At 48.8% G+C, this 105,845-nt stretch overlaps 1 protein-coding gene across 3 annotated transcripts; it reads right to left on the minus strand.

The window, feature by feature from the left end:
- Positions 1–9,949: 9,949 nt before the first annotated feature.
- JCAD (junctional cadherin 5 associated) lies at positions 9,950–63,906 on the minus strand. 3 transcript variants are annotated; one of them, XM_084511122.1, is made up of 4 exons: positions 63,743–63,906; positions 26,700–27,052; positions 18,209–21,858; positions 9,950–15,037 (listed from the first exon to the last, which is right to left on the minus strand). In XM_084511122.1, exons 2-4 carry the CDS (start codon positions 26,990–26,992, stop codon positions 15,003–15,005), a joined length of 3,978 nt encoding a protein of 1,325 aa, XP_084367248.1. In that variant the 5' UTR covers positions 26,993–27,052; positions 63,743–63,906; the 3' UTR covers positions 9,950–15,002. The 3 variants fall into 3 exon arrangements, with proteins under 3 accessions (XP_084367248.1, XP_084367247.1, XP_084367249.1); XM_084511121.1 differs by lacking the exon at positions 63,743–63,906 and adding an exon at positions 37,726–37,798; XM_084511123.1 differs by lacking the exon at positions 63,743–63,906 and adding an exon at positions 36,757–36,964.
- Between the last annotated feature and the right edge of the window lie 41,939 nt (positions 63,907–105,845).

Below are 105,845 nucleotides of genomic sequence, written 5' to 3' on the forward strand. Positions count from 1 at the left end.
CTGTTTTAGCACGTTGAATGACAGAGGCATGTTATCCTTCTGTTGCAGTCATCACTGTAGCATCCGTACTCCACAGAAAACAATTATTATTTTCAAGCCAGCCTGTGAGATTAGCATATCTGTGAGTGAACATCCCATCCTACACTCACCCATATAAATCACGACAGCCAAAGCCTGCTAGAAAATCGAGTGCTCAGTTTGAAGTGTGTTGCACCCATTTTTTTTCAGTATTTGCAAGCATGGCACCTCACCTGCCAAAAGCACTGCTCCTGATGGCTTTCAGTGGTGCTGCCACAGTTTCTAAAGACTATTGCAGTGGTGTTCCCTGCATGGCACAGGGACAGAGGGATGAGGAGAATCCAACTTTTTGGGGTGGTACTATCTTTATATAGCATGTGCTTCCCTGCTGCAGCATGTGAACCCTTTCTGTTTGTGCTCAGAAGGGATGAACTCTGGGAGATGCTAAAACTGCAGTTTGTAAATGTGCCTTGAAGACTGTTCTGGTGTTTTGCAGGCTGTTGTTCTGGCTGATACTCTGCATTATGTCCACTTGATATAAGATATATAAAGAAGTTTCTCCACATAGGGTTCAAAACTGTTAAGCCTAGGACTTATTTATTTATTTATTTATATATTTTTTACGAAGGCCTACATTTTCCTGTAGACATTCACTGAGATTAGACTGACACCAAGAGTTGCTCTGAACTAAATCCCCAGCCAAAAGTAATAGTCTCTTGGTTTATGTGAGTGTTCAGTCTGCTCAGATTTCTGTTCTACACTAACAATGTGTAGGACTAATTCACAGACTATAATTTTCACTTATTAAACCAAGGTGACAATAAATATTCCCACAAATCAGCTTCTTTCTTTCTACAGATGGCTACTTCAAAAATGTTGGTGTTCATTTGCAGAAGCCCTGTTTGAAAGATAAAGGAAAAGTGATGCCTTGATGTTGACTCCTCTGAGAGCATTGCCTCTCTTACCTGCTTTTCTCTTCTGAAGGGCTAAAATGGAGGAACCTAAAACAGTGATTTGTAAAAGGCTCTGATTAAGATACCTAGTGGTAGGTAGATAATGCTTTCATATTTATCATCCCAAATACTGTTTCAGGTTCTCTGCTTTTTGTTTGTCTCTGTTCTTTTGGATTTAATTTTCACTGATATAAGTTTTCTCTAAAGCCCCTTGCATTGCAGGAGCTCACTGAAGCCGTTTATGTAGATCTTTAAAATAATACTGGCTTACACATTAAAAGACAGACACTGCTGGGCTGAAGGGCATTAGGCTTTTGATCTCAATAAAAGAAGAACCTGGGTTTGAAGAATATTCATTTCATGCAAATAAATCTGCACAGAAAATCTCTGTAAGAGAAATCCGTGCCCTTTAGAGACTGGGGAAAGCATCTAGCCTGGCTCACACAGAAAGCAGCCTGCAGGTGCTGGGAGCCAGCCAAAGGGCAAGATTCACAGTTGCTGGACATAAACCTGGCCTTTGCCATGGGAGGGCAGGAGGATGTTTTTGAGGAAGCAGGGCTCTTGTAACTGTCCCTGGAGAGATGTTCACACCCTCCCACCTCCAGTGCTGGAAGGGCACTGTCTGGTTCTTTGCGTCTAGCAAATACAGACATCTATCAGGCTGGGTGTTCTGTTTCTTCCATCTCTTCTTGTGGAATAAGATTTGATTTAAGAAATGTTTGTTCAGAGGTGGTGACTGGCAGGCATTTCCCTGGAGGGCAGCCTGCACTCTTACTTTGGTCAGCTCAGAAAAAAAGTCGGATAAATGCTTCTGGGGAGCTGCAGAGTAGAGTCTTGTCTAACACATTTGAAATAAGAAGAGTTTCTATCTGTGGGACTTGAAACCTTTTTCTGTTCATTTCTCTGGTTTTGGTCCAGCACTTATGACTACATTTTCTCCCTCTTCAGTGCCTTTAAATGAATACCCTGCTTTATCACAGGCAGTAGGCAATATTAGGTGAGGGGAGAGAGACAAGGGAGAGTAATTGGTTTTGATTTCTATGTATGCAGGCAGATCTGAAGTGCTTGGCATTTATCTCCCTCCTTAGTCTGTGATGCCAAAAGGATCAGTATAGGTAAAAAATGTTGTGTTGTGTGACTTGGAAGAGGCTGGCAATTCCAAGGGCTGTCTAACGAGCTGTGGCTGGCACAGCACAGGTAATGTGAAAGCAAAAATACACTCACGGAGATGTAGTGCTAGTACCACCTTTTCCTACCTTCAGTTCTCAAAACGCTTCTCGGAAGGAAGTGGGTGAACTACACCCATTTTATAACACAAAGCAGTGTCCAGCAGTGTTTGTCTTTTAATGTGCAAGCCAGTATTATTTTAAAGATCTACATAAAAAAGCACACAAAGCCCATTGCCAAGTTCACCGAACATATTTACATCAGAATAAAGGGTGAAAAATTATCTTCATGCTCTCTTGAAATGTTCTTCATTCCTCCTCCCAGCTCATCTAGAGACATGTTTCAATACAAATGTACACTTCCCACAACAGAGGTTCACTGAGTTCAAAGGCTGGAGAAAACCTACACTAAGCCTGGGATTTAGATGGATTTCAAGGCAAAATGGGGTTATTTCGGCAACATCTCTGTCAAATTTTGAGAAAAATGTATCAGTGATGGGTGAGGTTACAGAGCAGCTGGATGATTGTTTAGTTCAGTGAGTGTTCCCAGCCATCCTGGAACCCAGCTCCCCATGAGAGAAATGCCAAGACACAGCTTTCCTCCTCCAAAGCGTCAAGCTAACTTCCCTAATCCCTTCTCAGCTATTCGTTAGCCATTTCATCACAATCAATAATGAAAAACAAAACCAACCTCCATAGACTTCCTTTTTACTCAGTGCCTTAAAGCTATTTTCCATACAAGCATGGAATTTCAAATTTGCCTATGCTGTGTCTGAAACCACAGAACTGGGATCAGACAATTCAGTTGGGGTATCAAAGGCAAATGGGATCATGGGTCACATATTTGGGCCTGGGGTATAGGATGCCTGGCATGGAAAGAGCTATGGAGCTCTGGCTGCTAGGGTTTGGAAAGTGGCAAGAAGCTGTGGTTAATTCATTTTGAGAACAGCCTCCTACTGCTTTGCCTCTATGAGAACCACCACTGGAATAAAAAGCATTGAAATATACATTAAAAAAACAGAGATTCTCTTTTGCCAGAGGAGTCCAGCAGCCTGGAGTACATGTGGCAGAGTAGCTTGTTTCCCAGCTCAGCTATGGTTTAAGCTGAGCTGTTTTTACACCATCCTTCTATAGTCACAGGCACTCCCTGGTGGCATTTCAAGCCCTCGTGGCCTGGCCCAGCCTGAGAAGAGCCAGAACTGTACTTTGTGGAAGATACTGGAATGGAGTAGTTGGTGGAAAATACTGGAATTGCCTTGTCTAACTCATAGACAGGAAGGAAAAGTACTAAGAGTCAATCATCTCGTGGTCCTATAAACAGTGGTCCTAAGCAAAGAGCCCCTGGGGCTGTCCGGGGTCACAGAGGGCTGTGACCCAGGAACCCCCCCTGAGTTGGGATGCCTCTCAGGGCCGACTTCTTGAGATTCAGAAATCATCAGTTCACAAACACCAGCGCCTACAGGGTGAGATTTCCCACCATGGGGAAATCCTTAGGCACACAACTAACTTGAGAACCCCCCAGTACCATGCAGTAACTTTTGAGTGAACGTTACCATTTTCAAATCTTCTTTAGTTAAGTCCCTGTTTTAATCATGACTAATTTTTGTTAAATTGCTATATGATATCAATAAATCTTAAGAGCTGCTAGACATCACAATTTGTGTCACTTTATTAAATTGGTTGATGATTAGGTGTTGTTAAAAATCACACAATCTAATCTCGTGATTTACTCTAAAAGTATTAATAAATCCTAATTGCTGCTAAGTTAGAGTTTGTCTAAATTAATATTTGTGACAGTACACAAACCCAAACTCATAATCTGGGCATGTATCAGGCAGGGCAGAGTCTGGCTATCATGCATTGCATTATTTTGTTTTGTAGGTTCTCGGTTATGTCTCAGTCTCCCTTGCTAAAAGTATCTATTTTGTATAAATAATTTTATATATGGTAAGAGCAGGAGAAATTTTGTCTGTATATGCCATCAGTTGGAGTAAACTGATTATTGTATTATTGTCTCGGTTTACTGGCATGGCCATTTAGAAAAAGGAAGGAACTAAAAATGAAGGGTTCTGGCCACAGTTCAAGATGTAAAAGAGAGCAAGCCAGGCAGGAAAACGAGGGCAGGGAGGAAGGATGGTTACAGGAGGAAAGCGGGATGCTGTGAGGGGATTTATGGAAGTCAACTGCTGATGATGTTTTTTTGGCCAAAGTGGAACTAGAGGTGTTGTGTTCAAAGCCAAAGCAGATGTTGGTGAGACACAGATGTTTTAAAAGTTTAGTGGTAGCCTGTGGTGACACTGCCGGGTAATTACACATACATTTTGTCAATCACTGGCTGGTCCTGTGACTCTCCCAGCAGTTCTCGGTCCCCACACCTTTGGGGAAGTTGCTGAAGGAGAACCTACACGTCGTAGTGATGCTGCAAGATGGACTGACCACCTGTGAAAAGAAAGGCTGACTGAGGTGCTGCAATTGTACCTCCACAAGCCTGAAGGGAGTTGCTCCACAAGCCTGAAGGGAGACAAGCCTGTCTCACCAGCTCCCCCCTTTCTCCCCACAGCGCCCCATGGCCGGGACCCGCGGCGGTGCCGAGCCCGAGCCCAGCTCCCCCCTGCCCGGCCCGGCCTCGCCCCGCAGATGGCGCTGCTGCCTCGGCCCCCGCTTCGTGCTGGGGGAAGCCGCAGAGCTGTGGGTGGCCGCAGCTTCTTGCGAGGCGTGAATTCGCCTGGATTTACCCCCCCACACTCCGTGAAAAAGCCCCGTTAGCCACGGGGACAACGGGGAACGCGTCCCCCTGAGGAGGCAGTGCAGGCTGGGGCAACCCCTTTCATCTCGTCTAGTTCTCCCACATGTAAACACCATGAAAACAAACAAACAAAAACCAACACCGCAATATATTTATTTATTTATTTATTTTTACACGTGTCTTTCTTGAGAAAACAACCATGGTGGCAAGTCTTTACCCAGCGGGGACACCTGCGCCCCATGGCAAAAGCAGCAGGGCGCTGCCACACAAAATGGTGCCTGCCCCAGCAGCGGCGCAGCACCGCCCTTGTGCCCACATGGGGAACCCTGGTGTGTCCTCGCAGATTTTGCCATGGGGTTGGGGGACACATGGGGAAGGATCGGAGCTGTCTAGGAGCCCTGTGCAGGGTGCTGAGGGCTGCCAGCTCTGCGGGTTTGCAGTGGCATGGGGGCCATGGCCTCCGAGGGGAGTTGTGAGGAGGGGGCTGCAGCGGCTTGTCAGATCAGTTCGGCCTCTCTGTGTGGGAAGAGAAATGGAAGAAAAAGAAAAGTGAACACTGAATCGTGCTGAAGGAGTGCTCTGGGCTGGCTACAGAGAAAAAGAGGATGGGGCCAGCTCCCTGACAGGCTACTAAGGCCTGTGAGCAGTGATCACACCATGGTGTGTAAAAACAGATTGGGCACAGAAATGGGGAACAGGCGTTTGACAGAGGTGATCAGAAGTTAAGTTAAATTCACAGCTGTGGGTTTGTCTCTCCTGTTGTCTGCACCCTCAGGCAGCAAGGAAGAGTCTGCCAGAAGGTCACTGGGGAAGGGCTGCCACAGGGACAGTCAGACCTGTGGGGTCTGTGAGGTTACTACCAGCTGCCTGTAAGGGGGAAGGCAGGTGAATAACCACTCCAGGTAGGTTCATGGCCTGGCAGGAGATCGGAGGTCAGCTGCAGCCCTTTTAAACACATACTTCTGAAAGGGGCTTGCACTTTTTTACTGCTCTGTCTGCATGTGATCAAGCTCTTTTTTGTTTCCCTTCTCAGATCAAGCTCTGTGCTTCACTGCTCTGCTGCTATGATGCACTCCCTCAACTATTTCTGTGGTTCAAAAGTACGGATGCTCCCTAAAAAATTCTCGAGGCAGAGTTTTAGGAAATTGGTCAGAAGTCTTAGAAAGTGAGTCATTGGGATGGGCTGACCTTTGTCTTTTTCTTCGAGCTGCCTACTGTGTGTTTGTCAGATAGGGACTGAACTGAGAAAGGGTCCCAGGGTTCAAACAGCTTCCCTGCCGCAGCGAGGTGCAGCGTAGCACGGGATGCAGCTTATCAGAGATAACAGCTGTGTGCATCACGGGGCTCTGCTCCCCTCTCCCATGCCTCTTGCTCGGCTCCTTCCTTCTCCAGTGGTCACTGACCAGAGCGGGGCTTGGGTGGGATGTGATTTTCAGACCCCTTAACAGCTCTTCAGCCAGCTAAGGGCTGTGTCCCACAGTATATCCTGCTGATTCAGCAGGAGAGGGCAGTTCCTGTCTCACAGGGAAGGAGAATAAAAGAAGGAAATAATCTCCTTTACCACTGGAGGCCAGTTATACCTTGCAACCTGTCTGGGAGAAACATGAACCCATGTCACAGAACTCTGCTGCCTCACTGATGTAGTTAAAGCAGTGTAATTTCCCAGCAGTTGTCAAAGTTTTATAGATATAAATGCAGTCACCAAGCACTGAATTATAACCTCAGCTGGAACTGTGCACACCAGGCTTTGGTGGCTGTCTGAAAGGTTGGGACAGGGGAAAACCTGGGGATGTAAGCAGATCAAAAAATGAAAAATGACTTTTGTGGGAAGGAAAAAAAGAATTTTCAAAGGGAATTTCAGAGGCTTTGAAATGTACCCATAACTGTTTCATTATTCTCTCTATCCCTAAATCCTCTTTCCAAAACTGTTATCAGAAACTTTGTTCAAGGGGTTATTAAAACACCACAGCCAATAAGCATTTGATAATAAACGTATAACGTACGCATGAATAAAAGGCATGATGTTCACCGTGAGCATCCTTCTATTACAAGAGCTGACAATACTCATGATAATTGTTGTTTTTGTGTTGTTGTTTTGTTTGTTTGTTTGTTTGTTTGTTTGTTTTTTAGGGAAACAAAAGACAATTTTTACATGAGAAGTGTTTCTGTTAAACCTATGATGCAGGACTAACGTGAGTCACCTCCTAGTGAGTAACTTGTAGTGTCATTCTTGTGGTGCAGGGGAAAGGGCCCTGTATTTTTGATGTGGTATTCTTCAGGGTACCTTCGGTTGGAGTCACCGATTTGCATGAGAGCTGCTTAGGGTAAGGAGTGTGTTGCAAGAACAGGGAGATGTGTCTGCACTGACAGGGAGAAGAAACTGAAAGGTAATATGGAAGGAAAAAAGCTTTGTGGATGCTTCTCAGCCTTCAGCACTCGAGAGGGGGCTGGGAAGGGAAGGAAATCAGAAAAGCAGCGTATCACAAAGTGAAGAGAGCGGTGACATTTTACAGCAGCCGAGGATCTCCACAGTGTTTGTTCTCCTTTCATGTGGTGTTATCAGAGTTCTTTGCAAGGGTTTATTATCGTGTTCTCCCAGACAGAAAGCAGACAGCCATCCTGTGACCCACATCCTGAGTTTTACAGCCCTCCTTGTCCTGTGCCATCTGGGATATTTATAGTGTGACCCACCGCTGGGAGAGCAGAGGACTTCCTTTATACTCTAAATGCTGTGCTGCAATAATAACGAGAAACTGGGACAAATGACAAGCCTTCCTGCCCACAAAATGTCATAACCCTGCCACTTCAAATGATGAGCTGGCTAGGTCACCGTGCTGTTTGCTCAGTGGGTTTCAGGTTGCCGGTTGTTCCTGCAGCTGTAGTGAAACTGAGGCTGAAGGCAGTACCTAGGGCAGCAGCGCCTAAATACTCTGCAGGCTAAATAGGGTAGCAAAGGGGTGAGAGAGGCTAAAGCTCACCAGTTAGGGCAACAAGTGTCCACCCAGTCCTTCCCAAAGTTTGGCTGTTAAATCAATGATAAAGAAAGATACATCTCACTCTTTAAGTACAGTGCTGCAGAGCTCAGATGAAGTGTAGCTCCTCAAAGGGAAGGGATCTAAAGTGGTTTTTGTTGTTGTTTTATCTCTTTTTTTTTTTTTTTTTTTTTTTTTGGTAAACATTTGCCTTGATCTTGCTTATCTGTGCAAGAAATGTTCTTATTTCTAGGGGTAAAGTCAGGGAGTTGGCTTCCTATCAGCCCCTTTCCTTTCTGCATCATTTCCCCAAGGTGTGCCACTCCTGCATGAGCAGTGCAAGGGGATTCCCAGGGGCTGTTTTTCTTTGCACCTGACAAGATTCAAAGCAGAACAGGGAGAGAGCATACAGCTTTAACTGAATTTGGGCATGCACACCACCAGTACCCTGCAAAGGTCAAACATGCTCTAGGACTGTAAGAGTTCAGTGAGAGAGATAAAGAAGATGAGGTGTGTGTTGTGTAAGATAAGAGCAAGGGGTTTTATTTAATTAGCAAAGGGTCAGGGCTCTGTGGACAAGGGTGAATGACCTGGCAGCTCCCAAACTAGTGCTGGAGAGGAGGCGCAGAGCCCTTCAGCAGGTTTCTGGCTGCCTTAGCAAAAAAAGCTTCTGAGCAAGGGCTGAGCAGCATCCACTGATTTGCAGGGTTGTTGTGAGTGCCGACAGATTTCCTTGGAGGGAGCATGAGCTCTGTTGGCCAGCCCCTGTCCCCGCGTGGTGGCAGACAGCAGGGCATCTGCCAGCCTGAAGCATGTCAGGATTGCTGGCTGGCTGACATCCAGGGCTGGAAGCAACAGGCTGCTCCCTGCCAGTGTGGGCCAACATCAGCCTCGATACTGCTGCCCTCCTCTTTGCAGGGAGTGGGTGCTGGTGGGTGGGAGCAAGCACAGAGAGGTCTTTGCTCTCGTACCTGTAGCAAATGGGACAATTCTGCTGCTTCTAGAGAAAAAAAGGTCTTAAACTGTCCTTGCAGTGATGCAAGGACCAACACTAAGATGAAGAGGAGGAAGACCACCAACAAAAATAACAGCAAGTGGATAGAACTGAGTGCCTGCCCTTTCCTACCACAGAGGAAAAATAAATAAATAAATTGATTTCTAGGCTAAAAATGGGTGGAAGCTGGGATTATTGCCAGACTAGAAGTTTTAATACTTAAAGCAGGTAGGGAGGAGGTAGGGAGGAGGAAGGTATAGTGAGTTCAGAGTGTCTGGATGATGGAAAGAAAAGGAGAGTAAAACTGCCACGGTGATTTCCACGTGCAGCCTCCCCAGTGCTGTCCTGTCTTGTTCCACAGGTCGATTTGTGACAGGTGAGGAGCTCCAGGATGAATCCAGTGTTCATCCACAGCCTGTGTGTGAGTATGACAGTAAGGGCTAACCTGTTCCTGAGCCCGTGACAAAAGACAGACCTGCACATTCTAACCATGAGCAGCCTGCACTTTTGCCTGAAAAGGATAGCTGGGGGTTTCGTTTGTTTTGTTTTTCAATATTAAAACGATGGCTTAGCTCTCTTGAAGTCTTATCAGCACAGATACAGAGCATGCCATTCGTTACTGCAGCACAGCCAAAGTAAACTACCCCAGTGCCGTATCGAGTTGTGCAAAGGGAGTGGGAAATGCTCTGATGTGGAGTGGAAAATGCTGTGACACGGTAGGTTTACCCAGAGCAAATGGCTGCTTGCCAGTAAAGGAGGAACCGACAATCACACGGAGGCAGAACGTACCCTAAAGGTAGCAAACAAAGAACACAACCTGGAAATGTGTGACCTAGGGTTTATGAAGATGTGAGCAAGTGTGGATGTGGAAAGCAATTTTTTTTGCAAGTAAATGTGTGAAAGTTAATGACAATTTCTGTACCTGCTGGTGTAACAAGCCAGCCACAATGTCAGGTTTCAATGTAGTGAAGCAGCAGCCCCCTGGAGAATACCTGCAGCCTTTTATCACTTCACCAATACATTTATCCCTCTCAAGGCGATGCAGACATCAGAGCACACGCTCGGTTTTGCTCTGTAACAACATCAACATCACAGAGGAGTGTATCCATGCAAAATCTTTATTTGGAGAATGTCTCCTGTGGGACAGCAGCACCCCTCCAGTTTACAGGTAAGCACAGAAGCACGGTATTTGCATTGTGCAGAAAAAAAAATACAAAGAAAATTCTTAAAATGCATTCATCTGCTGACATAATATAAACAGTATTGAAACTGCTTGCCTCCGTTTTCTCTTTATCCCTCCAGCTCCCTGCCCTTGGGCTACCTAGCGCAGAAAGCTGTGGAAATGAGCTGGTATTAGTTTTGGAGATAGGCCACAGCAGCTTGAAAGTCAGTATGGAGAGTTATCCACAATGTGTAAGGAAAAAGGCACGAGGATACTCTGCCTGTTTTCCTTACAGGTTAGGAACAGCTTTTGGAGTAGTTCTGATTATTTTCTCTGCCAGTCCAGATCTGGAAAGAAGGCTGAGATTGCTGCTGCTCGCGGTGGAAAGTTCCTCCTTCGTTTTATAATCTGTATGTTATTGTGGTTTCTCCTGGCTGGGAAACTTCATTTTTATTTCTAATCTCAGCCATGTGTCAGTCAGTTCTAACTTAAGTTCCCTTCACCCTCTCCCTGCTGAGCAGCTCTGCAAGCCATATTGCAAACATATTTTTCAGCATGGGTGGGAGGTAGCATTGTGGTTTGGGGCTTTGCTATTGATATCAGGATTTCCCTTTTTCTTTGTTTCAAACATTTTTTTCCTTTAAAAATAGAGTTGATGGTAAACAGCTTTCGTTTAGCTCCCAGGGGGAGGCAGAGTGAACACTTTTTCATGCAAGTTTGAATGAAAACATGAAGTCACAATTTCCCAGCTCTTCTAAGGGATTCAATGGCATAATCATCTCATGAAATCTCCAGCTTCATTCTTTACTGGGACTGTGCAGAAGAATACAAGTTTAAACTCCGTGGTCTACACCTGTAAGTAAATCTCACTCCAGTAAATTAGGACTGCAGCATCGTGGCTTATTGCCCGGGGAATGGAATTAGGGGGGTGTTTGATCCTTAACCAAGAAAATATCAGCGTCCTGCAAAAGGACAGCTTCACAGGAAACATTCAAAGGGCCAACAATTAAAAAGCTCATTTATTTCATCTGATGGCTCCTGTCAAGTAAAGATGTGCTTCTCAGATACACTTGCCTCAGTCAGATTGTGAGCTTGGACAAAATGCCTACCTTGCAATTGCAAGAACTGCTATTTAAAATGCAAGAACATCTCACTTGTGCTTTTCTCCCAGTTGCTTTTCTTTTGAAAAGGGGCAGTGAAGAAAATATCAACACTTTAACCAGCCCAGAAAGTCCACTATTGTAAAACTAACATTCAGCTGGCTGGCTGTGTGCTAAAGGCAACAGAGTATTGACCCAAGATATTAATACTGATTTATGATATTAAACAGAAATATTTCACTAAACTCAAATATTTATATAAATAAGCTCTATGGGACTGGTTATTTTTAAAGGGTGCCCACTTGACAGATTAATTGTATCGACCACTTTAAGCACATATTGTCCTTTTTTTATTTTTTATTTCCCAGCAGTTGTTGGCTGTTTCAGCGTATAGAAGCTCCACCATCCTTTCATTTTTACATGTTCCATCAGGAGTGGAGACAAGGGAACTCGATGGGTTTGATGCAGTATCCAGTTGTTTGCAGTAAAGACTAATCTGTGGCACGAAACACAAGTCTTTCCTACGCCTAAGGAAAGCTTTTTTGAGTCAGTAGCTGACCAGTGGTGCTTGTTCAGGCCTCCTGCTGGGCATTTCAGCTACCAATGATTGTGAGTCATGCGAAGGGATTTCCCTCCATTGCCTCTCTCGTCCCACCCTATTTGTCAGTGATGACAGTGGGATTTCAGAGACAGGAGCATTTCTCATTGCACTCTCCTGTCTAGTTCAAAATGCCTCTAGCAAGGCCTGGGGTGGGATCAGGGAACCGTGGCTCTTCCTGCAGACCAACTCCTGACTCGTGCTCAGGGGAACCACACGAGGGAGCACTCTCACCTTCCAAAAATGACATTCCCATCAGGGAGTCCCTGAACACCTTCTCGCTTCGCACCTCTCTGCTCCAAACCCGACGGGACTGGCTTTTCTTGGTCAGCAGCTGCGAGCAATGCTGGAGACTGGTGTGACTCTTCTTTCTCAGACAGAAGATGAGAGCCTCAGGCTGCGGGTTCACCATGTCCCTCCCTGGCACCAGCACTGGTACCGTAGCACAGCCACCAGGTGCTGTTATCTCACTAACCCCATAAATTGGCTTTTTACCCTAGGAACAGGCTCCACATCCTCCTCCTCCTCTGCATCCACTCAGCCCTGAGCTCCTGCCCTGGCCACTGCCAGTGACAGCTGTTGCCATGACAGCTTTATTGAAACAGGCACTGAAAATCACCATTAACTATTTTTTAACTGCATCTGGTGCAGAAGGAGCTTTCTGATGACTATTTGCAACTGGCAAAGGGCTTCTAGAAAGGTGTTAATCTATGGTATCATCCCCCAAGCCCATTCAGATAGCTGATATGGCACAGGTGCCATAGAAACACTAAGTCATAGTCATTCCTATGTCACAGTAGGAATATCTAGTGTGGTTAAACTAGCACACCATGTTTAAAGCAGTGCTAACTGTAGTCTTCCATCCATTGGTCAGCCACATTGCTGCAAAATAAAGCTTATTAATGTTTTAAGTTTTAATTTCTTATTGTTGGCCAGTAAAACCAATTCTTCCTGTTGCCTTTTTTTTTTTTTAAAAAAAAAAAAAAAAAAAAAGATTTTGGCTGTTCACAGGTTTTGGAAAAGTAATTACTTGACATGAGTGGTGAAACAGACGCTGAAGAATCAGTTAACCCCTCCCCATCAGAAAGAAAAAAAAAAGCACAAAAACTTCATGTTCCACACAGACATGAACTGAAGGTAGCAGGACCAGAGATACGTGACATTTACAGTTCTCCAGAAATCCAGGGTAAATTAAATCCCTCAAGTTATTGCCAGGCATCTCAGCTTTGCTAGTAAGTGGGATGGTAAGAACTGGAGCAATTCTTTTTAGGAAGTAGCTCTTTATGGACGGAATTAGCAGTGGGAAACATGTTTTGCAGCCACTTACCAGCCCCCAGATGTGCTAGATGGAGATAGACGATTATTTTGAAACAAAGGTGAGTATAATAAAGATGGTAGGAACAGTTTGTCAACAAGCATTGCTAGACAGCATGCACAAGAGTTAATAAAATAAATTATACACCACAGTTTCTTTTCAAACAAGCTTTAAATAGTCCATATGTAACAGAATCGTGTTACAGACAAGAAATTCTTTCTGCCAAAACACAGGATGAGTGTTCCTTCCAAAGTACAGACTTAGGAAAACATATTTCAAGAAATCAGATTTTAGAAAATAAAATTATGCTACAAAACCAAAAAAAAAAAAAAAGGATAGTAGAATAGACCAGTGATGTACATGAACAAGTCACCTGAAGAATGTTAATGACCAGATACTTACAAAAACTGCACAGGAGTGGACATAAAGGCTTTAAAGACACAGATCCTATGCAGGCTAATTCAGTATCAAAGAGCAGAATGCATAGGCTTTATTATAAACTCTGTAGGTCATGCATTTGTGTGTGCAGATAAAATACATTAAAGCCATGTATTTGAATGCCTCAGAGAAGACATCTGAACTCCTCCCCGGCACCATCAGTGAGCTGCAGGGAAGAACTGAACCCGGGTTTATTTATTTTCATACACTGGCCCAATCCAAAACCACAATGTGCAAAAAGAAGTTAAGTGAAAGAAAGAAACCAGGTATTTCATCTGAGCTGCTCAAGGACACTGGGATGAAGATCCAAACCCTTTTTTTTTTTTGGTAATCACAGTCACTGGAATGTTATGGCAGCAACACCAGCCCAGACGGTTCTCAGCTGCGCTTCAGAAAGTTGCTCCAAGCAGAGCGATCCAAGGGTTGAGTGGGGAAAAAACAGAAATTAACCCTGTAGTACATACACACATACATACATGGATGGCTCTTTTCCCAACAAAATAAGGGAGCACTACTGGATCTGTGGCAATACGGCGTGTGCATTAAGATACACAAGTGAAATCTGCTTGGGTCACCTTCACTCAGACGGATAAGTCTTCTTAAAATATAATAATAATAATAATAATACTTCTTTATACTTGCCACTTGTTAGCAATTGTTTACATCGTAGAAAAATAGATAGTATTCTGTAACAAGAAATATAGTTACTTTGTTAAAATGGGCTATTTTAAACCAGCTACTATTCTTTCATATAAAGAATTTCTAAACAGCAAAACAAAAATAGGTAATACTGAGTGCAAAACAGCCAGTGGTATACTTTGCATTGGTCTGAAACACTAGTTGCCAGCTACTATAATTACACGTTCTGTACATTGTACTACAAAAGTCTCCATCTTTTAGAAGCTTTGGGGTTTTTGCTTTTCTTCTCTCTAGGTGGCAAGTAAGTATTTAATCCGAGTAAATTCAAACTCTGGAAGTCAGAAATAATTTCACAATCAGCCTTCGCTCCCATTGTCTTACATTCCTTCCCCCGCTTTGTGCAGCAGCACTTTCTACTTATGGCCAAAAATCCCTTAAGTTAAACAAAGTTTAGACTATAGAGACTGAGAAGTTTAGCTTATAAATTCACATTCTTTTCAAAATCATTTCACTAATCTCCCACGTTTACATTTACACCAAAGAGAAAGCTCAAAAGCCTCGCTTTATGCACTTCATCATCCCTGCTGAAGACTGAAATGCTGCTCAGACAAAAACGCTTTGCCAACTGTAGGCATTAAGTCTTAATGCTACAAAGCCAGATGGTCCCAATGTAGAAGTCAGACTTTTCTGCGGTCTCCGCAACAGTTTCAGACACAAATAGCTAATTCCTAGTGCCAGTGGTAAAGGCATTACCAGTACACCATGAACACCACGAATGGAGGCAACTTCCAAGCATCAAAGAACAAAAACATACAAAAAGCACCCAGCAAAAAAAAAAAAAATAAAAATCAGTGAAACATTCTTAGTAGAGCAGGAACCTCTGTTCTCCTCTCCGTTCATCTCACACCTTTTCAACTTTGGTGGGGTCATACGTGTCTGAAAAAGAGAAGAAAACACCATCAATAAGGTACTGTGAATCTTATTTAACACTGATAGGTACAGCAAGCCATGGAAATATGTAATCTTTTTCCTAATTTTAATATAAAAAGGGAAGCTAAAACTACTACATTCCTGACCCAAATTCTGGATTTACAGCGGTGTAACCTGGGAGCAACTCAGCTCAAATGCATCGAGGTAAAATTTGGGAAGCCTTGGGTAGGTAGGAGCAAGCTCACTGGCTGCTAAATGATTACATCTGTTTTTCAGATGCTTCGAGAGGGAAGGACATAAGATTTGCCCCCCTTGTATTGAAGACTCAGGACAGGCAGATGCTGCAAGCTCTTTTCATCAAGACCTTTTTGTTTGATTGTGTGTCCCCAGCCCAAGGTTCACTCAGTGGTGTAGCAGAAAGCACTGCTCTTACATCCCTGTGGTCAGACCGACCTGCTTCAGCCTGCACAACCGCAGCTCACGGTTTGAATGTTACTCACTGAAGTGAGAACTGGTTCACTAACACTGGTCTTGGCTTTTAGCCTACCTCTCCTCAGGTCACAGGACACGCCTCACTTTGCATTTCTTCTCTGAATGCCCAAGGATGCTTTTCCATCTTTTATGTTGATGTGAGGGAATGTTTTCATTCCAACGGGCATAAAAATCCTCAGAGGGGGATTTCTGCTTTAGGTGCAAGTGTCCATCTGCAGCACCCAGACCCACGCCAAGGCTAAGAAGGAGCTTCTGGGTATGGCCCTAGTGGGTGGATTTGTGGGGAGGGATCTGTGATTGTTTTTCTTGCCTTCTCTCCTCAAATTGCTAGGCCAGCTAAGAAAGGAGCCTGTGCTGTGCCAGCACTACCTCTGTTTTCCGAAGTGCTTATCACTATTCAGCCTCTTCTGGTATTTCCAGACTTCAAGGACAGACACCACATGAATAATAAAAAAAAAAAAAATCAAGGGGAAAATAGTGTACGAGGGCCAGTGCACTCCAGGACAATGCTTGAAGCATCTTTCTAAGCTTCAGGCATTGATGATGCGAGAGGATGTCTCCAAAGCAGCAATACTTTTTCAATTGCAAGTGTTTTTTCCCACCTAACCTACAAGAACATCCACAACTTCTCAACTGCTCTGCATGAGGTTGACCTAAGGATAAAAATGGATTCACATTTCAGAAGTCTGATTTTCCTAAGGCCTCCGTGGCCCCATTTTCACACACGTTCACGCTGTGAGGGCTCACCACAACACGGAGGTGCTGCCTGTTTGGGGGAGAGGAAATCAGGCCACAAGATTTGGAACTGCGTGGCCCAATTTATTCCCTGATAGCTTACCCAGATCTCCAGCATCTAAACCAAGGCCACAAAAGGCCCAGACTGCCAGGAAGACTCTTGGCTGCCTCAGACTGTATCTGAGGGGCAAATACAGGAACTCCTGCACTGCTGCACAAACATTTATTCAACGTTTGGTTAAGCTAACTTGAAATACTCTCTACAGAAACAAAGCCAGATCATTAGCCTCACAGAAGCAGTCTTCAAACAGCAAAGGAGAAAAGACATCGAGTGCATTTGGGAACATTTGGAGATCAGATTGTAAGACCAGCTTCTTGCACTGAGTTTCAGGAGAGGTCTTACTCTGAGATGACTGTTGGAGCTGGAGTTAGCTAAGACAAACATCAGGCTAAAAAATCTGTGATTTTCTACACAGAAAGCTTCAGGCCTGCCTCACTCAGGTCAGACAAACACCTCGTGGCTGTTGCAGCTGCAAGGGAACTGCTGCAATGGGAGCACGCTGCAGAATGCACGCCTGGCATTGTCAGCAGGAAGGATAAAATTAGACCTCATTTACTGCAGAATAACTCCAAGACTCCAATAAAACACACACAATCTGTTTTGGTACATCCCTGAAGTCATGTCACCACAAGAGTTATTTTCTTCACGCCGGCAGAAACCCCCCGGGAGGAAAGCGTATGGGAGGCGTGTGGGGCGTGCTCGCCCTGATGGGTACGAGGAAGCTGAAGGAACCCACTTGGAAAATCGGGTCTAGAGAATACAGTTCAGGGCAGAAAGAGCTGCAGAGCTGAGGGATAGGGAGAAAGACATGGAAGAAAAGGCTGCAAGACTGCAGGAGTCAATGCTCTGAACTCATAAAAACACATTTTTTTGTCAGAAAGAAAGAAATACTTGCACTTTGAAGTATGCTCAGTTTAGTTTCAGTCCCTCTGTACTGGAAAACTGTGAACAGATTTGCATCGATGGGGTTTAATGAACAACCTGGGCAAATTTCAAGGCAGAGTGTCAGCTGTTGCAGACGGGATGGAAGAACGGAAGAGGAGATTAACAGTGATTGAACAGTCTTCACACCATACACTTGCTCACTCCAGTTCATTTCATGTAGCAGACAGGTGGCCTGGGACATTTGTCCCTTCGTGCAGATCTCTGGCAATGACTGGTTTTCAGTTGCTCACTCCATCCGATGCCATATGAAAACTGCTTTGGAGAGAGAACAGCTCGTGCTGCTCTGGGGATGCATATGGACTACACAAGTTTATATGCTCTTGAGAGATGAGGGACATCAGAAAAAAAAAAGAAAAAAAAAAGGTGTTCACTGAAAAAGACAACTTTCCTTTTGACCTGGGCGTAACAGCTATTCTCAACATATGATCTGGAAAATATTCATGAGAGAGAGAGAGAATTTTCCAGGCCCCTTAATGCAGCCTTTTCCCAGAGGCTTCCCAGAGGAACATCAGATTTTTATTTTTAGTTTCTCTTGAGCTCTGATATGGTATGCGTCTACTGAAGTATCAGAGAGGGAAAAAACGTGTATTCAGGGAGAGGCTGCGAGTAACTCACCACGTGTTCCCAAGCACTGGCACAAGAGTGGCTGTCTTTGAACCCCGCTGGTTGAAGCTGGCAGCTCCCTGAAACAATTCGACGGAGAGCAGACCGCAGGGAGCGCGCCCGTCGCTGTGAATGAGCTTCAGTGTCACAAGTTGGCTTTACAGCAACTTGTCCTAAAATAGGCTCCCTCCTTACCTCTTCCGCAGGGGGTGGCAGCCAGATGGGGACAGTACCACCTACAGCCTGTTGCTATTTGAGCCTCGTTACGTGGGCACAGGCAGAGCGACGGTGCCCCTTACATAAAGCAGCTCCCCCTTGGCTCTCCAACAAGAGGGTCTTACCTAAAGAAAAATCTCTGTCCATCTTCTTCTTGTCCACTCCAGCTAAATAGCCGTTTTCGCCGAGGGAGATGACACGCTTGGACACAGCTCCGGAGTTCGCCACTTTGCTTCCTCTCTCCTCTGGTGCCCTCGACAGCTTCTCCTCGTCCACCTCCTCTCCTGAGTCCGCGCTTTTAATGCTCAGGCGCCGCATCCGGGACACGGAGTCCACTTCCTTCATGCGCACCAAGCGCTCCATGGCAGTCCGGCTCGGGGGAGACGTGAGCTTGCCTTGGAGCGTCTCGATCACTTTTGAGGTGCTCCTCACTCTCTTCTCCGAATGCTGAGACACCGATGGCTTGGGCACCGAGCTCTGATCTTCGTTTTGGCTGGGACTCACAGGTTGTTCAAACGCTTGCTCCCTCACCAACGTTTTAGGGCCGCCTTCGCGGTGCGTGGCCTGGCATTCATCAAGGTACCTCTCTCGGTTCCTCTCTCCAACAAAGAGCGCGCTCTCTGTCCACCCACACTTGCGCCTGCCTTCGTAAGAATCATCTTTTTTTCCTTCTTTGCCACTTTCCGTGCTCTCCGCTGATGACTCAAAGTCCTGGGCACCGTTCGCAGGGCTCGCGCCTGGATGGGGCCCACCGTGGTCATCTGGAAGGAGAGACTCCACTGCTATCTCTATGCCTAAAATTCTTGCAGCTCTCGCCTGCAAGGACTCATTCACGGGGATTTCCACTGCGTTCGCATTTGAAGAGTGATCAGAATCGTTAGCACCTGGTCCTGGGGCTACATCAAGTCCCACCGACCTCAAATCCGGCTCAGAGCGCCCTTGGCTCCTCTTCGTTAAGGACAAGCGTACCACTGAGCCTCTCTCTAACACTGGATCGTTTTGAGGAGCTGCCCCTTTGCTGAGTTTCACAAAGTCCAAGTAATTTTGGTCTTCGCTCATCTCCTGTAAAAGGGGATTATTGAAAGGATTGCCATGGTAGCAACTGCTTGGGCTGCTGGACAAGAATCTCTTGATAGGTCCCGCGCGAACGGGCTGCTTGTTTGCTCTGCTCTTGGCTTCCTCTGCCCTCATTTCTGTTATCAGGCTTCCATCTGCTGGCCTGACTCCTTCACTGCTCCCTCCTGGCTGCGAAGAGCGTTGAGAGCCAACGCAGCCCGGCTCGCCACCGTGCTCGGTCGCCACGCTCCAACTTTCAGACTTGCTTTTAACTCTCCCTGACTTCAACACGGGCACCTCTGGCACACCCGTTTCCAACCTCCCACCACGTTTTGGCTCCTGGTTCTCATTCCTGGACGCCCTTCTCTGCGGAAGGGCATGTGCCAGCGGAGAAGCCGCGGCGCTTTCCAAGTCTTCTTCACTGCTCGTGCTCTCCTCCTGCCCCTGCAGCTCCTTGTTGAAACTCTCCAGCTCGCTTATCGCGTCCCAGGGGCGGCGACTGACGGGCTTCAGAAGGAACTGCCCAAACAGCTCCTTACTGTTGCAGGGAGCGCCTGCTTCTCCCTTAACCACATCGCCCTTGGGAAGAAGGCCGTTCTCCCTCTCCTGGGCGTGCAGGGGCTGGCTCTGGTGGCCCTTTGGCGAGGAGGCCTGCAGGATGGAGGTGGCAGTCCTGGAAAAGGCGCTGTTGCTGGACTGGCTGAGGTACGTCTGGCCCTTCATGCCGTAAGAGCTCTGCCTGCAGCCCCTCTCGTCGGAGGGCGACCCTGATTGTTTCGACCTTGTGGTGGATGCTGCACATCCCAGCTGCTTCGGAGACAGCAGCCTGGTGCTGTCGGGCTGCCCAGGCTTTGCACCACGGCAAACCTGCGGGCTCTGAGGTTCTTCAGAAAAACTGGTCTGTGTCTGCTGGTCTTTGTACTGATCACCTGGCCAGGAGCCAGAGTATTTGAGCTCTCTGTGTTTTGCAGGCTGAATAAATCTGAGGTCATTCATTTGTTTGAACTCTTCTGGTCTCCACAGCTCTTGTTTTTGTAACTCATTTTTATTGGTCATGCTTCCTGTAAGTGCCTGTAACTCCAAGTCCGTCGAAGACATACTTAAGAGACTTTGTTCTTGCAAAGCCCCATTGTTATCAAACCCGTTCTTATCAGGGCTCTGGGTTATGTTGTTGTTCCTATCTGTATCTGGCAGATTTGACTCTGATTTAACTGGGATGGAGACCAAACAAAATATAGTTTCATTCATTTTTTTCTTTGAACTCTTTTTGCTCTGCATCCCAGTTCCAGGTTCAAACTTCTTCACTTTCGTAATGGTCTCGCAGGTGCTGTCCATATGTGAGCTCCTCGCAGAAAGCCTGCCTCTCGTGTACTCCGTGCCGGCTTCGTTACGGGGGCTGTGGTTAGTAGAGCTAAAACTGTCTCTTTGGTCCAGCAAGGCACAATGGTCCTGATCGCGGATGGACGGCGCCAACCACCTGCAGCTGGGAGTGGAGCTGTCCGAATTTCTTTCTCCCTTTGCAGAAGCCGGGGAGTGTGCTGCATCCAGAAAGGCACTGTGGTGCTGCGCGTCGAGATCTCGCTCCTGCGACGTGCCAGCACTGGGACTCCGCGCGTTTTCACTGCGCTTGGTGCTGTCCTGCAGCCCTTCGGGAGGGGGGGCGATTTTAATGTGCCGTATCCGAGGGTCGTCGAAGGGGATGTACTGCACAGAACGCAGGTGCTCGGCGGGGCGTCTCGGGTGGCTCTGCTTCCCGTGAGGAGGGTGGCTGTCTCTGCAGGGGTCGCCCCCTCTTTCGACGCTATTCGCAGGCGGTCGCTGGCAGGTGACAAGCCGCTCCGCCGCGTCCTGCGGGCTGCTGCTGGCATGCGTGGCATCGGTAGGCACTTCGCTGGGGGAATGTGGAGTCACGGCGTGGTGGGGAGGGGATTTGTAGGATGGGGGAGGTACATAGACCGGGGGCTCCAAACCCGGGTCTTGAACGCAGGCGTCTGGCCTCGGCTCGTGTGCTTTGGCTAAGTAGGGAGCGGGGTCGTCCTTCTGGGGGTGGTCCTGAAAGCCAGCGGTGTCAGCGGGTGCCCTGCTCTGTCGCTGCAGTTCGTAGGAGGGAGGCATCAGAGGCCTCCCGTACTTGGGTTTCACCAGGGGCAGGAAATGGCTCCCCGATTCGTGGTGTTTGGCCGATTCCACAGCCGGCCTGCTTGGGGGGTAGGACGGGGCTTTACTTGTGCTGAGGGAGCTGTTGCTGTTGGTCAGGGAGGGCATCTCCACGCACCTCATGCTGTCTGGAGACAGGACTCTGGGCAGGGACTGCGATTTGCCCTTGCTGTGGGCACTCAGCACGTCGTCTCGCAGGGTCAGCGCATACAGCTCCTGGAGCAGTTTCTCCCTCTCGCTGTCCGACATTTGCCTTCCGACTTTTTTCGGCTGGTTCCAGCTTTCCAGCCTCAAACCTTGCCAGCTGCAGTCGCCGGGCGCCTCGCAGTTCTCCGGCAGGCCACCTCTCCTGACGTACTCTGCTCCAAGCCCTGCCTTCAGCTGAGCGTCCTTGGGGTGCCGGGGCACCCCGTGGGCTGCCGCCAGCCCTTGCATTTCCACTCCTCCTTTCTGGGAGTAGCCCAGCAGCACGCTGAAGTCTTGTCCTCGCCGCCGCCAGTAGGCCAGGTCCTTGTCAGCCTTGGGCTGGGAAGGCCACGCTAGTTGAGGCCTGTCATAAGTCCTGAAAAAGAAAGGCAGTGTCACAGGCACGTTTCCACAGCCGCCCCTTCTTTCCCTCATGGGTGATCCCGTTAGGAGGTCGAATGCTGAGTTATGCCAATGGGGTTTCTGTAATTACTTTCAACCACGACACTTTATGATTTTAGTGAGAGGATTTAGGTCAGTCGTTAGCACGAGCAGAGGAATGGCGAAGGAACTGATGCTCTGCTGGCATGTTGTTAGCTGTGCAAAGCTGTTAGAAAGAGACACGAGTGCACACGGTTACACGCTCTGTGAACACGTACAGCCCTCCTCGACTGGCAGACAGAAATAATTATGTTGAGTTTACTTCTGCACTCTATTACACCAAAACCTAGAAACTTTAAGGGGACTACTGGGATAGGTGAGTTTAATAGGAATCTAAAACTAAAAAGTAGAGGGTAGGGGGAACAGGTAGAGGGCTATTTCTTAAGATACATTCTGTAAGAAGCACGATTTGCATCCTAGTGCAAGAGCTGAAATTAAACACGTCATCTCCTGCACTGATTCTCGTTCATCTTGCTGAGGGAACAAATCTCTTTAAAGGGCTTTGGATGAAAGGATACATGCCACAACCGTGGTGACATATTAGCACAGCTCTGAGTAAGGTGGAACCACTCTTTAAACCTAAAACACACCAAAAGAAGTATAACTTTTTTTATTTTTTAACAAAAGAGGGATGACCTTCAACAATCCATTACTGAAATACGAAACATGTCACACATTTTATTGCAAATTAGAGATTCAGAACACAGGTTTCCATGAACAGACCATTTTTTTCATGTGTTCTGAACAGACTGCAAACTATTTTGTATATTACTGCTGAACAAAATTGGTATCCTTTCATATAAATAATTAATCTCCTACTTGAACCATGTCCTGCTATCCTTGTGCCTAAGGTGTCCAACAGTGTAGCTGCTATTACACTCCGTAGCTGCCACCAGCATACGACTAGAATGAAAAATCAAAATTGACATAAATAGGACAAGGATGTAGAGAGAACCCAAGAATTTCTTCCTCTTCCCTCGACCTCAAGGTACATAAACACTGTCATCTAGCTCATTTTTCTACTAAAAGCGCCCTATTTGAGTAGTAGTTTGTGAAAAGATAATATAATTTAAAATTCAGAATGAGAATTGCATCATCCATCTCCACAGTAATTTTCTTTTATGTAGATTAACTTCACGCTCTGACTACAAAAGTTTAAAACTAAGCTGGGATAAGGAGCATCTTGTTCACATTAACTCAACCGAATTAAGACTTAACATCTGAGCAAAGCGTTTTGCTTCTGAAGCACAAAGCACAGCTCAGTTGCTGAGCCCCACGAAGTAATAAATGTCTTAATTAATCAATGAGATATAACGGGACGCCTCCTATACTGGAAAGTTGATTGCAGTAACAACAAACATTTCTATGCATTTCAGCGTGTAAAAACATGCAGATGAACAAAAGCTGCCTTCTTCTGAAACTGGTCACGAGGGGATGGGCAGCTTGCTCTTTCTGTTCCGTCAGATCTGCTAGGAACACAAAATACCTGGTCTGATTTCACCATTCATCATTAAAGGGACTATAAAAAAAATCCCAGAAAGTACAGAGTCATAGATTCTGAGATCAGAAGAGACTGTTACGATTATCTGGCTTGACATCCTGTTCAATGCAGGCCAGCAGAACTCCCTGAAATGGTTTCTGCTTCGCTGGCAGCAGGTCTTCTAGAAAAGCATCTAAAGTCTGGATCTTTAAATTTCCGGAGATGGCGAATCTATCACAATTATTGCAAAGGTTAATTCAGAGTTAAAAACAAACAAACAGGAAACAAAACAAAATGAAACACTGAATATAAAATGCAAACAAGTTCTTATCAACCTAACTATGAGAACACTGGGGGAAGGAGGCATGGGGGACAATAATGCTGCGATTTGCAACAACTGCAGCTAACAGTACAGGAACGAAGTGGGCTGCCTGTTTAAAGGATTTAATGGGAAATTGGGAATAGGGAAGGAAGCATTACTCAACCCTTTCCTAGGAAACCACTGAAAGAACAGTTTGGGTTAGTTTGCTTTTTTAAAGACAAACAAAACCCAAGCTCAGATATTCATTGAAGTAAATTTGCTCTAAGTTAGGACAGCTTCAGTTACAGAAAGGATGTTCCTCCATTTATTAAAGCTATTTGAAAGATTTAATTTATTTTTAAAGACGAAAAGATTAACAGCTAGGCTCCGTAATAAATTTCTGAGCACGATACAAACCACCACGTGACCACCACTGCAGCACGAGTGCAGAAAAGACGTTTAAAAGGCTGTATTTAGGGCATTTTAAAGCTGATCTTTCCTATGGTCTATTCATTCACGAGGCAGAGAATCTCATTCTCTCCAGTGCCTGACCCAAGGAGCGGGGATGGTTACACACAGCCTGCTTCCCAGGCCCTGTAAGCCTCTGGAGAGGATGGCACCACACTGCGCAGGGTAAGGGGACGCTCCACAGCCTCCTGACGGGCCTCTAGCCTAGCACAGCCTGAGGACACCTCTGCTCCTGAGGATTTAGGGGATCCATGGCACTGCTGGGTGATCTAATGAAGCGGTGGAAAGGGGAAGCATCCCAAAGTTGCCTCAAGTTCAAAATGCTGCCTCAGCAGTGCCACAGGTCGGGATGGTGAATGCCAGTCGTGCTGTGGTCTTTGCATCCAGGACATGTCATCAACGAAGAGATCTCACGGTACCTCTCTCTTACTACTCTCTGTCCATGCTGCTCCCAGTGCACAAGTCTGCCTTGCTCCGGGCTGCAGCCACGCTGGTGCAAGAAGAAATGTGCTTCTGGCCACAGGGAGCTTCACAGCTGGCTCTCTGGTGGCAGCCAGGGACAGAGGGGGCCCACAGGACCAAGAGGAAGATTTAATCATTGGGAACTTTTTCTACAAGGCCTGCTTCTAACAGACATCACGACTGCTGTCATAAAGTGCTTTGAGCTGAATCTGTATAAAATTAAGCTAATAAAGCATTCTAAAAGCATAAACTCTTGCTGGCTCTCTACGAATCTTGGGCCTCTGCAAGAAGGGAGGCCGTCAGCCCACCCTGTGCTGGCTGCACGACCACATCTCACCCAGCTGCTGCTCTCACTGCAGCAGGGTGAAGCTGCCCAGAGGCCGGAGCAGGACCCACCAGAAGTAAAGGAGCATGGCACAGAGTATTTAGTCAAAACCCTGCAGGATGAGGCCATTGTAGGGCCATCTAACAACAGCATGGCAGTTTCAGTCCTCGTTTTTTTGGCTCCTAGTGGGTAAACAGAAGGCATTAGGCACCCAGCTGCCCAGGGTGCATGAGATTTTTTCACCAGGACAGATTTTGTGCCCTGCAGGGAGGCACTGTGAAGAACTTATTTCCAGGATTTTGGCAGCAAGGTGGAAAAAATTCAGAGCTCTGTTCCGGACACTGGCAACTTCTGTTCTATTTTGGGCTCCTATCCTCACAGCATCTCATCCACGTTGCAACACCAGCACAGTTGTCTAAGTTTTGCAGCAGGTGATCTCATTAATGATGCTATCTGCTTATCTCTAAATTGGCTAGCTACCAACACAGTTCCTCCCACACAAGCAAGGAAGCAAAGTGCATCTCCTCCACGCTCAGATGAGACGCAGGAGTTCTGCAAACCGTCTCGTCTCTACCCGTAGGGGCAGCTTCCTCGTTTTCTTTGCCTCACAGCCTCTTCCAAACCTTTCTTGCGTGGCCTCCTGATGCTCGGCTAAACCAGGACAGCCAGGACAGCACTCCCATCACCACATGGAGGTTATGCTCCCCCATAACCTGCCTGAAGAACACCAGGGTGGAGCAAAGCACGTCAGCAGAGCAGCGGAACAATCCCAATGTGTGGACACAATAGCAGCACCTCTTGACCTCACAAAAGCTGGACAACACCCCATATTTCTGGGGTGCTTGGAGGCTCATCAGCTCTTCTACACCCAGCACTCTGAGCATGAGTTGGGACACACTCCTTTGCCACGTTACTGAAGGTCTTTGTCGGAGGACGAGGTCCCGAGGCGAGAGCCTTTCGTCCTGCTTTCAGTTTCAAGCCCGTTCCGCCAGAGGAAGGGGCTTTTCCTCACGAAGCACCCCCGTCACAGCTGGGCTGGCTTCCAGTCCTGCTCTCGCCCCTTTCCTTTGTTGATTGGGAGCACTCAAATAGCCACGAAACAATGCCCGAGCCGTGCTGTATACACACAGCTCTTCCTGCCCGGCCTGCCCCGGCCCCGCCGCGCACGTACTCGGCGGTGAGCACCCCGCGGCTGTGCAGGCACGGGGTATGGGGCGACGGCCAGTGCTTCCACTGGCTGTGAGCTGCCTTGAACAGAAACACACGGGCACCTTCGCCTGTAAACTCCACGAGAGCAGCCTTCAGAAAACCAGAAAGTGCCCTGTGTGTGGAGGAACCCACCAGATGGGTGAACCCACCACAAAACCAGGCCATGTACGTGGCAGAAGAAGCTGGGCTCTCTTTTTTTAAACTACTCACAAAAGGAAGAGCTTCTGCCTCTCTTTTTTATTTTTATTGCACTTGGACTGAGCTTTCCCCAGCCCCTCAACAAGGCCCTTCTGTGACAGACCATATGAGCAAATGGCATTTCCCCTCGGGTGGCCACTTCCCACCACCCCGGTACCCTCAGGGGCCTCCCCGAGCAGGAGGCGAGCAGATGTGGACCTGTGGGCATGGAAATGGTCACTAGCAGGAAAGGATCACAGGAAGACGGTGTCACGGGTTAGGGACATGCTCAGTTACCCGCCCGGAACCCCAAAGGAAGAGAAAGCAAAGCCATGGCATGATGCTGAAACTTACCCCCCTTCTGAAGTATGAAAAGTGGACAAACCCTGAAGGCCATGGTGGTAACCAGGACCCGCTCGCCTCCCGTGGCTCCCATGGCTGCTCTCGGTGCTGCTCGAGTTGGTTTTCACCAGAGGCTTCTTGCTGTAAACTCTTGAGTCTGCTTCGAACCCGTTCAGCGGCCTCTGAGCAGGCCTGGTGCCCGCGCTTTCACGCCGGTATCCATCGTATCTGTCCTCGTAGGAAGCAGGGGGGTTTCTAGACAATTTGTATCCATGGGAAATCAGGAGGTCCTCCACACTGAACATATTGCGCTGCTTTCACTCACAGCTGTGCCATCAGGGAGCTCTCTCCAGCAGGACCCATCACTGGAAGAAAAAAAAATCACACAAACAAACTGCTTTAAGCACGGGAAGGCATCCTTCATCAGCCGGTGGGCTGCTGGCTCAGGCCGGCTCACCGACGGATCCAGCACTCATTGCAGCTTTCAGATCTCCTCCAAACCCTTGCACCAGAGGTAAACCCACTGTTTGACTCAGGCGTCTGCTTCAAAACCAGCTTTCCTCTGGCGTGCTCTGTAAGCCAGGAGGAGGGGACGGGTTAGAAGGCAAGCCGCCTCTCCCAGCAGCTCTGCATATTCCAATTAAGAAGAAATGTTCACATGGAGGACAATGTATGCATGAGAACAAAAAGTCATTATGCGACCACATGAGAAACCCAGGTAATGTCATGCAATACCTTAAATAGTCTATTTTACAGATTATTTTCTATTTGGCCTAGGCTGACCTGCTGGAAACCAGTAATTCTCAACTAGAATGACACGAAGCCTAAAGTTTCGAGCGTGCTCTATTTTTACAGCAGGCTTTCCCTGCGAAAAAACGACTGAAATCAAGCTGAGGTGCCTGTGTCTGTTGTGTCTCAGTGATTCCCAATCCAAGGTTTTTCTCCCCAGTGACAGTCCTCAGTTCAGGACTCCAGCAGAGCTTCAGCAAACTGCATTAGCTGGCCAGAAACAATCTCTGTTGTCCGTGCCCCCCTCGCTGCTAGTTATGGCGATTACAGAAAACCCATTCTTCCGTAGTTTTAAAATGCCCGGGAGGTGTTCGTCTATTCTGCAGGTCGTGCACAGCAAGGGACTGACCTGGAGATACTCCTCCGGGCTTGAACTGCATTACCAAAAAGAAAAAGTGCACAAATGAGAAGTGAAACACGCAGAAATAGACTTGTTATGTAAAACATAAACCACTCCAGAGGGTTTTTGCTGCGTAAGGACTTCATCTGGCACACCTGGTGAGCGGTGTGTGTCCTTCAAAGCAGCAGGTCCACCTGAGGGACAGGAGCCCAGCACTAGCAGCCACCCAAAAGGAGATCGTCTCTGCAAAGATCACGAAAAACAAAGCGTGTTTTATACACAGGGCTCTAAGGCTCTTCTTGGGCGAGAGGTAAGGGAGAGCCCTCTTCACTGCTATTAACAATAATTTGGATGGAGCAACTGCCGGGACGGCTGCTGCGCATTTATTAGGGCTAAACCTCTCGGGCTGCCTACCCACAGAAGCCGATGGGTTGCCTTAGTACCTAAACCAGTTTCTGTGGCGCAGTGCTCCACGTACTGCAGCCACCTTGCAGCTCTCCAGCTTTATCCCCATCCCCTTATTGCTCACGCCCTGTCTGCTGGGTCCAGCCCCCTGCGTGGCTCCAGGCGTGTGGAGAGCCCCTGGAGAGCACCAGGGCAGCCCACGGTGTGGAAAAGCAGTGTTTTAAGGCAGAAAAACACGCACGTTTTAAATGCAGAGCCACGATTTAGCTGGTAACCTGCAAGGCTGCAGAAGTGGCTTTGCAGCCTGCGAGCCTGCTTAGCATTGAAACCGGTTTGTCTCTGGAGCTTAATGAATCTCTTCCCTTTTCACGCAGGCAGCGCTACACACCCTTTAAAAACAGAGGAATAAAGCTCTGCGCCGAAAATATTTGAGGAGTCTCCCTTGCTAGGACAGGACTCCAAATTCTCAGTGAGTGCTCTGGGTATCGGAGCCAGCAAGCAGGCAGAAAGCAGGGAGGAGCAGGACCCTTCCCTGCTGGAGGGGAGGGAAGGCTTTGTGGTTTATTTTTGAGTGCTGACCTAAAAAGCTGATTTTCCATCCTCCCCCTGCCCTGGACCGTGCGAGGAGCCAGGTAGGAGCAGAGCAAGAGGAACAGCTGGCTGCTAGAGCTGCTCAGCCTCTAATGAGAGGAAGATCCGATGTGACTACCAGGGACGGCAGAAAGCCCATCGCAGGTGCAAGGAAGAAATGTGCTTTTCCTGCTATTATTGTCAGGCTGGAGCACGGCTTAACCCCCTCACTGCCTCCTGCTGCAGCCACAGGGACATCGGGGAGGCAAAGGCAAAGGGACAAGGAACCCCCAGCCGTGGGGCTCACTCTGATCCCCTTTTTGGTGAGGAGGAGCAAAGCTCACAGGACATCAACCCTGTCAGCACCCGATGCCCACAGGGACACCGGGCATCTTTCCAAAACTGGCTGCAGCGCTGGGACACTCTTCCCACCCTCCTTTAGATAAATAAATCTAAAAAAAAAGCTAAAATCAAAGGGATCGGACCGGCAGGAGTAGCAAAACCATGGCTGTGGTGCCGTCCTGTAAATAATCCGTGAGACTGGGCCAAAGAGTAAAGGCTGCGCAGAGCTTCTAATTCGAGGCAAGATCAACAAGGCTGCAAAACAGTTTGTTTTTCCAGCGCTCAGTTGTTTTGTTTGCCAATGACATCAGTGCTTTTCTGATAGGGTTTGCTTCCTGAGGATGCCTGCTATCTTGCCAGGGTTTCCGACTTGTCCCCGTCAGCCGGTACAGCCCCGCACCGAGCTGCAAACCGGGGCCAAGCTTTTCTCTGGAAACTTCTTCACGGTGCTGTCAGATGGAGAGGAGCGAGCGCGGGCTGAGCTGCGGAAATCTGCGTGGCCTGTGTGCCACTGAGCCCTCTGTGGCCTTCAGGGCAGGCTCTCGGCGTGCTCCTTCGCTTGGTGCTGATCCTGAGGGAGCACCCACGCAGTTCAGCAGGATGCCAGAAGGGACAGGGAAGTGGCCCGGAGCTGGCTGCCCTCTGTAACACCTCTCCCTCCCTCTTGTTACTTCAAGTGGAAGGTGGCAACCCTCAAACTGTTCGAACACCACCCCTGGAAGTCCTTCTTGCACCCAACTCTCCCTATTCCACCTCTGCGTCACTATTTATACTATTTTGCAAGCAATTCTGTGCAACTTGACAGAAAGGACAGTAACCTAGGGGCATTGCTCACGTTGCAAAACGAAGCGCTCAACCATCACGAATTGCCAAAATCAAGGCACCCTGAACAACCCAACGGCTTGCTGCTGGCTGTGATTTCGTGCCTCCGGGCTGCTGAAGTCTGCAGGACTCCTGCCTCTGCTGATGCACGGGGCAGGTGATGCTGTTCTTCACGGGCTTTATCCACAGCAGCTATCCAGACGCTGCTCTGAAGACGGAGCTACTAACAGGCATCTGAATTACAAAGCGTATTATCTAGATGGGTCACACATTAAGCTAGCTTATCTTCACTCACTTCTCTTAGCGTGCGCAGTGATTTTATTCTCATTTTATATCAGACACGTGCCAGACAGCAGTATTTATGTAGACAGACTAAAGTGAAAACAGCCCTCTCCGTTCTAGGAGCCCAGCCTGAAGTGGCTGCAAGCAGATTTTTCTGAAGCACAGTGTTAAAATGGAACAAGGTATGTTGAAAGCAACAAGCAAGAGGCCAAGGGGCTGCAAGTTGTGCCACGTATGGCCAGCCAGGTGCCCACACAATGAAGGAAACCATGGGGTGACCCAACAAGCTGGTTGCAGTAATTTGTCTAACTCCGTCCCTCTGCCCACCTAATCCAGCACCAACACATCTCCCTCCCACCCCAGTAGTTTCTCACCTCTCTGCACACCGCTGCCTTCATTCCCGGTTCCTTGGGAAACCGAGGAAAAGTTTCCCTGGGCAAAGCTGGGGCTGCGCAGGCACACTCTGCTCACACATCCATGGGAGCAACGAGGGCACCAGCACTGCACCAGAGGCTGTGAGATGCTGACGGATGTGAGGAAAAAAAATTTTGGGAAAATGGAGCAGCTGGAATCAGAGACAGGTCTGCTGAGAACAACATGCAGACGTCTCCGAGCCTTGTAACCATAGATCCTGCTCCTGAGCGTGATGGCACCACAGCTCTCAACCAAGAAGCTGGAAGGTTTCTTTTCTTTCCCTGTTTTAATGTGGGCAAAACAACATTCCTCCTCTCCTTCCTCCTCTCCCTAGTTTTTCTTGGGAATGGTTGAATTGGTTTGGCTGACGCTATTAGAATAAATTTAGCCTGAGAGAGACACACAACCTGAAAGTCTCAGATGAAGTGATAAAAGCCCGACAGAATACAGCAATGGAGAACAGGTTCTTGGAGTTGAAGTTACAATACTAGATGGTACTACGAGCTCAGACTAAATATAACCCTGAGCTACATCCCAGGAGAATATCCAAGCCTTTGTCCATTGTAATCTCTCCTGTTTTCTCACTCTGGTTTTGCATGTGTGCATACAAGACAGCTTATCAAAACCACACACACTCCGTGAGACGTTTACCTTGATCCTTTTGGAGAGAGATGGGGCTGCAAAGGGCAGGCTGCTTCACAGCTGAACCTGGCGTGCCGAGCCCCTGCCCTCTGCTCAGAACCACGGGTGATGTGGAAAGAGCTGGCACCACGTTTGCTTGCCGACAGACAGACGTTCAGATGGTAAAGAAGAAATTCATTAATGGAAGTCGGATGCATTCAGCTCAGTGGGCCCTAATGAAGCGCAGGCCTGGAGTAAGGAGGGAGCAGGGATGTAGGCAGAGCAGCCTCCAAGCCATTAGCAAATACCTCCTAGAAGCTCTCAGAGGATGGGCGAAGGGCGAGCATTATCTAACTTCAAACAAAACGGGGAAACAGACAGATCTGAGGTATCATAGACCAAACAGCCTGGCTTTGATACCAACTCAGACAGATTATTCAAGCCACTTGTAAATACTTCTGGTAGGTGTTGATTTATCACGGAGCAGGAGGGAGAGGGGACGAGCGTGCGGCCCAGCAGGAGCAGCGCGATTTCCAGCTCCCTGCAACCCTGCAGCTGCATCCACTCCCACATGATAAAGTCGTAAGAAAACAGAAAACACAGACTTGTCAAGAGCAAATTAAGTCTAATCAATGTAATTTTCTTCTTCAGCAGAGTTGGTAGCGTAGTGACTAGGGGGAAAATACAGAAGTTGCACGTTGGAAGGAGGAAAACTTTTGACGGATGCATGTGACAGTTTTATATGCAAAGCAGGTGAATACGATTTATGTATAAGATATTATCGTAGGTGGATATACAAATGTTCCAAATCTGCACTCAAGGAATAGTGAGTAAATTAAATGTCAGCCTGAAAAGACACACAAGGGCTCTGCCGGGGGTTTTGCTCTATTCAGTATTTCCATTAATAACTTGTAAATTAGAATAAGGATTACAATTACAAATCAGTAGGGAGTGCTACGAGCATTTTCAGAGATTACAATTAGAATAAAATCTTAATAAATTAGAGAACCTATCCGAAGTGAATGACAGATTCAACACAGGCAGGTGCAAATCACCACGCCGAAGAAGGAAGATGTGTAAGTACAAAACGGAGCGGTACTGCAAGAAGGTCTCGGGGCCTAGAGCCACACAGAAAAAAGGCATCAAGAATAGTGCAGGACTTGGCACCCAGAGGCGAGTACATCTGGAAATACCCCAGGAGGAGCACCTCATGTCAGGCTGTCCCGCTCCTCTCCGTGCCCGGCCCCGCACCCAGTCCTGGGCCCTGCCTCCAGCTGCTCCCTGCCAGCCGCTGGCAGGAGTGATAAAAGGGTTATGGAGTGTGACCCCTGGAGAAAAGGCTACAAGAAGCGGCCTTGTTTAGCCAGAGGACAAGGGAGGAGGGATTGGGGTGAGAGAATGAGACGCGATAACAGGTTTCAGAGATGTCAGGCTGCTAGCAGGCAGCGATAATCTTGTCCCGCTCCCTGCTGATGTAGGAACCTGAAGGGATTGCCTCAGCAGGCAGCACGGGAGGCTTGGGTTAGGCATCAGGAAAGACTGTCTAGCCCTGAGGATAGTCAGACACTGGGAAGCTACAAATCTCCACCAACAATGGTCTTCGAGAACAGGCTGAAGGGACATCTATCAGCAACAGCGGAAATAAAGCAGATCCTGACCTGGACACAAGGGATTTGGGACAGAAACTAAACAGTTTGACATTCCTCCACCCTCCCCCCCATCCCCAAAGGTATTGTTTTGTTGAAATGCCCCACACCTGTAATTCTGAATATTTGACTAGACGACGTATTTCTTGTTTCCCTCTTGATTCCTCAGCTGCAGCTTGCTGGCCTCCACCCTCTCCTAGGGGCCTACCCTCACACGAGCGCCATTGTGCCTCCACCACGAGCCTCATGCAGATGAGGAGGACCAGCACACGGCTCTTTGGGAAGTAAAGTCCCAAAACGAGCACAAGGCACAAGAAGCACCACACGCTGAAGGAGCTTGCACACAGAAGAGGCAGCAGATGACCTGAGAAGAGGCACAAGGACAGGACCCGACCAGAGGACTGGGGTCAGATCTGGACACACAGCACCAGACAGAGCTTCAAGGCTGTCCCCAGTACAGCCAACACCACACCAAGGGTTTCAAAGCCACTAAATGCATGATCAGCTCTGCTGACCACACGTGAAGACGTGCCACAGTCATTGCTGGGAGATAATTCAGTGTTATGGCGGCTCCACAGGCCTTCCCAAGCGAGTCTCTCTCATTCACCTCACAGAAACGAAAAAGAAATCTGTGAATTTTGTGTTTAATCCTCATTACCTATGGGCAGGAGGGTTCACATTTTTTTTCTGTAACACAGAATTCACAGAAAGGGAAAATTATAGCTCACATCCTCTCTGCAGTCTTCGAGCAAGAAGTCCTCACTGAAATCACCAAGGAGCCGAGCCAGAGAATAAATGAATGATCCAAGGTGGCTCCAATAAAATTAGGAAGTGGGGAGGAGGAGAGGAGTGAGCGTTAAAGAGTTTATCTATCTGGAAGAAGGTAGTTATTCCTGTCTTTTATCTCACTGGCACAGATGTATCAGCAAACCCACCAGGGCATGAGAGAGCACCGAGCGCCTCCTCCGCTGGGGGAGGCCGTAACGAGTGACTGCTGCTCTCCCCCTCTGCTGGGTTTCAGGTCAGGTTTTGAGGCTTGCCTTCTTGGATTTGCCAAGAAAAAATGGCACAGAGCTCGATTTATTTTTTTTAAGTGCTGTGGGTGTTTGAGTATTGGGTTCACATGATGATGAAATACGTGTCTGATGGTGCGTGGCTGGGAGGTTGGAGCTGAGCTAGTGCTGATTTTTAAATTTGCTGTAGCCTAACCCAGCGCTGACTGAGCATTCATTTGCTCAGGCTCCGAAGCATCCGAAGAGAAATAAAGGCAGAAACGGGGAGAGGAAACGTCCAGGCATGCACAGACACCACTGCTTGTGTTAGCTGGTTTTCAAAACGTCAACAGCTCGCTCCCACCAAGGACAGAGCAGCACACTGCTGCACTGAAATCCGTCCAGATTTTCTTCAGAGAAGGAGCAATTGTTAAAGAGCACTCGCTGCTACTCTGCACGGCAGATATAACGAGTTCTTAGACCAATTGGCAGCATATGGTATATTTCCCCAAATGACAGCTTTTGTTTGTCGCAAGAAGAGAACAAAACAGTACATTTATTAAACAAAGCATAATTAGCTAACTCTTTCCCTGCCCAAAAGGAGCAATAGAGAATATTTTTTAAAACCCAGACGAATGTTTCCGTGCAGTTATGACGCTTCTGTACGGCAAGATCCATCAGGGTTGTGGTGGAACAAAGCAAATGTAATCACATTTGTTGTTCACATCCTAAAATCAGGCTGCTAGGGGCTAATCATCTCACCTCAAATACCTGTGGGCAAAGTGCTAATAAGCAACTCCCACACTAAGACTGCGTGAGCTTTTTTTTTTTTTTGTAATTGATTTTTTAACAGAAACACTCCCATTTGTATAAAGCAAAAAAAAAAAAAAAAAAAAGGATGTCAATAATAACTGTATTGAATGTTTGTAAGTAAAAATTTCTAATAAGGGATCCATCACGGGGCCGAATGTCTTTGAGGTGACGGTGACATGACTTACAGAGCCTGGGCTTTGTGATCAAAAGGATTACGCACATTAGCATCCTACTAATCACAGCAGGACGGGCCGGCCCATCAGGCCAGGGCTCACGGAGGAGCGATCCGCAAACAAACACTTTCTCCCGCTCACAACCGAGGCTGGGAGCGGAGGTGCTCCAAGCTTGGCATGGTCTTCTCCTCTTTCAAAGAGATAAGGACTGTGTCTGCTGGGGTAAATAAATTCTCAGCGTAGCCTTATACGTCTGTTTGTTTACTCATTTTCAGACATTACCATCCTCTCCTGTGCTGTTATCCCTTTTATATTACCCTTGTATGTATAATTGAGTGCCCTCTCTTCTGGATTGACCCTTTGCTTCTTCCTGTATTATAGACATCTTTGATCTTCCTTTCTTGCGTCTGTGTGTCCTGCCTTGTAGTCTCAGCAGGATTTCCCCCCGACCCCTTGCACTACTAGAAAATAAAAGCCAAGTAGCACTTGAGAGCATTAGTGTTAGAAAAAAAGTAAGACAGGCACCTCTCCTGTACACTGGTAGGGTACATACAGAGGGGTGAAAGGTGGCACAGATCCTGAGCACAGAGCCCCAGGGACCAAAAAGTCCAGCAGCAAGCAGCGTGGTGGGGTAAGAGGACCTATCCTAAAGCTTCAGAAATGGCTGGTAAATTTTCCCTTCCCTTGCCCCACCATCTGAGATGGTCCAAGTTACGGCTGACAACTTCTATTAATATCCCAACTGCAATACACTTGGGCGACAAAGAGTCTGCTGCCCATTTTTGTTCTCTGCAGGCACTGCCAGTACCAGAAGAACAGCGGGTTATCTCTGTGTAGATGTGAAAAGATGCCATCCGTTCACATAGAGACCTTAACAACCACATCAAGACCACTGGAAGGCTGACCAGCCCCTTCCTTTGTCGCTGGAACCGGTGAGTAAGCTTCCCCAGCAAGCCCCAGTCCACTGGCTTTTAAAACAAAGCACAATAGCAAGGTTGCAGAAAGTGAGATAACCCTTTCCACTCAAGCAGTGAAAAACAACATCTGTTAAAAAACAAATAAACTGGTGTAATGGCTTCAGCAAGAGACCCAGAGGATTTTAGAGATGCAGCTCTTGTTTGGGTCGACACATTGTGAAAAGCAAATTACAAGAGAACAATTGTTTCATACCAAGCTCTCCCACCCCTGAACTCCCTCAAGGTTAATTAGGATGGCCTTTGGCCAAATTAATTAGAAGATCTGGACAGGACTTTGCTCTGCACTCACAACTAGTTCCAAGGTGACCGAGAAGTTCAGAAATGCATCACCTCCCAAATAAAGTCTGCTTGGCAAAAACCAAGCCCACATGTGCCATGTCATTTCTCTGGCAATCAGGAGCAATGCTTAAAAGTAACCTTTTCCTAACCAGGCGGCGAAGGGCAGAAGATTTTCTGCACCCTTCCCACTGAACAATATGCCCTTGTTTATTTTCTGTGTGCTTTTTAGGTCACAAGAGGCCAGTGAAATTATGCATCGAAAGAACAATATACCAGTGTGACATGCCACTTGACACACACGGCCAGGCAGGCTCTGAACGAGCAGTATTTTCCAGGAGCTGGCGAACACACGCTGCAGCAAGGAGAAAGCAGGAACACCACCAGGCAGAGGATGCAGAAATGGGGCTGAACCTTTGAAACAACAGCCTGAGCTGGCATTTTGCAGCACGCTGTGCCTGGTGGGACACCCTAGGGAGCATCCTGCCTCCAGGGCTAGGAGCTGCCCGGGGCAGCAGCCTGCCTTGGTCCTCTCCTTACTCCTGCTGCCCTCAGCATCCTCAGCAAAGGCGCTAGCTGGCAGGACCACACTTTTTCCTCCACGTACCTGGGCGTGCTGTATAACTGCAAGAACATGACAGGGTAGAGCAGGTCTGGCCTCGGTGATTACAAACTGGAAGCGCTGGGACAAACTGAGGCTCTCGCGGCGGCTGCATCCCTTAACTGCACAGCCCTTCTCTGTCATTAATGCCATCGTTTTCGGTCTGAAGCTGGAAGGTTGCTATTTTCCCCGTGCCTGCTCCCCACGAGCAGCAGCAGCCCTTCCGGGCAGAACCAGAACTTTTGAAGCAATGAGAAGAAAACACTGCAGCTCACGGGAAGAAGCAGAGCTGAATGCTTCTCGCAGGGCACAATTCTCACCGACACTGGCCAAGGTTTAACGCCTTGCCTGTGCGGATCAGCCTGAGCGCTCAGTTAGATCATATCTGCACTTGGGGTAACCCAACATGCAGGGTCCCCGACATAAAAAAAAAAAAAAAAAAAAAAAAAAAAAAAAAGCTATTATTCTCAACTCTTGACAAAACAGGGAAAACAAATTAAAAAACAAAAAGGAAAAAAAATATTTAATAGATGCAAGAGCCCACTGGCATGGACCTAGGGGCAGAGTGAGGCCACCCCTTGTAATCCTGAGCCCATACCCAAGTGCCATACGGGCACAGACCCCTTCTGACACCACAGTGCTGATCCCCTCCGTCACAGCAAGCGCTTTGGGACACGGAAAATGGAAACAAACCACCAGACCCCAACAACTGCCGTGCAGACACGAGCACAGACCCCTAAAGGGGAGCCTGCTGCTGCTCCCCCCTCCTGCAGCCACCCCGCACCGCGGGGACCCCTGCGGGCTGCTCCAGCCGCGCCCCTCCCCCAAACCTCCCCGGGGGAGCTGGGGGGCTGCCGGCGGACCCCCCTTTCACCGAGGGGTCCCAGCAGGTGCAGGGCGACCCCACAGGCTCCTGCAGCTCGTCCCCGAGCCCCCCCGACCCCATGCCCGTTCCCCCCCCCCCCCGGCACTCACCGCTCCGCGGCAGCCGGGAGGCGCCGAGCCTGCGGGGCCCGCCACCCGCGGCGGGGCGGGACGGGGCGGGACGGGCTGGGATGGGCTGGGACGGACTGGGACGGACTGGGATGGGCTGGGATGGGCTGGGACGGGCTGGGATGGGACGGGAGGAGCGGGGCGGAGCGGCCGCGGGAGGCCTGTGAGGAGCGGCTGAGGGAGCTGGGGGGGTTTGGGCTGGGGAAGGGGAGGCTGAGGGGAGAGCTCATTGCTCTCTGCTGCTGCCTGAAGGGAAGGGTGGGGAGCTGGGGTCGGGCTCATCTCACAGATAACCAGTGATGGGACTAGAGGGAATGGCCTCAAGTTGCGCCAGGGGAGGTGTAGGTTGGAAATGAGGAGATATTTCTGCTCAGAAAGAGCAGTCAGGCACCGGAACGGGTTGCCCAGGGAGGTGGTGGAGGCACCGTCCCTGGGGGTGTTCAAGGAAAGGTTGGACGTGGTGCTTGGGGACATGGTTTAGTGGGTGACATTGGTGGTAGAGGGATGGTTGGACCAGATAATATTGGAGGTCTTTTCCAACCTTCATGAGTCTACGACTGCAACCCACCCGGCACAAGCCCACTCACGGGGAGCTGGGGACACGTCCAGCACCTGTACATCCCTCCAGGAAGGTAAAGCAAAAGGGCCTGACCCCGGAGCCCTGCAGGGAGCACACTCCCGTGTCGGCACTTGATGGAAAATATTAACTTTCCCCGCACGGGAACGAGCTGCAGAGTCTAGCAAAGAGGGAGAGGGATCAGCACACGTCCTTCTTCAGCTGCCGCGTCTGCTGGCCTGGGCAGACCGCATGCCCAAAGGGCTCGTCCTTGCCATGGTTTTCACTGTCACATTTGGGAGCATTATTGGGTGCCTGCTTCCCCCCCTCTCCACTCCCCGTCATTTAGTCAGCCTTGAGAAACAGGTGAATCATTTGAAAATCTACTTCAGTTTAATGATGCTCTGGAAAGGGTATGTTTGTGAATCATTTACTTCAGCAATTCCTTGGGCCCGCCAACTGCTCACCATGTCTTAATTGACTTTTACCCTAGGCCATCAAAGCGCTTTACACATGTTCACGAACAGAGCCCTGTTCAATACGTGCTCTGGCGAAGAGTGGGAAAACAGGGGCTGGAAGTTCAGCGATAACTCCAGGAGCTGGGCAGGAGAGCCCAGAACCAGGTGCAGGTTCCTGGTGCCCTGCTTTCGATGTAATCATCATTGTCCTGCTTTTCTCCAGACGTCTCCTTTCACCTTCCAGCAGCGAGGCTCTGTGCCTGCAGCCACTGGCACACGAAGCATCCCCAAGGGCAGCACCGCTGGTGGCAGGGGGACCTGCAGAAGGACCCCGTGCAGCACCACCTCACCCCCCAGCCCTGCGGGGCACCTGTGCAGCTCCCGCAGCTTTGCTGGTCAGGTAGCCCTGTATTTTGCCCACAGCAAAGCCTTGTGGCTGGCAGTAAATGAGCAGAAAGACTGGGTTTTGTCAGAGCACAGCTTCATGTGGGCGTGATGGTAGCACAGGTTTCTGTCAAAGAGGCCTTGCTGGCACTAGTTAAGGTTATTTATTATTTAAATATCTTGACGCTGACAGGCAAATTGGGAGGTGTTTTTTTAATACCTGTCTCTACTGTCTTGTATGAAAAAATAAATAAAAATTCAGGATGATTTCCTCATCTGCATGGCTGCAGCTCGGGGCTGTTTGCTTGGCTGTAAGAGACAGTCCTGCTGACATCCCTCCTTCCCGAGCCCAAACCTCCCTGTTGGGGGTTAGGACACAGTGCAAGTGCTGTAGCACTGGGAGCTGGTGGGGGGCACCAGCTGGAGCGGCCCCTCTGGAGGAGGAAGCCTGTGTCATGTTCTGAACAATGTCAACGTGAAGGGAAGGGTCATGTCCTTGCCCTCGGGAGTTCACTGCCTGCAGAGAGCACGGTAAAAGCACACAACGCAGCACACCCCAAAGCCAGGTGCTGTTTGCATCTCTGTGTTTGGGGGTATTTTTGTTGTTCCTCTTCTGAGGGTACGTGGTGGGCTGCAAAGGGAGGTGCAGCCCTTGAAGGAAGGCACTTCTGCAAACTCATTAGGAGTCCTGCACTCTCCGGAGGTTGCCTTAAAGTCAAAAGGCCTTGAAATGAGAAACAGCTTTCCTCCTAAAACAAAGAGAACAGCCACCTGTGCTTCTGGCTCTCCTGTTACAGAGAAAAGCCTGAAAACACGACCTGGACGTAGCCCTGCGGCCTGACACCAGAAAGCAAATCGCATCGTTTTCAAGATGATCTGGGCATTCTCTCAGGCTGGATTCACAATTAGCGACTGTGAACAGCTGCAGCCCCAAATCCCACGTAAGGGGGGCTGAGCAGAGGATTGGTGTGTGGCATGAAGACACGGGACTGTGTCTCGTGTCTCGAGCTGGGGAGCTCCGAGTGCTGTGCTGGGCTCTGCCCCTCCACGGAAATGTGGCTTTTGGGGACTTTTTTGCCCCTCCTGCATCTTGCCCTCAGCCTGCTAGCGAGGAGACTCTTGGGGCAGATGGAGCTTCTGGTTTTTCCCCAGCTCAGTGCCCAGATCGGTGGGGTCATGGTCTCACTCAGGTGGAGAATGGTAAGGATGCTTGGAGAAAGGCAAAGATGAGGAAAAGCAGAGGAGGGAGGAAAGCAATTCTGCTTTTTTTGTGTGTGATGGCAGTAAATGTGCATGGCTGGTGGAGCACTGCTCCCCTGCAAAGCCCATGGTCCTGTGGAGATGTTCCTATCCTGGCTCTTTCTGGAGAAGGGGACCACAGTCGGACCTTCTTCTGTTTGGCACTCCCAACCTAAAACAGCTGTAAGAACTAAATGTGCCTGTGAGAGAAACACACATGTACAATTGGGGGCTGCAGAAGAGAAAAGAGCCCTGAAGCCTCTGGCACAGGGCTCGGCCACTGAGGGCTCTTGAGGTGGGTGAAAATCATGGAAAACAGGAATGTACAAACGCGGGAGAGGCAGGCCAGATGGGGGAAATACAGATGGATTCATGTGCAGGGAGGGGAAAAGGAAAAACACGGTGCACGCTGCACACCGGCCAGCTCCTCAGCCCCAGCGCTGCTGCTGGCCGTGGCTGTGTGATGAGTGAATGGGAAATTCTGGTCTGCTCGGTGCAAGTTATTGCTGCTTTATGCCTTTATAATTCGCCCTGGCCTGAACGCCTCCCTCGCCAGGACTCCTCTGTGCTTTGTGTCCCATCATCAGCACTGCTGCTCAGGGCCAGGGCTGTCCTGCCATCCCTACCTAGCTTGTTGCAAGCTTTCAGCCTTGTATCTTTAAATGATCTTGTGTCAGTGATTTTACCTCGAGGTCAACCAGATTCCATAAGATTTTGGTGTGGTTTTAAGTGACTAGGTACATTAATTATTCCCCGAAACGCAGTAACAGCATTTGTCTTAGGTCCAGTTGCTGGGGATGTATTTAGGAACACACGCTGAAATCACCACATACCTGAAGTTTACCATAACTAACTAGCCACAGATGTGCTATTAAAACCCTGCTTATTTTTTTCCTCTTGTCCGTCCTATAGGGCACGTTACAGCCATGATATACGAAACTTTCTTAGAACAGATGCTATTCATAAACAAAACAGATATTACACTTTTGCAAGAAAACACAAGTAATGTCACATTACTCCTCCCGCCAGTAATCACCTGTTTATAGAATTGGCACCTCTTCAGTTTGGAACAGAGGAGCTTCAGATATTTTATAGCTCCATCAAGGGAAACACTAAGCATTGCCATGGAGAGGAGAATGTTTTTGTTTGTCCTCCGTACTTCTTTAGCTGTATTTTGAGCTGATATTTGGGGATTCAATTCCTTAACTACTTCACCACTTCCTAAGTGTCCCAGAGCAGTGGGTCAGTGCACTGCTGGCATGTAGTTTCCTTTAGATATAAGGACTAAGTGAGCATCTGTATGACACCCAAATGTATGTTGGAGGTTAGAAAACATGGATAAAAAAATAAAAATAAAAAAGTAATTAACCCAGAAGAACCGTACATACACACTGTGTGTGAAGACACCTGAACGTTGAGAAGGCTGCTGAAGAGGTTGAGGCGTGGCACGCAAATTACCCTTCAAATTTTAGCTGTTTTACATTTGGGAAAATTAGGTAGTGTTTCTAAAACTTTTGAAGTGCTAAATATTGTTAAAACAATCCTTGCAGCTCTTTCATTCAAGGACTTGGCTTGGGGTGCTCGGGAAATATGAATGAGCTTCTCATCACAACACCCCGGAGAGGTGGGAAGTTCTGACAGGAATTGCTCCCATCACCCAGACGGGGAACACAACTGCTAGGCCTAATTTTTCAGAAGAGCCTTCTGACTAAAGTATTTGTACAGTCGTTCAGCTGAAAAGCTCTCAAGAAAGGCTGGGAGCTCTAGCAGGCCTCCTGGGAAGGTGTTGGGGATGGAGAAGAGGCTGGAGAAAGCAGGGGTGGATAGAAGGGGAATAGTTGTGTGATAGCAAAGAATATTGGTGCTGGATCCGGCCTACTTTTCCTAGTTTAAAATTTGGATGCCCACTGCCCTACCGAAGGCTGATCCTTGCCTTAGTTCAATATAAGTAATAGGGATTTGATGCCTTAAGTACAAGGGTATACAAACAGTACACTACAGACACTATTGCATCTCTGCTGATGCCCACAAGGGCTTTGATGGCCACATCATCGTTTCTGGTAATGATCCACGTGTCGCTCATTAGGGAGTGAAGTCTTGCAGACGAGGTCACGGCTGAGAACAGACATTTGAGAGGTATACAACAGAGAAGTGGTCTTTTTGCAAGCATGGGACAGGTTTTAGCTGTATTTCTCTAGTCAAAACGCAGAGGTTAGCAAGGGCTGTGATCCCACTGACATCACCGTGGAATATTCTGATGAAAGCATGCTTCAAATAAAGTAAAAGAAGAACGGGCTCTGGTTGGATCTCATATTTTACCACAAGATCTTGATGGTGTGAATGCCCACTTCACTGTTACTTGGGGTGCTTGGCTGCTCCCAGCCACACTCAGCAGCCCCCAGGGTTATGCCTGATATCCAGTGCTGGTCTGGGCAAGCAGTTGGGTGCACCCTGTCCTCTCACGGAGTTTTTCACCACAGCACTGTCCAACTGTGACACCAGATTCACTGTGGGGAGGTCAGATGGTGACCTATTGGCTTCATGGGGAAGGCTGAGAGCAAATTCAGGTTGCCCACAGGCATCAGCTGAAGATCCTTTGCCTTTTCATGAAGCTAATTACAAAGCTACCTTGAAAAAAAAAAAAAAAAAAAAAAAAAAAAAAGCAATTCATCTTCAGAACAGCTGCAAAATTGTTCTTAGCAGCATAAATAATTTAACTCACAAGGACACAGCGTGTGTGTGCTGAGCAGCTCTTTATCTGGGAGAGCGGAGGCTGAAGTAGTGGGGCACCTGATGGAAGGGACGCACACGAGGTGGGGTGATAAAAACATGCAAAATAACATAGAAACAGGACAGGTAGTTTGGGAATGTCTCCTCCCTTTCCTGAACATACACATATAAACAGTTAGCTGGAAGATGGCAAATCCTGTACTGATGTAGGGATTTGGACGTATTTCTGCTGCATGTAGTTAGGCTGTGGCAGTCACTGCTTGAAGATACAACCGAAGCCCTGGGGTTCGTAAGGAGCAAATGAAAAACACATACAGGCAACAAAAGAACCCATGGTTGCAGCAGTAAATATCAAGAAGCAGAGTCTGGAGGGGCTGCGCTCTGCCGTAAGCCCTTCCCCAAGGACCACAGGTTCACACTGGGGAACATCACGGAAATAGTGCATTTTAATACCAAACCACAGCACACAATAAAATGGCTCTTGCTGTAAATGTTCTGCGGCATCTTTCCTATTAGTTCCATAAGGATTTAAATAATAGCTATTTAACTTCAGCTCACCAACTCCAGCCTTCAGCTGTGGCAGCATTACATTTTCAAAGGGCAGCACTGCCCTTTCTGAAATACTGCCTCCCTGCCACGGAGCTACACGAGCTCGTTTTATGAGATACCAAGGGCAGAAAACTGGGCTATTTTATTTTATTTTATTTTATTTTATTTTATTTTATTTTATTTTATTTTATTTTATTTTATTTTATTTTATTTTATTTTGCTGTAGAAGAAGCTTGGCATGGTGGCAGGGGCGGGAGCATGACGCCGGGCTGCCTGTAAGGGGACGACTCACAGAGTTCAGCAAGAGTTTGCAAGACCCCTTCGTGCCAGGCCGTTCCCACAAAAAGCCTCACCCAAAAAGCTGAAATTACAGTCTGTTAAAGAGAAAAATATATATATATTTGAGAATGGCTTGTAATTTTTGAGCCAGAAGAGCTATGTTTATCTCCCAGAGAACAGCCCCTTGAAGGCACGGGGTTCGCTCGGGGTTGAAGGCCCAGTTGAAGGCCCAGCAGAAAGGCCGCAGAGGGATGGATTTTGGACATGGAGCACAAGGAATCTGTCTCCTTGGGGCAGGCCACTGTGGTTATCTAGCTGATATACTCCAGGATGGTGCGGCTTTCTGTATCCAAACACATCTTGACACGGGAGATTACACAGATCCCCGGGCTCTGGAGGGCGGCCAGGGCAGCGCAGCCGCCCCACGCAGCTCTCTGTGAGGGGAGCAGGCAGGGGCACAGCGGGGGTTTGTTATCAGGGAGCAGAGACCTGTCACTCTGATGTGCCGGGGGGTGAAGGGATTAGGGCTCAAATCCATTCTTAATAGAAAAATCTTTTCCAAGCGCCTGCCTTGAAGCTGTGAAATCACCTCAGGAGAGTGCTGTTATCTGTGGGGGCAGCACGGGCCCACCTCTGCGTCAAGTGCGGGTCCGAAATAGAAAAACATAGCTGCATAAAGCATCCCCGTGGCACAGAGGCATGCTCAACAAGCTGCTTTCCTTCCCCCTCACTCCCACCGGGGTACAGGTTTAGATGTGAGTGGGGTCTGTAGACCCACAGTGATAAACTTGCCTTGTGCTTGTGTAGTTTGTTCCTGCAGCTAACTCTTACTCACTCTCGTATTGTTTTGCAGGAGTGTTCGCACTTACTCAAATACTGCTCTCATCCCCGTTTCCTAACTGGTGTCCACTTGCATTGGACTGGAGAGGAGACACTTCTTCAAGGAAAGTATTCATGCCCAGAACTTTCTGAGCAACATTATGGAAACACAATTTGGCTTGATAACCTGCTAAATTACAACAACCGTGCAAAAGCATCACAGCACCAGCAGCAGAACATACGCCTGCACCATAAAGGGTTGCAGGTGTGTAGGGGATGTATTGTAGCATGGAAGTCTTTGAAGTCTATTAATTTCTTACGCAGTCTTGTGGAAGCTGATACTGATATTACAAATAAGTTTTGTTTGGAAGGTGAGGAAGTCCAAGCTCTCATGCTAAATGCTTTTCTTGTTGAGCCGAACTCTCTGTCTGTACAGCACCAGAGGGAAAATGGAGCCAGGCACCAAAATAATAAAAAAACATTAATTGGGCAAAGCCTCATTCAGATTAATCAAAAGGCATCCGTGTGCATTTTACTAGGTTGTCTTGGCTTGAGGCTGCCTCCTGTACAACTTATGCAGCCTGTCTGAGTCACCAGAGGGCTTTTAGACTCATCAGTGGAGATTACACCTATACTTACGCTGTATTTTCTCTATTGCTGATCAGAAACAACCACCACGGAAGCCTTAATTTGTCACATCCTGTCTTCCACGGGCTGAAGCTTCACCCCCTGTATTTTGGCAGGCCGCAGGGCAGCACAGAAGTGTCACACAGCCTCGCATCAGGAGGCAGGCCGTGCAAAGACTGGGACCAGTTACACCACACACCCTTCAATCACACTGCCAGCCTGTCCCAACCCGGTCATCCCCACAGACAAGTCCCCACTCTGGTGGGTCCCATGTCCCCTTCCCAGACAGCAGGGACCTCACAAGACCTCGCTTCACCTCCCAAGTATTGCAAAGACCTGGATCTAGAAGGAGACCCTTAGTTCAGGCTGGTTTTGAGAGCCTTGTTTGTCCGCAGCGGGCTCTGGGAGAAAAGCAGCCAGTCGGCCTCTGAATGAGCTGTCTGAAAGGAGACTAAGCACTCCCAGGCACATGCAGCTATAGTCGGGCAGACAACATCGGGCAAAGCTGAATCGCATCCACTACAAGGAGAAAATTGAAATGGAAATGAGTCGTCTTACTTCAGCTCTGCCTTTTGTTGTGCCCCGCAGGCAGCGTGCACCTGTGACTGTGTGTCCTCCAAAGTCAGCGTACACGCGTCCCGAGTGACAGAAGGTAAGCTTTGCCATCTATTTCCCCTCTTTACCAGAAGATTTTCTGTTCTCTTTCTGCTTAATGTGAGCTCTGTGGTCATGAGCAGCACCACAAACCCTGTAAGCATTTGACAGGCCTCGGGAGGGAGGTGTAAGAGCGAGTCCCAAAGCTCAGGGCATAGCTCAGCTCCTTCCAAGTGACGTCTCTATATTTAAGGAAGGAGGCACACAATCACTACAGAAACAATGCTGCTTTACACTGCTGTCCTCTACCTGCTCACCAATTTCAGCACAAAGTCAGCGGGAGCTTTCTGGAGCGCTCCGGGCTGATGGTGTGGCAGCAAAGGCAGCGAGGAAAGCGCTGCTGAGGGGAGTTTCCTTGTAGAAGCGATGAAGGAAACGGCTTGGGGCAATGGCACCATAACTCAGGGCAGCTGGTTCTGCACCGATCGTTTGTTCGCAACCTAGGATACGTTAGAAGAGCAGCTCGGAGCATTTGTGCTGCTGCTTATCCCCTGACCAGGCTGTTGTTAAAGCTAATGCAGCGCTCACTCAATGAAGTGTTTGGGATGAGGTCCAAAAAAGCACTTAGGTGCCTAAATCCAAGGCAGCAATTCGCAGCTGCCTAAGGACTTAGGTTCTCCCTTTTGTACGCCCCTTCCCAGAACTCCTTTAAAAACCTGGACTTCTGCAAGGGGGTGGCTGTAGGTGCTGCTGTCTTAGCAGGGCTTGGCCACCACAACCTGCCTCTCCAGGGGAAGGTGGCCACCTTCAGGGGCTCTCTGATGCCCTGTGGGCTCTGAGTCCAAGCTGCTTTTGCTCAAACCTTGGCTGGTGCTGCTCATCCCTGTAGGTGTCCAAACCAACCTCCAACTCCCTGTGCAGGATCCAAATAGAAGTCCTTCTGATGTTGCCCTCTTTACTGAGGGCTTGGAAGGAGAAGTTGGAGCCAGGTGGACTCTGCAGTCCAGTGTGCGTGGAGGCTGCGTGGAGGTCATGGGATGCCAGGCTCAAAGCCACTTGTACCACAACCCATCAATAAAGCTATACAAGAACAGCATAAAGTCACTCCTAACAAGATATAAAAATCCCCCATTAACAAACTCTTCTACTACGTTGCCAAGTATGTCTGTCCACGTGCCTCTTTCCTCAAGACAGGGCTCAAAATAGCAACAGAAATTTGGTTATTGAACTCCAGTGACTGACAGGGAGCACGAGAGACCGTAGCTGCTATTCTGCTACGGTGTATTCATTCTGCTCCTGAAAAAGTCAATTACCTCTCAGGAAACTCTTTGGAGAAATGGAGAGCCGAGCTGCTTGTGCTGCGAACTCATTAGCGGGGATGGCAGCACGCCGTCCCGCAGCCCGAGTATCTGTTTGGGTGATCTGACAGAAACCTCTCAGCCTTGTTCATGTCTTTTGCTGTGAGATCGTTAAGCTTTGCCAGGTTTCTCCTCTCATCTGATAAAGCAGTTAGGGTCTGTGTAGCAGACGCTCGCACGTTTCAGATCTGTGTCTCAGGTAGGGCTCGACACGCAGAAGCTGGTTTTCTCATTAAGCCCTTCAGTTAACGCAGTTTACTTAAACCCACGTTGGACTGTAAAAGGCATAATCGATATAACACGTTGACTCCTGATGAGGTAAGGGAGGGGCTGTAACAACCTAGCAGATGAGCTGATCTGATAGCTCGTAAATTTGGGATGGCAAGCAAGGTTTATCGCGTTAAACCGGATACTGCCAGCACGCTTGAGTCCTGCAAAAATGCTTCAATTCTTCATAAAGCTATGACTGAGACATAAAAAGAAAGCTTGAGATCTGAGCTTCTGCTCCAGTCTTCTTCACCTTGCTCCTCTTGCTACTGCCAGGGCAGCCCAATGTGGTGGCATGTTTCTGAAAGGGTTTCAAAGATCAGAGTTGCTGTCTTCTCTGTCTCCAGTGCCCTCAGCAGGAGTGCGGCACAGCAGCAGAAGGGTGAAGATGAGGAAAACGGGTTGTCTGTAGGTCTGTCCGTGCACGTGTATCTAGCTGGGCCCCGTTCTCCAGTCACACTGCAGTCCGTATTTCAAAGGGACCATCATTCCTTCTCAAGTTACTGCTGCTGGCAGAGCAGCAGAGCTGGCAAGTGAGCTTTCAGGAATGTCTTTATCCTTTGCAATCCATATGAACTAGGTCCAAGTAGTAATATTCTTGGAGAGCCAGATACACGGATTTTGCAAAGGTTGGGAACAGCAAAGCACACTTATTAATAAAACAGTCTCAGCGCTCTTGGTTTTGTTCTGAATGTAATAATTGCAAGCAGAAGTTTTCTTTTATCTAGTTCAAAGTCTCTGTTTGCTTCAAGCCTAAAGCTGTTGGCAGCTGAATAAGAGGGCTATGATCGATGGACGGGAGTTTCTGATCCAGAAAGGGCCATCTGCCTACTTTGGTAAGTTTAGCAGGAGCATGAGGAGGAAAGATTGTCTGAAGGCTCATTCCCCCATCCGCTGTTAGCATGACTGAAGCTCAGAGTAGCTTACCAAAGGTGTCTTGGCTTACACCTGGACACGTATCCATAACTACATATAATGGCAAAACCCAGGATCACATCAACTGCTGTATGTGTTATTCTGATAATGCTGGCTTATTTTAACAAAGTACCTTCAACAGGGACCAAAAAAAGAGGACCTGTTCTAAAAATACTGGGAACCAGACACAAGAATGATGCTGCTTATAAGTGTTTTTTTTTTTTTGTATCCTTAGTGGAACAAAACTAGTGCCTTCTAATGGTACAAGCCTACTTAGGAGAGAAAATTTTGCTGATAGTCAATAAATTTTCCCTGCACATCTTCAAAAGGCAAGGCTCAATAGCTGCCATTAAGAATCAAAGTCTTGGTGCTCCAGAGGCCAAAGTACCCAACATTTCACCTCATCTGCAATTTCACAGGTTTATCATTTACACTGTGTTGTCTCTCATGAAGGAAATCCCGGTGGAATTAACCAATATTAGATTTCAGGTGCAGCAGGAAAATGTGCAGTGAAGCACATTTGTGCTAGAGACAGACTTTGGTGCCTGGGTACACTGCAGTGGATATTGCTGAAAAGGGCAGCTTTTCTGCAAAGTTCTGTTAGATCCCCTCAGCAGGAAACAATTATCTGTAATACCAATTTCCTGCAGAATTTCGCAAATCCTTCCCTACAGGGATTTCACCTTTCATTGTTTCCCCTGTACAGTACAGAAAATCTAACTGCGGTGGTAGAAAATCAGATCTAAGCCGTATTTTTCAGCCTCTGTCAGCTGGAGGGAACAATCTCATCTTGGTCAGGAAGAAGATGGACAAACAAGGCGATGGCTGGTGACTGGAGTCCCAAGACGACCTCTGCAAGTCCCTTCCCACCTCGCCTGTTTTGTGGTGCTGTGATTCAGTGGCTACCTGCACCCAAAAAGAGAGGGGTGGAGGGCACAGTGGCAGACCCATGCACTTCACCCATTCTTTTTTCATTCAGATGTGGCAGTGCAGTGTTGCCAGGCAGGATTACAGCCATGGCAACCACGAATCACATTTTTGGTGCGTTTTCTGCGTTTTTTGTCCTTGTCCCTGACCCCTTTTCCAAACCAAGATATCTTGGACACATGCATGGACACAACAGTGACTGAGCAGTTTTGCAGAAACAACCCAAGGCACTGGAGAGAAACTCTGGGATTGGTGTTTGTTTGTGCAAACCCTGAAATGGGCAGCACCCTACCCATGGCCCGGAGAAAATTGATCTTGTGAGATGCTGCTGGGGACAGGGTACTTCTCTCTTGGGACAGCGGGGATTCTCTCTTGGAGCAGTTTGGCATATTTGGAGCTACCATGCACCAAGGTTTCCTTGCAGAATCCACCTTTTTCCACCTCTCCAGGCATTTCTATAGGGACAAAACCCAAGGACTCTGGCTATGTGTGTAGGGTTTCTAGCTGCATTTTCCACCACCAAAGCCTGACCCGTTCTGTCTGTTCACCTGCCTGTGCCAATGTGTGGCTCTGCCAGCCTATTTCACCCAGTTCCTGATAGAGGAGACATCTCGAGGCCATGAAGACCCCACAGGTTTGGGACATGCTCTGAGCCGGGGTCCTCAGCACCAGCCACTGCTCGCCCCCTCCCAGGAGGAGCCACAGGACGGCGTGAAGGGCCAGACCCTGCAGCAAACGAGGCTCCTATGTGCACAGAGCAGCTCCCTCACTGTTTGTCCACCTTCATCCCGAGCTATTCATTAACTCCAGCCCAGATGACCTGACATTCAGGTAAGCCGGATCCAATTTTCTGGCTGAGGGAGCCCTCAGATCTTTACCGCTCCCAACCAGATTTCATCAGGGAAAGCACATTACCCTCCAAAGTCTGAGCTTCAGTGCCAATAGCAGCAAGTACCGAGTGTGTGCAGCTGCTGGCAAAAAGGAAACTTAAACCCTTGCTAAGCCCTAGCTGAAAAAGGGAGGAGAAGGAGCACTGGAATAGCTGCTGGACGCAGTGCCAGGCCTGGGGTCGTACCCAGTGTCCCCATCTGCGCTGGCAGGAGGCACCCAGGCAGCTGCAGAGGGACAGAAAAAGGAAAAAAGAAAACAAACAAACAAACAAACAAACAAAAAATAGAAAGAACCTTCTGTGATATTTTTTTGAGATGTGATGGGATGGAAAAAAATCGAATTTCTCAGGATATTTTGCTCTTCAGAAATTAGAAACGTAAACTTCAGGTGCCATTTTTTAAATCATTTGGAAAATACTTGCTGAAAAGCAGAGTTTTTCTGCAACAAGTGACTTTGAAAAAGTCATGACAAGATCTGTTATTTTAGGAGGAACATCTTTAAGTCCCAAAAGTCCAAGTAGCCCTGCTCGGCTTGAAGCACGCCCAGGGCATGTCCATGTCCACGTGGAGCTGCAGCCTGCTCTTCTTTGGGGTCCTGGCTGCTGGCCTGGAAGCTGTGGGGCAGCTGCCTCATTTCCTTTTCATCAGAAAGTGGTACAAATCACGATGCTACCATCCGAGCAGTGCAAGCCAAGCTGTGAAGGCACACAGACCCACAGCACCGAGCTCTAAGGCTCTGGAGCATTTCTGCAGTGCTGTTAATATCCTTTGATATTCCTCCCAAGCCGTCCATTTGTATTCATGATCTTTTTACTTGCTGGAGTTCTCTAGCAACCTTCAATCCCCCCAAAAAAAATCATTTCCCACTTGAGATCTCAGAAGAAGAGGGTAAAAATGTAATTTACATGATAATCAAGGTCTTTTTCAAGGAAAGCGTGGGATAAATTGGCTGCAACACAGAAGGAGTGAGAATATCCATCAGAAGTTTGTTTGCTTAATTCCAAAGCCCGGGTGGTTGCAACAAGTCTGGTTTGTAAAAACTAAGGGAACAACAACCAGAGGAAAATTATTTGTTACAGAGAGGTCCAGAAACCCTTCTGAGGTGGTTGCAGATGGCAAATTGCAGGCTGTCCCCACTGCGCGGGGAAGGCAGGAGGGGAAGCACACCTGATGTTCATCCCCGATATTTAGTTCTTAATTTTAAGCCAGATGTTCTTGCTTCAGTCATGACATAGCCGTAATGTCCCCTGACATGCCACAGTGTTTACAAAAATCGAGAGTGGTCCAAGGGCAAATAGTGCCCTCCTTGACCAGAAGCACTGTTTCTGAGGGTAATGGGAGAAGCAGCAGGCACGGGACCCTGGCACTCGCCAGCAGTGGATGCTCAAGGAGCAGATAATCACCCACTTGCATTTTGCAGCCTTTCTGCCGTCTGACTGACAGCTCAGGCCGACCCGTGCTCCCCTCACTCATCACAAGGGCAGCTTATCTGACCGCAGTGCCAATAAAAATAAATCATCTGCTGGCCTCGTGTTCTGCGCGGGGGAAAGCAGAGCCACCAGCGGGCCACGGACTTCCACGCTAACTTTACGCCTCCGGCATTTTTTTTCACATCAGATCGCAGGGCATCGAAGAGACTGCTGTGTGCTGGAGAGGATCAGGGGGCCGAGCCTCAGCATGTGCAAACGAGGGGGCTACAATACTGCCATTGTTCAGTCTAGACAATGCTTTCTCAAATTAGGTTCGCGAGTATGAGTTTAATGCTCTCATTGAGGAACAGGGTGCACAATGGGCCACCCACCATCTGGGAGAGCGCTACGAGTTTGTCCCCCTGTAGGCGGGCATCACTGAGCTCTCCATCCCCGTTCTGTCAGTGTATCCTTAGCCTGGCTTTAGTCATTCATGCTGGAGGAGCCGCAGGCGTATCTGGATCACACAATTTTCCACGGGGGCTTTGTGCACACTTAAACGCTGACTTGGACTGATGATTCAACAACGAGCTGAGGGGGCTCGAAGCCTGGAGAGCTGAGAGCTGTGCCAATGATCCCAAATCCAGCACTTGCCACTCATTCAGGGTATGAGTAAACCAGGAGTCATTCTTCTGAGGCTGGAGATGTACCACCTCAAAGCAGGAATGAGCAACATCCCTCATCTGCCAAGGGGGAGCCAGGTAGCAGGTGAAGTTTTTCTGTCACATTTTGGGAGTGCTCTTGGCTTTGTCGTTGCTCCTATTCTCACTCCTGTAGTTGCGTTCTTTAGAAGTGTGTAAGCTGTCAAGCAGGACACAGCTTGTGAAGGAATCCGTCCCACCCGGATCAAATCTGAGGTAAAATGAGATAAATTGAAGCCGCTGTGGGAACGGACCCTGGCGGTGTTTCTCTCTGTGTCCTCTCCACTTCTCCCAGTGCCGGCGGGGGAGATGCTGGGGCAGGTTACTGGTGCCAGCACAAGCTGGTGGTACCAGCCGTGTCTCGGCAGCAGGGAAGTGTTGGTGCCGGCAGCCTTGCACGGCATTTGTATGTGATGAGCTAATGGACATCTGGCACCAAGCGGCTACCGGGACCCTGTAAATCCCTTGTTTTGTGAGTTTTGTGCAGAAAAGCTACCTCCAGCCCTGTGTGTGACTGTATAGTCTGCAGTAATACATTAAAGATGGTGTTGGTCCTTATAAAGCACCGAGCTGTGCAAGGCTGGTTCCAGATCCCCAGCTCAGCACCTGTGCCTGGACAACCCCAAGGATGCCGGTGCCTGCAGAGGGGCTCGAGGAGCTCTCAGGTGTCCGTGGGCTGGTTTGTGAGTCCCTGAGGTTTGCTTTTTGTCCTCTCATCCCATCATTTTGGCTGGGCCAAGCGGCTCAGCAGCAGCTGGATGGATGCATCCCACCTGAACCCCCCAAGCCTTCACACATGGGTTCACAGTCCCCAGCACCCCATATTGCTCCCCGATCCCTATCAGTGCTCGCAGCCTGGGGCACAGGAAGCCTGGTGTCACCCTCCCTGGGCCTGAACAAGTACAGATGCCACATTTCCCACTTCTGGGAGCGGGGCACACCCCTGGGCAAGGCGGGGTGGCTGTTGAGGTCTCTCTGCTGCAGGCACACGTTGCACACTGCATCCAATTACTGTTTAGGATAAACACCCTGAAAGCCCCTGCTATTAACTCGAGGCTAACATATAGTTAATCTCATTCCAAATCAAGGAAATTACAAATTCCATTAACACGCTCTGTTGTTGAGAAACACGAGCGTAAACAATTCATTAGGGAGAGCTGCGATTAGGGGGAGCCCGCTGCAGAGCACACAGCGCGTTCAGCTCCGTGCTGAGGCATTTCCAGCCCCAAATCCCTCGGGATGGGTACGGGACCAAACTCAGCTCTCACTCGCGCTGCCCTATGGCTAAAGCGACTTCAGTTTGCTCGGCAGCTTGCGGCCCTGTGGCTTTTTGTGGTGAGCTGGTGGGATATTTGAGCTCCGGCACCAAGAGCAGGAACGATTCCTGCGTGTGGTGTCCTGTAAATATCTGCGTGAGGAGCCAGGGCAGAGGGAAAAAAGAAATCAAACAGAGGGATGTGGAAAAATCTCTTTATGCCTATAAAAGGATCACTTCAAAACCACAGGATTTTGTATAGGAACCTTTTCCCTTAAATAGTAGGAACAGTCCCTGGTTGCGTTTTGCTGTCTCCTACCAGGAGGGGGAATAAAGCCCAAAGCTCTCCTGTGGTTCCTGCAGGAGGGCGGTGGGCCAAATCCTGCCATGCAAAGCCCTTCTGACATCACGGGGATTAGGCGGGCTGCTAATTGGGACAGCGGGATTTGTGTCAATCTCTTACTTTGGATACGATGCCGAGTCCCCCAGTGGTTAGAAACCTGGTGAGTGTGAGAGAGAAAAAAAACCTTTTTTTGGGGGGGGGGGTTCAGAACCAGAGTCATGTTCTCTGCAAGAGCTTTATCAGAGGAGTCTCGTGCTGGGGTCAGTACTCTGGAAGTGTCACGCAGAAGGTCCCAAGGCTGCCCTCAGCCCATCCCTGCACCCTGTGCCTAGGCCACGGCCTGCAGGTATGTGGAGAACGTGCCCCTGAAAGCCTCTGACAGAACCTCCACAGCCTCCTGAGATGAAGAGTCTCAGAGTTTTTCTGTTCTTAGTGTTCATTTCTTAAATCTGAACATTTCTTAAACCCATCTTAAATCTGTATTAGACCTTTCTTACCTCCCTCCTGGCCAGACGAAGCACACACACCCACTGAAATTTTAGCACATGGCTCCTACCTACAGCACCGACAGAGAACGGTTTATTTGCTTTCCTTTTGCTCACTCTCTTACAAGAAATATGTTATAATATGTCATTTCACCATTCAGCCCTCTCTTCTCCAATCCACACCACCTTCTTCAGCCTACCTGCCCACCTATACCCGTATAGACATTGTCTGAGGGGCTCTGCTGTGGCACCGCGAAGCTCACAAGGGGCTGGAAGCACGGGATAGGAGCAAGTGGCCTCCCTTCGGGTGCCTGCAACTCATTCCTGTTGCCATCAAAAACACAAGCAACCCCACAGGTTATGGCTGGCCACCTCCCAAGTGTCCGGGTTTCCACTTCAGTTTCCACTACCCTCTGCAGAGGGCTCAGACCTTGTGCTGCGCATCCACAGATCTCTAGTAAAATTGTTAGAGCTATTAGAAAAGGATAAAAAAGGTACTTTTGGAGCAGTTGCTCAGCCTCCTTTCCAGAGAACAGCACAGCATACAGCTGGAGACACGCTGCTGGAGCAAGCACGCTCGATGTACTGGTCTAGCAAACACCTCCTGAACATTTTTTAATGTGACCTGGCAGCAGACCAGGATAAATGGCATGTTCTTTTTCCAGTGCTTTGGCCCAAAGTGTGTATTTCAGAGGCTCAAAAGAACAGTCAGTCAATTAAATGTGATAAACGAGGCCATTTGTCACCAGCATTTTAGCTTCTCTTTTAAAGTATGAAAGGAGATAATGAGCAGGGCTTGAAGAAATCCTTTGTGGTGTTGGGAGCCAAGGGCACATGATATATGGGACGGATTTTCTGCCTCTCCCATCATGCGAATGAGATCTGACAATACTCCCCCTCATGACACAGAAATCAGAGACGATGTTAAGAGAAAAAAAAAATCACTAATGGATGAAAAAACAGTGACATGTTCCAGCGAAGATAAGAAAAGAAAAGCACTTAGTTAAGGGCAAATCTACCCCCATTTGCATTCTTTAAGGTCCCATCTTAGAGGCTCGTCAAGAGGAACACAGAGACAGCTACAAAGCACCTTTAGCTTACAAAAAATAATAACAATAATAATAAAAAGCCTCAGGTAGCACAGATAATGACACTACAGCTACTTAGAGATCAGCAGGGTATATGCCCATGAGCAGGCAGTGACTGATGGAAGAGATCATCAGCCTTTCCTTTCCTTTCCTTTCCTTTCCTTTCCTTTCCTTTCCTTTCCTTTCCTTTCCTTTCCTTTCCTTTCCTTTCCTTTCCTTTCCTTTCCTTTCCTTTCCTTTCCTTTCCTTTCCTTTCCTTTCCTTTCCTTTCCTTTCCTTTCCTTTCCTTTCCTTTCCTTTCCTTTCTTTCCCCACATACACATTACACAGCACACATACACATTACTCCATGCTGGTGACACTCAGGTAATTTCCAAATTCTGGGTTTGTATCCACTGCTGGAAGCTAGACCTGGAGCTGGATCCAGAGCTGGAGCATTTCTAGCTCTCTTTTAAAAAATAACACCTTTATTTCTGGCAGATTCCCTGAATGCGTTTCACTTGGTGCCTTCATTTCTCACTTCTAGGAATTAGAAAACTTTTACTACAGCAGGCGAAACCTCTCCACGCTTGCAGGACATGAACATATCCCCTGGGCCGACTGCATTTCACGCAGGGGTGTGCACCACCAGCTCGATGTTGCTTCTGCATCCTCTTCCCCTCTGCATCTACCCACCTGTAAGGAATTACTCGTACTTCCTTTGTTTTCCCATACCAGCCACCACTGAGGATGTCGAGGCTGGAGAGGCAGTGTGGTGGTGCACAAACCTGAGCAGGCATTTCAGGGGGTGAGAGCCGCTGCCAGTCTCTGCAAGCTGTCTTTTATTTATGCCCGCACTGTGCTGTCTTGGCAGCGTTTGGTTCAGTCCTGGGATGAAGCCCTGCCTTCTTGTAAACACGGGCAGCCTCACACAGGCCTCCGACACTAAATAAGTAATACACACCAGGCACGGAAACATGCTTTTAGGGAAACTTCCCCTCGGCACCAGCATAATCAGGAGGTATGGAAGAGATATCCTGAGACATCTCCAGAGAGAAAGGATCAAAATCTTTCTAAAGGAATTGGACGGAAGTAGGTCCCGGTCATAAATCTAAGGAGTAAACACCAAAGATGCAGCTTGGCCGATGGCTCAGCATCAGGTTAACCTCAAATCAATGAGTTCTGAAGTTTTCAACTCTTAATGAACTTTGTGCATGGCCTTTGGTGGGTTTTGGTGGAGGACCATCCCCCTCAGCCACCCCACAACACAGCACCAGCAGTCCTCACACGTTTCCCTTCCTCACGCCCATGGGACTACCCATGAGGTGGCTTCATAGAGGCCCTGCCACCATCCATTGCCACCAACCCGTGTGAGAAAACAGCTAATTTGGTCTCTAAACGTGGCCTGAGGAGGGGACTGCCCGTCCCTCCTGCTGCAGAAGCCTGCTGGCCTCCACCTCATCTGCCTGGGTAAGCGAGGAGGAGGTGGAGAAGTAGGGGTGCCCTCCGGCTCCCCCAAATGCTGATTGACAAATCCAGGAGGATGGTTTCTTTGTAAGCACTTGCCACGGTTTCCTCCTCTTGTTGGCTTCACAGAAAGTGGAGCGTCCTTAAAACTGCATCCGCCTCCCTCGGGGGCTGGTTCTCAGATCCCTGCTCAACCCGATTTGGAGCAGGGACGTCAAAAAAAAGGCAGTGCTGGTCCCCTGTTAAACTGGGTCCATCTGGAGCTGCTCTGGGCAGTTGGGGCTGGTGCTGATCTTCACAGTCTCATGAAATATTTACTTATCTGACTGACAAGAGAGTTATTCAGTAAGTTATGAGGCCTGCAGCTCTGTGTAAACAGTTTACAGCGCCGGGACTGAGGCTGGGCACTGTTTGGAGAGCGGCAGGACCGATTGTATACACTGGGCCTCGGCTTGGAAAGTTCAGCCCCGGGACTGGGCAGCATCATGCCTCATAAATAACAACAGTTAATCATCGGGGCTCACGCTGCTTTCAGCGCTCAGAAAGCCACACGAGCACGGCCGAACTGAAACAAGGTTAATTTGTGCAGCCCTTGGCCATGCAAGAGCCAGGGACCCCGCAGAGGTGCCCAGCAGGGTGGTCACGGAGCCCAGCTCCACTCCTGCCTCTGCCCCCGGTGCCTGTGATCTCCGTAACCCTTATTAGAGGTTTGGGTTCAGTTCAAGCCATAAACGAGTCATTTCAGCTCTGAACCACCATCATGCCTTGTTTCCGGCATTACGTGACCTGTACATTTCTGAGGCAGTATTTTAGGGCCACGCAATTGCCTCAGATTTTCTGTAACTTGACTTCCTGACCTGGCTGTGTACAAAGACAAGGGTATGACTGCCAGGAGGTCCCATGAAATGGAAAGCAGGGCAGCGATGTGCAGTGCAGGAGCCGTGGAGAGCTACCACTGGAAGGAGAGGAAGAAAAAGCCCTTTCGTGCTATCATGTGGCTGCTCAGATCGACTATTACAGGCAAGAAATTTTTAAAAAAGATGTAAGGACTTTATTCTGGAAATACTCTTTCAGGCACATTGACAGTCAAAGGTCCATGCCAGATGCTGTGAATAAATTTGGGAGGAAATTAAAGGAGGGAATTGACCCTGACGCCAACATGAGGTGACTGGGTGGATGTAAGCAAGGGCTGGATAAAAGCCCTTCCTACCCACCTGGGGAAAAATGTGCTTCATCTTAACACAGCAGAGTAATGAAGTATTGATTTGAATTTATTAAAGCACAATGCTACGTCCATGCTGCTGGAGATGGCCTCGTGTGGTGGGGAGGAAAGTACAAGGAGGGCTTTCCAGTTCAGACTGAAAAAAAGGCAAAGGATGTCTGAGGCAGACTTTCCACGTGCTGCCTTCACCATGGGAGGAAAGTAACACTCAGTGCCATCCTGATCTTCAAATCTGTTCCTGCAATCATCCCCAGCCACCGGGAAAGCCTAATTGATCCCCCAGCTTCACCAACAGCACTCCCTCTCTAATGGGACGTGTCTTTTTATTTAGCCTGTTGAAATTTAGGCTCAGTACAAGGGGGATCTCGATCAAAATGCGACCTGCCTCTTCCTCCCCAGGGCCCTGCTGGAGGAGCACTGCACTTAGAAAAGCAAGTGGAGGTGCCAGGGGGACCGGAGGGACTGCGGGCTGATGGCACTGCTCTCGGTCTCCATGGAAATGTGCCTTGATGTAATTAGCGATAAGGAACCGGGATGAGAATAAAAATGATTCAGAGAGGCTGTGGTGCTTCTCCCCTGCACAGCTCCCCCGGTTAAACCCACATAGAGCCCAGAATGGGAAGCCGAGGCTCGATTATTGCCGAGGAACAGCATAACGAATTACCTCCTTTGCACTTGCTTATGTGGGTGAGTAATCCAATTCCTACCCAAACGCACACTGGCTGGGGAGATTTTGCCAGCGCATGAATCATCGAGGTGCTGGAATACTGTGGAATTGGAAACACAGAAGGAGGACTGCAGTTCCCCACCACTTAGATACTGATTATTCCAGGCAAACTTTTTAACAGATAGCATGAAAATAACGTAATGATTTGCTGAACTCGCACCCTTAGCTAAAATTACACAGAAGCAAAGTGAAGCCTCTTTTTTTTACGTGCAATACCAAAATCTTTGTGTGGCGAGTGGTGGGTCCGTCTCAGATCTGAGGCCTCCAGCTGAATAGCACAGAATGTTTTATGTGTCTTGAAGGTCTGCTGCTCAGAAAATGCCCAGAACTGCAGGTTTTATACAAAAAATCAGCCGGCTGTAGATGCCGGCACTTTCAGCCTCAGCTGCTGTGCTTGTGCAATGGTAGGAAGAGAGGCTTTCAAAGCAGCTTTCCTGCCTATTCCTGGAAGTTATGGGGCTGTTGTGTTCCTGGGACAGAAACAATATGTGTGCTGAAACCCTGCCCTGCGGCTCTGGAGCCCTTGGCAGGGTTTGAGGATGGGTCTGTGAACCCCAAGGAGCAGACACCGGCCTTCTGAGCAGGAGGTGGTGCTGCCCCCAGTGCAGCTGTGAGGTGGGGAAGCAGACCAAGGAAATTTTAAAATTAAAAAAAAAAAATCTGGGGTCTTTTATAAAAGGCAGTCTTGTACGACAATTTATAAAGAGCTCAAGGGATGTTATAGTTTAAGTAAATATTTAAGGGAGATTCCTCTGAATTTAAACACAGCGAGCTGTAGCATGTGGAGAGCAGCGATGTTTGATTACATACGTGAAAGAGGCCAAAAGCAAGGCGACACGAACAAAGGCGGCGGCGAGGAAAGCAATTGCTTTGGGTTCTATTTCTCCACCATAGGTCATCGACAACCCCGTTTCTGCTCGGTGCTGGGCGCAGCAGGGGTACCGGTCCTTGCAGTCACAGCAGGGGACGCGTTGCCTTCTGCGAGCCCTTTGGGCACAAACACAGCCTTGGTGGTGGAGGCTGCAAATTGCAACATGGGTTCGCTTTCAAGTGCTGCTCGATTTGGTCGGGCTCAGGGATGGAAACACCAAGGAGATTTTATCAGGGGCTACAGAGCTAGAGTCACCCCGTGCGGTGAGCTCAGCACCAGTCAAAACTGGGCACTTCTGTCAGAGGTTTGCTACAAGCAGGCGCCTCCTGCCCTGCAGGTGGAAAACGCCAAGGGCACAAACAAACAACCAGCGGGAGCAGGAAAGAAGAGAAAACCAGAGAAATTCACCGCTGAGGGACAAGGCATCTAAATAAAAGTGAAAATGTGATAAAAGGCTGTAAGCAGTTAAAAAACGCCCTCAGAGAGCTTGGAGTTATTAGGAACTTGTGTGTGTCATGGTTTTATAACTAGACTTAGACGATGGGATTCACGAGGGCATTGTAAATGATAGGGAAGGACTTAGGGGATCAATGACACTTGACTTGGGGTGGGAGACCTGAATTTACATCTGGGTAGGGGTTACCCTGGTGGTCTTTGCCAGTGCAAGAAGCTGAAGTGCTCGTCTTCCTCACCCTATGCAAGTTTCTCTTGAAAAAGGTAAATCCTTTCCTTATCCTTGCACCTGAAGACGTGGCAGAGCACCCATACAGAGTAGGGTGTGATTTGCACGGGGCCGGGATGAGCCTGACTGTCTCCAGCCATGGGATTTGGGGACCTCGAAGGTGCGACACGACCACCTTCAGAAACCCAAGACCTGGTGTGGCTCCGGACAGAGGACCCAGCTCATGCAACCTGCAGGCTCCGGGAGTCTGCAGAGCAGATCAAAGAAGATCATTTGGAAAACGGCATTAATTCCCGGGACTGAACAGTTCGTAACTCATGACTATTTGGAAACATATGAGAAATGGGAATTACACAAAAGCCTCGCTTTGTCCATTGAGGAGCTGCAGAACGAATTTCATGAACTTTAATTTCCAGCAAAGAGCGTGTCCCAAGGCGTGGGGCTGTGGCTGTTGAGCTAGTCCTGTCCCACAGCCTGCTTTAATTCAACCAGACCTGCAGGAAGAGCACAAAGGGACAAAGCCAGCTGCTAGCCGTGAGTAGAGCTGGGGTAGGAGCAGGGTCTGGGTTTGGAGCAGGTCGCAAACAATGAAGGTTTGGGGTTTGCACCTGAACTCCAACTGAGTCCTTGTGCGAGCTCCAAGGAGCTGACGAAGCATCACTGCCTGCCTTTGTGAAAGCAGAGGCTGTACGGGATGCTCCGTGGCTCACAGCCCTAAAAGAAGCGAAAGGAGCCGCCACTTCTGCAGCTCCAGCGGGAGTGGGGTTGAGCAGACTGCCGCTCTCTGCCTTTCGCCGTGGGAATCGCGTCTAGTGGCAAAATGACATTTCGCCATCTGTCTGAGAGCGCCGCAGACGCACTGCACACAGAAATAGGCCGCAAGGATAACTTCAAGACTGAAGGAAAAAGTTTGCAGAACTAGGACTCCCTAGGACTAGATGATCTCGCAGCGTTTTGCTAGAGGTCCCAGCTTTACCCCACGGGGCAGGGTGGACAGAGGACTGATCTTCCCAACAGTGGCACACCTCCCACAGGCTCTGGGTGCTTCGCAAGCATTTATGAGGTCTAGTACCTGCCAGGTTTGGGGAGATGCTTCAGCCCCTTGTCCCTGCAGAGCCGTGGGCAGGCAGCAGCAGCAGCAGGAGCTCGGGTGCCCGGGAGCATCGGGGTCAGCGCCGGGAGCTGCTGGGACACTGGGCTGGGCTCGCTCACGCGGGAAGAAATCTCAGCAGATTTTGACTACTGAGCACTTGCATGTCCTTAATAAGTTGCTATTTTTTCCCTTCAAAGTCTATCACGAGGCCAAATTGGAAGAGATTTACAAAGTTAAAAAAAAAAAAATAAATTACAACAACCCACAGTCCTGACAGAAAGCTCAGCTCCTGCCAAATTTCAGATCTCTGCTCCAAAGCGCAGAGGGATAAGAACTATCCAAAGAAAGATCACCAGGTCCCCCCCCTCCTGCTTCTTCCTTTCTGCTTTTTCCAGTTGGACAACAACGCCTTTTCCCCCTATGCTCATTCTTGGAAATAGCTGGACAGTTTTGGCTGAAACTTTCCAGAAAAGAACTTAGCCCGAGGCAGACAAACAAGTTGGAAAAATTCAGTCTAAATGCCTTGAGTCTGGCAAAGTTATAAGGGACCGTGAACGCGGTCCTATAGCGAGGCAAGTACGAGAAATCTTAATCAGAGGAGTCACACGCAATCCCACCCCGGCACATCCAGCCTTATACAAGCTGGTGACGCTGTTCCATTCAGGTGTGTCTTATCACGATTCAGATTTGTCACTAGTTAAAAAAGCTTTCGTGCAGCCATCCCACTGAGCCTTCCCACTCCCCTTCCTACTCGAACAGCTCTTCCCATCTGACAACTGCTCGTACAGAAAACCATGCTTCCCTCCCTCACCTCCAGCAGTTGCATGAGAGCTTCTGACTCTTGGATGGGGGCAGCTGATGCTAAAACGGGACTGCTTTCCGAACTAACGTACTCAGAATTAATAAAAGAAATAAAGCAACACACTCCTCTGGCAGATTCCCATGCATATTTTCCATGAAAGTTCATTTTTCCACATGAACAAATTGTGAGTATGCGGGGGATTTTCACTGAATCTTGATACGGAGCTCAGGATTCTTGGCACCGCTCTGGGAAGTTGCAATGACATCAGCTTGACTTTCTATATGGAAATTTTACACTTGTTGCCTGACCACATCTCTTTGTTCTGTGCATATTCCCTCTCCTCCGAGCTGCCTCCCCGCCACGGCGTGCTGTACACAATGTGCTGTCGTGAAGAACTCTGCGTTTGTCTTCCTTGCAGCCTCGCTTCCCCCTCCCCACGCCAGGCACCCAGATGATAAAACAACATTTCCCCCTCCAGGACAAAGTGGTGGCTGGAGGGACGAGGTTACCTCTGCCAGGAGGGAGCTTCCCCACAGCACGGCAGCTCAGCGCTGCGAGGGACCTGGCATGCAGAGCATCCTCCTCCTCCTCCTCCCTCCGGAGCAGCAGAGGAGTTGGGTGCATGCTGCCAGGCTGCCAGGGCTTTGGGACAGCGGGGACCAGGGGAGGGCAGCTGTGGCAGGCAGGAGGTGCACCCCAAAGGGCTGTGAGGAAGCACCCTGCCTCGCTCAAGGCGATGCTTTCCTACATCCCCTGGGACTCGGAAAGCAGTAAGAGCAAATAAAAGCAGCCAGTTATCCGGCATGCAGCATCCCAACACTTCTGAGCGCCCCGTGCTGTTGCTGCCACAGGAGCCTCAGCGCATCCCCTGCTCCCAGACCCGCTGCCCCCTCCGGCACCGCGCTGCCTCCTGCGTGGAGCCCCCCTCAAGGGGCTGCACCCTGGGGTCAGCCCCACGCCTGCTGTGCTGCAGGCTGCCCGGACCACGGGGGTGCCCGCTTCTGTTATTTGCTGCCTTCCCCACACATTCAGCCTCTCTACCGTGCGGCGGGGAATTGCTGCTGCTAGCCCCGCCGTGGCAGATTATCATTTCATCCTTGCTCTGCTGTATGGGAGCAGCCTCCAGAGCAGATTAACAGTTAAAGATTGTGAAGCCATTTCCCAAACGCTTCTCGCTATGTAAGCAGCAACATTTGCACAGCCACATTTGCATTTTTACAGGCACATTTACAGGCTCCTTTACGTACACACGCAGATGCACACAGAACGCAGAAAATCTTTACCTTGCTCGCACGCAGGAGAGCCCCTGCCTTCCTCGCATGGATCAGAAGTAGGATGGGAAACAAACCCGGGAGAGACCCTTCAACAGCTTCATCTGTGGAGAGTTGTCTAAATCCCGAGCCTGCTCCCGCTAGCAGCTCTAAGTTTGTGCTCTGAATAGAGGCTGTGTTATTTTAACCACAGGATTTCTGGTCGTGGGGGAGGAGAGATGGATTAGGTACGTTTGCAATCTAATGCTTCACATCTACCTCGGCTGAAACGGACTACTTTAAGCCTGATGTAAATAAGTGCTGCTAAGATATAAATTTCAAGAGCCCACTCACCAATTATGCCTAAACTAACATGTTAAATAACTGCGGAAAATTCCAGAGGAATAAGATAACATTCTTTTGTGTTCTTTCCTAAATAAAAGGCATGTGTGGAATTTCATGCTAGATACTGAGACAAGTGGGAGACAGCAGATGAACTGTGCAGACCGACCTCTGTAAGGTGCTGTGCCTCGTAAAACTGTATTCCCAGCACCTGTTAGCGTGGATTTCATCAGACATCAGCACAAATGGGTTTTCATGGTTTGTGAATAGTACAACTTTGGGGGATTTTAATATAGTCTTTCAAACAACATCAACAAAAACAAACAAATAAAGCTGTTTAAGGTAAAAAGGCAATATCTGAAAAGGCCATCATGTCTGTAGCTGTACGAGAGAACACAGGTATTAGCACGCTGAAGAAGTGCCATCTCCAGGAGGGCTGCAAGCCTGATAGCCTCCCTGCAGCTCAGATATTACTACAGAGATTGTCAAACACAGGAAAAATATTGTCCCCAGGAAACTGGTTGGGTGGTTTTCATTATTATTTTTTTTAATCCAGCTCAAAACCTGCCTTCATTTCCTGTTGTGTGACACTTTGGTGCTGCAGCTGCTGTCACTGCACGGCACAGCCACAGTCCAGGCTCCCAGGTCCACCTCCCAGCTGATGGCTTAGGAAAATAGATGTAGTAACTGCCAGAGGGTGTTAAAACAGAGTTTTGTGAATAAAGCACACCCTTAAAGTTCAGGCTGAACTGAGGAAGGAGAACAATTTGGATGCAAAATGCTAGAGGAAAGGAGGACAAGTTCCAATTTGTTGTTGACAGCAGAGGCTTCATGAGCCCAAGTTTAATTCCATTTTAAATAAAACCTGGCTCTATAAATAACATCGCCTTACCCTTACATAATGCTTTTCATCCCAAAGCGTTCCCAAGTGCTTTGCAGACATAATCAGCCCATCTGAAAACCGCAGGCAGGCATCCCGCCCTGGCGTGGGGGGGAGCTGGAAGCTGTCCTGCACCTCTCAGCCAGCACCCTGCCCTCGGGGTGCTGCCTCCAGCGGGTCACCACTGGCCTCAGGAGAGCCCACCCCGATTTATGGGCCCAGCATCTTCAATGAGCAGCGTGGGCAAGAGTGGGCTTGTCTGTCAGGAAGGACTGGGGCACCTGCTTGGTTCTCCTGCTGCAGGACGAGTGTCACCTCTGGGGACACTGAGCTGCTTCCCAGAGATAAAGCTGAGTTCCCTGAGGTCCCCACAATGCCTGGCCCAGCCTGGCTCTGGGAGCTTGTTATTTTGGCCCTGGGAGCAGGGAGGTGACTGGGATCTCTCTTCAGCATCACTGTGATCATCCCTGCTGGCCACTTTAATCTACAGGTCACACCTTGTCCTCACATGGGTCTCCACCAGGACAGCAGGCACAAGCACTGCTCCCAGGGCAGGGCCAAGTGTTACAGCCCTCCTGGGGAAGCACCAGTGCCTCCCAGTTTGCAGAGGTACTGGTATATCAGTCACCAGACCAGTCAGAGCAGGTGTGCCAGCCACCAGGCCACATATGTCAGCATGGACACTGCAAGTCGCTGGAGAGCCCTGGGGGAAGAAAATGACCCTTCTCCTTTCCTTGTGCTTCGTGCTCCACTTGGAGAGAGGAGTTTTGCTTGCACAAAGGACGTTTCTGTGCTGCAGAGGAATACATTTTCCATTTTTGCTTAGCTGGCAAGATAGGAAACAGTGGGAGGAAGAGAGGCCAACAGAAGTTGCTCTGCAGGTTGACCTGAAAAGAGCCCATTTTTCCACAGAAACTCAAAAAAAAAAAAAAAAAAAAAAAAAAAAAGAGTGGGAGGGAAACAAGCAAAAATAATTTTGAATCTAGTGAAAGCATTTGATCTTAACATGTAGTTTCATTTTCTAATTTATCTCTTAGGCCAGACTGTACTTAATTTACAAAGAAACAGCGCATTAAAAACAAACATAAAGAAAACGAAGACTTTTATTTCTACAAATGTCAAGGCAAGAAATGTCACCTTTCCAAACTGCTGCTGCTTTTTAGCAGTGGGTTCAATGTCAGCTTCCTTTCACCTCCCAAATAAGTCGATGAATTGGCCCCGGATTTGACTGTTTTGTTCAAGTCTGTATATTTTTGAAAAAAAAAAGGGGGGGGGGGGGGATGTCTGAAACCTGTGCCAGATTTCGGCCCTAACACAGCAGTTTGGAAGTCAAACACCTGCCTATTGATGAAGCTTGGTGTTTTATTTTCCCCACACGCCTGAAGGCAGGTCGGGCCTGCTGCTCCGGCTGCAGAGCAGGCCACAAACATTCCCACTGCCTCCGAAGCCAAGGCGGCTCCACGTAGTTTCCTAGAGCTGCTTCATCCAACCCTAACAGCAAATGCCAACAAACTCTTCCCAGTCCAAGAGGAACCTCCCCTTTCAGTGTCCTCTGCACACCGCTGGGTATTTCTGCACCATGACCCCACCAGGCCAAGGCCTGCAGGCAGTGGGTCTCACCTGACATCTCCTAAATTTTCTCTTTCTTTTGAATTTGGAAGCTGCTTCTAGAAGTGATGTTGCCAATCCACCCAGCTAAAAAAAAAAATCTTCAGTTAAGATCGCACAAAACTGTAAGATCGATCTAGAAAACACAAGCTTTTGGGAAAAAAGCCCACTGGGAATGGTAGCAGGACACATTTTCACACTTCAGCTCTGTAGTTTTGACATCTGGTGCTTGCTTCTGTTGCAAAATAAAGCAAACGTTTTCTTCAATCAAAGCATGGAGGAGCTGCGGCCCTGAACCAGCCCCTCCCAGAAGCAAGTACCAAAAGACACACAATGGTAACGGTTGCTAAAAAAAGGAATTTAAAAAAAAATAAATAAATCAAAAAGTGATTTTAAGCTGCTAACTCTTGAATTACATTCATTCTTAAGCATGACGCTGTTCTAAAATTATGTCAATCACAACCTGATGGTGAATTAAAAAAGGAACTAGTGACGTGACAAAGAGAACAAGCTCACAGTAAGTGCAGGTTAACCCAGAGGATTACATTGAGGCATTTCCCACTCAGTGAAGTGTGTGAAGCTCAGCTGAAAGCCCAGGATAAGGCAGGCAGGTGTGTGGTTTGGGGGACTGAGGCCCTGACCCCCTGTGGGCATGGCTTCCCCTCTCCAAAAGCAGCAGGTCTCACCCTGCATCTCCCAGCTTATGGCAGTAGGGTCCTGGTCCCCAGCTTGGAGTTAGGATGGTCACTGCTCTGGTATCCTGGGCAAAGGATTAAATGTGTGAGCCACCAGGGACCAGATGTGAGCTCCTGAGCCATGCCAGGGACCTACAGGGATTCCAGCGGAGGTGGAGAGCTGTGCCCAGCACTTGGTAAGGAAAGCTGCAGTCATCTTCAGGCCTGGGGAGCCCCACAGATGTCCCCTGAAAGGTCTTCTGGTGATGCCTTGCCACAAGGCTCACTCAGAGTAGGGTAGGAATTTTTATTGCTTAGTAAATTCTTTTGGCTAAATTAACAAATTTAGAGGAAATAAAGACAATAAACTTGCTCTTCTCCCTGGATGCTTGGAGGTGAACCGTGGTTCTCACTTGGGTGTATCCTTAGCTCTCCTCCCTCTCACACCACAACCAGGATGCCTGCCTTTGGTGGTACTTCAAAGCTTCCCCAGAGCAGGTATGGGCTTCAGTTCAGGAGTTTCCTTTGTAAAAGAACACCCTGATTGCAAAGGTGATGAAACCTAAATCATTCAGCTGCTGGGGGACTCCCACTATCTCCCCACATGCCTAGAAGGAGCTGGGAAGCATGCTTTCCCCAGCATGCCTAGAAGGCCAAATATTTTTGAAATGACTTACTAGGCAGGTGCCACAGAATAGCTCACCTCCTGGCAGGGCGAAGCGTTCTGGGAGAAAATCTGGGACCCACATGGGCGAGGGCAGCATTACAAGAGCACAGTAAGGTCAGTTTCTGGGGTGGGAGGATTTCAGTCAATAGATCATGATTGGAAAATTCCTGTCTGGCTAGAAGTATATTATTACAATATCAGAAAGACGCATTATGATCTGATTATGACTTATTTAAGCTTTCTTTAAAAAAAGCCCTTCTGTCTATCTGTCCCTATTCCACAGCCCATCGCCCAGCCATTTATAGTTTGATGGTGAGTATGGCAGGTGGCAGGCAAAGATGTGATGAAACGACCCACATGGATCTCGGAAGGAAGAACACGCGTTTCCTGTAAGCAGCTTTAGGGTGAGAAAGCTGAAAACCAGGTTCCACAGACAGCTAAACTTCAGTGGGGGCAGCCCTGAAAACACTCCTAGAGAAGAGCCAGCTTTGCTCAGCAATAGAGAGGTGCCAGCAGCAGTGCCCAGCCAGTGGACCTTCCACTCAGGAAAGGTTATCCTCATCCCCAGTCCCCTTCGATGGGCAAATGTGATTGCTGCTGCTGCAGGCATACTCATTTAGAGGTGCCTTCTGAGGCCCATGGGCATATTAAATCTCAATTGGCAGGCTCATCCATCAGCAGGGACCACTTGTGCGAGTTATGTGACTGCTATGAAGTGGAATTTCTGCCTTGGAGAACTTGCCTTATTAGAAAGCTCTGCTGCTGCAGGAGTTCTTTACATCTCCTGCAATGCTTATACACCCATCCTTAGTGTGGAAACGAAGATTACTTGATGTGACATTCAGAATAGACAATCAAGGCAGCTGAGTCCTGATTTATAAGATTAAGGGGTTTCTTTACATTAACAAAGGATTCACATTTTTGCATTCAGGTTTGCATGTCTTTAAAGCTGTATTACCCAATGATACACAAACCAAAGTAATTTTGACTGCAGCAGGCAGTTTTACAAATGTCAGCTCCTGCTTTGCTTTGCAATACCTGTTCAAGCCCTGTCCCATACCCCACATGAGCTGCTCGGTAGATGCAAAAGAAATCACTACAGCACTCTTGTCAAGGACCAGAAAGGACCAAGCCAAACCATAGCAGTTCAAGGCCTCTCATACTCTTTTCTGAACTCCCTAACGGCATGGACAAGGGCTGTAGGCACTGCTGCAGCAGCGATGCCTTGTCCAGCTGCAAGGTGATGGGCTAAAGACTTTGGTTGAAGCACATTCAATGAGACAGGAGTGAACAGCAGAGGCCCTTGTTCAGCTGGAGGTTTCAGGGCACGCTGTGGAGAAAATGAAGGAACAGCAGGCTTAGGGAAAAGGATTTTGGAGTGGGAACCTCTGAGGTCCTGGAAATAGAGGCTGATGAGGAAAACAGAGGTAGCAGAGCTCTGTTAGCAGAGCTGAGAAAATTACATTCAGGCAGAGCGTGAGGGTTGTCAGGAGGTAGTAACAGCATGTCTTCTTTCCTCTCACACTTCTGATGGCAGGAACACAGGGACCTCTTGCACCAAGGACCATGAAATGAGCTGTGCTGCTGGAAGGTGCCATCAACTTGTTACACTTTATTCCTCCACATGAAAGCAAACTGAGAGTCGCACAGTGAGGGAGACTCTCCCTGGGAGGCATAGGCAATGGGGAAGGACCATGCCGAAATACAGCAGCAGGTTTTCCTTTCTGCACGGAGTGCCAGCCCCTGGCAGGGACCCTGGGGAAAGGAGTAGCTGATGATGATGACAGTGAGGGCACATCTGACACGGGATGTGCCCAAACCTGGACGTTCAGCTCCTGTGCTGTAATTGCTGCAGTTTTCTCTTCCAGTTTGCTTGAACCAACGCCTCTCACCCACCCTAACAGCCATCAGTGGCAGGGACCAGGCTTGGCCTGGGTGCCTCGAGCCCCCATGGCTGGTCCCTCAGTGCCCACTGGGCCCTCCTGGCACACTCCTCGCATGGCCTGGCCCTGCCCTGTGGCTTTTGGCTCAGCTGTTTCATGGTTCTTGGTGCTTTCAGCAAGGAGGAGGCCTTCAGGCAGATGGGACGTTTAGGATTAGTCTCTTTATAGTACATCCAGAATTGCAGCCTGCATCTCTAAGAAGGCCTCTGTTTACACACCTTGCCTTTAGGCTGTAATTATTTCAATTTGCCAAATGATTGCCCAGGCTGCAGCATGAAGTCCTGTCTGAAGGAAACACTGAGCTGAAGACCCTAGTGAATAACAAGGCAGGTCATGAAAACGTGGAAGGCCTAGCACCACACCAGCCCTTTCCCCTCGCACTGCTTGTGGAGCAGTGTTTGGGTTGCATCTTTTTTTTTTTTTTTTGCAACAAAATTTGCCTGGCAGATGACACTGTAAGGCTCCGTGAAGGATGCTTCAACAACCTGCTGATGGGCATTCCCCGAGCCTGCATTGTGCCCAGCAGCACTGCAGGAATTTGTCTAAAACTTGCATGGCAGAGCTACAATGCTGCTGAGCCCCAGGCCCTGAGCATTGCTGAGGGTGCCCAGGGCGAGGTGGGGCTGCCCCAGCGTCCCCACAGCCAGGCCAGCCCTGGGGACACGGCCCTGCAGAGGGCTCAGGTCCTTGCTGCAGCTCCCCAGGGGATGCAGAAATGCTCCTGGGGCATCACACCATCTGCCACGAGCAGTTCTGGGTGAAGCAAGGCAGCAAAGCCGAGGCCAGGCCCTGTGCTTCCCAGACGAGCCGGAGGCCTGAACAACGTCCTCTGACTCGGAGAGCAGGACCGGATCCCCCAGACACGTTGCAGGCTCGCTGTATCACTCTGGCAAGTCACTCTGTGATGGATTTTCATACACTTGGCACCAAAGCCGAGCTGCTACAATAACTATATAAGGCAAGATCCCCAGAAGAGCTCATTTCCCCTTGTCCGGAGTTCTTTGGAAGAATTTGCCCATTACTTTACTGACTAGAGGGGAGCTCAGCTCTTCTGAGAACTGCTCTTGCTTGGCAGCACCGACTTCTTGAGAAACTTCACGCCCACACCTCTCTGCCTCCATCTCCGTCTGTATGTTGAAAGAAACCATCTTTCCTCAGCATCCTTACCCTGGCTTTGCTACACCAACCATGAGATCCCTGTGGTTAAACTCCCTTGTATTTAGGGGTCCCTCCAGCACAGTGGGGCATGGAGCTTTGGTGCTGCTTTTGCTACACCAATGCACACCACTAAGTAAAAGGAATCAGAATTAAAGAAGCAAACTGCACAGAGAAATGGACACTGAAAAGGGAAAAGAAATATCATGTGAGATTCCTCTTTGACCCACTTTAATCTGTTTTTTCTTGTAAGATGCTGGGTGTTTCAGACTATTTCTGCTTCATTCACTTGGACGATTAGAGGGCAGTTTTTCTGGGAAATGCACCGTAAACCCTCTTCAGGTCTTTAATGATGAAGATGAATAAGGATGAGCATGCTCTGTCTAGAGTGAACATCAGCAGGAGCAAAACACCAGGAAATATAATGAAACAGACCTTAAGGTCGGAGTAAGCTGAACTTTCCTCAATTTTATGGCCACATTAACTCTGCTTGATTTTTTTTTTCTGAAACTGGTATTTAGCATATGACTTCCCAGATGCTGGAACTGCTCCTTAGAGCCACAGAAACTCACTCACAAGCAAGGCTGTAAAGGGAGTTGCACTCAAATTATACAGTGTCCCTAGGAGATCAAAACTCATTCAAAACTACCTGCTGCTATTCCAGAGAAAACAAGCCTCACACTGTCGATGTGGGTCACTCGCTGTGTGGAGAAAAACAAGGCTATTTTTGGCAAAGTTCTGATAATCAGACTCAGATTTATGCTGCGACCGAATTGCTCACTGAAACCTTTCCCACCAAAAATCACAATCACAATCAAAAGCATTGCAAAATTAAGAAAAATACCACAGAGGCTGGCAGATGAGCTCCTGGCTCCATCCTTCAGGGATACAACCTATAGGGCTGGTGGGGTGATATTTTTGAAATATCGAGCACCTTGTAGGAAGTGGTAAATGCCAGCAGCCTCTTCTGAAGCCAGAGCACGGGGCACCCTGTGGGCCAGGGCATGAGGGGTGAGGGTCAGCTCTGTCTCATTGCCTGCCCTTTCCACCTGCCCACAGCAAGGCAGGATGCTCGTAGCAGGCCACAAGTCTTGCTCTGGGCACTGGTCAGTACAGCTCAGGGAAAATATCCCTCCAGATCTGCAAATGCATCTAAATTTTGTATCATAATACAGCCCAAAGCTGCACTCTGGTGTTTGCCCCATCACTGCCACTGCAGTGCAAGTTTTCATGCTTAATTACCATTCACAGTGCAGTCCGGGATGTCTCCTGGGACAGTGATGAGGATGCCATGAAATTTCCCACAGCATGACAGGGTTTATGGATACAGGAGTGGGAGCATTTCCCCCAGCAAAAACTGAGTGCAAATACTCTTTTATTCTTGAAGTAACAAGAGGTCTGGGTCTCTTCCCTTACCACCCCATTTGCAATACATCTCAGCTCTTTGAAAAAAAAAAAAAAAAAAAAAGCAGCATCAGATTATGTTGGGCTGTACCCAGGGAGCAGCTGGGATAAGGAGTCCTTCGTTTTTTGCTAATCTCTCCCAATCTGAGACAGCAGCAGTTTGAAGCTCACACCCTCTGGGAACCATTTGGCAGCTCAAATTAAATGAATCCACCCGGGCTCTGGGAGATGTGGCAGTGGGGTCAGCAGCAGCCCTGCCCAGCATCACCGTGGAGCAAAAAGCAATAAAGCCTCATCCACTGCCACACGAGGACAAGTGAGACACCTCGGGTGGCTGTGGGGAGGACAGCAAGGTCATGTACAGCAGAAATTAGGGCCCAGGTAGCATTTCCTGCTACTAGTCAGGTTTGTGTCCTGGACCTCATTACGATTTTTATTTTCCTTTTGCACCCTAATTTGCAGCAGATATGGTTGTTCTTGTTAGCAGTGCTCAGAAGCCAAGCGGTTAATCAGGTCATTGGCAAAGCAGTTCAACAGTGGCTATTCCAGTTCATCACTGTGTGTGTTGATAGTCCAGAAAGGACAGAAAGCCTATAAAATGCTTTTTTTTTTTTTTTTTTTTTTTTTTTTTTTTTTTCCAAGGTCAAGAATTCTTATTTGAGGCAGGGAAAAAAAAAAAAAAAAAGTAAAAAAAAAATATAAAGATAAAAAAAGAAGAAGAAAAAAAAAAAGCACCTTCCATCCTAGGAAAATCTGGTGTAAGCAAAAGCTCAGGAAAGCTCTGCTGTGAGGGAGCAGAGGTGCTGCCTGCTCTGCCAGGAGTCCAGGCTGCCCTCGGACGGCTGCTTGGAGGAAAACGCATCCTCCTGGTGCAAAACCAATGGTTTTTAGCTCCCCCAGCTGCTGCAACCTGTCAAAATCAACACACTCCTGTGAACATTCCCATTTTGATGAACTGGCATTTTCAAATGGGAAACCAAACCGATCCAAAACACCAACAAAAAGACCATTCAGCTGGAAATCCCCCAACCCGCCCTAGCCCTCGCGATGCCCGGTGCCAGCCCACGTTGTGCCGCATGGGTCGGCGAGGCTGTCACAGGGAGGTGAATCCGTGTGGCCCAACTCCAAGGCCCATGGCAGTCCAGGTGCCTGGGAATGAAGCCACTCCTTCTCCCATTCAGACCTGCCTGCTAAGCAAAAAGGCAGAAAGAAACTGCATGAATTAGGCACCCGGAGCCCCTTCTACTCTTCAGTGCCCCTTCAGAAAGGCAGCGTAGCATTATCTGTGTCAATCTGAAGATAAAAATAAATTCTGGATTTCTGCAACCAAAGCCCAGAGAACATTTTGTTTATGTTCATTTCCTGCATACTTGCAGGCACGAGGTGGATCGTTAGCACTGCTTTCCTGTTATGCCACACAAACATGATTTTCAGGCTTTCTGAGTGTAATACTTCATTCTTTTCCATTTTACAGATAAAGAAAGAGACACACGGGTGGTTGAATCACTCTCTTTAATACCCGCTGTGGGTTGTAGTTGGGCCGATGCCTCAGAGACCAGCTCCTGACCTAAGCTTAATTCACCTGACTCTGCTACCCCGAGGAAAGGGCCTGAGTTTCCCAGCAGAATAACTTCATTCATGGCAGTGTTCAGGCCATTCATCTGGTGGGGGGCTTCCCACCGGTCCTGCAGTGACCCTGCTCTTTTTACAGCTTTATTCCTCCATCTCCTGCAGCCCGGTGCTGCCACGGTGCCCTGCTCCCACCAGCAATCCCCTGAGGCTCTGAGAAAACTGCCGTGGGGCTGCGACATCTCCAGGAAGCAAACTGGATCAGAGTGCAAATTCTATAAAGGAAGGAGAGCTCCCACCCCCTGCAAAAATGTGCCTCCTGTGCCAAGAGGCAGCACTGCGATGCTCGGGGAACCCTGTGTTCACACCTCCCAAGCAGGCTCTGGCTTTGCTGTAAGGTTCCTGGAAGAACGCGGTTCTGTGAAAACGCCTGAGTTTATTTAAAGAAAACGTTCGTAGCTCTCTCGTCTGGGGAGAAAAGCTTGAAAATATGACACCGACGGAATCAAAATCCCAAAGTTAAAAAGCTGCTTGCAGATTTCTTTGAGCTCCCAGCTTGCCTCCCCCTCGCTGCTGGAGGCGGTGGGCACGGCGCAGGGGGGTGGAGAAGCACGAGCTGCCCACACGTACGGCGATGCTGCTCCCATCCCAGTGTCCCACTGAGATGTCAGCTGAATACCTGTCCCCAGCTGTGAAAGGATGGGCTGATGATGCAGGAGCACGTGTTCTGTGACTATCCTTCTTTTCCCATTTCAACCAGACTAAAACACCTTGCCCTTTGGTTTTCTGCTGGGACATTTGCTTCTGTGCGCCCCGCCAGTGGTTCCTGCAGGGAAGAGTGGCAGAGGCAGTGCGAGCGATGTCCCTGCAGACATGGGGCTCAGCAGCCAAGCTTCTGCAGCTTCTGCAGCTCTGGTGAGTTGCCTATCAGCCAGCAAGAAGCACCTCGCTGTAGATAGTAAAACCCTAAATCGATTCTTTCACAGAGTTGTTTTTTTCGCACGAGGTTCCCTTGCGTGAGGCCCAGCCCTCGCTCCAGTCCTGCAGGGGCAGGATTAGCTGACCCGCGGGGCATGCTGCACGGCACGTTCACTGCCAGGGCTTTTTCTGCCCTGGAGATAACGGAGGCTTGATGAGAAGGTGATCTGCAGTGTGTCTGGTGATGGGAAGGCAGTGCTAATCAGCAGCACTAATTAGTTGCTGTGGGAGCGCTTGGTGCTGTGGATGGAGGCGGCTGCTCCCATGCAGAGGGGTGCTGAGCCTCCCCATGGCCAGGCAGCCTGAATCCACCCCCAAAATCACAGACCCGCATCATCTTCTGCTGCTCCCAGAGCCCAGCTGGAGTGGGAAAGGCTGGAGAAAGTCCCTGAAAGCCAGAACTGGGAAGTGCCCTGTCCCCCTTCAGCCTCCGTTCATTAATGGTGCTGAACCTCCAACCTCTGAGCACCTCCTGAATGCTTACGAAGCTGGCAGGCATCCCACCAGCTGATGAACAAGAAGGAATAGGAGACCCTGGAGGCATCTCCTCCTGATGTTCTTGGCCCCCAGGCCTGTATTTGGGGCTGTCCAAAGTAATACCTTTCCAAAATACACCTCCTTCTACCAATGCCAGCTTTTAAAACTACCTATTTTCCAAAAATATTGGAAAATATCAATATACTGACCAGGTATATGAGGACCAGGTAGATACTTTTGGCCTGGCTGTTAGATTTACCTGTGCTGAAGATCCATAGCATGATTGAGGTTTTATAGACAAGGTACCCATGCCATAAGGGTAGAGGGACATTTCACCACCCTACAGAGCTTTTACTTGCTCATACCGGAGGGCTGACAGCAAAGCAAGAAAGGTTTTCTTTCCTCTTTCTTTCTTTCTTTCCCCTCCTAATTTAAACAGGAGGAAGCTGTCTTAAAATGATTCCACTTCAGTGTGAGCCTGGGAATTGTTTAAATGACTGCGGTGAGGGAAAAGAACAAAATAACAGAGAAAGGATACCAGGGGGAAATGGTGCAGATAGCGAGCCAAAGGGAAGGCAACGCTTTCGTTTTGCTGCTGGCGTGATTGCCAAATGACACGTGTGTGCTGCTGGTAGGGCTTTTGGAGACAGAAAAGCTCCGTCCAGCCAGGGGGTGCTGGAAGGAGGACGGGTGGGACGTGTCCATGGGAGCAGGATCTCCTGCTCCTCGTTAGCTGAAGGACAGCAGAGGGCTGCCTCTGCCCCTTGTGCTCCTTCAGCTGGAGGTGCCCCCGCTCTACTGGGATCCAAGTCCCCATGGGAGGTGAGCAGGCACCTGGCCCCATCCTTGCCTCACCAGCTCCAAATTTCAATGGAGACAACGCTCGTGTCCTGGAGGCAGACAAAGCTGGGGTCTAACACTAAGGTTTGGGGCCCACCCTCTCGCTGGCCATGTGGAGAGGATCTCTGGGGACCCCAGCAAGTGCTGGGGACCCGTCAGCCCCCTGGTGTGCAGGGAGTCCTCGTGTGTTTCAGGAGGTGAGTGAAGGGATCATCTATGAGGCATTCAGAAGATGTCAGGTGGTAAAATCAACTTTAATCACCACCAGTACTTTCAGTACGTCTTCTTGAACCTACCAGTTAAGAGCTGCTCTCTGCAAGGGTTTGGCCAGTTGGAGGGGCTGAAGAAGAGTTTTTTTGGTGATTTTCTTCAGGCACTGGAAGATCCTGGAATAGACAATCCCAAAGAGCTCATCTTTAATTCTGAACAAGCATTTCTGGGGCACAAGGCGGGGATGTGTGGGCAGTGCTGGGGGTGGTGCTGGCCGGGCTGGGCAGGCTGGCTGCAGGGCTGGTGCCCAGCTGGAGCCCCCGGTGAGAGCAGGGGCTGCAGGGAACCGAGCAGGGGCTGCAGCTTCACCTGTGCAATGGTTCACCCATGGCACAGGGCTTCGTGGTGCCAGCTGGGAGCTGGGAGAGCTGCTGGGATAAGGGCTGAAGGCTCTAGGGCCTGTTCTGGCCAGGGAGGTTCATGATGTACTGACGTGGAGGAGAAAAAGCTACTTATCCAAAGCCATTATAAAAATTGAAAACAATTTAGCCCTAATTCCCAGATTTCACTTCTCTCTCTGCAGGGAAGATGGAGAAAAATGCTCTGTGTGCTCTCGACTTTCTGTGTAAATGGGCAGGTTTCCTTGCGAGAAGCCTTTGACCTGCTAATAGCTGATGCAGAAACACTACTCTTTCCCTCAGCTTTTTAAAGCTGGTCTTCATCTCTTCTTTTCTTTAGTTGGATATGCACGGGGACTTGAGGAATATCCTGCTGCAAAATGGTTGCTTAAACCTGGTATGTTCCAAGACACTACACCCTTGCCTGAAGGAGGCTTTGCAAAAAATTTAGGTTCTGGCAAAGAGATATACAGGAGATCCTTCATCAGGAGGGAAGATGCAAATATTACTACTCCACTGGAGAGTGAGCTTAAAGTCTTTTTTTTATTATTATTATTATTTTTTTTTCCTCTATAAAATAAGAATTTAGCTAATCAAATCTGAGAAAAACGGGAAACCCAAGTTGGGAAGAAATCCAAAGATACCTGTATAGTTCAGTGAATCCCTCCAGAGTAGCAGGCATCCCAGAGGTCTTGCCATCACTGCACAAACTCGACAAACCCCATAAAGCCCATGCCAGGGAGGGTGACATCGAGTGCTACCGAGGTGGTGTGCCACGTGCCAGATGAGCCTTTGCCAAGGGTCTCCTCTTGCACTGATGGATTGGATGGGGCAGAGCAGCTCTCCTACAGCTGCACAGGGCTCATGGCTCGGGATGAACAAAAGCACTGGCCGGAGAGGTGCTGCGAGACGTGCACCTGGGGATACCCGAGGAATTCGTGTAAAAGAGACAGGGCCAGAATGAAGGGGATGCAGGAAGAAAATGGATCCTGAAATAAAAAAGGATGTAGGAAAAAAAAATCAATGCTACTTCAGCACAAGGGGCCATGGAATAAAATAAAAATGTGGTTGCTTGTGTTTGGGTAGCAATACAGAGTACACACATGGAAAGAAGAGAAAGAATGAAGCAAAGTTCATCTCAGACTAGGAACTGTGTCCCCTGGAGGGCCTTCAAACTGTCCTGAGAGTTGGGCCAGCTCTGTGTGCTGCCTTGAGTGACAGTCCAGTAGCTCCCCTGGAGAAAATCCTTTTCCAGGAGGTGATTTTCAAGGCGACCTTGAACTGAAGTGTGTGAACTCTGGCCCAGGAGAGGCTTCCTCCAGTTTCTGGAAGGGCCGCGATGGGAAAGGCTGTGAGGCTGTCACAGACACTCAGGAAACCCCACTGGGGGACCTGGCATTTCCAGCCTTGGACCAACGATTGGAAAAATGAGGTTTTATTCCCAGATCTGCCAGTAAATTGACGTGTGACCCTGGGGAAGGCAATCCACCCGTCTCTGTTTCACCTTCGCTTTATGCAATATGGGAATAATCTCTGCATTGAGCTTTTGGCTCTACTAATGAAAAAGAGCAGATAAGAGTTTGGTATTTATTATTATCATTGTTAAATAGGCAGTTAATTAGACAACAGCTCAGATCTTAAGAGCATTAAATCAAAGACACTGACTTGCTTTGCATGTGAGCTGGGGACCACCACCCCATGTCAGGCATGGGGAGCGTGCCCCCGTCGGTCACTGGAGGGAGGAAAATAGGGGCTGGTGTGCAGGGAACAGCCACAAACCAGCGGGACTGGCACACAGAGGCTGCCTTACCTGCAGTCATCTTATTTTGTGACGGACTGACGGGGATGGGCACAAAGAGAAGCAGTGTGACCGACCTGGTGGTGCTCTCAGTTTGGATTCCGCTCTCTTCCCGGTTATCTGAGGAGGTGTGACAGCTTTATAGGAACCCACATCAAGCCCTAATGGCTCGCTTTGAGGAAGACGTGTAACTGACACAACAATGCGATTTACTTGGCAGAAATCATCCTTCTTTTGTTTTGCTTTGTATTTCAGGAACAGTTGTAATTACACACACCAGGAAATGACTGGAGGACTAAAGGTTCAAACCCAGGAGCTCTGTGCTCTGAGAAGACAGCCAGAGGAATGCATTTCCCCAGCCCCGTGTTTTACTGCTTTGTTGTGCTGGTGGAGCTTCTCCGTGCAGGGGAAGCAGGTTTGGAAACATTTCACTGCCATCAGCTGAGGGAGAGGCAGTGCGGGATGATAAAGGTGGCAAAACTAATGGGGAAAAGTTCACCAGAAGCACAGGTGTCTGTCAAAACCAGGCAAGAAAGAAAAAAATGATAATAATCAGCAATTGTATGACAATGACCTTCTGTTATATTTATGTATATATCCCACTCTAATTTTGAAGCAATTCAGATTTGCAAACAGACTTTGGTCCCCACCTGCTCATCCCCACCTCTCACCAGGATTGTTCCACCACCAACCCAAGGAACTACAAGCAGCTCAGCTCAAACCCCGTGGCTGTACTTCGTGTTTTATGTATTTACATGGGAACACCTAACAGCCTTCGGAGGCAGGTTTTATGAACGTTGAGAGGAATGGCAGTGGTGGAGGCTAGGGCTGGAGGCGAGAGGGCTGGAGGTGACGGGATGTGGGGAAACAGTGCCAGTGGGGACAGGATTTGGGGACCAGGGCTGGCTTTCCAGGGCTCGAAGGCAGGTGGCTCCAATTTGGATCTGTGCTGCTTGCTCTGAGGCACCTGATGCCACCTGGAGCACTTCGGCATCACCAATCTTTCTGTGTGATCTTTCCAAACATGCAAACCATCCACTTGCTGAGCTTTTATCTCTTTTTTTTTTTTTTTTTTTTTTTCCTCTTGCTCTGCCTGTTGCTTGCCCACCCGGTGGCAGTGGCAATTCCAACACCACCTGTATGCACAGAGGCTGGGATAAGGTGTAGCCAGGCACCCCGGCTCGGGAAAGAAGAGGAAACCTTTTATTCCTCTTCTGAGGAACACCAGGCACACCGGGGACAGGGCAGAGACCCATCCATGGCCCTGCTGCAAGCAAGGACTGCTCCGAATTTGCAGAAGCAGCAAAATGTCCCATGAGCTGATGAGGAACAGGGGAACGGGATCCTCTTGTTTGGGTCAGTTTGGTGGCTGCTTGTCCACAGTGCCCTAGAGAAAGGCCTGGGAGGGAACAGGAGCTTTCTATTGAGCTGAAAGCATACACAAAGGACGGCCAGGAAAAAGCCTCTCTGAGAGGAAAACCTGGAATAGAACGGAGAAGGGAAGTGGCTGAGGGTCTGGGGGAAGCAGGGGAGGAGGCACGGGCTCAGCCAGCCGTCCACGTAGCTGTCCCCAGCGGCAGGGAGCAGTGCTGGTGTCCCTGCAGCTGCAGACACCCACATCTGCCCCAGGGAGAGGAGGAAGCCAGCTGTGCACAGCCCCGCGGGCAGGAAGGCAGCGTCTTCCTGCAGAAACCCTCCGTCAACAGCCCGCCTCTGCCTGGGGCTCTCCCAGCAGCTTTTCCTTTAGTGGCTGCTCTCTGAGAGCTGGGGAAACCCAGTTCTGGTCTCGAGTCAGCACAGTCTCCCTTTGGGTTTCATTTCGGAGGCCCGTCACGGTGTGTTGGATGAGGCACCTGGGCAGCCGAGCAGCAGCGATGCAGCCTGGTGATGGGGGATGAGCCCCGGGAGCAGGTCGTGCTTCTCCAGGTGGTGGCTTTTGGCCAACGTGGAGCTCAAATGGACCCCGGAGCTCTCCACGGACACAAACAAGGCAGTAAAAATAACCCCTGGAAGAATGAACCGTGTCCCGAACATTGTTTTACCATTTAGGTAGCCCTAATCTGCAGCTGGGAAGGGCAAGGTATTGTTGTCAGGGCTTTCCACATGCTTGCAGGAAAAACAAGGGAAGGGTTTGGGAAGCTGTAAGGTCTGAGGGAGGACGATGGGTGTAACTGGAAGGAGGTATGACGCCGCTTGGTGAAGTAGTTTTGAGGCTCTCGGTGTGTTTTTGTAGTTTGTGAGAGCTGAGCGAAGAGGGCTGGGATCGCTCGGGTGGGTCTCATCTGACCAAACAGAGATATATTTAGGCTGCCTTTAAAGTCAGTGAGAAGGATCAAGTGCCCTCAAAACACCCGATTTCTTGCCCGAGTGTAGAGCCCGTGACCTGCTCGGCCAGAGACATCCACAGTGTGGCTGTGCAGAGGAGGGCAATGTGACTCCTACCACACACGATGATAAACAGAATAAAGAGGTGACCGGGGAGCCTGGAGCACGAGTGTGGCCAAATCTGGAGCTGGATGCTGAGGGAGAGGGATTTTAGATCAAAAGGAAGATGCTTTAGGAGCTGAGGTTAACTAAACATGAGAACGGTTTAGCATAGGCTGGGGTGGGTTTTCAAAACGCAGAGATTTTCCTATAATGCATTTTTAAACAGAAATACTCCAGTTCAAAGGCAAACTAATTCAGGGAAACTCCGGCCCAAGCGGCATGTGAAGTCAGAGTAAATGTTTACAACAGCCTCCCCCAGCCCTGCTTTCTGTGAATCTAACTGGCAAACCGAGGACAGGTTTCACCAGCTTTAGCGCATTTTTTTTTTTGAGGTTTGCATCTTGTCGCACCGCAGCGATGGGAAGTAGATCTGATAGGCATTAGTCATGCTGAGCTCACCACGTCTCAGCTTTCCGTCCCTGCCACTCCCTCACCGGGGCTGGCAGCGAGCAGGAGATATCGCTTTGCTTGGATGTTCAAGGCTGCACCAGGAAAGCAATTATTTTCAAAGGGAAGTGACTGAAGTCATTCAGAGTTTTGCTCCGCAGAGCAAAAGGGGCTGCAGTTGAACCTGGGATGTTGTGGAAATCCTGGGCAGTGCCTATCTTCTGGGCCGGGCCACCACCTGCTTTTCCTCATGCAGGCAGCTGCTGCTCACCCGTACGCGGGAATGGCACCGAGCTGGGCTGGGAGGAGGCTGAGATCAGCTTCACGGAAGGTCAGTCGTGCATCTTTTCCAGGCCGAGCCCTACAGGTACACAGCTTAGAAAGGATTGAACTGAAAAAGGTGCTTTAACCATGGCAGCGAGGAAGCCGACCCTTCCCAGCCCCAGCCTGTTGGGCAGCTGGCCCAGAAGCAGGGGTCCTGCACCACACGCGTGCCGCTGCCACATCGCGTAAGTTAAGCCCTCCCAGAGAGGTTTAAGGAGCCAAACTGTGGGCTCCCTCATGAGCTGTCTTCATGTCACGGTTTTCTGGCTTAAAAGCGGAGAAAGAGAAGGGTTTGTGGCAGCAGGGACATCCCTCTGCCTTAACCCTTCATTTGAACACCCTGTGTGCAAAGCGTTTTGCTGTGATTTTTTCCTTTCTTCTGCCTTTTGATTGATTTTTTTGTTTGTTTGTTTGTTTAATGGGGGAGACATTTCACAAATCCTCTTTTTAGATTTGTGTGACTATGTGCATATAAGCATATCTATGGCATGAACTCTTCTATGTGAATTAACTCTCTGGAGCAGGAGTGGTGGTTTTCTTCCAGTGCCTCACAGGAGAGGCTGCTCGAAGTCCTTTGGGAAGACTCCAGGGCTTCATCGTCAGATCTTACAGGAGCATGATACAACGGGGAATTCACTCAAGGGCCAGCTGAGAACATGCCACGCCACCAGGTCTGACAGCTACACACCCTTCCCTCTCGTCCACTGTCACATTTGTCCTGCCCCTCTCCTCTCGGCTGCCCAAGCCTCCTGAGCCTCGTGTCACCTCCTCCCGGGCATCTCCATGACTGCCCCACTGACACCCTCCGCACAGCCCAGCTTCCCCCTGCCCTGACCCGGGCTCTGTCTAATCCCCTGCTCGCCAGTTCTTTGGCATTGTCATTCTGAGTCACCAGAGCTGGATGTTTAAAAGATCTATTTAATCTTTAAGTCTCTTCCCTTTTTCATATGTAAAGATCTAATCCCTTCTGAGAGAGCATACTAAATATTTAATGTTATACTACACTTGATCTTCACCAAAAGCCTCAGAGAAGGTATTTGTGAAATCCTAGTGTTAGATAATAGTTGTCTTTTTTTTTTTTTTTTTTTTTTTTTCCTTAAGAAACAGCAAGCCAGTATGAGGAGGAAATGAGTCAAGGGAAGCACGGTGGTGTATGAAGAATGGAAAATATCCTGCAGGGCATCTTCAGCACACATGAGGTGTGTTGCTGTTGCCCAACCCCCTGTGGGCTCTGTCTTGCAGTGCCTGGCACAACACCAGCACCCAGCAGGGTGAGGGTCCCCAGCCATGGGTGACCGTGGGATGTCAAAGCCAACGCAAAAATGAGCAAGTGAGAAGCACCAGAGCTCAGGCTCAGTCTGGAAAGGAGAGTGCAGAATTACACTTCTGGGCGATGGGACACAATCTCCCCCGCCTGCTATCTGCTGAGAAAGTGAGCTTAACGCTAACTTCAGCCCAGTTTCTTATCGCAGCAGCTCTGGGGCGTTCACTCCCTTGCAGGGAGATAGCAGGTCCTGGTGCTGCTCCTCCTTCTCCTGGGTCCTGAGGGACTGCCACGGCTGGCGTGGGACTGCTGCCGCTCCCTCTGCGGCTCCAAACCTCACCCGAGCTGGTGCGAAGGAGCCTGGAAAGGCTCCCCAGGACAGATAGCGAGGGTGGGGTGGCAGAAAGGCACCCCCAGCCTCTGAGCTATCACAGGATTTTGGTAAGAGCCCCACCACCAGCCTGTGGGAGGCAGCTCCACTGTCCTGAAGTGCAGCAGGAGAAGAAATAGCAGTTCACGGACATGTGCTTGGAGAAGCAGCCTGCCTAAAGAAATCCCGAGGAGCTTACATAAAAAGAGAGATGTCAACATCATTTCCTATGTAAATACCATAGGTCTCACTCCAGGCTCAGTCAGTAAATCAGGAGTAACCGCCTGGAAATTAATATTTCCATGAAAGCAAACCAGTCTGAAAGGGAACATAGACCCTTCTGCTTTTAACCCTACGTGCTCTCTTTGGGGGATTCGTTTTGGCAGCTCAGCAGTGGTGAAAGCCCGGGGAGCACAGTGAGAGCTGCACCCAGCCCCCAGCCCCGCAGCCCAGACACGACAGAAATCCCGTGCTTTTCCTTGGCCTCGCCGTTCTGATTTTTCCAGGAGCTTGCTTCTCTGTGGACCGCAGCCCTGAGCTGTGCAGCAGGATTACTTTCTGGAATATTTTGCTGCATGCTGCGTGCCTGGTGAACAGGAGCATAAAAACGCTTTCTAACTGCTAATGAGAAACGCAGCAATCCCTGTAGTCGATGAACCACGGAGGTCAGAGATGAGAAAGATCCCTAAAAGTAGGTCAGTTGGACCATCCCTGTGCCAGTGCCAGAAAATCTTTAAGGGTTGTCTTTAAAGCAGGCGTGCACGTTTCAAAATGCACAGATGTTGTAGGGCACCTGAGAGGCCCCTCAAGCATCCCAGCCCTATAGCCTGCAGTCCTGCCAGGGTCTTGCAGCGACTTTGGTAGCAGTCAGGAATTCAGGAGGCCCTGGCTGAATCTGCTAGTTTGCTGCAGATATTTGATTTGACCTTGGAAATTCATGTTTTTTTCACTCTTGTCTTTAAAAAGGAGCTCATATGAGAAATACTTTAAGTGCTGCGAGTTGCTCCAGTGTTACAGTAAAAGCACCAGAAGTACCTGAGAAGTACCGGCCCTACTGACCCAGGCAGTAGATGCAAATCTGCACAAAGCCAGAGCTTTGCATGTGACAGGCCTGGGATACCTCTCAGATTCTCATATCTTTTGGTCTTTACCTCATGGCAGCCTCTGGAAAGGCTCACCTTTAGAAAACATTTACAGGGGTGTGCTGGGGGGTCAGGGACACAAGGGGCAAGACTCCTTCAAGGGTTCTCTTACCGTTTCAAACAGCAGGGAAAGAAAGATTGGGAGCAAAGTGAATGTCTTCCAGCTCACCAGCTACTTCCCCTCCAGCCCTGGGTTCCTCAGAGTTTCCAGGAGATGCAGAGTAATTTTGGAAGGAAAAAGACTCCTTAATTCTCCTGCTCTTGTGACACCCAGTATCCCTACTGAAGAAGAGCAGGAAGATGTCCAACGAGGGTCAGCTGGACCTGTCAGCTGGATCACCAGCCTGTCCCAACCACAACAACCCCAACAGGCTTTAGGGAATTCAATTAAAAAGTGCTGAGAGCTGCAGGTGTTGCAGAGCCCAGCCAGCTGCGAGCAGGCACTTCCAGCCCTCCTCATCTCCTGATCTGGTGAGCCGCAGCCGGGACCGAAACCTGATTTCCAGATTTTGTCTTGATTTGTAGGAAATGAGATCCCAGATGCTCCAATAAATGACAAGGGAAGGAAGGGCCTGCGTACATCACCCTTGTGCTGCTGCGCTGTGTCACCAGCCCCAGAGCCGGCAGCTTCCTTGCAACAGTCTGTTAGAGGCAGAATGGGCGCCTCTGGGGAATAATGAAGTCGTTCAGATGTGCGGCCTGCCTTTTCCTATTTACAGAGCGGCGCCCTGCTCCTCAGACCTAAAACCATTATTAGGCTCAGCCCCAGCCCGTGAGATGCTGAGGGAGAGGCTGAGCCCACCTGTGTCCCTCCAGATGGCTTTGGCCTGGACCTCCCCCTGCAGCGCTACCGGATCAGTGCATCTGGGGTCAAGACCCGAAGACCAGTCACAGGGGTTTGTTGGCAGGCTGCATTTTTTGAGCTTTCCTTCTCACCTCCCTTCCTTTCCCTTCCTTCCCACCCTCTGCCGTGTTTCCATCTGCTAGAAAACCTCAGCGTGGTGGTGTCCAGGATGGTGTTACCTGGATGCAGGCTGGCAGATGCTTCTGCTGGTGGCAGTTGTGTGTTCCTCCTCTCCCCGTGCTCCCAAAGGTCCCCTTCACCATCTGCTCCCTCCACCATGCAGGTCCCCACACGTACCGCTGGTGCTAATAAGAAACATCAGGGTCACTCTAGCAGAAATGATGATCATCCCCTGCAGTTGGGTGATGATTTTATACCTTCCCAGTGGGAAACGTGTCACTGGTTACTGAAGAGAAAACCTAACAAGCAGCAGAAATAACGTCAGCCGAGCCAATGTCCTCAGCCAATAATGGGGGAGAAATGCAAAGGTTTGCTCCTTTGACTAGGGGCAAGGCTGGAGTGCAAGGAGCATCCCTGAGGATGTTTTCCAGCATGGAGCTGGAAAACATTATGACTCCATAAAATAAAAAGAATTGCTAGACCCAAGCCCGCTGATGTTTTCCACTCCTATGGGGGCAGAAATATTAGTCCTGTATAAGTCTGGTGCTCAGGGGAATAAAACGCAAAAAGCCCAAAAGAAACAAATGAGGAGAAACGTGGTGGAAATGGATGCAAGCTGAGCTGTTTCTTTAAGATTTTTACCGCTTGCCCATCACATATGTTTAATACCTGCCCTGCCTGTATTTGAGGTACTTTTAGTGCTCATCTGCTAGCAGCTCATTTGCACCAGAGCCAAGCCAGCCCGTCTGGCCAGGTGTGCTCAGCCATTTCGCGGGGCCATGTGGTGCCCAGATGGCCTGCACGGCCTCACGGGGCTCTGCTCCATGCCCCCTTCTGCCACAGAACTGCAGCTGCCTGAGGCTGGCAGGGAGCTCTGGGCCCAGCAGGCCCAACCCCTGCTCATGCAGGGCCACCAGGAGCAGGGAGCCCAGGGCCATGTCCTGAAGGTCTCCTAGAAGGAGACTCCACCGCCTCTCTGGCTATGTCACCTGCACAGTACAGAATTGCTCCCTGATGCTCAGAAGGAGCCTCCTGCATTTCATTTTGGTCCCCCTGGGCCTTCTCTTTGGTAGGCTGAACAGACTCCGTTCTCTCAGCCTTTCCACATAAGAGGTTCTCCAGTCCCTTCATGATCTTCATTGGGCTCCCTCCAGTCCACCCACATCTCTCTTGTACTGGAGAGCCCAGGCCGTGACAGAGCACTCACACACGGCCTCACCAGTGGCATGGAGGGGAAGGATCTCCTCCCTCCACCTGCTAAAGCAGCCCAGGAGGCCATGAGCCTTCTGTGCCACAAGGGCACACCACTGGCTCATGTTCACCTCAGCGTCCACCAGGACCTGTACTCAGTGAAGGCAAAGCACAGGGCTGCCATCCCTGAGCTCAGCTGTGGCGGTGTTAAAGGTTGGATCGCTTCAGGATGCTTCAGCTAACAAAGGAAAAGGAGCCGGAGGAGGCCGTTCCCAGCTGCAAGCGAGCGTGGGAGGAAGCGTGGCGGGGGACTCACACAACGCCAGCCCAACAATCGCAGGAACTGGGGGGAGGAAGCGACTGAAATAGCCCTGAGGGGCAGCCCTGCAGAGCCGGCCTCAAATAAAGAACCAGCACACAAAGGCTGATTTGCACGTGGCGAGGGGGAATGAGCGTGGAAGGGCTCTGAAAAGAACGGCGGGGGGCACAGCTGCCGTCCCCCATGGTGGAGACCCCCGTGGTGGTGAGCCCAAGCCCCCTCTGGTTGCAATGTCTCTCTGGGGTTTGTCCATCATGTGAAGCAGAGCCATGGGGTGAGCAGAGGCCCAGGCTCTTCCCCTTTTGGAAAAGCATGGCCATAGCCCACGCAGTGGGAGGAAAGCATTTCCCATAGCCAAGCACTTGGCTCCAGCTGGGAGGCAGAGCCACCACCCCACCATGTCCAAGTACCAGCACCCATCTGCTGTCGCACATCTCATCCAAGAGCTGCCCCTTCAACCTGCATGGGACTTGGCAGAGTCCTATGAAAGCAGAGCCTCCAGTGAGCAATCCCCCTTAACCAGCGAGCAGGAACGTCACCGTGTCAGCCTTCGAGAACAAGGTTCTTCCCTTTGGCTGTTGCTGAAATGGATTTGTTTCTTCATCACAGATACTGCCTATATAAAATATATGGTTTATTAGCTTTGATCTCCCCACTTGAAGCTGATTCCAAGTTTCATACAGTTAAATACTACCACATGCTTCCAGGGCTGGATACAGCCTTTTCTATAAACTAGCGTAAATCAGAGTAAGAATTTGAACTGCTTCTTGCCAAAACAGAGGGTGTGCCTCTTGCCTGAGCTAAGCTCTCTTCTTCTTCACTTCCCTGCTCACAGTTAACCTTCAGTTTTGCAGCCTGGGTTTGCACAATATCCCTTACAACCTGTACTGGAACGCTGCAGCCTCCCAGTGACTCTGGGAAATGTAGAAAAAAAGTAACAGCCAAGTTCACCAGCAAGCATGGAAGTCCCTGTGATCCTGGATAATCCCTTAGCATCCTGGTTACATTTGTTTATCAAAACTATGGAAACTCAGGGAAAAATATGAAGGGGGAGGAAAAAAATCCATCTGTAGGATATACAAGGCAGCAGTACAGCTCAGGGAGCTCAGGCACTTGTCCTAATCTCAACATCCATGGGGACATTTCAAGCACAGGAGTGTCTTTCACCACCACAACATGCCAGTTTGGTCCCAGAGCAGAAAATGTCCTTGTCTTTGTGGGAACTGAGCCTTTCAGCATCTCTGGAAGGGGCTGAAGGAAAAGGCTGGTCCGTGCTGGATGGAGGAGGTCTGCTAGAAGTTGCATGGTCTCCTGTGCTTTGGGTGAAGTCCTCCTGCTTTGGAAAGTTTAGCACAGAAGACCACGCTTTCCTGGGGCAAGCACAAGACCCAAATCCATTGGAAATAAGGCTTCAGTAGCTCCCGTGTCCACCAAAGGGACATTCTCCGATGTTGACTTCCTCCCCAGCAGCCTCCAAGGGCAGTGGGGGCCTCAGCCCTGTGCAGGGTGGTGCTCCTCAGGCCCTACAGTGCTGAGGAGGTGACCCAGTGGGACTTCCTGGCATTTCCCCATACCCTGTCCCCGTTTGGGGCTGGATACAACAGCTCAATCCAGCGAGAAGCACGTTCCCTGCAGTCCCCTCCTGCACAGCAGGAAGGAGCACTAGAGGAGCTCGTCCTCACCCAGGACCGACAAAAGAAACAAAACAAACCCCACAAGCTTCCGAAAAGAGGAGGCCATGGATCGGTTTGTTGGCAGCTCACGCTGCTCATACACACTGAGAGCTATTCAGAGCAATCTAAAAAAAAGCCACTTGATTAAAAATTGCAGAAACAATTAAGCACTTACTACTGTTTACTTTTGAAATGGGAACAATTGATCCTTCTTCCTTCTGACTGCCACCTCTGACCCTAATTCCTCACTCTGCACACAGCCAAGCACAGTGCAGCTGGGGGAAACAGTAAGAGAGGTTAAGATTCTGGGCTTCAGCTAGAAATATAAATCAGCTTTGAAACAGTCACATTTTTCACCTCATTAAAGGAAGACATCAGTACAAATCAGGCTATGGCCACTTTTTGGTTCTAATAGAAAAACGCCAGGTTTCTGAATGTTGGAAATTATCTTTGTGTGTGGGTGGTAGTGCTGTGTCGCTTTTGTTTCAGGGTGCTGGGATTGTGTAGCTGGTAATGTTTGAAGAGGAGCTTAGAGCATGGGAAAGAAAAGGCAAACACATTGGAAAGGGCAGAGGCAACATCAAGGCACTGCTGTGAGGATGACCACGGCATGGCCAGGCCCAGCACCTCGTGGTGCTGCACGAGGAGCAGAGGATATCGCGTGGAACCCAGGCTGTAAATGGAAAGAAAAGCAACACGAGCAAGGACCACGAGGCTGCACGGTGCCCCTCTGGGTATTTATTTTCATGGCTTTATTTGTCCTTTGCCACACTGCCATTGATGCACCTCACTGCACCGGGCTGCTGGCGGTCTCCTGGTGCTGGCAGCCTCCACAACCATCCCTCACGAGCTGCCGTGCGGGTCCTGCTGTCATTTCTCTCGGGGGGGAAAGGAGGCCAGCCACATCAGCACCACCAGCACCAAACCCAGTCATGCTGGGGGCCCTGGCTGCCTCCGGCACGGAGCCACCGAGCCCTGGGGCTGCACAGCTGCTGGCCGCGGCTGGCAGCTGCCCCGCTTCTGTGAAATGGGGAAGAAAAGTAACTATTTGTTCTGTCTGAGCATATATCAAACAGATGTAGCTTTCCCCCTTTGACTACTGCTTCTTAACGCACCCCTTTTCACTGATACGGTGAATGTGACAGACCAAAAAAGCAGTTACATTGGCACGGCTACTGTGAGTGGGTAGCAGGCATGACCACAGTACCTGCTGGCAGAAAAATTACAGCATAGAGCTTCCACCTTGTGCAAAAGACCGAGAGACAGCCCAGAGTGGCCTTTTGGATAAAAAAAGTGTGCATGAGACGGAAATGAGGGGCTGGTGATGGGAGAGAAATAATGCATTTTCTCTTTCCAATTTTACGAAATGAAGTTGCAATGTAAATGTTTCAGGGCTATAGCAACGGGAGGGGAAGCACGCCCAGGTATAAAGCATATGAAACATCTCATGGAAAAGAATAGCTGAGAAGTGCCATGCAATAACAAAACTTCAGCTTCACATCCGTTCTGAAACACGTAAGCCATTTAAAAATCCACTGGGCAGTTCCTGCTGCCAAGTCTGGGTGTGCTGGGCCTTATGTTAACACTGTTCTCTCTGCAGCCAGCTACTGAAGCCTCAAAGCAAAGCGTGCTGCCCCTCGCTGTGGGTCTCCTGTGTCCTGTTGCTGCTCGGTGTCCCAGATGGCGCTGATGTTAGAGGAGAAGCTGTGCTGCAAGAAGCTGCACTTGGTGCTGCGCTCTGTGCTCCCATCTCCGATAGCCACCAAGGAACAGGACAGCAGCGGTGCAGCTGTCACCCCTCATCAGCATCCCCGCGCTGAGGAGAGTGCTGGAGTTTGCTTTAATCATCTCCACCCATCGCGTGTGGCCGCAGAAAGTCAGCCGTGATCAACCTCAGCGCACAGGCGGCTGCTGCCGTGCTCCTCCATCACCACGGCAGGGGCAGAGCAGAGGTCCCGTGGGATCTGGCCCCATTTGCCTCTGGGATGCTGCACTCGCATCTCCTGTCTGTTCTTCTCCATCAATCTCCTCCACAGTGGTTTCTGCTGCCCCACTGGACTGTCCCCATAGCGGGGCTGGCCTCGGAGATCTTTGCTGCACCTTCTTACTCACAGTGTTAGATGGTTTATGGGGTGAGCAGCTTGAGATGTGACCCAAAAGAGAATGCAGCCTGAACCAAGTATTTTAACAGCCCAAATTTATTCTTTCACTTTCCTCTCTTCCCCCCTGGAAAAGCTTGCAGAAGGAATAGGGATTAACCCACCGGGTTAATTAATAGAGAATGACACCATCCAATTCATCTTCTGATAAAGAGAGAACAAAAATACCCTATGGGATGCCTCCCATTTTCTGGTCAAGTCTACAAGCAGGACCCTCTGTCTCTCCAAGTTAAACCTGCGTTCTCCAGAGCATGGTATTTAATTTAATTCTTTCAATTAGAATCACAAATCGTGGGCTTGAAAATGGAGACCTGCTTTTCTGCCCGTTTGGAGGATTTAGTGTGACCATTGTGCCATCTGCATCCCTTGCCTTATACACCTGCTTTATGCCAAACGAGGCCAAATTTGCCAAATTTTTGCTCCTTATTTATGCCCTGGAGCAGTGGGTAACGTTTTCTTGGACAGAAAATCTTCCCAGCTAGCAGTGTCCAAAACCCAGCTGTCCCACCGTGGCTGAAACTACAGAAGGATGCAGACTCAAAAAAGAGCTGAGAAGGGAAAAAGTGCCAGCGTGGGGCAGAGGGGCGGATTTTGGCACCCAGATGGAAGGTGGGGAGCAGTCTGGTTCCCAGGGTGATGTGGGTACATGCAGAGAGGCACGGGGAGGGGGGGCCTTGTGCCTCTCATCATCAGCTGGGGTCTCTGCGGATGGATGGGCAGGCGGAGGACAAAACGATATTTCTGAAAAAAAAAAAACCTGCCGTGGTTTTTAATGCAAGGAGTCTTCTTCTGCCTGAGGGGGCAAACATAAAAGGCAGAGGAACATTTTGGAAAAAACTGTCATTTCAGAGCATGCCTGCTCTGCTGAAGCGTGGGGCTGGAGTGCTGGGAGGCGGCGGTGCCCGGGTACCACACGCGCAGCCCTAAAATCGGCGCAGCCTCTCCCCCCAGAGTGCTGCTGGTACTTCAGCTGTTCATTTTTTTACAGCACCGGCAGCACGTCGTGCAGCTGAAAGCTGCTCTCATCTTCCATTAGCACATTTTAACATCATTAATCTTTCAGGGAAATCCTGCGGTGTTGCAAGTCACACACCGGGTAGCAGATTAAATTTGGGCATTTAAGCGGCACCATTTCACCTTTCCACCACAAGAGCGTGGCAATGGTACCCCTGTCTGGGGATCTGACAACGTCAGCAGTGGCTCGAGCACTGGGGGTGGGAAGAGGTTAATGGAAAACCTTCACCAGAGCTCTCCTCCTCTGGAAAACGAAGCTGAAGTTTTCAAGGATGCGCCGCAGAGGTGTCAATGTGCAAGCCCTGTGCCTTGGAGAGCGAAGCACAAACCCACGGGCATGCCACAAAGCCAACTCTTCCCACAGGCACTGAGGAGGAGGATTTAGAAATAAGGTGCTGGAGGTGGGAGGAAAAGGAAGAGGAGGAAGGTAGAGATATATGGGTTAGGATTACATGCAATCATTGCTGTTGAGATCATATTTTCTGGAGAATACTGTAGAACAGGATACATATATATACTGTGAGCACTGCAGAGATTAACAGAAATTTGCATCCCTGCTATAGGATGCTATAGATTTAATAGCTTCATTACTGGCCTGGACAATGGGGCAGAGAGCACCCTCAGCAAGGCTGCAGGTGAGACAAAACTGGGAGGAGGTGATGGAGCTGGAGCTGATGCACCAGAGAGTGGGGTGGCCTTTCAGGGGGAGCTCAGCAAGCTGGAGAAAAAGGCTGACAGGAACTCCATGAATTTCAGCAAGTGGCAGGGTGCCATGGGGTGGAACAACCCCAGGTACTGACACATGCTGGGGGAAGAAAGATCTGCAGAAAGGACCTGAGAGTCCTGATGGACACCGAGGTGAGCATGAGCCAGCAGTGTGCCCTTGTGGCACTGAAGGCCCACAGCCTCCTGGGCTGCTTTAGCAGGGTGCTGCCAGCAGGTGGAGGGAGGAGATCCTTCCCGACAGCATGGGTGAGGCTATCTGTGAAGTACTAAACCCAGTTTGGGGCTCCTCGGGGCCAGAATGATGTGGACATACCACAGCAAATCCAGCGAAGGGATGTGAAGGTGTTTAAGGGATTAGAGCATCTCTTAAACAGGGGGGAGCTGAGAGATCTGGGACTGTTCAGCCTGGAGAAGAAAAGGCACAGAGAGGATCTCACCACTGTGTATAAATACCTGACAGAAGGGTTTAAAGGGCACAGAGCCAAGCTCTTTATAGTGGTGGCCAGTGACAGGACAAGAGGTAATGGGCACCAACCAAAATGTAAGAAATTTCATTTAAGCACAAGAAACAAAAACTCTGTGAGAGTGGTTAAACAGGAGAGCAGGCTGACCAGGGAGGTTGTGCAGGTTTCATCCTCAGACATCCAAAACCAGCTGGACATGGCCCTGGCCAACCTGCTCAGGCTGCCCCTGCTAGATGACCTCCAGAGTCCCAGCCAGCCTCAACCATACAGTGATTACTTGTTACCCAGCTTCAAATTGATGTGGTTTTTATCTCTCCATTCATTTGTTGGTACAAGGACTTTTTTAGTGAACAATGGAAGAACTTTCTGTTGGTAAGGAGTATCCAATAACCTGGGCTTTACCAGCTCTCTGCCGAAGTGGAAAAGTCTGTAGATCTTCACAGGGATGAAATGGTTCTGCCACACATGCTTAACAGGGCTTGGAAAAAGTACTCTGAAATAATGAGAATTTTATAGGAAAACGCCATGGAACAAATTTTTCTGGTTCATGTTTACATGCATATGAAGAAACCTTCTGGAAATAATCCATTTCAATTTCAATTTTAGAGAAATCAGTGGAGAGAAAGTTTTCCCAGCTTGCTTGGAACTTCAGCAAAGCCCTTTCTAACCAATAGCCCCATGCTCAGCCTCAGGAAGAAAGGGCAGGCAGGCTGGCTCAGAGAGCGCTTTGGTGCCTTTGACTTGTGCTTCTCCAGCAGCAGCTATTCCTTGTTAAAATTATATATATATTTTTGTACAGGAGCCTGCAGCCTCACACTGAGAGAAAGACGCTGAGCCGAGGCAGGGAGTGCTGATGTCGGGAGGTCTGTGGCAGGCAGAACAGATGCATAGCTTCATGCTGAGAGAAATCACCTCCCTGTATGAGCTGCCTCTGGTATCCCTCCCACCACTCCTGGTGGCAGCCGCTTTTCTGGAAAGTGAGTCCACCTCACGCAAGAGGTAATTTATCTTCTCCTTTTAGGAGATGATTTTGCTGGCAGAGCCAGGCACCTTCTTTGCTCTTCAAGGTTTTCCAAGCACTGTGGTGGATTATTTCTAAACACACTTCAATAAAACCCACCAACTCACTTGTTGCTTGGCTGGGGGCTCACGGGTGGGTGGATGTGCTCGGCTTCATTGCCTGTTTGACCCTCAGCTGGTACACATGGCCATATCCCGACCAGGGCACCCTGCACCCTGTGGCACCACGTCCACCCTGTGGCACCACGTGCAACTTCCAACAGCAATGAGGAGGGCTGGGGTGCAGCTAAACAGTAATGTTTTTTGACAGGAACAGCAGTGTGAAGTTCAGTCTTCTGTGCTGCGCTGAAGTCATCCAAAATTATGATCTACAGCATCTCCCCACCCACCGGGTTGCTACCCTTGGGAGCAGACCACCCAATCTGTCTTTCTCAGCATATCGCAGGCTCCTGCAAGACCACGTCCATGTGCTGTCTGGATGCACTGCAAGACAGGGAGCTTTCCAACCCACTGCCTTTGCCATCATCAAGGACTGGTTATGGTTAAAGTCGTGCAAATAACTTTTTTTTTTTTACTATTACTGTTGGAAGTAAACTCAAAATTTCTGAGGCAGAACTGAGCTGGCAAGGAGCTATGGAGCAGGAAGGCAGCAAGCAGTGTGTGGAAGATGGGAGGTGTTTCTTTGCCATCTTCTGGCTTTTCAGGATCTGTCTTCTCCCAAAACGTGCAGAAAAAGGATAGCTTCTATCTAGGGCATGGACTTTATACCATAAAAGCATAAGTGTTTGGTCCAGAGGTGAGCAGGACAGAGCAGGAGGAGATGGCACACAGCCTGGGCTGGGCTCCTGTGCCTTTTATCATCATGCACAGCACAAAGCATGAGGCAGGGAAGCTGAGGGGGCCACAACCTGCTTCAAGATCCAGGTGCTTGCAGCAGGTTGATCCCAGCCCCTGTCCATCACCGTGCCCATTTTCAGGTGCAGGGCGCTGTGACGTGGGGTGTGATACGGAGCCATCCTCACATCGCCCGTCTGTGCTTGCTGGGGTTGAAAAACAAAAGAAATCTCTTCAAGCTGCGTAAATGCCTTAAAAGGAAGCAAACAGAATTAGCAGTTTTCATGCTGTCAGCGTGGGGAGGGATTTTTTCCCTCCAGTGCTATACCAAGAGAAAACGTGCTTTGCGTCACATTCCCAGCAGGGCTCCAGCAGCACAGCAACGCTTCTGCAGACTTTGCAGAGATGTAAATGTGGGGACCGGGCCCTTTTCACGGTCATGGATTCATTCCCTTCCCTGGGCCAGAACAAAATTTCCTAAAACTGACAGAGCCGTCCCCAAATCCCCCAACCCGACCCCTCTCGAGGAGCAGCATCTCTGAGCGGTGAAGCCTAACTGGCAGAGGGAGGCAGCGCCGAAGCCACATGAGATGAGGACAGAGCTCTCCACATCTCCTCCCCTGCGGTTGTAAAAGAGAAAGCTGCGAGGGCTGAGCAGCGGCACCCCAAGGCCTCCTCGCAAGGCGGGGGAAATCCCCTGAGGGCACTCGCCTCACCCAGGCCACCCCGCCAGGAGCTCCCTGCGTCATGGGGCCTTGTGTGGGCACGGGCGCCATGGCACCGGGGGCGGGCGCCTCAGGAATAGACCCACGTCAGCCTTTTCCCGATTAAAACCCGAAGTTATTAGAAACTGGGCTGATGGTTCCTGCTGACAGGCTGTAAAAGCGACAGGAAACCGTGTAGCTTCCTGGGCTCCTTCAGCCGGTGCTGTGAACTGAGGCCTGCGTGGCACTGGGGTGACCGGGGCTTGAGCAGGAGCAGGGGAGAAGAGGTTTCACCCTGGGCCCCTCTGCCACAGAGGAAAAAATAAATTTAAATAAATAAATAAATAAATAAAAGAGAGAGATTGAATTAGCCTCCTGTCAGCAAGGCGGCTCTGAATGAAGGCTTTCAGCTGACTTACAGGACCACTGGCACAGTGGGTCTGTGTTTGTAGCTTAGCAGCTCTGAGCCTGTTCCTGCTTCAGCACCTGACCCCCATGGGTGCAAAACACCACACTCACCCCTCAGCTATAACACAGCCTTTTGCAAATGTCAGTACGTTTTGCCCATTTCAGTACATTTTGCCCATTATATACAGGAGCTTGTTTCTGGAAATAATACCTGTAGGGCAGGCTGTTATATCACGACCACAAGCTTTCAAAGAGATGCATAGAAACTGCTCTAGAACTGTGAGGAAGGAATAAGAAAGCTTTCATGAACAGGCAAGAAAGTTTTGAACTTTGTGGGATTTTGGCCATCTTGTCAGCAGCATCCTTAGTGCCAAAGGACAACAACAAGGTGGAACCCATTTCTCTTAATTTTAATAGGAAACAGGCTGAACGCAACACATTTTAACAGGAAACAGAACAAACTCAATGAGTTACTTTAAAAAGTAGCTTTATTAAATTAGTGTATTAAATAAATACACTTACAGATAGCTTAATGCAGCAGTAACTCTTACGTCATTCGAATCTAAGTACGATCTTTAAACTTGACAGTCAGTGTGGTAAAGTCTTATCAAAAGATTGTATTTCATCCTATCTGCTGCTCCTTACTCTGGTGTTACAGATAATAAAACAGGAAGATTAGAGTGCGTCTGTATTGCTTTTTTTTTCCATTTCTTTCAGCAACAAACAGTAGTGGCAGTGTCAAACAAGGTTACAATATCTTGTTTCATTAAAAACATCGCCATTATTTGAACATTTGAAATACTCAGCTACATTTTTGTCACAGCACCAAGTGAGCTGTTTCTTGGATCAGTTTTCCAGTTCCAGACGAGTTCCCATTCTCCCAGATACACACTAGCTCATTTACAGAAACAAAGAGCGGCCCGGAACGGATGACTGACTCACCAGACCTCCTGGCCATTCATCATAGCGTGATGCTTCAGCAGAAGACATGCCCTGTGTCTTCTTCCCAGCACAAACCTCTGTGTCATTGATACCGACAGCGATTTGTCAAAGATGCGTAAAAGATTTGGGGTTCAGCGTTGGAGCCCTTTGAAAATTCAAGTTGTATTTGCATACAGATGCTTCACTGTGCCTGAGCTTGGTTTTCTGCTCTGCGTTTGATGTCTTTTATGTACAAGTACAGTTGCAGAAACCAAAACCCCCCTCCAGTAGTATTCTTTATGCGTTTATTATTACCAGTAACACCCAAGATCCTCAGCTAGTGACTTCTGTAGAAAGCTATTAAGCTACAGTTGCTTCCACAACCACGCTGGCTGGGGCTTCAGTCTTCTTTTCTCTGGAAAATAACTCTGACTTTTAGGCAGGTAGACAAGATTTCCTTATTTATTTTCTTTTTATTTTTTCCCAATTAAACCTCACCAGCAAGGAAAAATAAATTAAATCAAATTCTCATGTTGAGGCTGAAGAAAAAAATTTTCATAAAATAATTAACCGAAGCCCAGAGAAAAGAATGACTATAAATGGTTAGGACTGATGGAGGGAGGGGGACAGTCTCATAAAAGTCCACGTTGTGCTAATAAACATGCCAAGAAATAATAGGATCATTAGACAACATCATGTCCAGCCATCAGGATTTATTTCCTCCTTTCTGGAGAGGAAAGGAGAGTGCATGAGCTGGTCTTGGAGCACTGCCTCTAAGTGCTTCAGGAATCTGTTCAGATCTCAAGGTATGGGGATAAAGAACGTAATTATTTCCTGGAAAGTGTATGAAGCAGTATCTAATCGAACATGGCTTTGGCTGCAAGGTTTATTTACTGTAACATATAAAAAACAATGCTGTAAGACATTGCACATTTCTCCCAATGTTATAAGAAGCAGCTGACAGTCAGTGTCAAGGAGATGTGTCACTTGGGAAGGAGTTATTCTTCCCAAAATAGGAAGGCACAATACATACCTCAGTTTCTCCTAGGTATAGAGAAGTTTTTTAAGTAGTGCTGCTGTTTATGTAGCTGATGGTAACACAACTGTGATGAACAAACCTGGAAACTAGAGCCTGAGGTGCTTGCAGGGGCACGCAGTGCTCCAAAGAGCGTATGGTATCGTCCAAACCTACCGAAATAAAAATAGTCCCAGATCCCTTCCCTTGGAAGCACTCACAGAAGGAAAGAGATAAAAGCTCGGTTCTTGATCTTCAATAACAAAAGGCTGTCTTGGAAGGAAGAGACAGCACGGAAGAGCTGGTAGGCTCCCACACAGAGACATGTCGTGGCAATGTGCAGTGGGGCGTCCCATAAATCATCGTAATGAGTTAAACAAAATTATTATCTGCAACAGCAGTGTTTCCTGCCAGCATGCAGGGCTGGTGTTGACTGGATAGGCCAAACCAAAACTGAAGGTGAACAAGTTTCTGATGCGCTGTCATTGACTTCAAAAGGCACAAGGCTGCAAGAAAAATCCAGAGCTAGCCAAGTTACCTGCTAATTTCCCCTGACTCTTAAGTACATGAAATATCTTCCTGAACATAAACTGCTGTCAGGTAGTCACACTGGAACGGCATGATTGAGCATTTCTGGGGGCTTTCTCCTCGACACAAACCCAGACTTTAATCACAGAGCCTGGGTGTAGAGTAAATGAGCTGTTTAACTAGAAAAATTAAACCTCCTTATATACAGACAGCATGCAGCTATGCCAGCTAGATGGCAAGTCTTTTACAGCAAACTGTTTATAGCCTACCTCTGCCAGGGGAACAATTTAAGTAGTAACAACATAGTGTTTTTTTTTTTTCTGTAATGCTTCCCATTCCCAGACTTCTTTGTAAAGTCTGCGAAGAGCGATGCCAACATACCCCTTTCTGACCTACATAGAAAACAATTGGACTTGTGTTCCTGCTGCGTTATCACAGAAATGAATCGTTGCTGCCTCTCCTAAACGTCCTGGCGAAACGGAGAATTTTCTGCTGGGAAGTGTCAGCTGTATCCCACACCTACTGCTCTCATGACACCAACTGCATATTTTGTGTTTATCTCAGAGAAGAAAAACACACAGCAGAAAAAGGCTCAGCTTTAAAATCTGCTCTTTGCCAGTACAAACACGGGAGCAAGTGAAGCACAACTTTGAAAGCTCCAGCTTATTAAACTCCAGAAAAAAAGAAAAAAAAAAAATCAGATCATCAATCTTTTTAGAAAAACAGAATAAAGATGCTAACGAAAAATGTTCACTCCACCCTAGACATTCACATAAATTGCCCAAAGTTGGGGAATAGCAATGGCCATGTCATAACATCAAGGTCCACTCTCTCTTTATCTGAGAATAATTTTGGGGTTGTTTCCTGCTGTTATTTGAAGTCAGGAGGAAAAAACTTGCTGGGAACAGGGAACAGGGATGACAAACAGTTCTCTGCCTTCTCAGGCTTAAGAATCAGGTAAAACAAACAGATGACTTCAGAAGCCCCTGGGTCGGCTTGGCAATGAAAGGTCCCCACTGAATCAGAAAGATTAACTTCAGGGGAAGGCATCCCTACTGGGAGCGAGCAGCTGGCAGCCGGGAGTATTTATAGTCTTCTGCAGCAGGGGTAGGTGGGGTCTGAAAGAGTCGAGGAGATTCAGACGAGGTGTCTTTGAATCAAGTCTGCATTAACCTATGTGATCTGAAGCTTCTCTCTTATCAGCATTTGGAGCATAAAATCATATCGCTTATGCCTAACTGCCACATACTTGTAACCCTATACATGTGGGATAAAACTAAATCAAGACAAACTAAGAGGCCTGTATTCACCCTTTATAATTTATAAGGATAAAATGCGAGGTTTTTGCCAGGGCAGGGTTCAGGAACTTTAGATATTCTGCTAGAAAAAAAATTTCTTCTCTCCCCATTAAGAGATATCTTTCAGAGTTTGTCAGACATCCAAAAATATTTCTGCTCTCTTCATTAAAAAACATGCTTTGTGACATATTCTTCACAGACCACCCTTTACTTAAACGGAATATTAATCATAAAGTGAAGCTGGAACGCAAGAAATGCTGCATCTCTAATCACGACTCAATGGCGGTGGCTTTGACCTCTGTTTTGTTTGGAAAATCCCAGAAGGTGAACACCTCTCGAGTGAATTTGAGCTGGCTGGCAGTCAGGTTGGCTTTCTCAGGGTTTGTTTTCTTGCTTTTTTTGTGAGCTCTTCAGACATAGTTCCCCGGACCCTGAGGGATTCAGAGATCAACTGTTAAAACTCTTGCTCTGGGAAATGCATTCTCATCTCAGTATGCAACCAACTTCTGCCTGCATCCGAGGAAGGAAAGCACTGGATATTTCCTTCTTTATCTCACCGAAGACTTCAACAAGACAACCAAACAGCACCTTACTGAACTAACAGAGATCTTTTACTTTATTATCTCCTAGAGGAAATACGAAATTACTGCAGAACAATTCAGATTGAGAACATTGTCCATACGAAAAAGGGGACGTAAAATCTTATAAGTGGGAGAAGAGTGAGAGTCAGTTGCTATCTGTAAGCATTGGGATTTTTAGGGTAACCCAAAATGGCAAAATTCCACATTCTTAAGCCAACTGCAATGCAAAGCCTCGTAAACGTGGGTTTTATTGCAGAGCTATAATAGCTAAGGTCTTTAGTGTCTCCACATAAGAGATCATGGTTGCCTCAAGTGAGATTTTACTTTCCAAGCTCATATATAAAAAGCATTTGCTATAATTCCTTCACAGGTGTCTGAAGGTAATTTTCAAAGTAGAGGGGTACGAGGCACCTAAGGGTGCACGGAGCCATTCTCCATAGCATATTTTTGAGGTCACTAAATCTCTGAACCTTGTTTCAGGATGGAGTCAGCCTTGCTTCTTTTATTTACTGCAGGGGCTAAATGCCCTCTGATATATTGAATACCATCATCTCCATTCAGTATACTCTCTCGAATCCCATCCCTTTATAAAACTAATGCGTCACTGGGAGGACTACCGAAAATTAAGAGAGGAAATAAAATTGATTCAAAGAGACAAAGCAGTGCTTCTTTTCACTGCCAGATTGTTGGATGTAATACTTTCCACTACATGAGTATTTTTGATGATTAATCTAATAGTAACTACCATTTATCTATGAAGCTTTTATGTATTCTTCCAATTCTTCCTTTCATTGTGACAACCTCTAGCAAGAGCTCATAGCAAAGGACTTCAGAAAATCAAAGTCAAGATGTAAATATACAGAAAGTATTTCAATAATGCTGCTTTTCAGTCCCACAACCCAACATCTAAAGCACGTAGCTCCTCTCTGCAGGAACAGCAGAGCTTTGCCTGTGTCCAACAAGAGAAGAAGAGACACAGAGTTACGGGAATTGTTCCATCCTACGGAGTGAGCAACACAAATGGGAGCCTTTGTAATTTGTGGTGTTTTTACTTCTCCCATCGGGCTGTGAGGATAATACCTACAAGACATATTCTGGGAGTTGTTCCATGCAAGATTCCAATATAGGGCTGCACTGTTTACATTTACTACAAATTTGTATGCACAAGAGAGCTCAGCATGGGAACAAAAACCTATCTCTGAAGGCTTTCTGTAAAACTAATTGAACATAATGTTCCCCATAATAACAGGGGGAGACAGAAATCTTTTTAAAGGGCAAAGTATCTCAGAAAGTTTGCGTGAAACTTCTGTTTTCTAATACCACAGGCAGTGTTAAACGAGTATCTTGAATGGAAATGCTTCTTGAAAGCGCATGCTTTGTGTAGGCGAGGCCCATCCAGTCCAGCTAATTAATCTCTCTGTGGACCATGGAAAAGGCAGGATGGAAACTCAGTCTGCAGAAGAATGGAAGCTGTAGAAAGTCGCACTGCAATGCCAGTGCCACACTAAAAACCACCCCACTTTCCTTGAATGCAGCTCTCTTCACTGCTGGTCCACAAATACTAAGGACCAAATGGAAAAACTGCTGCTTATTGATCAGATCAGACTACCTGTGATGAAAAGAGAATGGCCAGGAGAAAGAGAAGTAGGAAGGAAGGGAACTATTTGAGATCAATAGCACTGAACAGAGAGAGTCCAAAAAGAACAAGTGAGGAGAAACGCGTGTACCTGCAGCAAGCCCATCTTGCAGAGTGAACATGGCAGAGCAGTGTTTTCCAACAGGGACACTAAACACTTGAAGAGACAGTTAAAGTGTTAAAAAAGAAAAATAAATGACATGTAATTAAGGATTTTATACATGTAATTAATTTTATAGCAGCATCAATCAAGCTGCCTGCTAGATGTGGAGAACTAGGCTCCATCTTTTCATTTCGGAGCGGCAAGGAAGGTAACTTCTGGAGACCATGATTTTATCTCCTGGCACAGGTTAGCCTTGTGTAAATCCTAATCCTTGCTTGTCTAACCCCAAATCGCCCATGAAGTTTAGGATAATTTTGTACTAGAAGAGAGCCTTGGTGGTAACTTTGTGATAAGCAAGACAAAGCCTTGGGAGCAGCAAGTTTTCCGGCGAGCAGGATGATTTCACTGTTGAAACTCCCGAACTGTTGATTCATCAGATTTCAAAAGCAGCTCAGGCTGGAAATCCTAAACTTGCTTCAGCTGAACCCAGCGCAGACCTTTAACTAGCTTCTTGGCAAAATTATTGAAACGGAGATTATTTTTTTTATCCATCTTTCCTGTTCCAAAGGCACAGAATTGTGTCAAATAAAACATAGCCTGGACCCCCAAGAGAGTATAAATTAAACTGAATTTAGAAATAGAAGTTGCAAGGAGGAAGCCATGCCCTGCTAGGAAGACAGCTCCTCGTCGGCCACTGATCCCACGTGAGCACCAAGCACAGCTCCCCTGCAGCCAGGAGAAGTGAAGCAGCAGCCACACACCGCATCCAAGCTGGCAAGCTCGGTGGTACAGCAGAGCTGGGGTGAAATCCTGCATTTACACCTGAATTCGTGTCTCTGCAAGGTGCTGTGCAGCTCTGCAGCTGAGACCAGCACAGGCGTGTGCACCAGGCTGCCCTGCAGAGGCACAGACTTCTGCTGTCATGTCAACCCTGTATTCACAGCCTTTTATTTTCCTACAGATCCTTTCAGAAAGTCATTTTTAGGCAGGATTTAAATGTCAAGGGAACTTCTGCAGCAGGATGAGAGTATTGGCTGGGTGTTTCCAGGCTGAACTGGTGAGAACAGCTTCCAGCTATGAACAATAAGGTGGAATCACAGAATATCCCCAGTTGGAAGGGACCCACGAGGATCATCGAGTCCAACTCCTGGCTCCGCACAGGACCACCCAAAACCAGACCCTGTGTCTGAGAGCGGTGTCCAAACTCTTCTTGAACCCCAGCAGCTCGGTGCCGTGACCACTGCCCTGGGCAGCCTGTCCCAGCGCCCGACCACCCTCTGGGTGCAGACCCTTTCCCTAACCCCCAGCCTGACCCTCCCCTGTTGCAGTTTCAAGCCACGACAGCTCAGCAAATGATGAAGATACTTCCAATATTTGATCAGTCTTAAATAAATGACTAAATTCAGGACAGACTCTCCAAAATATAAATGCTTATTTTAGCAAGGGCTCTGATTTCCCTGGTTGGGGATGGCTGCATTTTAACACTATCTTAAAGAAAAGCAGAACTTGGAGCAAAACAAAGAAAAGATTCATAATACAAGCAAGGGCAGCCCAGGAGGAACTGGCAATAAAACACCCAAAGCTGGCCATGGTCTTGGCTTTTGCCACTTCTCTCTGATCGCAGCAAGCTCAAGTGTACAAAAGATGATAAAAACAATAAAAATATTTGAAAGTTTTAAAAGGTAAACCCAAACACCTTATAAAAGGCAAAGCACTTGACAAATAATGTGTGATACAGTCAGATACCTTTGGATACTTCAACAGGTCCCCTGGAGTGGTCTCCAACCTTAGCAAGGAGGAGGGACACAGCTCAGCTAACCCCTGGGCTTCGCCACACCGCTGGCTGTGGTAAGGAGAAGAGAGGGAACGAGGTTATCCATGGAGGGAAAACGAGCCTGCAATTGTGTGGCAGCACAATTCCACTCGGGAAGTGAGATGGAAAGGGCCTGTTAAGGAAATGAGGATGAGAAGCACGTCTGAAGGGCGAGGGAGTGAGATCAGTAGGAAGGCAGCGCTGAGGTGAGAACAGAACTGTGTAGGTGATTTCTTCTTACGTGGCATGGTGACAAACCAGCTGGGGAGGCGACGAGTGTTTTTCTAACAGTCTCTTAGGTTTCTAACATCACTCGGTGCTTTCTCACAGCTATAACCTGCAATTAAGCGAGGCAGGGGTGGAGAGTGATTGAGAGAAAGGATGCAGGGTGATGGGAACGAGAGAGACTTGATACAAAAGAACTGATAGCACCTCAAATGTGCGGGTGGCAAGGTGTGCAGCCTGGGGGACAAGCAGGAGGAACCAGAGCTCTGGTGCTGCCACCACGGCACCGTGGGAATGGCAGACACGGGGGCAGAGCTCACGTGGTGGGAGCGTGGCGATGGGTGGACACGAGCTCCTCAAAGAGCTTGAAGGAAGGGTGACGACCCAAAGGTCTCCTCCAACCTGAATTATGCAGGGATCTGAAGTCCAAAGGACAGAACCCCGCAGGAACTGTAGTTTTGAAACTGAGGCAGAGGAACAGGGCATCTGGTACCTCCTTCAAGTCCCAATTTTGGGGCTGTCTCAGCCAAGAGCACCATGCACAGGTCCTCACCCAGCAGCTGGCTGGAGCCATGCCTTCGGATCCCAGAAGAGGAACGATGGAGCAGTGGCAACTGCAGCAGAACCCACTCCTGCAGCTCCTGGGAGCATTCAATATCTAGGGGGGGGAAAAAAAATCCCTGGCAACAAATGTGACCTTGAAGTTAATGGCCCAAAGAGCATTTTCTCAGGGCAAGGAACTTTCAAATGTTTCCAGTTTCCTTACCCAGTTCAGAGTCAGGGGACATGAGACTGCACTGAAAAGTACTCCCAGCGAGGGGAGGGGGCAGCGGGTTAAAAATGTGTTTAATTTACTGATGTTCCCTACGCCTGTGCATGTTCACAAATGAAGCGTTTTGGCCAAAGTCATGCTTCGGAGTGGCTCAACTGCGTAAGCAAATTGCGAAGTTTATTGGTATTGGGGTACAAGCATCCCGTGTCTGGGTGTTAAAATCCTTCAAGTCTTTCTCAGCTACATGAGAACGAAGCCTCCAGACCCTTTCACCTGCCTTGGTGCCCTCCTGTGGATGCCTTCCAGCACCTTAACATCCTTTTTATATTGTGGAGCCCTGAACAGCACACAATATTCAAGGTGAGGCCGTGCCAGCATTAAATATAGCAGGAAAAACACCTCTTTTGGCAGGCTGTCTTTACTGCACCCCAAAATGCTGCTGGCCAACTTGGCTGCCAGGGCACGCTGCTGCCAACCAGCACCCCCAGGTCCTTCTGCAGAGCTGCTCCCCAGCCACTCATCTCCCAGTGTGTACCTGTACCTTTTCCTCAGTCTGAGTTGAGGATTTCTCCTCATTGCCTGTGGAATAACTCCTCTCTGCTACCACCCTGGGCAGGTGATCAACAGCAGACACCCATGACAGCATCTGCTTTGCTGTTCTTTCCCTTAATCCTCCCCTGGAGGCTCTCCACCACACCACCCCTATGTGGAGATCCCTGTGGTACCCGTTTTGTTTGGCTGGACAAAAGGAAACTTGCAAGTACTCAGGTACCACCCTAATCTTCAACAGCTTCAAAGTCTGCTCGGGAAACAGGAGAAAATTTATTTGGGTTCTCTAAGGATCAAGGTAG

The sequence above is a fragment of the Aythya ferina genome, assembly GCF_964211825.1.
Source record: "Aythya ferina genome assembly, chromosome: 2".
NCBI classification, from domain to species: Eukaryota; Metazoa; Chordata; class Aves; order Anseriformes; family Anatidae; genus Aythya; species Aythya ferina.

What these genes read in the sequence shown, in the direction of transcription:
- JCAD (XM_084511122.1), bottom strand. Translation starts at nt 26,992, where the DNA reads ATGTTCAGTGTGGAGGACCTCCTGATTTCCCATGGATACAAATTGTCT. An exon ending in TTTCATACTTCAGAAGGGGG is followed by an intron (nt 21,859 to 26,699) that starts GTAAGTTTCAGC and finishes TTTCTTTTTCAG; the next exon opens with GACTTATGACAGGCCTCAAC. An exon ending in GGACAGAGATTTTTCTTTAG is followed by an intron (nt 15,038 to 18,208) that starts GTAAGACCCTCT and finishes TCTCTTTTTCAG; the next exon opens with ACACGTATGACCCCACCAAA.